Consider the following 102,365-nt stretch of genomic DNA (forward strand, 5'->3'; position numbering starts at 1 on the left):
CAGTCAGAGGAAATGACTGACACGTTTTCGACAAATGCTGAGAGAACCAATTTCCTCAGCTGACAGCAGTGACGGTCTGGAAAACAAAGGTAATACCAGAAGCTAGTGTACCATTAAGGGTAGAATAGTGTGGGTAGGAAGTGTTAGAAAATAGGAAAGGAAGACAAGGTAGTATATATATATATAGACGTTGTAGTAAATTATTCAGGCCTCTGCTTCAGTGTTGACATTTTCACTAATGGCTGCTGAGACTGATCTGGTCTTGTTAAGGTAGCTCTGCTTCTCTCTGACTGAAGCTGGTGGCACATCCAGTTGAGTGGGCTGATGACTGGATCACACACACACACACACAAGCACACACACAAGCACACATTCACATTAACACACACAGACACATACACGCATTCAGACACACACACACATTATATAAATAGTTTCTAAATCACTGGTCCTGTTCTGTGGTCCCAGGTGAGTGATGCTAGATACATTTGGCTCCATTATGTGTGATTGCAGAAATGGGCTTGTGAGGACTCTTGTCATCAGCTCTCTTTTTCCTTTCTCTTTTTTCCTAAAAAGACACGTTTTTTTTTAAGGCTATGGATGTGAGTGCTAATATGTTTGTGACTTGCACTGCTGCGTACGACTCTGTGTACAGCATGGTCGTCTCCAGAAAGGTCTATGACACATCTCATATGCATGGTAATGGCTTGACATTTGTGTCATTTTGTGGTTCATACACAGTGACGCCACGCATGCCACTTACTGTACAATGTGTGAGTGTCGTTTGACAGGAGACTCAAACTTAGTCTGTGGAGTGAGTGGTTGTTTTCATAGCGACTGAAGATAAGACTGAGAATTAATCTTGACAACTGATACATCAGTTTTTGTAGCAAGTAGCCTATAGCATCAACATGAGCGCTAGGCCCTCATACATTATACACACACTGACAAAGGGCTTATTCTAAACATAACTTCTGGTGACCAAAAAAACTGCAGCAAATCCCCCAAATGCTTGATGTTCAGTAGAATTCTATTGAATTCTTGGAATGTTGAGGGTTTCTTGGAATGTTGAGGGTTTCTTGGAATGTTGAGGGTTTCTTGGAATGCCGTGGAGGTTTATGCAGATGGAACTAGAAGCAAAAAGAGAATGGAACTACAACTTGATCGACGGACACGAAAGGCATTCCTGAAGGTTTCTAAGGGAAGCAAGGGCCTGTGCTAATCTTTTGCGGCCTATCTAAACATCTACTAAGTACTCAAAACCTGTAATAATAATTCCTAACCAATGTGAGCTACTATACTTATCGACAATACACAGTATATTTGTCTACATGGTACACGAAAGTGACAGAGCAAAGCAGGATACCTTCGCCACCCCTTCAATAGTGAACATACACAAAAGCTTAGAAACTGTAGGTTATTATGAAATCCTGGGAGAAAATATTAAAGGACACAGTAGATGTGTTACTAAGCACTTTGAGTTTGATCCCAACAGCTCAAACTGAAAGCAGTTCAGGCACATGCAAACAACAATTAGTTACATTTATGAAACATTTGCTGGAACTATCCCAGTTGACACTAGAATATGCCGTTTGATGTTTATTATGTTGTGCTAACACCTAGTTTATTCACATTCACCTGTTCACATTTAGCATACGCTTTGTATCCATAGTGATAAACAGCACAGGGAAATTTGAACCTGTGACCTCTTGTCATTTTCAAACAAATGCTCTAATTACTGAGCTATACCCTTCTCCAACTTGATTATTATAAACTGACAATTTAGTGGTTCCACTGTCATGACTGAAAGGTATGTGGTGTGCAAGACTGACTGATTAAATTAGTAGAACTGTTGGAAGCCAAATCTCTAAGGTTTTGAGCATTTTTATTTATTGTTTCAAACGTAAAATCCCCATAACCTTGTGAAGTCACGGATGACTGCTTAACATTGTCTTCAGCAGAGATAAATAAAAGATCTTCTTGTCAGTCATGAACGAGTGACTTCTTGTCTATTTTATTTGAAAAGCCTTTGAAAGAAATTCTTCCTGAACTCCACAACCCCCAATATTATTTCCAAGTTTTCCAGAACGTGTTGATCAAACTGAAATAAAACGTGTGATCACAGCGACAATGTGTATCCGTTACATGTTCTCCTACAGCGCCGGTTTAACTGCAGGTGAGATCTGAATCACGTTTTTAGTTTTTCAGTCTGTTCAGACCTACCACAGAGCAGCAGGCGTTATGTATCCCGGGGCAGGGTGTGATTAGGATATCAACTAGCTGTATTCGACAGCCATTATTTTATTGTCGTGCGGTATAAAAATGGCAGGGTGGTATAGTTAACAGAAGCTGGCGATAGGACAGCTTGCCAAAGGGAACTCAGACAAAGGTGTATGCGCTAACCAGCAGTGGGCAGGCATGTTTACCTTCTCTGTGTTCCTGAGCTGGTGGGAGAGACCAGTCTTTATGCTCAGTCACACACAAGCTAAGAGCCCCCCTCTCTCAGCGGAGCAGTAATGATCATAGATGGATCTGGAGTGGGGCCTACCTCAGCCCTAATGACTTCCTCTGATTTTTTTTCTTTCATGCTTCAATATTTTCCATTACGTGTGGTTGATGTCCCTTTTGGCGGAAGTCATGGGAATCTTTTTGTAGAACATCACTGACGCCCTGTGATATTGTCTGCATATCTGTCTCATAAACCGATATTATGTAGTGTACTGTATCCTGGGTGGTAGTACAGTACATTTGCAATAACATTTGTGAGCATCTCTTTCAAGCTGTATTACCCATACATTGTGAGGTCAAATATTGATGATAAACTCATTCGCTACAGCACTGCATATTTTTTTTATAATGCATATATCTGAAACAGCAGAACAAAGGAGTCAGGTGGCTGAGCGGTGAGGGAGTCGGGAATCCGAAGGTTGCCAGTTCGATTCCCGGTCATGCAAAATTACGTTGTGTCCCTGGGCGAGGCACTTCACCCTACTTGCCTCGGGGGGAATGTCCCTGTACTTATTGTAAGTCGCTCTGGATAAGAGCGTCTGCTAAATGACTAAATGTAAATGTAAACAAAGAACTCAGTGTAGCTCTCAAACTGTTGCTGATTTTCATCACGGCACCACTTTAATCCTGAGTTCTGACTCCTTACCACTAACAAACGGCATGATATACTTTATTGTCCCCTTCAGGAAATATTTTTCTTAGGATCAGTGTTGCTGCATTTCATAACGAGACCCTACATTTAACATTCGGAGAATGTAGACGTGTGACACAGCACCACAAACTAGTAATCATGCATGTACAGTCAAAGTGCGGTTAGTAAAGACTGTAAACTAACACTTTGCACAAAAAGGGTCTTCATGCTTTAACATGCTTTAGTGCACTATGAAGGGGAAAACAGATGGGAAGAAAGTGTAGTTAAAATGAGGGTCACGTTATTCCCAGATTATTAATACCAGAAGAAGGATTCCACAGCAGCGCAGACAAAACCTGACAGCTTGGATGTAAACAATTCTTTCCCCTATTGTGGCGTTTGAGAGGGACACAACCCTGACACTAAACACAATCATTAATCTCCCAATCCCCTCAATGTATTCTCATGGACGAGGCAGCAAATTAAATACATCAAAACATAATATTCATGAGGGGAACCATTGATTAAAACAGCATGTGTTGCTATCTCGGCTGGTCTCTGCAGAGACCCAGCTTAGAAAGGCTTGTTATTACTCTGAGAGCAAGGAGGACGTGGAGGACCAAGATAGCAAGAGCGAGATAAGATGGTCTTTAATATCGGGAGGAACGTGCACTGGAAATCCCCCGTGTCACTTTAATTCTGTTTGTCATCTTTCTGGGGTCTTGTCAAAGAGAGGCTGACTGCTTGACAAGGAGAATAGAGAATATGAAAAATAGAATAACATCTTGACTTATCAAATCTTTCGGATCAAATTTGTGGCCCGGTAGCTGCTATGGAAGATTTATTTTTGTTTTATGGAACATATTGAGGTGTAGTCTATCTATTTATTGAATCATCGGGTCTGGTACAAAATAAGGTTCTCAATTTACAAACAAGGATTCAGCATCATCTTGCATAACAAATATTCGAAATGACATGGTGTTTTACTTCAATATTGTTAGGATGTAAAAAATAATATATCTCGCTTAAGCTTTTGGTTCAGTAACTATGTATTAACTAAATAATGTTACAGTCTGTTAGTGTAGAGTCTAAAGTAGGCCCTGATACAAAGTGACGAGCAGAATGTGATTACACTTTCCAACCCTGAGGTGCGTTGCTAAGTCAGGATAAATATGGATGCCAGTCACGGGGCTCTGCCCCAGCCTTCTCAACCTGCTCACCTGTGTCAGGGAGTCAGGGAGGTGGAGGGAGTCAGGGAGGTGGGGGCCCAAGACCTGTGACTCACATCCATCTTCACCCAAGCCTGACCACGTCTCATCTCCACTAATGAATTATAAATATGGTCTCACATCTCCAGAAGTAAAAATATAAATAAATAAAGAAATCGGCTGACCCCAAAAGGTCAAATGTCCTCCATGCTAATAGGTTTTTCAAAACCTCTGTCCCGTAATCTTCCGGAAGGGGAAGCTCCTGTCGAGGAGAAGATGAGAACATTACAGGTTTGTCATGCTTGTTAGTGAAAAGTTCACAAGGTTTCGAAGAGGGTGTCTGTGCTGTGCGCCGACCTGGGCGTGTCTCCCTGAGCGACATCCTGTGTTATTTTCCACGTCAGACGGAATCTATTCCGAGGAATGGAGATAAATGTTTGCACCCCTGTCACCGGAGAAAGCACACCATGGTCCAAGTTTTTTTAAGCGTAGCAACAAATTATCAACAGGCGGTGATTTTCTGAACGTGCCAATTACAGTCTGCTATCTCTAACTGAAGTTCACCCAGACATGTGAGCAGAGTAAAGAGGTTAACCATGAAACGCCAACTCCAAGCAAAGAAAATATTATACTTCAAGCATACTTCCAGGGTACAAGTACAAACCTACTCACTAAGTATGTGAATATGCTAAATCAGTACATTTTAAGTAGACTTCCCATTGTGTATAAAAAGATAAATAATGAAGATTTAACTAGCTCTCATTTCATACATTTAAATTAACTGAAATTACACTTAATTATACCTTGGATCAACACGATGGGAAAAACTAAAAGTATTTGGATACATAAGGGGTCTCCAAAGGGTACAAGGAATATAGTGTTGTAATGTCAAATACTACATAATAGCATAACATAACACAACCCCTTAATTAGGGCTGACCTCTGTCGGTGTCTATGATCGTACATATCCATGGTGTGAACAGTGCAGCCCATGATAGAGTAGGTCATTTCCCGGGGCTAAATGATGTGTCCCCTTGATTAACGTCAAGATCCTACAATGAGAGGAAATTACGATGGTTGTTGATAAAGCCATACAGCTGAGCCAACTTTCCTCTCTCTCTCTCTCTCTCTCTCTCTCTCTCTCTCTCTCTCTCTCTCTCTCTCTCTCTCTGTCGCTCTCTCTATTGTTTCTGTCTGTTTCTCATATAGTTTCCCTTCTCTCTCTCTCTCTCTCTCTCTCTCTCTCTCTCTCTCTTCCCCCCTTTCTCTCTCTCTTTCTGTATCGTTTTGCCTCTCTCGTCCTCTTCTTTTGTCTCTTGTTTCTCTCTCTCGTCCATGATGTTAGGCCGTGTGAGATCAAAGATAAAACCATCAGTGTGGATACTGTTACTGCTTGTGTGACATGGTATCCTATCGACCCGATCAATGATGTCTGTCTGCCTAGCTGTGGCAGAGGTGGGGAGAGTCTGTGTGTTGTGTCTCCTATGCCGTCTCTGGTATATGTCATAGTTACGTATGTTTCCTCTCACGTTGTTCTGTGTTCAAATGAACACCTGCACCTCGAGAGGGGGTAGAAACTGCAGATGTCTGAACTGACAAATCTCCTTCTGTACACTTCAGTCAGCCTGGGTACTGTAGGTGGGAGTGAGTGTGTGTCTGTGTGTGTGTATGTGTGTGTGTGTGTGTGTGTGGGGGGGGGGGCGTAGATATGGACAGTGGACCCATTTTTTATGTTTCTGTAACAAGGATGGTAGTATTGTGGGAAGTGTAGTCACCAGGACACAGAAGAGGACATACAGACATGTAAATGACGTCCATGTGATGTCCAGCTGCTTTCTGTGTTTAAAACAAATGCTGTAGCCTCCATCTTAGCGGTCTGGGGTCACGACCATTTCTCTCTGTCTAACACTGTCTTTTAGTGTCCACGTTTAAGATTCGAACATGTCCTACTTTTAAGACAAAGTCTCATTATGTATGGGTCGTAATGATGATGTAATCATTGTTAGTATTGTGTGACAATGGTCATTGGAACTGATGGTGTCTTGTACAACATTACATTACATTTACATTTAGTCATTTAGCAGACACTCTTATCCAGAGCGAAGGTCAGATGGCTGAGCGGTTAGGGAGTTGGGCTATTAATCAGAAGGTTGTTGGTTCGATTCCCGGCCGTGCCAAATGACGTTGTGTCCTTGGGCAAGGCACTTCACCCTACTATTTCATGTGGAACCTAAAATCGAATGCAAATATTGAAAGATGACGTCATTCTCATTATCAGGGTTTGACCTTTTCAAACTGTCTTTTTGCCGTACTTTCAGCCATTTCCCTCAGCCCAGACCCTCTCCCATGGCATCAAATGTCACTCTCTTTTTGAGAAAGTGTTAATATACAGGGTCTCACAATAGGAAGGAAGCTGGCCGTGACATTTAGGGCTTAGTTCTTTCCCAGCAGTCACCCCAGAGAGCTTTTGAGAGCTTTTTGGTCTCTTTCAATATTAGAAAAGGACCCATGCCAGTCTTGGCTCTTTATACAGTCACCACTATACGACAATCATCTCAGTCTGTGACTGTTATGACAGCTGGAGCACAGTGTGAATGTACATTATATCCTCAACCGACTGAAACCGGAATATATACAATGAGAGAGATACCATGTAGCTGACATATGTGGTCAAATTGTAAGAGCAAACCTCTATAGTAGATGTCTCACACTTCTTGCTATAATAGTCATTTTTCTCCCAGACAAGGAAATTGGTTGCTGAGGACTGCTTTCAGCATATTCCACGGGAAGATGGATTTAGTTATTATCTTGACCCTGTATTCTTGTGACTAAGACACAGAGAATCAATACAGAGGAGAAATGTGAGGCAAATACAAATGGATCGTCGAAATCGGCCACGAAATCGGCCACGAGTGGAACAGAAAACAAGAGCCCGCGCTACACATGCTTTCTTTTGTATCCATTTTCATTCGCCAGTCAGTCTGCAATTACCGCAATAATTATCACCAAGTAATTATTTGTCTTTTGTGCATAATAACCTTCATTCAACCTCTGGTACCTGTTTGTTTCTTTGTACATACATGTAAATGGTTTAAAAGTCGTAATTACTAACTTTCATTCAGTTAACACACATTTTGTTGTGACTCCTTTTCTGAGGAGTAACTGGAGAGCTGCTGTAGAAAATATAAAGGATTTGGTTTACCAATTACTGGATCCAACTCAGTAGTAGATTATTTGACTGTAGATCAAGAGGTTTTAGGCTAGGGTCAAAGCATTCTGAATGATCAGTGGATCATTTGTAGCTTTGTTATGGTGAGACCAGAAAGGACAGCATTGCAGTAATCAGGCCTGCTATGATAAAAGCATGCAAAGGTCTCACAGTATCTGCCTGGGAGAGAAACGACTGTACTTTAGCAACGTTTCTAAGGCGGTTTTAGTGATATTTCTGCACCCACAAGCCTTCTACCAAGAGATAGCCTACTACTACCCCCTATAATGTGACAGCCCTCTGTATTTTCAGACCTTTCCCCCCCAAAAAAAACAAGATATATTTCATGAAAAAGACCAAACACTGGTAGATGTCACATCTAGTTACATGCAAACCGCGGCCTGAGTCAAGAAGACAACCCAGCGCCTGAACAGATCGCACCAACATCGTAACATCCGCTTGTGTCAGCTCTTGGGTTTTTTCATGTAAATACAATGCGAGACCGCTTCAGGTCCTTTTTAACTGAATAGCGGTAACCATAGCCCCCGCTCACAGCTTAGCGAGAAGAAGGATGCCCTTGTGCTGGGTATCTCACCGGCCCAGGCAGCTCAGGGACTCACGCGCATCTGTTCGTGTGTATAGACGTATTGCCTCACAGGCACAATCCTGTATTTACCCGAGCGTTCTATCACCTTAATGTCCCATTATTCACCACGCCTCGGCACTAGCTGTTATGATATGAAAAGACCCGATTGAGGGCCTTTGTTTGCTTTTATGCTCTTCGGCATTTCTAACGGAGATTCACCGTTTCCACCGTTTTCGGCAGGCCTATCGTTGTTGTTGTTTTTTTGCTGCCCTTTCTCATGCCTTTGAGACTGGCAAATCGATAAGAGTTTATAAACGATTCCCATTTCCCCTTTTTATATCGGTTGAGAATGATGCAGATGCCAATATGACTAGCCCTGGATTCAAGGATCCACCTTGGGGCTGATATATCAAGAGCTCCGGGCACTAAGACCCTCCGCCCACCCCTGGGTAGGACTGATGAAAACACCCGGACATCTGGCAGGGGTGAGGGGCTGTGGAGGATGCATTAATGAACCCCTGTGCTTGATGTACCACCAGAGTACACTTGAGCTATCCTCTTCTCAGGAAGTTAAACAAATAGGTCGTGTTTTTGATCTTTTGTTGTTGTTGTTGCTTTGTTGGTCAGACACACCCGTTGATATGTGACATCGTTGTGAGAGGGTTGATGGATGGGTCTGCAACTCACAGTGGCAAAGACAACGTACCTAAAGTTTAACTATTGGTAATTTTTTAGACCAAAATAGGCATCTTTTCTTTGTTGGTTTATTGCATCGCACACAATAAAACAGCAAGCACGTCTTTATCTTGTCGTCTGCAGGCCCATTAAACCAAGCCAGAACTGTAATTTGTCAGATTCATTTAGAAATGTGAATGTGGTTCTGAGGGGGATTCTGTCAATTTGGTTTCATGAACCCATGAACAACTAGCTTGGACTGGGCTGGTGCTGTAACATAACCTTGAAAGACCTTCACTAGCATAATTACTGAGGGAAAACTGGCCATGCCATTCAGCTATCTGCTACCGCCCCCTGTTGGACAAATATTGTGAAAGCATCTGTGAAAAGCACTCGCAGGGGCCGATCACACTGAGAGCGTTTTTTTTTTAATATAAAAAGCGCTAGAAAAACAGCTCAAGAGAGGCGTCCAGTCCAGGATGTACCTTAGGAAACTGAATTTATAACTGCCGCGTCTTTAAAAAAGCTCTCGGTGTGTTTGGCCCATAAAATATTCTCAACTTTACAGAAAAAGCGTGGAGAAAAGGTGCTACTCAATTGTCACACTTGGCCCAGGCAGCCAATCAAATCAAGCAAGAGGCGGGCTTTAAAACTCTACAACTTCCTTCCTCTTTCCTGTTTTGATGCCGGCCGGTACATTTGAGTTCAATACATCAAATCATTAAAAGTGACTATATAAAATGATGCATTTTAAATGTATATTGTGAACAGTATATCAATATGTCAATCAAAGACAAAATGACCATAATCATAAACAGATTTTATTCAAAGCAAGACACAGAGGAGTGATTTAAACCGTGGACCATTTGCTCTGTGTTCAAGTGCTCTACTACTACATATCTACTGTCTTAAATGTAAAAAACGCAACGTTCTGAACGCAAATCAGTGTGAAACCTTTGTATATAATTGTAAGCAATATCACAAGGGTGTAATGAACACCAAGAGAAGAAATGTTAGTTAATTCCTGTATAGTTCACTGCCCCAAAAACACATTCACATTCTAAGCATTCTACCTCCACCAATCCTTTGTCAAAGTGAGAATCTGTGAGTAAAATCTATATGATGAGTACATGTATGTCAAAACTGAATATGCTGGAAAACTGTATTAGTGCAACGGTACAATTCTGGTACTCATTACATTTTTAGCAACTAATATTGTTGTACTAATATGTATACAAGTTGAATATTGATGGTTGATATACAGTTTCATTATATATTACCAAACAGAAAAAATCTATGATCGCCACTGAAAAGAGTTTTCAGTCTATAAAGTTCTCTCTTAAGATCATTGAGGAGGCCATTTAGATGCCTTTCTTTCAGAATTTTCACAATTCAACATTTTGTATTTTAGGATTATTTAGAATTATTTGTGCATCAATTTTACAAAAATGGCACTCACTAATATTACCAATAACAATAGGAACACTACATAACATCTTAAGAAAGGAACATAATATATACTGTAAACACTATATAATATATAGTGTATAAACGACCAAAACATTTATACACAAGACAATGTACAGTACCTGTGCAGAAGTCTTAGGCACCCAAGAGACAAACTTGTCTTTTGTATCAATAATTTTGTTATGACAAAGTTCTCTCTAAGATTATTGAGGCTATTTAGGTGCCTTTCTTTGACAGTTTTTGACAATTCAACAAAAGATTTACAAAAATGGCACTTACCAATAACAATATGAACAAAAAATGTCTGTATTGGTACGGTAGTGTAAAAGTAGAAATTCAGAAAAAAATATGTTTTGTGTTTTCCTTTAATTCTTTCTTTAAGCTGAAGTAGTAGTTGTGAAGTTGAAGGTGGGGAGACAGTCAGTGTCCCTGATGGAGGTGGGGAGTTGATTCCACCATTGGGGGGCCAGACAGGAGAAGAGTTTGTCAATGACATCTATTCTAACAGACACAGAAACACTGAGGACTCATCGTACGCTGCTCTGAAACCTGGATAGAGGGGCTCAGTGAATGTGGTGTGGAATGTGTGCAGGTGGGTCAGTGTGTCAGAGGAGACTGTGTAGAAGGAGAGAGTGCCGGCCGGCCAGTCCAGATACACTCCTACTCTGTGAGACTGAGAGAAAGGTAAGCCAATGCTCTCATCATTGTGCCAAAGATAACATTTATCACGACAGACCAGACTCCAGGACTTGTCATTGGATCCAAACCTACAATCTTCACCCGCTCCATGCCTCCTGATGGATTTATATGCCACTCCTATAGAAACCCCTCCTCCACTCCACTCTGCCTCCCAGTAACAGCGCCCAGACAGACCCTCTCTACACAGCACCTGTGGACAGCTGCCCTCAAATCTCTCTGGGTGATCATGATACGGCTGCTTCTCTTTTCCCCATGTCACCTTTTTGTTCTTCTCAGAGAGAGAAAGGCGTTTGTTTGTCGTGTTTGGGTCCAACGTGAGCTTACAGGCATCTGATGGAGAAAACCAAGATAAATATATTACTATTTGTAATATATTATATTATATATTTGTAAATGGGCATCCATTATCTCATTCTCTCTTTTTCCAACAGCAGATACAGTGCATTAATGGGAACTTCTATGGAAAAGTCAATCTAACCCTAAGAGATAACACTATTCCTAATAGTTTAGATGTCCAATTCATGTTTCATATTACATAGAGCATTTTATGACTTGTGTGCTTAGCAATTATTTAATTGTAGTTCATTTTCACTTGAAGACAGGCTGAGGTAGTACATATGACTCACATTTTCTAAGCCCAGGTTTGATTCTGTGCTCTCCACCATTATCCACACTGTAGGGATAAGCAGATACATTATTATGATGATGAAATGACACTTGACAATGTTCTAGTTAACAAAAACTAAACATTTGAAACATATATCTGAATATGTAGGGGATTATGTCAACTCATGTTGCATGTAAAAAATGTCTTTAGAAATATAAATACAAATATCGGAATTCTCTTTACTTGAGTTTCTTCAGTTTGGACTGTGGATCCTTCAGTCCAACAGAGAGCAGCTCAAGTCCTTTTTCTCCTGGATTATTGTAGCTCAGGTCCAGTTCTTTCAGGTGGGAGGGGTACAACCTCAGAGCTGAGGCCAGAGAAGCACACCCTTCCTCTGTAATCATACAGCCAGAGAGCCTGTAGAAGTTTCAGTGGTGAAAAGAAAAGTATGGAGGATTTATATTCCATCCTTAAGTCATAGAACCATTTACCCAAACAAGTACATTCACATCCTTCTAAAGACAAACAATGAATTGACAGTGGGTTGATGTCACATTCTACTTTTAGCAGATTATCAGTTCTCTCTTGAAATAAATACAGACCTAAGTGTCTCCAGTTTACATTGTGAATTCCCCAGTTCATCAGAGAGCAGCTTCACTCCTGAATCTTGCAGGTCGTTGTTACTCAGGTCTAGCTCTCTCAGGTAGTCAGGGTTTGACTTCAGAGCTGTAGCCAGAAAGTCACAGCCCTTTTCTGTGACAAGACAGCCTGACAGTCTGTAGAATGTAGAAAAACACCCCATTGTTATAATGTCTGATCAAACACAATTGTAATTGTGACCTGACTGAAATCATGTAGACTCAGTCTCGCAAACCCTGCAGCGCAGCCAAGCTTTGACTATGGATATTTGGTCCATCGTAAAAACCTTCAAATCAGCCTCAGACAAGAAAAAGAAGCTTTGATCTCACATTGATCAACCCTGATCGAGTAATGATCTGCTAAGATTGTGGGTATGTCATTTATATCCTCTAAATGTATCCTTCTAAAGACAAAAAACGATTTGAAAAATATATTGCAAGTATATAGCTAATCAGAAAGACAGTGGGTTGATTTCACATTCTACTTTTAGCAGTTTAAAAGTTCTCTCTTGAAATAAATACAGACCTAAGTGTCTCCAGTTTACATTGTGAATTTCCCAGTTCATCAGAGAGCAGCTTCACTCCTGAATCTTGCAGGTCGTTGTTACTCAGGTCTAGCTCTCTCAGGTAGTCAGGGTTTGACTTCAGAGCTGTAGCCAGAAAGACACAGCCTTTTTCTGTGACAAGACAGCCCGATAGCCTGTAGAATGATTATTATTGTTATTTCTGACAAACCTTATAACAAATTATTCCAGATTAATACCATGATGTCCATGTAGAATGGTTAATACTCCTGGAATATGACATACATTACAATGATAGTTAGCTAGCAGTTCAATGGAAGTCCAAATATTATTTATTCATTAGAAATGATCAAGTATGGTAAAAAAAACAGTGATTGTTTTGTGTCATAATACTAGCATCATTATGCCTGCACACACACCCCTCACCACTCCAATCAAATGCAGACGTCCAGCAAACATTACTGTAGCTAGTTAGCCAATCGTTAGTCAGCCCAATGATACAAAGGATACCTCTTAAGATGGTTAGAATGATCTACCTCAGAGTCTCAAGTTTCCAGTATGGATTGTTCAATCCAGAAGAGATCAGCTCCACTCCTGAGTCTCGAAGATGATTGTAGCTCAGGTCCAGCTCTTTATAACTTGAGGGGTTGGACAGGGCTGAGACCAGCAAAGCACAGCCTTCCTTTGTGACCCCACAATGCGAAAGCCTGCAGAGTTTATAACAATTGATTTAACAGCCTCTGAAGCAATCTCTGTGGCTATAACCAGTACATTGTAAAATAAAAGGTTGAACAATTGTCTCTAAAAAGTACTTTAATTCGTATAGAACTTCATTCATAATTCATATATCTGGTAAACATTCTTACTTTCACTATATTAGTGTAACTTGTAACTATTCTATCTCTGTAACTTGTAACTATTCTATCTCTGTGTAAAATCCCACTGTGTGTATCAGACCAACAGTCACAGAAACTAACTGATCCTTGGCATCATCGTGTATGAAAGTGCCTGCTAAATTCATAATTTATCCAATTAAATGTAGAAACCATTTAAATAATGCAACCTAGTTGTAAAATTGAACTAGAAAATTCGAATAAGTTTTACTCATGGAATGCATAAAGTATGCGGTTTGATATGGGCCACTTGTTTGGTCTCATCGCAATTGTCACATTGTATTTGAAATCAGTATCTTTATCGACACTTTAGTCCAATCAATGAAACTGGTTTGCTCACAAATACCAACCTCAGTCTCTCCAGCTGTAGTTGTCCTAATCCTGAACACAACATCTTCACTCCTGAATCCTGGAGGTTGTTGTTACTCAGGTCCAACTCTTTGACCTTTGAGCCGGACAGAGCTGACGCCAGATCTTTACAGCAGTTTTTGGACAGGTTACAGTTGTCAAGCCTAAAACACAGAAGGAGATGTTGCCCCCCGCAGTGTTCAAAATCTGTTCCGACTTACAACGAGACGACCACCACTAATTAACACTCTAGCTACGCTGACGGAAAAGATAGCTCTTAGTTGACACCTGTTAGCAGTATTTATAATGAGGAGTGAGTTTTAACCAATTTTGATATTTCAGAATCAAATATTACAGAATGAACATATACATCATGTTTTATCTACTATCCATAGAAATATCTGTATACTTACAGAACCTTTTTAGAGCCTTTGACAACTGGCAGAAGCTTTAGAAGACCTGTCTCTGATCTGAAGTACTTCTTCAGGTCAAACACATCCATCGTCTCTTCTGAAGTCAGCAACACAAAGACCAGAGCTGACCACTGTGTAGGTGAGAGCTTCTTATTGGAGAGACTTCCTGAGCTCAGGTAATGTTGGATCTCCTTCCCCAGAGACTGGTCATTCAGTTCATTCAGACAGTGGAACAGATTCATGCATCTCTCTGGAGAGGGATTCTTTCTGATCTGCTTCTTGATGTACTCAACTGTTTTCTCATGGCCGTTTCCTGTCTGTGTTAGGATACCTCGTAAGAGCTTCTGATTGGACTCCACTGAAAGGCCCAAAAGGAAGCGAAGGAAAAAGTCCATGTGTCCATTGGGACTCCTTAAAGCCTTGTCCACAGCAGCCTTGTGAAGTTTGGACAGCGGCATTGCTTTTTTAGATTTTACATGAGGTTCATGTATCCAATTCTCGTTTTTGTTGATGAACATCAGAGATACGAACAACGCAGCCAGGTACTCCTGCATGCTCTGATAAGTGAAACGAAAGACCTTGTCGTGGTAGAGTCCACGCTGCTCTTTGAAGATCTGTGTGAACACTCCTGAGTACCATGAGGCATCTTGGAGATTGATGCCACATTGCATCAGGTCTTCTTCATAAAAATGCAGGTTGCCTTTGTTTAGTTGTTGAAAGGCCATTTCTCCCAGTGAATAAATAGTCTTGATGCTCTCTTCATCCCAGTGTGGATCTGTCTCAGTTTTCCCATGATACTTCACATTCTTCTGTTTGGTCTGTAACACCAGGAAGTGTGTGTACATCTCAGTCACAGTCTTGGGCATCTCCCCACTCTTATCCATGTTGAGCATGTCCTCAAGAACTGTAGCAGAAGTCCACGAGAAGACTGGAACTTCAGACATTGTGTTGAGGACAACCGATTTTGTGATGTGTGATATTATTCTTTTGGCCATGTTTTCATCACTGATTCTCTTCATGAAGTACTCTGCCTTCTGTGACTCATTGAACCCTTGTACCACCGTTACACGGTCAACATACTCAGAAGGGATCTCACTGGCTCCTGCAGCCCGAGTGGTTATCCAAATGGATGCAGAGGGAAGCAGATTCCCCTTAATGAGGTTTGTCAACAGCTCATCCACTGAGGTTTGCTGCGTGACATCAGAGAAGCTCTTGTTATTTTGAAAGTCTAGGGGCAATCGGCACTCATCTAGACCATCAAAGACAAACAGAGTGTTGTACTTGTTGTAGTCAGAGATTCCAAAGTCTTTGGTTTCAACCAAGAAGTAATGAAGAAGTCCCATCAAACTGAGTGTGGCCTCTTTCAACTGATTCAGCTCTCGAAATGGGAGTGGAAAGATGAACTTGATATCCTGGTTGGCTCTCCCTTCAGCCCAGTCCATAATGAACTGATGCACAGAGAATGTTTTTCCGACACCAGCATCTCCCTTTGTCAGAACAGTTCTGATTGGTTGGTTTTGTTCAGGTGAGGGTTTGAACATGTCACTGCATGTGATGGCTGTCTTTGATTTCTTGGGTGCATTTATGGATGCTTTCTCTATCTGTCTCATCTGTTCATCGTCAAGCTTTTCATCATCTTCTGTAATGTAGAGATCTGTGTAGACCTTACTGAGAGGTGTTTGTTTTCCTTTATTTATTCCCTCAAACACATTTTTAAACTTGTTCTTCAGTTTGGATTTCAGTTGACGTTGGCAAATCACGAGAAGCTCATCTTAAAGACAAAAGCAAAGGACACCTTTATTAAGGCTCTTGTTTTCTAGAACCTGTTACAAAAGTCCAAAACTAAAATCTGTTAAAAGAGATGGTTACTGATAGCGAGTAAAAAAGTGTCATTTCGTGTAATCACACATTGTTGATTGTAGTGTACTGCCAGTTTGAATGAAAACACACCATCACCTTCATGTACTATTGTACTTCACTTGTCTTAGGTTAGAATAAGTTTATAAGGTTAGTATAGGTTATTTCAGCTACTGGTTGCACTATCAGCAATATTGCACTATTGTACTTCACTTGTCTCAGGTTAGTATAGGTTTATAAGGTTAGTATAGGTTATTATGTGTATTTAGAGGTTTAGTATACTGTATTGAATATTGTATATTAGGAGGTTTACTATATTTTTGCTTATCATAGATGTAATCTATGTTCTGTGTACTTATGTGTTATGTTATGCCAGGTTGCTTTGCGTTGTCTTGTCCTAAGAATTTCAGTGCCCAGTCTGACCCTGTGTTGTTCTGTTCTGACAATAAAAGACTTGGACTTGGACTAGGATGTTACCCTGATACTCTCAATGCACAAATAATACACCTCATATGCTGTGGTAGACAGGTTAAATGTAGAAGATCTTACTTCTCTCCAGTTTGTCAGCAAGCTCCTTCTGGTTCATGATCCTCAGGAGGTGCAATGTGATCTTCAGAGCTCCCTTTTTGGCACTGCTCTCTTGTTTCTGATATTCAGGGTCCACAATGTCCTGGTCCTCCATCTGATGCTGTCCTCCTTCTGGGAGATCTGAGCTTAGAACTTGCTGGAGTCTTCTCAACTCATACTTGAAAAAAGTAATTGCAGCCTCCTCAAGTTGCTATAACAAGGATGGAACAAGGAATCTTAACTAGGAAGGCACCAATATTACATTTTTGGGTGGTCCCCTAAATTCCCCCCCAAAAAATTCTGAAGGCTATTTTCTCATCCATACCTGTTCCACTTTTTATGTTATGAAATCTGATGTTTGGAATTATTTATTTTTTAATCAAAAACACATTCGCTACATTCGACAGATTACATTAAGAAATTGCCAATTTTGTGGGACCCCCCAAACAAAAACGCATATCCCTATAGACTTCTTGAGGGTCCCCCGCCCCCCCCCCTCATTTAGAACCCTGAGTGAATAGGTGTGTGGCATTGAAATATTTCACTGTCTTGTCTACTCAGGAAATAATGGCAGCACAAAGTTGCATTTGGACTTGTTATCTTACTTTGGAACTTATTTATAGGTCCACACTGCATGACACAGCAGACCTTATGGGCTAGCTCTGTGTTGCACTTGTAGTTTATATTTTTGTTTTGTGATAAGTATTGGAGTCAGGTGGCTGAGCGGTGAGGGAGTTAGGCTAGTAATCTGAAGGTTGCCAGTTCGATTCCCAGCCGTGCAAAATGACGTTGTGTCCTTGGGCAAGGCACTTCACCTTACTTACATTTACATTTAGTCATTTAGCAGACGCTCTTATCCAGAGCGACTTACAGTAAGTACAGGGACATTCCCCCGAGGCATGTAGGGTGAAGTGCCTTGCCCAAGGACACAACGTCAGTTGGCATGACCGGGAATCGAACTGGCAACCTTCGGATTACTAGCGCGACTCCCTCACCGCTCAGCCATCTGACTCTTGCTTCGGGGGGAATGTCCCTGTACTTACTGTAAGTCGCTCTGGATAAGAGCGTCTGCTAAATGTAATGTAAAGTATTCTTTTTGCACATCAGCAATGAATTACACAGAGCCAATGCCAATGATGGCATTTCTTTCTAATATCGGCAGAGACCGGTATGCTGATATATCGTGCAATCCCTAATCTAAACATTCACCACACAATAAAACAAAAAAAGTATTGTTTTATGATCTCACAGTATTTAGCACAAACACAAATCCACTAACCATGAATATGGAGGAAACATCTTCATGATGACTCTGGTCAGACTCTGATTTCACCTTTTCTTTACTGTGGAAAAGAGATTACAGTATCTATTCAGATGAACTAGATGCACAAAGGCTTGAGTATATACTAATAGATTATTTGACATTTTAGTCAATCACTGAATAACAGCAGTGGTCAGCATCTTACTCGTTCTCATCAGCAGGTCCGCCTCCATCACTGAACTTGGGAGGAGGACCCATAGATCTGTCACTCTTCATGGACACACAGCTGGGTACCGGTGAGGCTGATCTCTGCTGTTTGATCCTGGTGAAAGTAACACAAATATAAGGTAAATATTTGAAAGTAAACTCCACCGATATCCTCACCCCCCAACATTTGTTATGGAAATCTACCAATATTAGGGTCAGAATTAGGTTTGAATATTGCTGTTAGAGGTAGGTGTGCATGATAGGCAGGCAGGTCTTACAGACAAGTGTTTACACACTGTAGCGCTCATTGTGAACCTTTACCACATACAGTAGTCTGTGTGTCTGACTGGCAATCATCATCTTATACAAAACAAATTGTAGGATGATTAAATTAAAATGCAACGGGATATTTCATGCTTTTAGCTTACAAGTACTACCTTATACGGTATAAGGTAGTACTTGTATGCTAGAGGTATAAGTTATACCTCTTTACCTACCATTCTATCTTCATCAAGTAACATTTAACAGCAGTGGTCAGCATCTTACTCGTTCTCATCAGCAGGTCCGTCTCCATCACTGAACTTGGGAGGAGGACCCATAGATCTGCCACTCTTCATGGACACACAGCTGGGTACCGGTGAGGCTGGTCTCTGCTGTTTGATCCTGTTAAAACTAACACAAATATTGGGCAAATGTATATACTGGAAAGTAAACTCCACCGATATCCTCGCCCCCCCCTAACATTTGTTATGGAAATCTACCAATATTAGGGTCAGAATTAGGTTTGAATAATGCTGTTAGAGGTAGGTGTGCATGATAGGCAGGCAGGTCTTACAGACAAGTGTTTACACACTGTAGCGCTCATTGTGAACTTTTACCACATACAGTAGTCTGTCTGTCTGACTGCCAATCATCCTCTTATACACATTGTTTTGTAGGTTGATGAAATTATAATGAAACAGGCTATGTCATGCTTGTAGATTACAAGTACTACCTTATTCATCTTAACTACCATTCCATCCTCATCAAATAACATTTAACAGCAGTAGTCAGTACATACTCGTTCTCATCAGCAGGTCCGTCTCCATCACTGAAATTGGGAGGAGGACCCATAGATCTGTCACTCTTCATGGACACACAGCTGGGTACCGATGAGGCTGATCTCTGCTGTTTGATCCTGGTAAAAGTAACACAAATATTGGGCAAATGCAGTGTTTCCCATACATTTATTTATTCTGGCGGCCCGCCAAAAGTAAAAATATACCACCACAAATGTCTTTTTTTTTTGTTGGACTGTTTAACTTTTGATTCGCTCAGCCCCTTCTTGCCACACTCGCGTTCTCTCTCTCTCTCTCTCTCTCTCTCTCTCTCTCTCTCTCTCTCTCTCTCTCTCACTACAACGGACAGTTTGTGAATAGTCCTCTCTCCGTGCACGCTCTGAATTAATGCATGGGACTAACTGGTTTTTCCGAGAATCGGCAGGAGAATCAATCTGAGTTTACGAACGGTTAATATCGTGATTCTCTGCACAAATATGTCTAAAACGGATACATTCAAGTTCACTATAATAAAATTCATAGTACATAACGTTTATATTAGCCTACGTAAAGCTCCAAAACTATTTAGCGCTGAAAATGTATGCAAATACATTTCTCGCGCGCTAGCATTACTTGTTAAAGTCCTTATCTACACTCACATCTAACAGATAGGACATAGGTTACCAGCCATACATTTGTACAACGTCTGAATCTGCCCCTGCCTACCGCCACAAATATAATCACATTAAATTGGGAACCATCTTCATCAAGTAACATTTAACAGCAGTGGTCAGCATCTTACTCTTTCTCATCAGCAGGTCCGTCTCCATCACTGAACTTGGGAGGAGGACCCATAGATCTGTCACTCTTCATGGACACACAGCTGGGTACCGGTGAGGCTGATCTCTGCTGTTTGATCCTGGTAAAACTAACACAAATATTGGGCAAATGTATATACTTGAAAGTAAACTCCACCGATATCCTCGCCCCCCCCCTAACATTTGTTATGGAAATCTACCAATATTAGGGTCAGAATTAGGTTTGAATATTGCTGTTAGATGTTGGTGTGCATGATAGGCAGGCAGAGCTTACAGACAAGTGTTTACACACTGTAGCGCTCATTGTGAACCTTTACCACATACAGTAGTCTGTCTGTCTGACTGCCAATCATCCTCTTATACACATTGTTTTGTAGGTTGATGAAATTATAATGAAACAGGCTATGTCATGCTTGTAGATTACAAGTACTACCTTATTCATCTTAACTACCATTCCATCCTCATCAAATAACATTTAACAGCAGTGGTCAGTACATACTCGTTCTCATCAGCAGGTCCGTCTCCATCACTGAACTTGGGAGGAGGACCCATAGATCTGTCACTCTTCATGGACACACAGCTGGGTACAGGTGAGGCTGATCTCTCCTGCTGGATTGGACTTTGACACAACAAAGACAGCGTTAAGTTACTCATTGATTCTAAATGATGACTCTGTTATATTATAAAGATGAACTCTGAGATGGAGAGTCCGTTATGAACAGTTATGAGATGTCATGATACCTTTCAGCTTCAGTGTCCATGTCATGTTCTTGAGAAAGACTTGTTTTAGAGGCAGAGCCCCCCTTCTCTTTCTCCCCAGAGAGACTCATTTTAGTGCAGTATCCCCCTGTTTCAAAGATTTTAATTAGAGACTCATTTCAAAGATTGTACATCCTTCTTCTTCAGGATCAAACCAGGAGAGTGATTTCTAAGATAGATGTGTAGACCTCTAAACAATCAACAGTTAGAATCCAACCACTGGACCGCAGGAATAAGAAAGAATAATTGTGGAATAAGAATAATTACTCTAAGGAGGAATACGTTGAAAATGAAACTGCAACCTTCATTGCACAATCATTAAGCTCATGTTGACATAAGCACAAATAAATCTACTCTGTCATTCTTTAACCTCAAATAACTGACAATTCAGTTGCTAGGACTATATGGTTGACAGGCATGGGCTATTTATTATTTAACCTTAAGTTAACCAAGCAGGGCTTATTGACATTTGAAATCTATTTTTCAAGCAACTTGGTCAAGATAGTCGGAACCAAGTCATTACACCCTGACCAGACCAGACAATACGACACACTTAAGTCAATCAAATTATCGTCATCCCAGCAGTATAGCTCAGAGGCGTTGTTAAACATAAAACTCTACTGGGGCACAGGCCCCTATTCGTATTCCCATTTCTCTGCATTCATTTGAACGCAAATACAGTTTGTATTTATTTTACAAGCGTTTATTGGGATACTGCGTTTATTTTTTCAGAGATTATCAATCTAAATGAATGCACTGACTAATAAAGTAAATTGTTATAACTCAAACTTTAGATTTTACTGGGGCACAGCATGTTTATACTGGGGCACGTGCCCCAGTAAAAAGGGTCTAACGACGCCCCTGGTATAGCTCACAGATCGATTGCTTCTTGAGCAGTCAGGGAGCTAGAGTTTCATAAGGTTGGTATGCCGGGCTCTAAAGTTTGGCGTGAGAATCTCAAAGTGAGACTACCTGACCTGTCAACGTGAACTTGTGATGTTTCCGGTTTGGCTGTTTTTTGACTACGTGTCGAAACAACTATCAACTCGGCAGAAATATGCACATCGTCCATTAATTGTACAAGGGACAAGTCCCTTAATTACTTCTCTGCTTGAGAAATGGTTGAAATGCGTGAGAAATAGAAGGTCGTGTGTGATAGCGTGACAAATCGTCGAAATGTGTGAGTCTCACGGCAAATGCGTCAGACTCGAGATGTTGATGTCTGCTATGTGCTATGGCTTAATTGGCCATAAAAAGAACCAATGTTTTACAGTTCAATATACAGCAATACGTTCAATAAATGTTATAAAAGTAGTATGCCAACAGTTGAATGATCTGAAACAACAGTTGTATTTTTTAATTTGATTAGATTTGGCATATAGGCGCTCTCACACCAATGTCAATATAGGCCTACCTGTTTTTGAACAGTTTTCTATTTTCTTGCTTTAGGAAACTTGTGACGATTCGCAGAATGTTCGAGTTCTCTTTATGTCTTTAGTTCTCCTTCATCTGGATTCCGTTTAATGACAAGCATTACGTTTTAGATTTTCGGAGCGTATTTTATTTATATTTTTCGTATTACAAACTTCACGATGTAGTTGTAGGTACTCATCGCATTTCAAACTGCGCAATAACTTACTTTCACTTTCTATTACTGGCTATGCTCTTGGGTGGAGCTCTTTTTGAGACTTTTTTTAATATTCAAAGGCTAGTAGGCTGCATGGTCAATTTATTTATAAATTGAATGTACACATGAGGCGCTGGATGGGATATTTTTTTGGGGAAAGTTGGATGAATAGGGCTGTCGTACATTTAAACCAATGTATTTGCCATTACAACACATTATTGTAATTGTTGTGGTTAATACTGAGTGTGAATTCTGACTTTAGCTAATCACCTCTTTCTCCTCTCACTATCAGCTGGGAAGCCATAGCCTACATTACGACTCCCTTTTCGGAGTATGCAGTAGCCTACAGTACATCCCCATGCATACTCAACCATTATGAAATTGAAGAAAGGTACGAGGACAAGACAGAGCGTAGTGCAGACAGAGGCGTTAGCGCTAACTTTATTGTGTCGCCCTTTACACATAAACTATAATAAACATGTGTACCTCTACATATTTTAACGGTAATGTTGACTTGTGCAGGACCGTGGCCTTTCGCAACCCAGTCCTTGATTTCATTTCCCTATAAACATGCATACAATCTAAGCAGAAAGTGCCTCTGCCACAGTAAATTCCGTGTTTGTATAACATGCATGGTGAATAAACCGAATTCTGATTCTGAAGTGGCGACTTTTATTTTGAAAGTAAGACCCTGCTCTGACTCCGCCCAATCAAGGGACAGCTAGCGTTGTTTGCCTGTGCAGTTTCTCTACTCTTGAGTTTTGAGATATTGTATCTAAATCATGTCTCTGGAAGTCGAATCGGCCGAGTAAGTATCATATCGATAACATGCATACATATACGTGATGCAGGCATCATTTCTTAGATTTTTTATATTTCACTACGTTTTATCCCAAATCTTTTCTCTGACTGAGGCCTAGCTATCCATGCTTGCGGGACATGTTTGGGGCTATTAGCTTGCTAGGACTACACAGTTAACTCGAACGCTACTAGTTTTAGCTACCTTCTTATGTCCGCCAAAGAACTAGCTAGTCTTCCAACCAAAATAGTGTTAGTTGGATAGATACAAACATCGCAATAATTACCTATGATGTCTTATGCCTAGCCTAGTGTTACTAGTTTAGGCAGAGCTACTACTACTTGTCAGGTAGCTAGCATACCTAGGCTAGCAGTGTCAAAGGAGCCATATCTTGGTAGTTAGCATGTCAGGCAGTACCAATTACAGAGCAACCGTAGATAGAACCATGCAGGGAATATTACTGAGTGTGCATGAAATATTATTAATATAACAAACTGTCTCCGTCGCAGCGTCATTCGTCTGATAATGCAGTACCTAAAAGAGAACAACCTGCAGCGAACTCTAGCCACTCTACAGGAGGAAACAACGGTTTCTTTGAACACCGTGGACAGTATTGAGAGTTTCGTGGCAGACATTAACAGCGGCCATTGGGACACCGTGCTACAGGCTATACAATCCCTAAAGCTTCCCGATAAGACCTTGATAGACCTCTATGAACAGGTATGACTTGACTGTTTACATTGCTGTCCCTCATCATCATAAAAAAAATTCTAGCGCCAATGCGCTTTAAACGATCAGGTATTGCTATGCTGCGATTGCCCATTGCCGCTTATTGAGCAGAGATCGATATGTGGGCATCTGTGAAGCCCTCTGTGGCACAGCAAGTAAAAAAACTTCCACACGTATGCAATCTGATTTGAGTGTGATTCCCCCAGGTGGTGCTGGAGCTCATTGAACTGAGAGAGCTGGGAGCGGCCAGGTCTTTACTGAGGCAGACCGACCCCATGATCATGCTGAAGCAGACCCAGCCGGAGAGATACATCCACCTGGAGAACCTGCTGGCTCGCTCCTACTTCGACCCCAGGGAGGTGAGTCTCAGCCTTACCCCCCCCTCCCCCACTTCCCTCCATGGACTCAGTGCATGTGATAATAATGATGTAGTCATTTAGCCGATGCTTTTCATACAAAGTGATAACACTGTTTGGGGTTGCGACCTCTGGACTGAGCTGTACCTTGTTAGTCTGTCTGCCCAGTGTGTTAGTGTGTCTGCCCAGTGTGTTAGTGTGTTTGTCCAGTGTGTTAGTGTGTCTGTCTGGTGTGTAAGTGTGAGTGCCCAGTGTGTTAGTGTGACAAGGTCTCCTTCCTGTGCACCAGGCCTGCCCAGACCCTCAGTGTGTCAGTGTAATGTTTGACTGGGTGTCCTGTGTGTGTGCCAGGCCTACCCAGACGGCAGCAGTAAGGAGAAACGGCGTGTGGCCATCGCCCAGGCTCTGGCAGGGGAGGTTAGCGTGGTGCCACCCTCTCGTCTCATGGCTCTACTGGGACAGGTAAGAGAACACTCACACCTGGATAGGTAGGAGTCCGCATACTGCTGGACAGTGGATTGATAATGTTTTCTTTTAGCAAACGCTCCGAGCGACAGATGGAATATTTAAACCTGCGACCGTTTGGTCTTTAATCATATTCTGTACCCCTAAGCTATCCCTTTACCATTAAAAATACGGAATAAAAAAAACTAAACTTTTCACAAAGTTTTAAGTCGGCGATCTGTCTCAATCGATGCTAACTGATCTAAATCAATTAAGTACCTGTTCTCTCCTGTGCTCTCTCGTCTCCCTCCCTCCCTCCACCAGTCCCTGAAGTGGCAGCAGCACCAAGGTCTCCTCCCCCCTGGTATGACCATCGATCTGTTCAGGGGCAAGGCTGCCGTGAAGGATGTGGAGGAGGAGCGCTTCCCCACCCAGCTCACCAGGCACATCAAGGTCGGCTGCCCAAATAATATGATTGCTAAAGTATAAAGTGGGATATTCGGGAGTCAGGTGGCTGAGCGGTGAGGGAATCGGGCTAGTAATCCGAAGGTTGCCAGTTCGATTCCCGGTCATGACAACTGACGTTGTGTCCTTGGGCAAGGCACTTCACCCTACTTGCCTCGGGAGAATGTCCCTGTACTTACTGTAAGTCGCTCTGGATAAGAGCGTCTGCTAAATGTAAATGTATATTGTAAAATACAATATTTTATCATGATTAGGTGTGATGGAAATCTGACGTGTTGAATGTGATGTTTCCTGCTGATGAGTTCTGTGGATATCTCATGACTCTGGATTAACACTCACAAGTGAATCTAATCAGACAAACTGGGTGATAGGAGGTTTATATTGAGTTTGGTCTTTAATAACATGTTCTTTTCAACCGACAGTTTGGACAGAAGTCCCACGTGGAGTGTTCCCGCTTCTCCCCTGATGGTCAGTACCTGGTGACTGGGTCAGTGGACGGCTTCATCGAGGTCTGGAACTTCACCACCGGCAAGATCCGAAAGGTACGACCGCCGAAGTTCGGGGTTACAACTCAGTTTGTCCCTGCAGCCTTTTCGATCTGCAAAAGCTCTGCCGCTGAGCTAAACCCATCCTCAATGCAATGATTACGTATACTGCTGCATTGACGGTTGTTTGTTTGTTGTTGCCACATTTTGATATGCCACTGAGCCTGTTAAATGACTACATTCTAAATGGATCCATGTTTGATTTATGCTGTTCTTGTTGTCTGGCAGGATCTCAAGTACCAGGCCCAGGATAACTTCATGATGATGGACGATGCGGTCCTGTGCATGTGCTTCAGCAGGGACACAGAGATGCTGGCTACTGGAGCACAGGATGGCAAGATCAAGGTCTGGATCACCGCTCCTACTACGCTCCTACTACGCTCCTACTACGCTCCTACTACGCTCCTACTACGCTCCTACTACGCTCCTACTACACTCCTAGTACCCAGTAGCTTATGGAGGTGTCTGTGTGGGGTGTGCCTGGTGTTCCCCGTGTCTCCAGGTGTGGAAGATCCAGAGTGGCCAGTGTCTCAGGAGGTTTGAGAGAGCCCACAGCAAAGGTGTCACCTGCCTCAGCTTCTGTAAGGACAGCAGCCAGCTGCTCAGCGCCTCCTTCGACCAGACCATCAGGTGACCTGGACACTAACTCAGTCTTTTTTCCTCTCTCTGTCTCTCTCTCTGTCTCTCTCTCTGTCTCTCTCTCTCTCTCTCTCTCTCTCTCTCTCTCATGGACTAATCCCAAGTGTTGTTGTGTTCTCTCCAGGGTCCATGGACTGAAGTCTGGCAAGTCTCTGAAGGAGTTCAGAGGTCACTCTTCCTTCGTGAACGAGGCCACGTTCACGCCGGACGGACACCACATCGTCAGCGCCTCCTCTGACGGCACCGTTAAGGTAAACCACCACCGTGGGAAAACAGACAAGCTTTACTGGATGAAAAGTTGGTTAACTACTTACCCCACTGGGTTAAAATATAGGTTAGCTAGTTTTATCTTCTGGGTTAAAAAAGGCTGTGCTAGTCAATCTACTGGGTGTAAGAATGGGTCAACTAGTCAACCCCACGGGGTTAGAAACGATGTTGACAGCGCGTGTGAATGTATGTTCTCAGGTGTGGAACATGAAGACCACAGAGTGCACCAGCACCTTCAAGTCCCTGGGAACCTCGGCCGGCTCCGACATCACGGTCAACAACGTCATCCTGCTTCCCAAGAACCCTGAGCACTTTGTTGTGTGTAACCGCTCCAACACGGTGGTCATCATGAACATGCAGGGCCAGGTCAGACAGCAGCCTGAACACGCTCCTCTCCTCTGGATTATAACTGTTATAGGACATGTGTACCTTACCGTATGTTATGTTATTATAGAGTGGATGTTTTTGACCTTGCTTGGGCCCAGGTGTGTGTTTTCCTTGGTATCAAGATGTTTTACTTTGTCCAGGTGTGTTTGTGTGTGTCCAGGCGTGTGTGTGTGTGTCCAGGTGTCTGTGTGTGTTGACATCACTCCCCCTCTGTCTCCAGATTGTGAGGAGTTTCAGCTCAGGTAAGAGAGAGGGTGGAGACTTTGTGTGCTGCACCCTGTCCCCCAGAGGAGAGTGGATCTACTGTGTCGGAGAGGACTTTGTGCTCTACTGCTTCAGCACAGTCACCGGCAAGCTGGAGAGAACCTTGACGGTACGCAGACCTTCTGTACACACACACGCTGCTAGAGCTACACACTTCTGGGGGCATCTCCGGGTTTTAATCCGGCCATGGCTCTTTGCCGCATGGCTTCCCCTTTCTCTCTCCCTGCTTTTCCTGTCACACTTCATGTAAAAACTGTCCAAAAGAGTAAAAATGACAAATATATTTAAGAACTGTGCACTTGATCTTCTGCTGTATTTTCCACATGCACTATTTATACGTCGCTTTGAATAACAGCTAAATGGATTAACATGTAAAAGCACACCATCGGACTGATCCGTTTCCAAATCCAAAATGTCTGCCCCCAACTTTTGTCAGGTATGTCTTTTTCCTGGGAGGGCGAGGGTAGTGACGGCTGTGTTGTTTCTCCTCTAGATTCATGAGAAGGATGTGATTGGGATCGCTCATCACCCTCACCAGAACCTGATAGCCACCTACAGTGAAGACGGGCTGCTCAAACTCTGGAAGCCCTGAGTGCCGTCGCCTAAGCTGTCGCCATGCCAACCCGCGGCGCGACGCCCAACAGCGTTGCCCACAGTCGGTCCCAGGAGAAGATGACCTGAAACACGTTACCCCTTCTTTTTTAAAACCAACTTTTTTTTGTAAATATATTTTTACAAGCGTTTTCTTGAGAACATTTGTTTGAACATCTGGTTGAATATATTGCCTTGTGTGTCTGTTTTGTTTATTTTATGGCAATAAATATGAGGGCTTTTTTCATATTTTTTTTCCGGGATCCTCAATATATTTGATGTGTTGGTGTTCCCATGTTTGTATTTGAAGCATATAATTAACTGTAAATCATTTTTAAATCATCCAGTCTACATTTGACTGGATCTGTGTATTCCACGTGATATCTTGTATGTGCTACTAAACATATTTGGCCAGGTGGTTATTGGACTTGTCATTTGTCTCCAAAACAGCGCAAACCCACTGGTGTGTTACCAGAGACGCTGTGTGTGTGTGGGGGGGGGATAACAGCCGTATTATAACTACCAACGTCGCTTGTTATGGTATTTTACGATCTTAAATCTCCATTACAACGTTTTTTTAAAACATTTGTCACAAAATTGTGTTGATTTGTAATTTTGTTAAACATTCATAGCTCACGATAGTATGGGAACGTGCTCTGTTCTGTAGCCGGTCTGGTGGAAATTAGCGGTCAGGTGTTCGATCGTTCTTGCTTGCTGGACAGTTTTGTGGAAGTACCCAATAGCGAAGCCTCGAAAACTAAACATTTTCGCTGGGTTGTCTGAAGGCGCCGACATGGCACTAGCTCTGCATTTAATCTTTATCGCGCTGTTTTTTATGAATGTGTCATTTGGTCTCGTAAAGCCTACAAATGATACGACAACAGTGACATCCACAGCCGACACGGAGAGTAATGTTACCGAGACTACAAGCCGCTTTTCTACAATTAACGCAAATGTGAAAAACTTCAGCAAGAGTGTCACCGACGCACCACTCCGGTTCTCTACAACCGTTAAATCAACGGTGCTGACAAAACCACCGATTTCGACAGTCTCTGGTAAATTTGATTCCGAAGATTTAAATGAGGGAATCGACAAAAAAGTAGAAAGACGAGTTTGGAATAAAGCTGAAGAGGAACCGCAGGAATTAGGTGAGGCATTGCATTTTCAGTTAATCGTGTTGAAGTAAAACAGTTGCCTGCTAAAAGTGTGGTTAGTAGCCTACATAACCACATGAAATTGTATTTGCATAGCTCTCTTTTCAAGCAGTGTCAGAGGGCTTTGTAATATGCTATTTAATTTTATTCGAATCAGAATGGTATTTATTCGCCATGAAAGTTTGTACAGACAAGGAATTTGCTTTGGCAGGAAGGTGCATACAATAAACATATAGGGACCTAAAATTTAAATATGTGGACTATCTATACTAAGGGTACATAAACTAGCAGTACTAATTGCCTAATTGCCGTAATTTACAATATAAAAACACAAAAATACAAATATTACAAAAAATATTGATTTTAGTGATTGGTTAATTTAGCCTAACAACCATATTGACCTCATAGTAACTGGCAGGGAGCATAGTGTTGCAAAACAAGGGAGTTTAACTGGAAAGATAGTTGAAGCCTCTGTACGCATAGTTATGTGGTCTTAGAGATAGTGGTCTTAGAGACAGTGTCCAGGGGGTTGGTGTGTACATCTGGCTTCAACACTTTTGTGGGTCATCACAGTGTTTCTGAGAAAATGGAAACCAGCTGTCCCGTGAAAACATGTAAACACACACCAAGCAGTGTTGTCCAAAGACCCTTCGCTCATCTGCCTTTTGAAAAGGGGACATGAATTCAGCATCGCAAACGATCCTCAAAAGCTCAACAGGTACTGTGTTGATCTCTGTTCGTAAAACGATGTGCCTTTTGTAGTGAAGAGGTCCAGGAGGATGGTTAAGGTTGTAAAGAAGCCAAGAAAGGCCTTGAAGAAACCCAAACTGGTCCCTAAGAAGCCCAGGGTTGTTTTAAAGAGCAGACCCACAGTCAAAGTCCGCCCTTCCCTGCCAGTGATTCCAGCAACGCGTATGTACAGTGCCGGGACTAGCTCCTGCCCTGACATATACAGTATGGGAATGGGATTCCCCCCTATGTGTGTGACACATACTGTATATAGATCTGCTTCATGTAGTGAGAAGTTTTAAGCTTGAATTTTTTTCCGTTTCTCCTTGCAGAATTTTTTTCCTTAGAGAGATTGAAGCATGAATACTGTTTGTGTTCCACATCTGTGCTCTTTCCTGCTGGCTATCCTCCTTGCAACCCCTCTCTCTCCCTCTCTCTCTCTCTCTCTCTAGAGTGTCTCCAGCCTCACCCTGACCCCAGCCCTTCCAGAAGTCTACATTTACATTTAGTCATTTAGCAGACGCTCTTATCCAGAGCGACTTACAGTAAGTACAGGGACATTCTCCCGAGGCAAGTAGGGTGAAGTGCCTTGCCCAAGGACACAACGTCAGTTGGCATGACCGGGAATCGAACTGGCAACCTTCGGATTACCAGCCCGATTCCCTCACCGCTCAGCCACCTGACTCCCCTGTGTCTAGGGGGGGGGCCACAGTTATGAAATGCAGCAGAACGAGAAGATGAGGAAGGGGGTCCTGGTGGTCGGGGGTAGAGCTGGAACTGAGCCAGGAAGTGTGAACAATAAGGCCTTGTATGAGGAGCTAGAGGAATGCAAGGGGGCTCCCCAAGGTCCACAAGAATGCTCTATCTTTCTTAGTTTTGAAAGAAACCGTGGAACCTTCAGTTGGTTTTGTTGTAGTTCTTTTCTTCCAAGCATTATCGATCTAAAAAGCTGAAGAAGAAAGAATACTCTTTGAAGAGCATCTGCCGCCGTAGCTGAGCAAACCAGAGGTCAAATACATCTGCACGACCAGTCCTTATCACAATAGTCTTTGTACATAGTCTCTGTTTGTGGTAGCGCTGAAAACTGTTTCAAGATTAGTTGACTATATTTGGTCGGGAACGGCAGCATCTTATATTAACAACGCTGCTTAGATTTTAAACCATTAGCTCTTGCAATTCCACAGTGGTCTGAGTCATGAACCCAGAGGAGATCCAGCAGGCATCAAAGGCAGAAGGGTAGTGAGGCTGTGGAGACAGAGAGCTCCTAACAAGCCTGCGTTCTGGCAGAGCGGCCAGTGAACCAGGCTCAACTCTTCAAGCGAGGAAAGCGTGTGTTTTTTTTAATGGAGCAGAGGAAGTTTGGGTAATCTCTTTGGTTCTTCCTCTCTCTTTCCCTCCCTCCCCATTTTTGGACGATTCTGTTTCTATTCCTTTTAATTCATGGTCACATGCTTTCTGATTTTCATGCTTTTCTGTTTCTCATGCTTTCTGCTTTTCATGCCTGACAAGGTGTAGCCTACTGTCTATCTTTCTATCTGTTTCTCTAATCCATCCATCCATCCATCCATTGTACTATTGTTTATTGTCCGTGTCTCCCAGAATGCCCTCCGCTGGGTTTGGAGTCTCTGCGGGTGAAGGACTCCCAGCTGAGAGCCTCGTCCTTCCAGCGCCGCGGGCTGGGCCCTCATCGCGGCAGGCTCAACATCCAGGTGAACAGCCTGGCTCTGGAGGCATTCAGAGAACAGCAGGAATTACTCTGAGACAAACCTTTGTGTGTGTGTATGCACTGTACATTGTGATGTTTAAATTGAGTCTAATGACGTTTTCTTGCACCGACTGTATCTATGTTTTGATGTCTTAAATGGTGTTTTAATAATTGACTTGCCTGCTGTTGCTGCCCCTTGGCCAGGGTGTCATTGGAAATGAGAATTGGTTCTCAGTTGACCTATCTGGTTAAAGAAAGGTTCAATACAATTTTAAAAAGGGTCTGTGTGTCTAGTCTGGCATCGCAGATGGGGACATCTACGACGGGGCGTGGTGTGCCCAGTACGAGGACAAGAAGCAGTGGCTGGAGGTGGACGCCAAGAAGCCCACCCTCTTCACAGGGGTCATCCTCCAGGGTCGCAACTCCATCTGGAGGTCAGCCAAGGTCACGCCCAAGGTCACGCCCCATGGCACCAACGACCCAGTCCCAACTGCTGAGCTGATGAAAAGCTGTTTCTGTTGTTGCCTTTCAGCTGGGACTTGGTTCACAGCTACAAGGTGCAGTTCAGCAACGACACGCTGACCTGGAAGCCCTGCATGAATGGAACACAGGAGGCTGTGAGTATAGGCCTTCTTCCCTCCATCACTACACAGCTCTGGAAAAACTATTTTGAGCAAAGGACAGAAGGGTCAAATTTAAGAGGCCACTGCAAATTTTACCCTTCTGTTCCTCACTCAGAATTGTCCTCCTCAACTTTTTTTTTTAATGAAAGAAAATTTTTCCAGAGCTGTATATACACTTTGATCCTTGGGTTAGTACACATTTTAGTACATACCACACGCAAACGTAATTCTACCGATGACTTTAAGTGGTTTGTACAGTAATGTACAGTAGACGGTTTTAACAGCCGTGCCTGGGTCAGTTGATCTTTTGAAAGGTGTGCCATGGCCAAATAACCCTCCTCTGTTTCATCTGTAGCACTGCCAGCTGTAGCACTGCCAACTCACTGGCCGCTCTCCCACATGGTCACGATGGCAGCACAAAGAGATGTTGATGTAGTGGCTCTGTCCCTAGTAAAACACAGATCATTCCTTGACTCTCACCACTGAAATACAGTTAGAACCATGCACTCCCGATCCTTGAAATACAGTTAGAACCATGCACTCCCGATCCTTGAAATACAGTTAGAACCATGCACTCCCGATCCTTGAAATACAGTTAGAACCATGCACCCCCGATCCTTGAAATACAGTTAGAACCATGCACCCCCGATCCTTGAAATACAGTTAGAACCATGCACTCCCGATCCTTGAAATACAGTTAGAACCATGCACCCCCGATCCTTGAAATACAGTTAGAACCATGCACTCCCGATCCTTGAAATACAGTTAGAACCATGCACTCCCGATCCTTGAAATACAGTTAGAACCATGCACTCCCGATCCTTGAAATACAGTTAGAACCATGCACCCCCGATCCTTGAAATACAGTTAGAACCATGCACCCCCGATCCTTGAAATACAGTTAGAACCATGCACTCCCGATCCTTGAAATACAGTTAGAACCATGCACTCCCGATCCTTGAAATACAGTTAGAACCATGCACTCCTGATCCTTGATTTTCTGACATACTTTCTACATGCAAAATCTGTATGGCGCTATGGAAAAAAGCATCTGCTAAATTAATAAAACATGAATGTTATTTAAGTAATTTAGCTTGAAGAGGAGCCTTCCATATCCCAGTTGCCCTGTGTGAGTCAGGTGTCTGAGTGGTGAGGGAATTGGGCTGGTAATCCGAAGGTTGCCAGTTCGATTCCCGGTCATGCTAACTGACGTTGTGTCCTTGGGCAAGGCACTTCACCCTACTTGCCTCGGGGGAATGTCCCTGTACTCACTGTAAGTCGCTCTGGATAAGAGCGTCTGCTAAATGTAAATGTAATGCTGAGCTGTGCCCGGTAGGTGTTTGAGGGGAACCAGGACGCAGAGACAGCAGTTCTGGCCCTTTTTAACGAGTCGTCCACAGTTGCGCGCTACATCCGCATCAACCCCCAGACCTGGTACGAGAACGGAACCATCTGCCTCAGGGCCGAGGTCCTGGGATGTGCCCTCCCAGGTGCGTGGTCGCCGCCATGTTTGTAGTCTGCATACTCGGTTACCATGGCGACTTGTAGTCCTTTCGGCTGTGTCTTTTCACGCCTTTTCAAATGCACTCTTACAATATGTGAGACCGCTAAAGGAATACTCTATTATCACAACATTGTTTAATGGGGCGGGTGTAGGGATAAGGGCTCAGTTAGTCTTCAATATAAAGCACTGTTTGTATGAAAGGAAACTGCAGAAACTGTTGGACTCTTGATGTGTTGACCTAGCTATCCCCTCGTCCTCCCATCTGCTTCTGTAGATCCAAACAGCTACCCATGGCACACAGAGCACGGGACCCAGGACAAGCTGGACTTCAGACACCACAACTACAAGGAGATGAGGAAGGTTAGTAAACACACACGCCTCTTCTCTGCCCTGCTATAAGACCTGGAATGTGGATGTGTTTTCCAGCCAAGGACGCCTCAGTGGAACCCAAGAACAAATATTTTCTGAGGTTTGGGTCCTCACCACCCTGCCACTACAACTCTAACAGCCAGTGGTGAATCTAGCCCTTCTAATGTCCACAGAACCTAGTAGTGTATACACACACACTGCGCTGTGCAAACTCTGCAAATGAGGTTATCTTCTTGCATCGGGTAACATGCGAACTTAACAAGCTAACATGCTAAATTCACATGTTAACATGCAAACTCGACATTCTAACATGGTAACTACACACGCTAACATGCTATCTCCTCATGCCAACTTCCTAACTTCACACGCTAATTTCAGTACCAATTGCTCCCTCCTAGCTGTTGAAGTCGGTGAACGAGGCGTGTCCTGACATCACCAGGATCTACAGCATCGGGAAGAGTCACATGGGTCTCAAGCTCTACGTCATGGAGATCTCGGACAACCCAGGCAAACATGAGCTGGGTGAGCTGGCAGATATTCCCCCTGTACCAGGAAGGAATCATTTCAGAGAAAAGCCTCAAATCTCTCATTTTCTTTCTTTCTCACTCTCTCCTTTCTTTCTCTTTCTCTCTTTCTCTCTCTCTCTCTCTCTCTCTCTCTTTCTCTCTCAGATAATAGTTGCCATGAAACATATGGCTGCTAGTATTTCATATAATTTATTTCCCTTGTTATCGTGACCTAATTGTCACTGTGAAACATCAAAGTCATCTATCAGAGAAGCAGGTAATGATTCTGTGGCACTGTTCCACAGAGTGCTGTTCCCTGTTCCACAGAGCGCTGTTCCCTGTTCCACAGAGTGCTGTTCCCTGTTCCACAGAGCGCTGTTCCGTGTTCCACAGAGCGCTGTTCCGTGTTCCACAGAGTGCTGTTCCCTGTTCCACAGAGCGCTGTTCCCTGTTCCACAGAGCGCTGTTCCCTGTTCCACAGAGCGCTGTTCCGTGTTCCACAGAGCGCTGTTCCGTGTTCCACAGAGTGCTGTTCCCTGTTCCACAGAGCGCTGTTCCCTGTTCCACAGAGCGCTGTTCCCTGTTCCACAGGGCGCTGTTCCGTGTTCCACAGAGCGCTGTTCCCTGTTCCACAGAGCGCTGTTCCCTGTTCCACAGAGCGCTGTTCCCTGTTCCACAGGGCGCTGTTCCGTGTTCCACAGAGCGCTGTTCCCTGTTCCACAGAGCGCTGTTCCCTGTTCCACAGAGCGCTGTTCCCTGTTCCACAGAGTGCTGTTCCGTCTCCTCATGCTGCTGCCAGGATGTTCCGTAGGGATGTGAACTTAGAGACTTCAAAGAAGTCATCTTTTTCTCTGTGTTTCTACCATTTTCAAGACATTGTTATTTATGAGCTTACACTTCAACTGCTTCGTAATAGAGAACTCTGCGATATTTCTCGCTTGAACTCACAAAAGACTCATCAAAGTGATACTGTAATTACATTTGATGGCGGGGAATGTTATCATCAGAAGATGAGAGGTGAAAGGGTTTAGTGGAGGTTGTCTCAGGTGGCTGTGTAAGGGATGTATTTAAGGTCTGGTCATGGCTGGTTGGACACGGTTTCTATTAGTCCTCATGTAGGTTTTCTGCATGTCCTGCTTGTTGTTCTCTCTCCTGTAGGAGCTGCCGAACCAGCCATGCTCCTAGGTTATGGATGGAGGGATGATGGGGGGAAGGATGAGGGGATGGAGGGATAGTGGAAGGGGGGAGCGATCATGGAGGGATAGTGGAATGAAAGAGGGAGTTATGATGGAGAGTGGGGGAGGAATAGAGTAGTCAGAATCACTGGTGTGAATGAAGAGTCTGTGACTAACGAGAGGAGATCTTGGAAAGGAAAAAAAACACCTTCAGCGTTGATCTCTGAACTCTCTCTCTCTGCCAAATGAAAAGTCTCCTTCGCACGTCTACAAAACCTGCTTGTGTTCCCTTTGGCTTCCAAAACATATAGCGTTAGCTCATTTTTTAAGCCAAGTAAATATGCCGTATAAATATTTAGAGTGAAGCTGTTGGGTATGCACGGGTCTAATGAGTTTACCAAGAGGAACGATCCTTATGGAGACTGTAGAGTTCACTCTCTTTAGGCTACGCTTTTATATTTATTTATTTGGCATTTACATGTTAACTCTATAAAACTTTTTCTCAGAAGAAGAAAGGTTGTGGAAGAAGTGCTAGATTTCAGAACTACCTGCCAAGATCCAGAAGTTACATGAGGGTGAACCAAGATCCATGGAGGTGTAATTGAGACCGGCGATCCTCGGATCACAAACACGGAACCGATCTCCGCCGCTTGTCTATGTTGTCGCACTTCTCAGAAACCGCTTAGCAACGTCTCTGTTGTCTTTGTGGTGTTTGTCGCCCCCTGCAGGCGAGCCGGAGTTTCGCTACGTCGCGGGCATGCACGGTAACGAGGCCCTGGGGAGAGAGCTGCTGCTTAACCTGATGCAGTACATCTGCCAGGAATACAAGCAGGGAAACCAGCGTGTCGTCCGCCTGGTCAAGGAGACACGCATTCACTTGATGCCCTCCATGAACCCCGATGGATACGAGATGGCCTTTAAGAAAGTGAGGGAAGGCGGGCTGTTTGATGACGATGTGTTATTCAATGACGATGGGTTGTTCAATGAAGTGTTATTTAATGAAATCGGTGAGTATAGTTCAGTGGTAAAGTATTTGACAGTGAGATTTGCGGGTTCGACTTGCTCACGCACCTTGCTTTGATTAAAAGCATCTGTGTTAATAAGTGAATATGTTGATGCAACTGAGTTGCATCAGCAGTATGAAAAATGTATTAACAATTTAGCCTAGGGCAGTTACTGTCAACCTTTTGACCTTTGACCTGTCCCCTCCCTTCACCCTGTAGGGTTCAGAGCTGGCAGGGTGGGCGCTCGGTCGCTATAGCTACGAGGGGATCGACATGAACCACAACTTCGCTGACCTGAACACAATCATGTGGAACGCCATTGAGCTGGAGACGAATAAATCCAAACTGATAAATCACTACTTCCCCATCCCAGAGTTCTACACGTCTGAGGAGGCCTTCGTGAGTACACACAGTTACATTTAGTCATTGAGCAGACGCTCTTATCCAGAGCGACTTACAGTAAGTGCAGGGACATTCCCCCGAGGCAAGTAGGGTGTAGTGCCTTGCCCAAGGACACAACGTCATTTTGCACCTTCTGATTACTAGCCCGATTCCCTAACCGCTCAGCCACCTGACTCCACAGATATACTGACATAGTGTGAAGCTAACCCTCTAGTTTAATATTTACACTGTCTGGTACAACAAATACGTTGTTTGTTTGATTGTTAATGTTTATATTGTTGGTTTACTGCTGCTGTAACACCCACATTTCCCCGCCTGGGGATTCATAAAGTTATCTTATGTTTGTATCCGACATCAGTTTAGCCTTCTCTGTTCGTATCAGGTGGCCTCAGAGACTCGAGCTGTCATCAACTGGATCCAGAACATTCCCTTCGTCCTCGGGGCTAATCTCCACGGGGGGGAGCTGGTGGTCACTTACCCGTTCGACATGACGCGGGACTGGGCCCCTCGCGAGCACACCCCTACGGCCGACGAAAGCTTCTTCCGCTGGCTGGCCACGGTCTACGCCAGCACGAACCAGGTGATGTCCAACCCAGACCGCCGGCCCTGTCACAACGAGAACTTCCTTCGCTACAACAACATCATCAACGGAGCCAACTGGCACACCGTACCAGGAAGTAAGACACAGTATCAGGAAGTAAGACACAGGAAGTATCCTTAAGATCCCAATTAGCTGCCACTAAGGTAGTAGCTACTCTTCTTGGGCTCTAAGTGTCTCCTGACTGTGTCGTCCAGGTATAAATGACTTCAGCTACCTGCACACCAACTGTTTCGACGTGACGGTGGAGCTGTCCTGTGACAAGTTCCCCCACGCCAGCGAGCTGCCTGCAGAGTGGGAGAACAACAAGGAGTCCCTGCTGGTCTACATGGAGCAGGTCAGCTCTATCTCTCTCTACCTCCCTCTCTCTACATGGAGCAGGTCAGCTCTACCTCTCTCTACCTCCCTCTCTCTACATGGAGCAGGTCAGCTCTACCTCTCTCCACCTCCCTCTCTCTATATGGAGCAGGTCAGCTCTACCTCTCTCTACCTCCCTCTCTCTACATGGAGCAGGTCAGCTCTACCTCTCTCTACCTCTCTGTCTCTCTCTACCTCTCTATTTCTCTCTACCTCCCTCTCTACCTCTCCCTCTCTCTACCTCCCTCTCTCCCTCTCTATCTCTCTCTACCTCTCCCTCTCTACCTCCCTCTCTCTATCTCTCTCTACCTCTCCCTCTATGTAATATTAGCACACTTGAATATTGAACAACATCATATAGTCTCAGTTCAACTTTGTTCAACAAACTCTATAAACTGTACACGGCTATAGTGTATGTAATGTGTGAATGTGTAATAGATGAGCCTCTTACTTCATTTTCCAGGTCCATAGAGGTCTGAAGGGAGTGATTCGAGACAAGGAAACAGAGGCAGGCATAGCAGACGCCATCGTCAAAGTGGACGACATAGACCACCACATCAGATCAGGTCAGCTGTCTCTCTCCTGTCTCCCTGAACACCGCCTCATACAGGAGGAACTATAGTGTGGGAAAATAACTAATGAGAGAATGAATAACAAACCAAATCAACTGCTTTGAGCTTCTTTTTATTATAATAATAGTAATAATTATGGTTGTTTAGTTAAGGGTTTAGTATGTGTTTTGTTCCAAATCCCGTCATCCTTGCTGACAGACGTAGCCGTTGACAGAAACGTAACAATATTTAAAAAAATCCTGATATTTTTGTTTGTGAACTACTACGTGTTTGATAATGAACCCCTTACCCCCTCCCCCCCCCCCCCCCTCCTGCCCTAGTTGCCGACGGAGACTACTGGCGCCTGCTGAACCCGGGCGACTACGAGGTCACAGTCAGCGCAGAGGGCTACTACCCCTCCACACGCACCTGCCGCGTGCACTACGAACACTACCCCACCATCTGCGACTTCCGCCTCGCCAAGACCCCCAAGCAGCGCCTGACGGAGATCCTGGCTAAAGGCGGGAAGATCCCCAAAGACCTGCAGCTGAGACTGAGGCAGCTGAGGCTACGCAAGCTGAGGGCCAGCACCAAGGCTCTCAACCGCCGGCGTGCTGCCGCCTCCAGGAGGGCCAAGAGGTCCTGATGCAGAGTCATGGAGCCTGGGAATCAGGCGGTTTGCTCTCTTGCATTGAGTCATGGAGCCTGCGAACCAGGCATTTTTCTCTCTTTCATTGAGTCATGGAGCCTGCGAACCAATCACAGTCTTCTCTCATGGAGCCTGTGGACCAATCACAATCCTCTATTCCATGGTATGGTCTGGTATGTTTTGAGTGACAGACTACTCAGATTGTGGAAGTGTCTGCACCATGAGAGTTGTGCGTCCAATGGATATATTTAATGTCCACGTTTTTGCAGATGTCTGCATCAAATCAGTTGATACAGTATGCCACTAGTTCATCAGCATCAATGCTGAAAATCATAAACCAAATCCGAGTTAAACAACTCTTGACATCACACAGATCTGCTTCTACAGTCTGGTACTGTTGTGTTATCGGGAGGAAATATCACATTTAAGAAATCATTAGATTTCGCATCTTTTAGTATGTTGCTTTAAAATAGCCTAGTTTTGTAACTTTTTTACAAGACAAGTCAAAATGCTGGCATTTGGATGTTCTTGGAAACAATGATGGTGTTATTGATTGAAATGGAGTCAGGTGGCTGAGTGGTGAGGGAATCGGGCTAGTAATCCGAAGGTTGCCAGTTCGATTCCCGGTCATGCCAACTGACGTTGTGTCCTTGGGCAAGACACTTCACCCTACTTGCCTCTGGGGAATGTCCCTGTACTTACTGTAAGTCGCTCTGGATAAGAGCGTCTGCTAAATGACTAAATGTAAATGGATTCAAAATAAAATGTTACCTATAACAGCAAACCCTATTTCGTGTCGTTTTTACTATACATGTAATTGTTCACACGCAGTTCAGAGGGTCCATGAACAGGTGGCACTCAGTGATGTGTGCAGCTATACTATGTTTATATGATGATTACAAACGATCCATCCGTTACGGTTAGTGTATTCACATCTACAATCCAGTAGATGGCGATGTCGTCCAAATCTCGGTCAACTTGGCAGCATTGTTGACGGATCGTACTAATCATTCATTATTTTATAACAGAGCTACACGTATGTGTGTAAATAAACGGGTGCTCACAAACAAATAAGTGGTTCCGCATGTCAAGGTTTTTTATTTTTCTAAAAATCATACCGATTTGCATCAAGCACGGGATCAAAACACTGACGTCATATTTCCTCGACTCGTCTGCTGAAACAGATGGAGGTGACATGTACACACGGCTGCTTAACATGTAATCATTTGAAACGTGGTTTAAAGGTGAGGCAATTAATCGATTTATATCCTACAAGCTACCTAACTAACGTTTCCCAACACACGAAGGTCGAGCTAGCTATGTAATCCTAGGCATTTCTTCAATCTCATTTGAATGATTAGTAGTCCCAGTGAAACGCTTTATCTTTGGTTCATTCTGCTCTGGTCCCTTTGCTAAAAGTGACGACCATCTAAGCATATTCGTCATAGCTGAAATTGACCCTTACATGTATTCTCGTCTTGCAGATTTGAAACTATGTTGTGGTGGAAGGTACCAACAGTAGTGAGAGCTGGCTCGCTGTGTTCCGGTTTTGGACTCGGCCACCTGTCACAGTGTCCTCTTCTCCGCTGTGCCTTCCACGCCCCTTTCTCCCGCGACTACACCGCACACCACGTCCGCCGGTGTCCCCCCACTTCGTCGCTCCAAAGCCTCTATTCCAGCGCTCCTCGTTTGCCAAGTTTATGCTCGCAGCCTCACAGGTCAGCATCGGGCACCAGTGGTACTGGATGGTACGAGAGCCTTACAGACTCCACTCCTGTCCATCTGACAGAGCAGTTGTTGATAAGCACCCACCAGGCCACAGGCCTGCCATGGTGGGCCACCATTGTGTGCACCACCCTGGCTCTCCGGACCGCTATCACTCTGCCACTGGGAGCCTACCAGATGGTCATCCTCTCTAAGGTGCGCGTCAACATTTAAATGTTTACAGAGTCTCAGCACATAGTGTGTAACAAGGCTGCATGTTAAAACCGACAGGTGTGAAGTTAATTTACAATGTTTATTCTCTTGTGAGTGTGTGTGTCTGTTGGTGATGCTTCCCACTGACGTGTTCCCAGAGAGACCTGCATGTTTATAGTCTGTGAGGGTGGAAGTATGTGAGGTCGTCTCCCGCTCCCACGGTCTTGGCTGGGGGAGGTTTACCTCCCGCCTTCCTCTTTCCTCCTCCTCTTCTATCCCTGCCTCCCTCCCACTGCATCTTTCTCTCCAGCTGAGTGAGAGCAAGTCTCAGATCACACACACACACACACTCACACACACACACAGGCGTATTGTGTAGACAGCTGTAGAACTAGCCTGGCAGGCACACTCATCCACGCCATGGTGAATTTGTCATTCCCAACCGTACACTTACACACAGAGACATCTCATAGTTCTTCATGCTTTCCTCAGAACAGACACATGTAACATGTACATTACACGATGGCAACATCCAGCATTCCTCGATAATCAGATTATGATTATTAGATTATTTAAAAGTTAATAAACTCCAAAATAGTTCCACTCCCTCTCCAAGTCAGCATGAGATTTTTTTTCTTCCTAATTTGCTTTTTGGATGGCGCCCAAATCCCAGTCCTCCAGAGACTGACACATCATCCACCGTCAGTAAAAGACCCAGTTGGACTGAATGTTTTGTTGTCATAACTCAGAGGAACCTCTCACTTATGACTCTCTGGCAGAGCAGCTTCTCCCCAGACGGGAGCGACTCGGTCCAGCTTTGCGTTACCAGATTCAGGGCTGTGAAATTGAGCATAGTTGGTTGGTAACGTCAGAGGAGCCTGTGCTGAAACGGACGTTCCCTGTCCTTGCCCCTCCCGACCCCCGTTCCCTCCAGCTAGGTTGAAGCTCTCCAGGCGGAGATAGCAGAGCTGGCTAAGAGGCTGCACTACGAGGTCAGCGTGAGAGCCTCGCAGCGGGGCTGGACGGAGAGAGACTGCCGGTATGTAGATGACCTTTAACCTCTGTGACCTTCAATCTGTGACCTTTTAACCTCTGACCTTAGACCCCTTTGCTCTCGGATGCCTGGGGGTCAAAACGACCTTGATTAGCACTTGATTAACGGTAAACCCCACTGCTGTTCACCAACCCAGTGACCCTCCTCTGTGTTCCACAAGGTACCAGTTCAAGAAGAACCTGAAGAGGATCGTGTCGGAGCTGTATGTGAGAGACAACTGCCACCCCTTCAAGGCCAGCGTACTGGTGTGGGTGCAGCTGCCCATGTGGGTGTGTCTGTCCCTGGCCCTCCGGAACCTGAGCCTGGGGATGTCTGAGGCCTCCATGGGTGAGACCAGAGCTCTTCACACTGAACCACAGACAGATGGACTGAAAGAAAGAAAGAAAAAAATCCTGATCCTGTTTGTGTTTCCCAGCGTTGCAGTTGGAGCTGTCAGCAGGGGGCGCTCTGTGGTTTCCTGACCTCACGCTGCCAGACGCCACCTGGATCATGCCCGTGTCTCTGGGTCTCATCAACCTGCTCATCGTGGAGGTGAGACCCAGGCCACGCCCACCACCGCTGCTCACCGTAGTTTGACGTTTCTAGAATACAGACACATAGTGTCAGGAAACGTCATGTTTTACAAGGCCCACGGTGCTGGTCAATCAAGAAGCACAAAATAATAATGAAGACAACTAAATGATAAGTGGTAAGAGTATCTTCTCTTACTAGTGAGGAGAGTACCTTGTGTGTATAGAGGATGTGTGGGGGATCTCATATCGGGCTATTAGAGGGAAAAACCTCCACCCTGCACACAATATGGCTGTAGCTCACAGGGGGAAGGGGATCCACCCCTCTATTCACACTCTGGGCACTTGGCTCTGCCTGTTTAACTAAGTCACACCCTCAGGGCCTTTTCTATAGTCTCTACAAAGCTGTTATGCTGCTCAGCTTTTTGAAAGGCTCACCGGCAGCATAGTGGTGTTGGGTTCTGTAACTTCACTACCCAGTAGGCTTGTGTTCGTGCTGCGTGTGTCGTGACATGTTGTGTTCCCTCTCCCTAGATGTTTGCTCTGAGGAGACTAGAAACTTCCAAACTCCAGAAGTTTATGACCAACTTCATCAGAGCCATATCCCTGATGATGATACCCATAGCTGCCACTGTGCCATCAGTAAGTTGTGTGTGTGTGTGTGTGACAGAGAGCGGGGGGGAAGGGAGGGGGAGAGAGATGGGGATAGGGAGAGTGTTTTTGTGGGTGTGTGAGATAAAAAAAAAGTGGCTATTAGTAGTAGTGTGTGACACCACACATTACATTTACATTTACATTTATTCATTTAGCAGACGCTTTTATCCAAAGCGACTTCCAAGAGAGAGCTTTACAAAGTGCATAGGTCAGTGATCATAACAACAAGATAGCCAAAAAACATCGCGAGTAGCCAAAACATGAAGCACACATTGTGAACAACCATTGTGAACAACATTACAAGTGTTACATCAAAACCACATAGATTCCATGACGAATTTCAAACCGAACACATTCTTCCTGTAAAGAAACTACCCCAACAGTTCTACCGACTGCTCCATGCGCACACACACACACACACACACCAGGGCAGGAACAAAAGACCATGTGTTTAGCACACATCGGTTTCATGCATGTCCAGACAGGCCCCCTCCCCCCCTCCCTGCCCCCCCCCCCTCCCTCCCTGCCCCCCCTCCCTGCCCTGAGTGCCCCTCAGTCACATTACATAAGGGTGGGAGGGGAGGGGGTGTCATCAGTTGAATGGTAATTGTTGAAATCCATAAAGGATGTTTTCTGCTTGACTTTGATGATAGTTCCACCAAGTCCACAGGCCCACCATGGGCTTCATCCTTATCAGTCTTACAGACACCCCACGAGTCTGCCTCAACACATAGTCCATGGGGAGGATGGGCACACACACATTTCGGGAGATAGGTCTAGCTCAGTGGTCGAGCATTTGACTGCAGATCATGAGGCCCCATATCCTCCCGTATGTCGCTTTGGATAAAAGCGTCTGCTACATGAGCACGTGATTATCTTCAAGGAAAGACATGTGCTCAGATATATATGTACACAGACAAGCCACAGACTGCGTGTCCCTAAAGATCCTTGTCTGGCCTTTCTTCTCTCCTTTCACACACACACATACTCACACACTCTCATGCTCACACACACCTCCATCTACCTTTTTAAAGTCCTCTGTAGTATCTCCTCTCCATTCGCTCCGTCAATCTGCTGTGATAATCTGAAGCGTTATGTTGTTGTGTCTTCCTGGGAGCTCCATTCTGCTTACATAACACCCCTGTCTGCCCGGCCCTGTCTGCCCGACCCTGTCTGCCCGGCCCTGTCTGCCCGGCCCTGTCTGCCCGACCCTGTCTGCCCGACCCTGTCTGCCCGACCCTGTCTGCCCGACCCTGTCTGCCCGACCCTGTCTGCCCGGCCCTGTCTGCCCGACCCTGTCTGCCCAGCGCAGACACACACCTCCCTGCCACAGAAGACGTTCCAAATACATCCACAGTTTACACATCCAGCAGACGCTTTCATCCACAGCGACGTAGAAATGTAGAATGTAGAAATGCAGGTAGAATGTACAGCAGAAGATCAAGGATCAGGAGTGCATAGTTCTAACAGTATTTACCTGGCTCAGTCCAAAGTAACAGGCACAGAGCAACAATAATAACGTCTCAACAACGATATTAAATAGTACAGTACAGCAAGAACAGCATATCTTAAGTGCAACATCCCAGTTTGGTAGGTGCATCTGTAGAGACAGTAGGATGTGACACTGTTTATTTCTACTGAAGACAGACTTTGTATGAAGGGAGACTATTTTTATACAGGCCTCCACCCAGGCCTTTTACACACTAGTTTTCTTCAGTCCCTGTGCAGAATGCCTTTCATGCCCATGAATGGTAGCGTTGAACTTTTCAGACCGACCTTTATCAGATTGCCAGATCTTTGCAAGCGTGATTCTACAGGATAATGCAATTAAACAGTTTTACAGAGCTACACAGCCAAAGTGAATTTTGTCTAACGCCTTTGTTTGTACCCTCTTTCCCTCCTCCCGCCCCCCACTACCCCCCCCCTCCCACACACTCTCCCACCCCAAATCCTCCTCCCCTCCACATCCCTCCCCTCACACTTTCTCATCCACTCCCCCATCTCCTCCCAACACCCCTCCTCCCACTTCCACCACCCCCCCCCCATCCGCAACACCTCCATCCCCCCCACTCCCTCCACCATACTCATCCCTCCTCCCCCCCCAGTCCATGGCTCTGTACTGGCTGGCCTCTAGTGGGGTGGGGCTGGGCCACAACCTTCTGCTGCGCTCCCCCCGCTTCCGGAGCCTGTGCCGGATCCCCCGCCTGCGCTCCGAGTCCGACACCCCCTACAGGGACCTGGGAGCCGCCTTCGCTGCCAAGTACCTCAAGTGACAGGGGAGAGGAGAGAGAGACAGGGGAGAGGAGAGAGAGACAGGGGAGAGGAGAGAGAGAGACAGGGGAGAGGAGAGAGAGAGACAGGGGAGAGAGAGAGAGGAGAGAGTGAGAGGGTGTGAGAGGGTGTGAGAGAGGAGAGCGTGTGAGAGAGGAGAGCGTGTGAGAGAGGAGAGAGTGTGAGAGAGGAGAGAGTGTGAGAGAGGAGAGAGTGTGAGAGAGGAGAGAGTGTGATAGAGGAGAGGGTGTGAGAGAGGAGAGCGTGTGAGAGAGGAGAGAGTGTGAGAGAGGAGAGAGTGTGAGAGAGGAGAGAGTGTGATAGAGGAGAGGGTGTGAGAGAGGAGAGCGTGTGAGAGAGGAGAGCGTGTGAGAGAGGAGAGCGTGTGAGAGAGGAGAGCGTGTGAGAGAGGAGAGCGTGTGAGAGAGGAGAGGGAAAGTGAGAGAGGAGAGCGTGTGAGAGAGGAGAGGGAAAGTGAGAGAGGAGTGTGTGTGTGAGGCCCACAGCCAGGAGGTCTGGCCCTGGATAGATGAAGGTTATCCAGGCTCCACTGGGACTCCAGCACCAACACGCTAGATTGAGCACCTCACCCTGTGTGTCTCGATCCTGGTACACGCCTGTCTGGCTCGGCCTTTCTCTGTTCTATCACTGTGCATGTGGTCCAAACACACCCAACCAAAACCACAATCTTCACATGAATGTTGCATACCTTTGCATGCAGAGTTGATGTAGTGAAATTGATGCACAAGTCCAGTTGTGACCTGTTTCCACGTAGTTGTGGAAAACTTTATTGGCATACTTTGTGTGAGTGGGAGTTTTCGAGACTGATCGTGGTCAGGGACATTTGCCCATGCCATATAGGGCTTGAAACACGTTGTTGGGTAAAGGGAATTAACCAATACTGTTCACAGTATTTACTGTACTCAACTGTTGGACATATTGATTCATTCAGAGTAGTAAATTATAATATACTTGTGTTGAAATGTCATGATCAGTGGTTATTTATTATGAAGTAAATTTGTGTCCTTTTTATAATGTGTGAACTGCATTAAATGGTTTAATGGAGTGCAGATGTATACATGCTCGTGTCTGTTATTTAGCCGTTTTTGATTGTCTGTGAAAGCCATGTTGTCGATATAGTTTAAGTCTGGATGTTATTCTGTATTGACTGTCAGAAACCTGAGGGACGTTCCCGTCGTAAAGCATGCAAGAGGGAAAAAAGTACAGGACAGATTCTGGACTGGAGGCGTGGTCAGTTACACTTGAACAAAAACTCACATAAGATTTGTGCTGTGTTACAGTGTGAGATATTCAAAGTCATACATACAGTCGACACTGGAACTCAGAAAAATGTTGGTGCTATATACCGTTGTAGTGTCCCTGACCATTTTCTCCGCGTCTGCCAACCGTGTGGTGCGTAGCTGCGGCACTTGCGAACCCAGCCTATGCGACCCTCTCCCGGTCGAGGGATGCAAGGCTGGCACCGTTCTTGACTCTTGCGGGTGCTGTTCACTTTGTGCGGCTGGAGAGGGGGAGGTTTGCGGTGGGCGCGGGTCCTCGGTAAAACGTTGTGCGTCTGGACTGGAGTGCGTAAAAAACGACAAGAACAAGAAGACCAAACTCGGCGTTTGCGCCTGCAAAACCAACTACGAAGTGTGCGGCTCTGACGGAGTGACCTATAAAACCGGGTGCGACTTGAAAGCTGCCAGCGCGAAAGCCGTGGAAGAAGAGAAGCCAGAAATCAACGTCCTGAATAAGGGGAAATGCGCGACAGGTAAGGACGGCATGAAGCTGTTTGCGGTCAAATCATAGATCCAGAGTTGTGTCTACGCGCTTGTGAAACGTGGAGAAACATAGGTGCAGTGCATGAAAATAACGGTCTTTACCGTCACTATAATATGGAAGCACAGTGGGTAGGCATTTGGGGATCATTTTGGTTATCTGACGTTTTATCAAATGTAGGCAATATTAAATCAGTTTAGCTTCCCAAAGTTCCATAGTATTGATTTTCTTAAAACTCTTAAATTGCATAACACAACAGAGTATACGTACAGAACTGACTGCCTATACATGAATGAGAGAAAAAATTCTAATCCTGGCATGGGTATGGCAGTGAAGAGTTAACACCACCCCTCTTTCTCCTTCTCTGCCAAAACAAACTGTCCTGAAGTCTACCCCAGTTGTGGGTAACAAGCCACTGGAGGCAGGAGCACCCTGGCTCATCTGTCTGTGTACAGCTGAAGCTTTATCGCAGAGGCCTGGGTTCGATTCCAGCCCGGGCCATTCTCTCCCATCCCCTCTACACTGTCTCTATCCCTGTAAAGCAGAAATTCCCTCAAGTAAAAAAAAAAACACAGACTGAAAGACGTCTTCCCTGGGTGGCATCTTGTCCGTATTGGCCATGAGCTGACATGTCTGAAATTCCAGCTTCAACAAGAGGGATTTGACATTTTGGAAAAGAGATGGGTTCTTGATCAAACAACACTACCCCGCTTACAAGCACACAGACACACCCTGTTGTTTTAAAACCGAGCCTGTTCAGTGAACCTTCACATGATCCATTATAGCTGCATGCCGGCTCAGGATTAGTCCAGAGAAAAGGGTTTGAGACCCGGGGGGGAACTTCACAGGCTGGCGGAAAAAGTCACGCCAGGCCAAACGCCCCAACTGTCTCCTGTTTTGTTTTCTTCCAGCAGGGCAGGGTCAGAGAGCAACTGCATCTACACCCAGGCCCAGGGGTCAGCGTAGAGTAATGCTCTGTTCAAGGCTATCCCTTATGCCTATAGAGTAATGCTCTGTTCAAGTTCAAGGCTATCCCTTATGCCTATAGAGTAATGCTCTGTTCAAGTTCAAGGCTATCCCTTCCCCCTGTAGAATAATACTGCGTTCAAATTCGAGGCTATCCCTTCCAGCTTCAAATACTCTACCACTGACCCATACCCATCCCCCTTTCCATTGTTGTTCTGATTGAGTAGATTTTACATGTGTTGAAATCTGCAAACCGTAATACCAGAAAGAAAATTCATTATGTGTCAAAAATGCCAAATGTTCATGGTTCATAGTTTCAACTCAATCTAAACTAACTGAAACCATGAATAGGATTATTTGTTTAATCTTTGGATGACTGTAATACTGGATGTGTGCAAGTAAAGTGTTTACAGTTAATATTTCACCAGATTCCTAAGTTAGGAATTGCTTTCTTAACCACAAGTAGGGGTGAATAATTATTTACTTAGAGAAGGTCACAAAAATTCCTTTCAGACTTCAGCAGGTTTAGGTATGTGCACATTTACATGACCCAAATTGTCAGCTATAATGTAAGTCATAACAAGCCTTTTCGGAATATCTCTTTGACATTTTCAGCTTGTCCGAGCTAGCTCCGGTGATTCCACCCTGAGGAGAAGATGAGCTCATGCAGGTAGACCTGGAGACAAACTCCAGCATATTAAATCCTCTCAATCTTCTCTCTCTCTATCCTCTTCTCCCCAGCACCTGTCATTGTGACGGCCCCCGGCGAGGTTTACAACGTGACTGGCTCCCAGGTTTTCCTCAGCTGTGAGGCCATCGGTATTCCCACCCCTGTGGTAACCTGGAAGAAGGTGGGACCTGTTAGAGGAGATAACTGTTCATAAAACACCTACCTGGCTGTGGGTCTCACACATTCTTTTCACTCTCTCTCCTCAATCCTCTCTCGCCTCTCACTCTCCCTTCACACTCTCTCACCTCTCTCACTCTTTCCTGTCACTCTCTCCTTTCACCCATGAAACCAATATTTCTACATGAAGGAAGGGGTACCACTACCCTACCTGGCCTTTCGTAAAATATCTGGCCAGACGTTTTTCTTTGTTTTGTCTCACTGGATCTTGGCTCCGTTCCACCACATCTTGACCTTGAGTACTTCTGGCTTGTAAACACAATCTTTTTTTGTTGTGAGAACAGACTGGATATATCCAAATAGATGTTTCCCCTCCCGCACTGGAAGAATGTTGTTATGTCTCACGTAGGAAGCGTACACTTCCTCTTTCCCATTCTGATCCTGAGAGTTGTTCCTACAAGGCCATCGCTGACCGCTTTTATCTGCTGTGTTTTAAGTTAATTTCTCGGGTCACATTCCCCGAGTCCTCCAGCCTTCCTACCGTAGGCTACTGTAGTGAGATCTACAGTGAGATGTTCATGAATGTTCCAGTCATATCACATTTTATTTGCATAGCCCTTTCAACAAGCAATGTCACAGAGATCTTAACGGATGCCCACAGATGAGCACCCATAACCAATCTAACCCCCCCCAGAGAATACAAGGAAAATCTCCCACCAAAACTCTCAGGGGGGACACAGAACGTTCCAGTCTAGCCCTCCGTACATCCACTTCCTCCTCTTGTTTTCTCTGACTGTGTACACGTCAGAGCAGGCTGTGAGGAGGAAGAGAGGGCTTTGTTACGCCCCCCCCCCCAACACGGACACAAAAACACAGGAACCAGAGGACAGGAAGTACTACATTACACCCTGCTATTCTACAGTTCAGACTCGATGCTTACACGGACAGTTGAGACTTTATACACCCCGGTCATGTTGTCGCCCTCTGGGGTCAGTCATGTGTGCTTTGAGCCTGGTCTGCAGATCTGCCTGAACCTGACAGAGCTAGCCTACTGTATCTTCTACATGCAAATGTAGGAGACCCTCAGGATTTCTCCTCCAAAGCTTCAAGCTCTTTTAAGAGGAGAATGTTATGGAGACGAGATTAGAGGCCCACCAAGCGAGCACATTCCACATGCATAGCGAAAGGACAGACCCCTCGTTGTGTTTTAATTACTGTAGCTAGCTGAGCTGATGTTGTCAGTTGGGTTTTTTTAGTTCGTTTTTTTGTAACATTTATTTAACCAGGCAAGTCATTAAGACCAAGTTCTTATTAACAATGGCAGCCTGGCCATTGGTTAAAGTCACTTGAGGGATAAGGGGAAATACGAATACATACTGTATACAAATAGTTTGTTGGTGAATGTGAGGAACGTTCCTTGGGTGATTTTCTCCAGTAACTCTAGCCGTGAGCCAGCTATGTTCTTTAGGGGACTGTTCTAACAGACCCTGGGTCTCTCCCCAGAGGAGAGCAGACCAAAGTAGAGCAGAGGAGAGGAGGAGAAAGTGAGGGAGGGAGAAAGACGAGGAAGGATATTTAGTGAATAATGAAGAGAGCAAGTAGAGTCAAGCTAGGAAAAAGACAAACATATTGGGAGAGGAGTGGAGCAGAGGGTTATAAGAAACTTCAGAGAATATATATGGTGAAGATACTGTTACTGAAAATGTGAGTGACTCTTTCCTGTAGGAGGCAATATTTCCTGTCACAGTGAATTACCGTGCTATAAATTCACTCGAAAAAAGCTGCCCAAAGACACTAGAAAAGACTTTTCACTCAACTTCATCATGCTAAGGGGGAAAGGAGGAGGGGAGAGCGCTTCAAATGTGAGATGGATGAAGTGGACCTCACAGGTCGGGTCATGTGTCTGTCATCCTTCATTCCTTCTCTACGTGTATCGAGTCTTGACAAGTCATCCACAGGATCGCTGGGTTTCCACCCCGATTCTAAATTTCCTTAGCGTCAGTTGGCGGTTTCCATACCCCAGAGCGTTAATGCATGAGCTGAGGTAATTTAAAGAAATAACATTTCGATTCACTTCGACAAGAAACTATTGAATGAAAGCTGTCGAACGTGAATTTCTCTCAATCTCAAGACCCCCATTGTAAGAGACTGCACATAGGCCTACGACTTATTTTTCTTGCTTAATGTAATGCCTGACACATTATTGAGCTTACAGAAAATCCAGTATGAATAGTTGTTTCTGTGAGTTTAGCTTACGTGCCTGTTAGCTGACATGTTACTTTGCAATGTCGCTAGTAAATAGGCGGACTACTGACCGTTCCTTGAATCTGAAATTCTTTAGAACTATAATAGACCACCGAAATACTGTTCGAACCACTCGCTTCTGATCCTTGACCTTCTGCAGTACTTTTTCTATTTAGATAAAAGCGTCAGATGAATACGTGAATGTAAAGTAATTTTTTGTGGCACTTCCAGATCTCCAGCAGTAAGAAGACAGAGCTGCTTCCGGGTGACAGAGACAACCTGGCCATCCAGACTCGAGGAGGCCCAGAGAAGCACGAGGTCACTGGTTGGGTGCTGGTGAGTACAGGCAGGGGCGCCGTATAGGGGGGAAAAGTTAGGACAATTGTGGGCGCCTGACAGACAGGGGCCCCAAAAAATAGGTAAACACTTATATAAAATTATATTTTATATAAACCATCATCATTGAGTATATATATTTCAAGTATAATAATAACATTAATGATCTCATTGTTTCTACTTGTTTTTTGCAATAAAAGTTAAATATCCCCTTTGACCAAAAAGTAAACATCCATATTGACCGACCCCCCCCCCCCCCCCCCTTTCTGCATGAAATGGTTTGTTTCTGCCTTAAGGATTTTTTAAATGTTGGCTTTTAATCTTGCATCAAATAGTGAACTGCATACTGTATGCAGACTTGCATGTACAAATAACCAGCAGTAAATATTGTGCCAGTACTAGTATTGAACTTCAAGAAGCAAGACAGTTGCAAGGTCGGATGACTGAGTGGTTAGGGAATCGGGCTACCAATCAGAAGGTTGCCGGTTCGATTCCTGGCCGTGATGTTGTGTCCTTGGGCAAGGCACTTCACCCTACTTGCCTGGGGGGAATGTCTCTGTATTTACTGTAAGTCGCTCTGGATAAGAGGGTCTGCTAAATGAGTTATGTAAAGCTTTTGATGGGACAGTTAGGTCCTAGAGATGTGGTGACAGCTGCGCATCGGGAGCCCAATGATTTTTTTTTGTCATGGGGCCCTAAATTCCTGGTGTTTCCCCTGAGTACAGGGACAACACACACACACACACACACATATGTAAACATACAGGCACATACACAAATGCGCACACACTTGAGAGCAAAGTAAGCGCGAAACAGCAAATAACTGTTTGGAAGAAGAATTCGGTATCTGTCTACACACCGCAGAACGTTAAATGTTTTACTTAGCTATAGGTCGCTCCAGCTGCCTTCCAGTGTTAACCATTAAAACAGTCTTATTAGAACATTACTCATGTGCCCTCGTCGACTACATCCACAGGAAGTGTGACCGAGACTTGTTTCTGCTGTAGTTAATGAAAAGCAAACATAGTTCAGTCTGGGTCAGCTGGATCTATGTCTCTCGCTGGTGGGGAGTTAACACGCTGGATGTTTGTGCTTGCATAGGGAGTGCGTGCACTCTTCTCCAGGTGCAGGTCAGGACTGCCCAGGCTGACAAATAATCACAAACAATCTTTCTGCATAAAATGATGCATATACTTGTCGTGATGGTCACACTAGATGGAATAGAAAAGTTGGATGTAGCAATGTTTGTGTTTCGTGCCGGCGTGCTTGCTTGCTTATCACACGGACATCTGGACAAACAAAATTGTTTGATAAGTGGACAAATACTGACTGTTCCTTGACTCTGACCACCGAAATACGGTAGAACTACGCTCTTCTTATCCTCGGTCTTCTGCTGCACCTTCTAGACGTACACGTTGTGTACGTGGGTTTGGATAAGCGTCTGCTAAATGAGTTACCGTGGTGTCCCTCTCAGATCTCGCCCCTGACCAAGGAGGAGGAGGGCTCCTACGAGTGCCATGCCACCAACGCCAAGGGAGAGGTGTCCGCCGTGGGTGCCATTCATGTGGTGGAGTCCATTGATGACATTCCTGTCAAGAAAGGTACACACACAAGCACATTCCGCACACACACGCATACACATGCCACACACACACACGTGCATTCACACCAGGCTGACCGGGCTTTCTGTTCCGCCGCCCCCCGGTTCTGGAACGCCCTCTCCGACCATCTGAGGGCACGTCAAACCACTGAGACTTTTAAAAAAGGACTAAAAACATTTATTTTTAGCAGATCTTATGAGTTTTAATTATCTAATTGTATTTTATATTGATGTTTTACCTTGTTTTATAATCTAAACTGTAGCACCTTGAGATCTGTTTTCGGATGAAAGGTGCGTTAGAAATAAAATGTATTATTTTTATAATTACGCATACGCACACACACAAAAGATCACGCTGAAGCGAGTGTGTGTTTATTACAAAGCTGTGGTGCATATCTGTCCTTTGGAAAAGTGCATCTGTATCATCAGTATATCAGTTAGATTAGAATGCAGCTGGTGTGTGTGTTTGCGTACCATTGCGTGTGTGTGGGGGGGTTAGCACATCTTTAGTCTATTTGTTCCGTCTCTCTGTGGAATTCAGAAGCCTCCCTTAGGTCTTAGGAGCAGCCTGTCTTGTCCAGGCATGTGGAGGAGAGTGACTGGCTGGCTGGTTGACTGGCTGGCTGGTTGACTGGCTATATATCTGCCTGGCTGGTTGACTGGCTGGCTATATATCTGGCTGGCTGGTTGACTGGCTGGCTATGTATATGGCTCGTTGACTGGCTGGCGATCTATCTGACTGGTTATCTATCTGGCTGTTTGACTGGCTGGCTATATATTTGCCTGGCTTGTTGATTGGCTGGCTGGCTATATATCTGGCTGGCTGGTTGACTGGCTGGCTATATATCTGGCTGGCTGGTTGACTGGCTGGCTGGTTGACTGGCTGACTATATGTCGTGGTAACTAGCTGGCTTGCTAGCTGGCAGGCTGACTAGCTGGCAGGTTGACTAACTGGCTGGCTAGCTCACTCTCAACAGACGTGTCTCGAGGCATAACTCCCTGCAAGCACTGACACATGCAACCTGAGGGAGTGGATCCTCTGGGCTGCCAAGCTGTGTGTGAACGAGACGTCCTGTACATCTCTGAAGGAACGCCCAAAACACCCTTTAGGCAACTTATTTTGTTCACAATGCTGAATGGTGTTTATTTAAAAAATATATATTTAAAAAAAAACGTCCAGGATTTACTTACAAGGTCTACGCTGTAGCCTTCTTTTGTCACTACCAGAGATCTGGAGGGAGTTTGTGTCCGAGGGGGGTATTCTTCGGTAGAGGGAAAGGAAAGTGGAACATGGATCCCAGAACATCACCGTCCTCTACTTGTGTGTTCTCAGTGACCAAGGACGATGAGCTGTGAGCGAGCTGATGTCCCCATGGCAACTCCTGACCGGATCAGGAGGCAGGAGAGGACCTCAACCACCCCCCCAACCACAAACAGGACCAGACCCCAACACTGAACCAGGAAGCCCGCCAGGCCTGGTGCTTTCTATCACAAAACATTTTTATTTGATCACTCCATGACATAGAAAAAGAGAAAAATAAACTATATTTATAGCTTTTGTACTGATGTTTGGTTGCACCCGTCAAACATTTGACTTACATTTACCATCACACACATCATTTATGTAAAAAGGTTGATGTTAAATCATTATTGCTTCCATCATATATTCAGAATATATGATGGAATACACAATGTTCTGTCAAACTCGCCAAACAAGTATTTTACAAGTCTGCCTCACCCTTGAGCCCCAAAAGATTACGATATATTTGTGAATTATTCCTTCTTTAAATGTTTTTTTTTTTTTTTAAGCTTAGCGGCAGTCTGGGTGCTCAACATAAAATTAGCAGTTTGTTGGTTAAAGCAGGAACAGACAGATTCCAAATTAAACAACTTGTCAACAACACAGCCTGAATGTAAACAGTACAGCCGCCATTCCGTTATTTTCAATGTACAAAACTCAGACTTCCTGTAAAGCACACAAATCATTCTTCCTCGTTAACAGGGCTTGGCAAGCCATGCAGACGTGCTTTTACACGAGCTATTGTACTGAGGGATGGAGACATACACACAGGCAAAACAAACACTCTCGCACTTTGACATAATCCCATCGCTTGCATGCCAAGAGCTTAACAACCAAACCAAACAGAGTTGGATGTCAGTGGTACTGTAAGGCCTTAGTTGAATATGCAACACATTTGAGATGGTTTGGAAGAGGAGATGTCTGTGTGAGTAGACACATTTACATTTAGTCATTTAGCAGACGCTCTTATCCAGAGCGACTTACAGTAAGTACAGGGACATTCCCCCCGAGGCAAGTAGGGTGAAGTGCCTTGCCCGTTCCAGCGTCATTTGACACGGCCGGGAATCGAACCAGCGACCTTCTGACTACAAGCCCGACTCCCTCACCGCTCAGCCACCTGACTCCCACACTATGGGTGCTGTTAGTGGAGTCCTGCAGCTCCAGAGTAGCCTCACTGGATCTGCAGGCTTCGCTCTTCAAGTTTTATTTTTTTCATTCAGACATTGTATGTTAATGTTGTATTCGCTTTGAAAGAAAGGCTTTACTAATACCATGATGTGACTCGTGTCGTATATTACTAATAAACAGATTTGACTTTAAGGTGTTGGTACAGTTATACTGGAAGTGATTGGTTACATGAAAAGGTGAGTTATGAGTAATAAAATATGTTCACAGGAGGTAGCTGTGGCTGCTCAGATAAATTACTGTAATAAAAGCTCTTCACACCCCATTAAAAACAAGTGTTTATTTCTTCTAATTTTACAAAAAACAACAGAGACAAAATGTTACTTTTCATTTCAGTACAATGATACAACACAAATGCCTTCCAATACATCAAAAAAGGGAAATGACAGTTGGCACTAAAATAAGCCAACTGTTAAGTTTCATTTTACATTCTCTTGATGCGCACCTTTCCAATATCCTCTTCTTCCCGCCATCCATCCCTCCCTCACCCCCACCATCCATCCCTCCCGGACCCCCGCAATCCATCCCTTCCTCACCCCCACCATCCATCCCTCCCTCACCCTCTCCCTTCATCCCTCTCACTCTGTGGAGATGATGTCTTTGACATTCCTCCAACACATAATTACGTGCCTAGACGGAGCTCCTAGCTGCTCATCACACGGGGCTCCGCCCCCTAGCTGGTCATCATGCGTGGGGCGATGCTCATGGACATGAGCTCCTGGAACAGCAGCTTGCAGGCGTACGGCATCCTCACCAGCGAGATCTGGAGGACCCAGGAGGGGACAGGGTTAGGGTTGAACATTTCCTGCATTTTCCTTAACCAATAGTTGAACACGTTAACAAGATATAAATTGCAAGTAATCGATTCATGATTAACATCCCTAGTTACAGCTCAACAGTAGTGGTCCACTCATACAAACACTCATCTACGACTACACAACACAAATGGTCTCTGGATCCATCACTGGAACGGAATAGCTACCAAACCCGAATTAAACATTTGACATGAGGTTTCGTTAATTCAGCAGACCTTTGAATACAGAGCACCCATGCAGCCGGGTCTCTCTCTAAGAGAAGGGCAGTGGGCGAGCCAGTACCTGGGTTTTGTTGCGGCAGCCCCGGCACTCGTAGGTGTGTGTGCGCGTGTTGGCGATGGCCATCAGGCCGCACAGGTTACACACGTGGACCTGGTAGGGGTCGGACGCCTCGAAGAGCCTCTCCTTCAGGAACTGAGCGGCTCCGTGGGCGATCTGGCAATCCCGCTCCATCTCTCCGAAACGCAGGCCGCCGTCACTGAGGAGCGGAGAGAGGCGATGGTGAGATACACCCAGAGAGGCGATGGTGAGATACACCCAGAGAGGCGATGGTGAGACACACCCAGAGAGGCGATGGTGAGATACACCCGCATCACAACCCTTCGCATGAAGTATACATACATCTAACGAGAGACAGCACACTTCTATACACATCTAACAATCAGACACTTTATATGTGTGTGTGTGTATACAGTATATATAAATACACACACACACACACACACACACTTTAAAGTACCAATGTCCTGAATGCATTTAGCCAACACTTTCATCCAAAAAATGGGGGGAGGGATTTGAACCTGTGCCCTCATGACCCCCAAATGCTCTAACCCCTGACCCCCGGTAGTGGTGCTGGCCAGCGGTGTCCAGGCAGCCTCACCGTGACCGACCCTCCATGGGCTGCCTGTTGAGGATCTGGACGGGCCCACGGGCACGGGAGTGGATCTTGTCGTCCACCATATGCTTCAGACGCTGGTAGTAGGTGGGCCCGATGAAGATCTGGGAGGTGAGCTTGCGGCCGGTGAAGCCGTTGTACAGCACCTGGTGGAGCAAGACGGAATCAGAGTTAAAACTCAATAACTTAAAATTAAGGATTTAGGGGTTTTGCTTTCAAAATAAACTTGCTTCTTTACCATCATACCCCAGAGACAGAGCGGGAGGGAGAGATAGAGGAATGGATGGAGGCATAGCTGGAGGGATAGATACAGGTGTTCTCTGGACGGACGGAGCTCACCTCGTTTCCACGGAGATGGTAGCCGTACTCAGACAGAAGGTTGGACACCTTCTGCACGTTCACAGCATCGTTGAAGGGTGTGGCGTCGCCGATCTCACCCTTGTTTGCAGACACCTGGAGGGACAGAGACACAGGGAGGATGAGAGAGAGACAGGGAGGATGAGAGAGAGACAGGGAGGATGAGAGAGAGACAGGGAGGATGAGAGAGAGACAGGGAGGATGAGAGAGAGACAGGGAGGATGAGAGAGACAGGGAGGATGAGAGAGACAGGGAGGATGAGAGAGAGACAGGGAGGATGAGACAGAGAGACAGGGAGGATGAGACAGAGACAGGGAGGATGAGACAGAGACAGGGAGGATGAGAGAGAGACAGGGAGGATGAGACAGAGACAGGGAGGATGAGAGAGAGACAGGGAGGATGAGAGAGAGACAGAGAGGATGAGAGAGAGACAGAGAGGATGAGAGAGAGACAGGGAGGATGAGAGAGAGACAGGGAGGATGAGAGAGAGACAGGGAGGATGAGAGAGAGACAGGGAAGATGAGAGAGAGACAGGGAGGATGAGAGAGAGACAGGGAGGATGAGAGAGAGACAGGGAGGATGAGAGAGAGACAGGGAGGATGAGAGAGAGACAGAGAGGATGAGAGAGAGACAGGGAAGATGAGAGAGAGACAGGGAGGATGAGAGAGAGACAGGGAGGATGAGAGAGAGACAGGGAGGATGAGAGAGAGACAGAGAGGATGAGAGAGAGACAGAGAGGATGAGAGAGAGACAGAGAGGATGAGAGAGAGACAGGGAAGATGAGAGAGAGACAGGGAGGATGAGAGAGAGACAGGGAGGATGAGAGAGAGACAGGGAGGATGAGAGAGAGACAGGGAGGATGAGAGAGAGACAGGGAGGATGAGAGAGAGACAGGGAGGATGACCGAGAGCGACCAACAGATTATCTTAGAGACCAATAAGATGACAGTACCTTGCCCTGGAGACACTCGATCAAATGGCCAACTGTCATTCTGGAGGGGATGGCGTGGGGGTTGATGATGATGTCTGGGGTGATGCCCTCGCACGTGAATGGCATGTCCTAAGGAGAGAGGGGGGGGTGGGGGGGAGAGAGAGAGAGAGAGAGAGAGAGAGAGAGAAAGGGAGACAAAGAGAGGGAGAGGCAGAGAGAGAGGAGACAAAGAGAAGTAGGGAGAGAGGGACAGAGAAAGGAGACAACAGGTTCACTCTATAATGGTCCCAAACCAGTTTCAGAGGCATATTATCTTTCACAAACGTGATATGTGAAACCCCAGTCTCTCCCCGCTCAGCTGCAGACTGTGCAGCACACCTTCAGGGGGCGAACCACTGTGTGGACTCTTTACCTCCTGTCTGTACTGGATCCCACAGGTCCCCTTCTGTCCATGCCGACTGGCGAACTTGTCACCGATCTGAGGAATACGAACCGAGCGGACCTGCAGGAAACGATAGATCACGTTTAGGGCCAGACGAGAGCAGAGGGCCTCTGAGTCTTTGGGGAGCCCACAGCCCGAGCAGAGGGCCTCTGAGTCTCTGGGGAGCCCACAGCCCGAGCAGAGGGCCTCTGAGTCTCTGGGGAGCCCACAGCCCGAGCAGAGGGCCTCTGAGTCTCTGGGGAGCCCCACAACCCCGAGGCTGCAGAAATAAACACCCTGTCAGCCGAGCGCACGCAGCCAGGCCATCTGTCATCGCTGCCACATCAGGGAGCCAGGCATGTGTGCTCACCTCAGGGGTGATTGACTGAGGTTGCTGTCACTGGGAGAGAATGCTGCCTGGAGCAGTCAGATTAGGGCGTATTCAAACCTGTCCATACCTTGTCTGTCATACATGCCTAACCTTTACCTGGGACTCTGTCAGAAGCTGTCAGCCTGGGTGATTTGTTGCCCGATTTTACAACCTGATGCTCTTTGGATACACGGTCATACAAACAGGAAAGGTGCCATGATAGTTACATGCCATTTTGACTCGAATTGGGAATAACTAAAAGAAGAGAAAAAGTTACATTCCACAAACAATTTTTAGTTTCCTTGACTCCCAAGATCAGACTTCACCAGCAGGGTCAGAAGCCCAAACATTGTATAAAAGCGTCTGCTACAAGAAGAAAAACAAACCCTCTTAAGAATGTGCCTCGCCAACTCACACAACCGTAAAAACAGACCCCATCCTGTCCCCCCGTAAAGCAGACTTCTCACCCTGATCTTGCAGAACTTGTAGCCCTCCTGGTTGAGGGTGACCATGACCTGGTCCACGATGCCCGTCTCGCTGGTGCGGAGGAAGGTGCTGCAGTCCCTCTTGGTGTAGCGGCGGTTGGTGCTGTCCAGCTCGTCATCGTTCTCCGGCAGCGTCACCGTCTTGCCGATGATGACGTCCTCGCCGGACACTCGCACGCCGGGCGCGATCAGCCCGTCGTCGTCCAGCTTGTCGTAGATGGCGTGTCTCATCCCTGGGAGGCAGGGGAGGGAGGGAGGCAGGGGAGGGAGGGAGGCAGGGGAGGGAGGGAGTGTGTCGGTTCAGGCATGCTTTATCGTGTGAGAACCTCTAATGGTACACAAAAGCTCTTAGTTTACACCTTAGTCACAGCTATAGAAATCCCCAAACAAAGCAGGGAGGTCAGGTTTCTCTCAGAGCTGTGTCAGAGCTCGGTACCTACCCTGACAGGTCTCTCTGGTGGGCTTCTCAAAGATCTCCTCCTGCTCAAAGCCCTTCTTCGACTCCTGTTCTTTGTAGGAGCGGTAGAACACAGACCTGGAACACACACACACACATCAATATGGGTTGGTTCCTGACAGGATGTTTAAATGCAGGGGTGGGTTGTATTCTGTGAGATAAAGATCATACACGACACACACCTGAAGAATCCCCGGTCCACAGCAGATCTGTTCATGATGACAGAGTCCTCCTGGTTGTATCCAGTATATGAGGCAATAGCCACAATAGAGTTGATCCCTGCATAGGTCATACAGAGGTCATACAGAGGTCATACGTCACAACCAGCAGCAGGCAGGTCTCCTACAGCCTCAATGAAAACTACCCTAAAACCAAACTGTCTCCCCAGTTCCCTCTCCCCCTGGCCTGCCCCCAGCCCTCCCCTCTCTGACCTGCGGGCAGCTCTCTGAAGCGGAGGTACTCCATGGAGCGGGTGGTGACCAGGGGCTTCTGGGGGTAGTACAGCACGTGGGCCAGGGTGTCCATGCGCACGTGGAAGTTGGTGATGTACACTCCCATGGCCTGCTTCCCCATGGCAGACTGGTACGTGTTCCTGGGGGACTGGGGACACCAGAGAGAATCACATCCTACCCCTCCGGATTTACAATTGTGGTTCTACCTGGTGGTGGTTCTACCTGGTGGTGGTTCTACCTGGTGGTGGTCCTACCTGGTGGTGGTCCTACCTGGTGGTGGGCTTACCTGGTTGTGGTCAGGGAAGGGGATGATGGAGGCGCACACCCCCAGGATCATGGAGGGGTGGATCTCACAGTGGGTGTAGGTGGAGCAGTAGGCCACGCCCTTCTCCTGGAGGTCGTCAGGGGTCATGGCCAGCATCACCGTCTCCTCCTCCAGGGTGTCGATGTACTCCACCACCCCACTGGCCACCAGGTCCTGCCAGCTGGGGAGACACACAACCCTCAATATCATCCTCTAACATCATCCTCAATATCATCCTCTAACATCATTGTCCTCTAACACTGTGCTCAATATCTTCCCCTAACATCATCCTCAACACTATCTTCAACATCATCCTCAATATCATCCTCTAACATCATCCTCTAACATCATCCTCTAACATCATTCTCTAACATCCTCCTCTAACATCCTCCTCTAACATCCTCCTCTAACATCCTCCTCTAACGTCATCCTCTAACATCATGCTCTAACATCATCCTCTAACATCATCCTCTAACGTCATCCTCTAACATCATGCTTTAACATCCTCCTCTAACATCATCCTCTAACGTCATCCTCTAACATCATGCTCTAACATCCTCCTCTAACATCATCCTCTAACATCCTCCTCTAACATCATCCTCTAACATCATCCTCTAACATGGCCTCCCAGGACCCACCTGTAGTTGTTGTACTCTCTCTCCTTCAGCTGGTCGATGTGTCTCCTCTTCAGCAGCAGCTTTTGTTTCTCTACGATCAGCAGGGGGCGACAGATCCTGCCTGCGTCCGTGTAGATCCTGATCTCCCTCTCTCTGATGTCCCTGATCATGGACACCTGGACACACAGACACACACACAGTCCATAACCAGGAAATCACACCACACACACAGCTCAGCCGGTCTGCCGTCCTCCAGACAGGGGCTGCCGTCCCGTTGGAGAGGGTTTGTATTTTCACCTCAGATACGATGATGTCCATCTGCCTCCTCAGTTTCCTCAAGGTGTTCATCAGCTGCTCTGGGTCTTTGTGGATCCCCACCCAGCAGCCGTTCACAAAGATCTTGGTGGCGCTGAGAGGGTGAAGGGAGGACACAAGCTGCTTTAATATACTGACCAGGTACGATCAACAGCTCACTGTACCATCAGATGGTCTGTTATCATTCTAATGATACACCCCTGACAATAATACTCATAGACAAGCGTCCATTTCTGTTTCAGCCTGGTTCTGGTGTGGTGCTGCCACCTGGTGGCAGAGGCGTGTACTACTCACTCAGCAATGGCGGCTGGTGAGATCTCCTCCAGGTTCTCCATGCTCCACTCCTCCAGGAACTCCAGGATGGGCGAGGGCTGCGAGCCCACGGAGATGTAGGCCATGAGGGCCAGGTTCTTCACCAGCCCTACAGCGTGGCCCTGCGAGGGGGGAACACACACACCTGCTGTTAACAGGAGCAGTGCCTGTGAGGAGCTTCGTAGGAGAGCTGGGTTCAGAAGTGTGCTGGGGGGTGGGTGCAGTGTGGCTGGTGGAGTATCAGACTGCAGGTGGAAGGATGTGGTTATCGTGTCTGGTGAATACAGACCGTTCCTTGGCTCTGACCGATCAAAATACTATTTGAATTCCTCACTTGCTTGATATCCATGCTGTATTTTAGATATGCACTGTGTGTGTGTGTACCTTTAGATAAAAGCATCTAAATGACTACAAATATAATTAAAGAGAAAACATTAAGAAGAAAAAAGAGAAAGCTTCCAAGACAGTGAAACCAAGCCTTAACCACGAGGCCCGGGTTAAAGCCCACCTCAGCCGTGAGCAGTGAGGAGGCATGGGTGGGGTGGGGGGGGGGAGCCTACCTCCGGGGTCTCTGCAGGACACACCATCCCCCACAGGGTGTTGTGGAGCTGCCGGGGCTTGGCCAGCTTGCCGTCCCGGCCGATGGGGGAGTTGACGCGCCGGAGATGGGAGAGGGTGGAGGCGAAGGTCAGCCGGTTCAACACCTACGAGACAGAGGAGAGGCAGAGGAGAGTTGGAGCGCTGCTGGCTCGGGTGGAGCCAGACAAGACAACATGCTATTAATGTACACATCTTAATGTACACACTGACTGAGGCCGGATTATCTAGACTAACAGCTCTGAGATACCCCAGCCCTGTATCTCCTACCTGAGATACCCCAGCCCTGTATCTCCTACCTGAGATACCCCAGCCCTGTATCTCCTACCTGAGATAACCCAGCCCTGTATCTCCTACCTGAGATACCCCAGCCCTGTATCTCCTACCTGAGATACCCCAGCCCTGTATCTCCTACCTGAGATACCCCAGCCCTGTATCTCCTACCTGAGATACCCCAGCCCTGTATCTCCTACCTGAGATACCCCAGCCCTGTATCTCCTACCTGAGATACCCCAGCCCTGGCCTGATGGGCCTTCTTCACATCGCCCCAGTTCCCCGTGGCCAGGGAGTACTTGAGCCCGTCAGAGATGATGCGAGTCTTGATGGCCAGTTCCAGGTTGAAGTCCTTCCCTCGGTCGATGAACTTCTGGGCGTAGATCCTGATCTCCTTCAGCAAGTTCTTAAACATTCTGGGTTTTATGAAATAAAAACAGATCTTGGTTAGTCCTTCGCAGATGTTTGGCTGAGGGAGAGCTGTGATTGGCTGAGTGAGATCTTACCCTCTGAACAGGAAGGCCAACAATGGACCAGCCAGGTCCAACCTCTTGTTGCCATAGTGATCTCTGTCATCCAGCTCTCTCCTCCCCAGGGCTGCCAGGAGGAGTCTGTGTACCATATACCTGCACGCACACACACACACACACACACACAGGTTCAAATGTCTCTCTGTATGCCGCTTTGGGTACAAGAGTCTGGTTAAGCTGGTTATAGGTGATGATCTCGGCTGTGAAGCCCTCTGAGACACTGCCTCTATAAAGGGCTATGCAAATAAAGTTTGACTTGAGATGTAAACACAACATTATTCCACCCCTCACCCTAGGAAGTAGGCCTTCTTGGTCTCGCAGAAGTCGCTGACTCCCACGTGAGGCAGCACCTCCTTCTGCAGCACCTCCTTGGCGTACTTGATCCTCCTCTCCTTGGTGACGCCAGGCTTGGCTCCTCGGGAGCCAATGAAGTTGAGAGCCACGTTCTGCTCCTGGATCACGAAGGCCTCGTCCAGGGACGGCTTCACCTGCACAGAGGCCACAGGAGAGGCAGGGAGGGACAGGAGAGGCATAAGAGAGGCAGGGAGGGAGACAGAGTAGAGGCAGGGAGAGACAGGAAGTCACAGGTGAGGCAGGGAGGCATAGGAGTGGCCAGGAGGATTAAGGATTCTGTTTCTTAAAAAGGAAAAGGTAAAATGGCATCTGCTAAATGTTGTCATGCAAATCGTTTTCATTCCAACAATCTGGGGTTTGTTTCAATACCATCTCCATCATCTCAGGGTCATCAAAGTCATAGATGATGTGTTCCAGGATGTCCCTGTCAGACACAAAGCCCAGGGCACGGAACACGATGATGATGGGCACTTCCTGTCTGATGTAAGGCAGGGTGGAGACTATCCTCTGACCAATGGCACTCTTCTTCACTCCCTGGAAGACATGCCCACACCGGTAAACAGACGGTTAGTGGTGCTATGAAGGAACAGGAACAGGAACTAAACAGGAAACAGGCCGTGCTTCAGCCATTTGTATGTAGAGATGGAGAGAGAGATAGCCAAACAGACAGAAATAGATAAGATATATGAAGATAGAAAAGATGGCTTGATAAGATGACTAGATGAGATGGCTAGATGAGACAGTCAGACAGGACTGGGTGGAGGTAGGGTGGGGGTCTCCACAGGAGGGCAGCTGTGCGGTCTCTCACCTGTCCTCCTCTGGCCATCATGCTGACCCAGATGGAGCTGGTGGGGCGGGAGGAGTTCTCCAGGCAGGAGCGACACTCCCCCGTGTAGGCATACTTGGAGTCCTTCTTGGCGAACACGTACACAGTGTTGGTGGCCATCTTCTCCTGGGCGATCAGAACCTGCCGGAACCCACAGAGAATCGTTAATTGTTGGTTGAAAAGCCCAGGGACGATTCGATTGAGACGATCTATGGGACAAGTTGAAAACACTAATCCATCTGTCCCTCCCTCTTTACCTCTCCTTCTCTCCCCAACTCTCAGCCTCTTCCTCCCCCCCCCCCCCCATATGTGTCCCTCCCTCCCCCTCTCTCTCTCCCTCTCTCCCTCCCTCCCCCTCTCTCCCTCCCTCCCTCCCTCCCTCCCCCCCTCCCTCCCTCCCTCCCTCCCTCCCTACCTCCCTCCCTCCCTCCCTCCCTCCCTCCCTCCCTCCCTCTCTCTCTCTCTCTCCCTCCCTCTCTGCATCTCCCCCTCTGTAACTCCCCCCTCCTCCTACCTTCTCAGAGCCGTTGATGATGAAGTATCCTCCGGGGTCCAGAGGGCACTCGTTGAGCTCACAGAGATCTCGGTCGGTCAGGCCGCTGAGCAGGCAGTAGGTGGACCTCAGCATGATGGGGATCTTCCCGATGAAGGTCTTCTGGTGCTGGGTCAGCAGCTGGTCCTCCCCCTCCTTGATGATGGTCTTGGTGATGTCCACGTACAGGGGAGCAGAGTACCTGCACGGGATACGAGGGGTCAAAGGTCATTTCATTCATTTTCATTTAAAAGGGGTCAAAGGTCAACTTAGTCTATGTTAAACTTAGTCTATTCATTCAGAAGACTTTTTACGCCAAATAATGTTTTCCCCCCTCCATTGTGACATGAAATTCTATTTATTTACATCCATTTAAAAGGCCCCTGTGTATTTTGTATACGCCATTGTGGTCCAGCCGACTGCGTTTATGATACTGGTGTTGCCACAGACGGCTGTGAATCACGGCGTCAACGGGGGATGAAGGAGGGGAGGCAGGCAGACGTACGTGAGGTTTCGGAGTCTGGCCTCGTTGGGCATCATGGGCGAGGGGGCTCCATCCCTCTCCCAGTGGGTGGGTTTGGACAGATAGATCTGCTCGAACTTCAGCAGGTACCGAGGCTGCGGAGACACAACGTGTTATTCAGATGGGCCGGCGGGGTTACAGGATGGAGGGACACATCTCTGCACAGCGTATACCTCCAACAGGCCTTGTGAGATGACCTTTGACCTTGTGAGGGATGGTCACGGGGTCAAACATATGGAAACTAAATTGTTATTCTGAATGTTTAACTTTTTTTTTCTTATTGTCATTGTTTTAATATATGATATATATCCTTAACACAAATCTTTTTATCTTTATATATATTTTACTACTATGTTTGTCTGCACCAACACCACAAGAGCAAATTCCTTGTATGTAAAAGATTACGACTGATATACAGTAGAGCTGCAATTCCGATCCTTGATCTTCTGCTGTACTGTGTAAATGCACTATTTGTGTGTTGCTTTGGATAAAAGCGTCCGAATGAAGCTGAAGGAATAACATGTCACTAAAATGCTCCAGAGACCCAGCTCTGAGTCATGTGTGTTGCGGCTGGTCGCTCACCGGCTCCTCCACCTCTCCTGACGTGTGTTGGGCCTCAGCCTGCAGGTCGATGGGAGGGGCATCCTCCACGATCCTCTGCACGGACATCTGGATGAACTCGTCAAAGGAGTCCAGCTGCTGCCGCACCAAGCCCTTCTCATCGAAGTAGGAGCTGCGGGGGAATACGGACATTTCAGACAGGTGGATATATTGATGTGGAAAAGTAAAGAAAGTGCGTGTACTTCTTATCGCGATTTTATGAGTTTGTGTAGCGCTTTTTTTTTTTACCTGATGACAATCCAGCAGGCTTCCTGCCACAAATCTGGTGTGATTTCATCTTCATCTTCATCATATTGAATATCTAAATATCATGACAAAACAAATACATTTTCCTTCTGAAATGACAAGCAAGATAGGGTCACTGTGAAAAAATATTACCTTAATACCCCCATTTTTTATGTATTTATATAGATAACTAGCTAGGCAACTGTCTAATGTAACTAAGGATATATTTCGATTTAGCTAACTCTCATGCAGGTCAAACAAACTTGAAACCGCTAGACTACGTTAGCTAGAGCTAGCTAGCTACGTAAGTGGAGCTACATAAGTACAGTACACACAGTTGCTGAGCCACTGTATAGATCAATATACGTAGTCACGGGAAACACCAGGGTTCAGGTGCTAGATCGGCGCCAGTTATTTATTTATTTAATCGACATACTGTATTTAGCACTACATAACTCTCATTGATGCGGTACTGGCGCCATATTAGCTTACCCATAACGTTAGGCTAATGACTTCATATAACTCTGTAAAATGCATTGGTCAAATATATGTCAACGTCAAAACTCACCCTCATCTTGGTCATACATCTCTGAACCCTAAATATTCACGTTAATACGCAGAAACGTATAATACACTCAGAATTGTATGTGATTGTTTCAACAGTGTGCTTAACGTTGGCTAACGTTATGCACTTTGCTAGCTACTAAGCTAAACGTACACAAAAAGATGTCCGCTTCTTCAACGTCATTTCCTGTACATTGGTATTTTGATGTGCAGTTTATGTATATTTAAGTAACTTACGGCTCCGCCATTTTCATAAATATACAGATATTATATATAACATTAAAACCTACATTTACATATATTAACTACCTAAAATCAGATTCTAAACAAACATGTAAACTCACATTTTTCTACGTCATATCCGTGCAGGATATCAATGGATGCTGACAGCGACTCACATGTGTTTATCCAAAATCTCCAAGGTTAAGAGTTTTTCTTTACTACGACATCATCTAAACAATAACATTTGATTTGTCCGTTAAAATGTACAGACTGTTACAATTCCCTCTACGGGAATATGTACGGAACATGTCAGTTCCGTACTTATCTGTGGTGAAGAGGATACAACGGAGCTCAACCAATTTACCATCGCTGCCTTTCTGTGAGTTAGGAAGTAGGTATGTACATAAGGAACTCTGTCACATACAGTACACACGAAGAAATTATAGAATGTACAGCACCCGAATAGGGGAAAGAGGTGAAGCTCAGGAGCATGTTCGAACCCGATTTCCAGATACATACACCTCCATAGATCCTAAGAAGGAGGAGGAGTTTGTTTTCCTGGACTCCACCGAACCAGAAAAATGTACACAGGAGGACAATCTTCGCCATGAACTGAAGACTCATACAGCTCCCATCATTCCTAAAGAAGATGGCACATCGGTGAGGTCAGGTGCCGATAAACGGCAGAGATCTCTTGAGCAACAGCTGCGGTCACTGCAAACTACGTCCAAAGAGGACGTGGAGCTCAATGCCTTAATTGAATTCCATGACGTTGGATCTCCCATTGAGGAAAGGAAAATGAAAAAGAAATCTAAAGGACAGCAGAAAATATATGGTACCCCCGATGTGGAGGAACCAGTCAGTGAGACGAGTTGTTCGGGTTGTGGAGCTGTCATGCATTGCACCGACCCAGATGTTGCAGGCTACCTACCAAGTGAAAAGTACAAACTTCTTGTTGAAGAGGACAAATTGAAAAATTCGATTTGCCAACGTTGTTATTTACTTACACATCACCAAAAGGCATTGACCATCAAGATGTCAAAAGAGGAATATCGGAATATCGTCAGAGGGATAAAATCAAAGAAAGCTTTGGTTCTGTTGATCGTAGATCTTCTGGATATTCCAGACTCCATCGTGCCAGATCTGTTGGAGCTTGTTGGGAATAACAAAAACATTGTGGTTTTAGGAAATAAAATCGACTTGATTCCCGGAGACTCTGACAACTACTTGCAGAGAATTAAGCGCCAACTCTCCCAATACTGCTCAGATGCTGGGATTTCGGAACATGACAACATCAAAGATGTTCACCTCATCAGTGCCAAAACGGGATACGGTATTGAAAACCTCATCTCAAGTCTACAGAAATCCTGGAAGTACAAGGGAGATGTGTATCTGGTGGGAACTGCCAATGCAGGGAAGTCCACCCTGTTCAACACGCTGCTGGAGTCAGACTACTGTAAATCCAAAGCTACGGATGTGATCCACAAAGCTACGATATCCCCATGGCCTGGTAAGATAAAATTACTGATAATTATAACTTAAATGCTTCAACTACAAGATACAGGGGGTTACATTTACATTTAGTCATTTAGCAGACACTCTTATCCAGAGCGACTTACAGTAAGTACAGGGACATTCCCCCGAGGCAAGTAGGGTGAAGTGCCTTGCCCAAGGACACAACGTCAGTTTGCATGACCGGGAATCGAACTGGCAACCTTCGGATTACTAGCCCGACTCCCTCACCGCTCAGCCAACTGACTCCCTGGGTTGAGCTGACATGCTATTTTAGAAAAGAGTTCTAAAGTTATCAAAAGAACGAAAACAAATGTTTATATTTTAACGAGACAACATATGAATGGAGTGCACTGTGATTTCAATAAGTGCAAAAACATTCCTGCTCGAACGACCCTTGGTGTACCAGTTTAATGTGCTGAATTTGTCTTTGCTACGTAATCCAATGCCCAGGCACCACCCTGAACCTGCTGAAGTTTCCCATCATCAACCCCACGCCGTACCGGATGTTCAAGAGGTCGGAGAGACTCAAGCTGGCCTCTGAGCAGACGGAGAAGCAGCTGACTCCCCAGGAGATGAAGAGACTGACACAGTTCAGCAAGCAGGGCTACCTAGTCGGTAAGGAGTTTCAAGAGTTGCCTGGGACAAAACAAGTTCAAGTCATCAGTTATCGTCAAGTGCACATAAGTCAGAGTTATGTGAAATATCAGTTTAACCTAGTATATGAACACTGAATATAAAATATCAAAGTAGTGCAGTCGGATAGTATAGACATCACATATACTGTGTGGCTCCGGTTTCACTTCCTATGCACAGGTCCAGTTGAACTTCCTGTTATGTTCTGTGTCCCTGCTTCAGGTCGCATCGGTAGAACGTTCAGGGTGGAGGCTGAGAAAAACAAAGGCTTGGTGGAGTTTGATCCTGACAGTCTGGCCTACGGAGATGGAGGGAGCGAGGAGCAGGAGGGTAACAGAGACCTCTCTGCTCAGCTGGAACTAACACACAACGAACTGAAAGATGCCCACTGGCTCCTTGACACCCCCGGCATCATGAAAGACTATGATGTGAGATGAGAGACAACTACACCTCCTGTAGATCCATGTGGGGTCTCTTAAAGATACACACACACTTTATTGATCCCATGAGGAAACGAGAGGGAATGGCTGATTATAGTCCTGACTGAAGTGCTCTTTTGACCTGGTAGAAGCTGAAAATGTAATTGAATACATTTGACAAGGGTTGTTTTATTATTGTCTACAACTGTTTACAACTTGTACCATTGCAAAGCAGTGCACAGGTCTTTCTGTAATATTGTCGGTCTTTCCATCATTTAAGTCCACCACTCAACTCCCCTTTTCTCCTGCTCTCGTTCTCTCACACTCACAATCGGATATCAGATCCTCAATCTGCTGACTGAACAGGAAGTGAAGATGGTGGTGCCCACGCATGCCATAGTTCCTCGAACATTCGTGCTCAAGCCTGGCATGGTCCTGTTCCTGGGAGCCCTGGGGAGAATCGACTATCTTCAGGTGTAGATCACTGATTTCATGAGACTGTCTGGACACACACACACACACATACAGAGATGCATGTAGACCGACATTCAGTTTTGACAAGTTAAAACTGTAATGAGGTCATAAAGATTGTGTCACTGGTAGTCTTTCTTAGTTTTTGTCTCATATTTCAAACGGATGCTGATGACCATTGACAGGGAGGGGAGTCTTGCTGGTTTTCCGTCATTGCCTCTGCCAAGCTCCCGATTCACATCACCAGTCTGGACCGGGCCGACGGAATCTACCAGAAACATGCGGGCCAGACACTGCTAGGGGTGAGTGGATGATGGCCAAAGTACCATGTAATGGCAAAACATAAAATACCATACTGGTACTTCTTGTGATTCATGTTGTGTTTGAGATCCTGGTTTTATCTCTGTCTCATAAGAGACTTCACTCACCCCATGTTTGATGTTGAACTTAAGATATGAGTTTTTTTTGCTGTACTGTACTATGCAGTATTGTAGTTGAGATACTATTATTGCACCGTGCCTGGTTAATCCACTTTCTTGACTTTTCTGAGTCTCAGTATTTTTCTATATGCACTATTTCTAAGTCGCTTTTGATAGAAGCGTCTGCTAAATGAGTAAAATGTCAGATGTGCTAGCAAAGGATCTCAACCAATGTATGGTTGTTTGGAGGAAGGTGCCGATGGGTGGAGAGGCACGCATGAGGGACTTCCCCCGTCTCGTCTGTCAGGAGTTTGAGCTGAGGGGCCTGGGTCACTGCCAAGCCGTCGCCGACATCAAGATGTCCTCCGCAGGTACAGAATATCACTTTTCTCTTTGCGTGTCATAGTCTAATATTATACGTGTTTCAATCATCGTATTCCAAACTTGACTTATTTTATGTTACGTTGTTCCTTCATCTGGAAAAGATACACGTGACCACATTCGATTAAAAAACAGTTAGCTTGCTCAATATCTCAGTATAGAAAAAAGACAGATCGCGCACTGATGACAGCATGTTGTACCTCCCTGCACCAGGCTGGGTGGCGGTGACCGGTGTGGAGGGAAGCCAGATCTTGCTGAGAGCCCACACCCCTGAGGGGTCCGGCCTGGCCCTGCGGAAACCCCCCCTGCTGCCCCACGTGGGCTCCATCAGGGGGGAGCGCATCAAGAAGTCCCCTGCGTACAAGCCCAGGAAACCCCCTGCACTGGTGGACACCGGCATCTCTTATAAAGGAGCAGAGAGGCTGAGGGTGAAGAAGAAGTCAAACTGAAGTTGTATTGGATTGTGTATAATACATTCAGATATAATTTTGTTAGGAATTTGATGTTTTGTCTGTATTTCATATTTAGTGAATGACCTCAAACTTTTGAATGGCTGTATGTAAATATTTGTAAGTCCTCATATAAAGTAAATAAACCTTAATTCACAGTGTTGAAGTGTGCGTATTAGTTTTATGAGGTTTTGTATTCAAGGTAACAAAGTGCTTAGTCAGAGATACAACACGAAACTGACAGATTGACAGGAAAATAAATCGATTTTCAGACCCTTTTATTCATATACATATATATATATATATTTAAAAAAAGAAAAAGCAGAGCAAAAAAGGCAGGATATCTCTGTAAAATTGTTGATATGATTCTCATGAATCCTTGGACACATTATCCAATAACTCCACACTTTGAAGGTGTTAGTCAAGTTCTTCTCACTAATTAAAAAAAAGCAAGATTACATAAGTAGAATGGTTACAAAGGCTTACCTTAACAGTTAGCTTAACATCCACTATTGAAAACACACACCGTTAGTAAACAAAAAGTGTAGATCATTTGCAAAAGCATGGAAAGTGTACATTTACAGTGATATGGGGCCCTAACAATCTACTCTATTAGGTGTCATTTCTAGAAACTAAAGCACCAGTATAAACAATGCAGCTCTGGTCTGGTTTGGGAAACAATCAAGAAATTAAACAAACGTTTTTACAATTCTACCTCTCACTTTGGCATCAAGTCCAGTTTATATTGCACTGCGTAAATGTGTTTTGTTTTTCAACCCACAAACCTCTAAAGAACAGAAAGTAGCTGCATAGAGAAGGAGTATTAGCGAAGTCAACATGGTGTTTAGTTTGTTCCAGATATATTCAGACTGCTTCTATATCCACCCTCCCTAGGCTAGACATCTACACCCAAAATAATTCAGTAACCTGCCCAGACATAGTACCTCAAACGCACCACAAATAACTCCAGACCTGAACTTAATGGATTGGTCTTCATTTGCAATCAACTCAACAAATAAAATGAAATCAAGGAATGATCATAAAGATGGACGAATAAAGAAAAGAATGAGTCCTTGCTGTCTGACATGAATATGATATTATAAGTAACATCAAAACAAAAACCATTACTGATTGTCAAAGGCACTGGAGCGAAAGGACAAACATCTTGTGGCACAGCAAGCCAAACATGGTAAAAATCCTCTTTGGACTTAATGAAATCAGTCTACTAAATGCATTTTAGGTTAGGTAACAAGTACACAGTATTCTAGACTGCATATTCTAACATATGCAACTAAACCTCTATGCAAACATGATGGCCTTGTATCAATCTGGTGTTTTGATTCTTTCATGGTGCAGGTAAGGTGTTCAGGAGGTGGCCTAATTCAATGTAGTATTCCTTCGTCTATGTCATTAAACGCATTTCCCCACTATGGGACCATGGCAACTGATATTTTCAAGACACCAATATTCATTTCATGTACAGATTGATCATACCTGTATTGGCTCAAACGATACCACAATGACAACAGACAACTAAAAGGAAATAAAACTATTTCATTGTCACGCTCTCCTTTGCAAAATAGAAGATTACTTGTATTTGAGCCAAAATGTGAACATGCACCAGCTCCCTCCCCCCTTCACCCCCTCCAGAGTACGCTGCTGCACTGGAGTGGGTTTTCACAAAAGGAACGAAAGCCCTATTATTCTCTGGGCCTTTTCTAGGCGTGGACCACCTGGGTGCGTCTAATGCTCAGCCTCCCAGCAGGAGTGAAGGGGCTCTTTGGCTACTCTTTGAAAAAGTGTTAAACTTCCTTTCAGGATGGATTGACTATTGTTGTTCTTCAATGTGGTCAGATACAGTAAATGGGGGGGAAACACAATGGTATTGAGAGAGGAGGGAATGTCTTAGCGAAGTTTTCTGTGGAGCAAAACCTGTTTCTGAACCAGAGGACGGGGTATTCTCACTGGAGAAAAAGTTAATATCAACCACTATGTTGTCAAATATATACAGTGTGCTACAAGAAATAAGATACATTTGAGTTAACTTGCGATGTATGCGTTTTGGATATACAAATTAATATGCCGTACAAGTCCTCTTGGAGTGTCTGAGTATTGTAATATGATGACACTGCTTGTGGTTGTTCAATTCACACATCCTTAAAAAGGACTTCATTTTGACATTCTCTGTATTTTGATACATTAACTTATCAGTGAGACTTGATACTAATGGGACCCTGTCATGTGACAGTGAGAAAATCTGCCATGAATTACTGCAACAATGGTATAAAGTAGACTAGGTCTATTTTCTGATCCACAATCACTGTGTGCTATGATTACAAAAAGACCCCTTTCTACAAAACCGTGAGTGTATCATCGTTCATGTATGCTAGTATTCTATAGGTCTCTACATGAGTGCTTATAGAGAGATAAGAATACGACACAAGAAACCCAATTTTTGGCACCTGAGACAATGACAGGCACTTACTGGTGAGTCTTTGCTTCATTGTCTAGGTAATACACGTTTACCAGGTGGCGATTCAAGTGCCGGCGGTAATCGACCTCCGCGGGGAAGGTGCGGTCGCAGAAGATGCACGTGTGGCACTTGAGTTCGGTCGGCGTCGGTATCTCATCCGTGGGAGTCTCGGGGTCGGCTAGCTTCCCCGTGCCGGAGTCGTCGCTGCCCTCAGACACGCTGTCGCTGATGTCACTTCCTCCGTCGTGGCTGTGGATGCCCTCGTCGTCCTCCGTGTCCGTGGGCTTGTCTCTGGGCACCGGGAGGTCCAGGGAGGGAGAGGTGGGCTTTCCCTGCGGTCTCCTGAAGATCGGGGAGCTGCCTCGTCCTGTTGGAGAAGGGGTCTCCACGGAGGTCTCGGACGTCTCCTTGGCTTTGGCGGAAACGTCTGTCTTCTCTGGCACTGAAGGGGTCTCCGGTTTGCCTGTGGAGGCGTCTTCGGTGTTTGATGTTGGAGTGGTCTTCTGGCCGGGCGTCTTCCGGGCATCTGTGTGGGAAGACGTCTCGTCTTGAGGAGTGGAGGTGTCTGTCGCCAGACTTTCTTCCTGCGCAGAGGTAACCACGGCCTCTTTCCTGTTGGTCTTTTTGGTCTTCTTCAACTTTACGACAGCAGGCAAGGCCACCGTTTCCATCGTCTGGCCTTTCTTCTCTGTGATTGGGCGAGGTTCACAGCTCTCTGTGATTGGGCGAGGCTCACAGCTCTCTGTGACTGGGCGAGGCTCACAGCTCTCGGGTACGGTTTGAGGGACGCAGGGTTTTGATTGTGGCTTGTCTGTAGCCTTGACTTTCGTCCGTTTGTCCCTGGTGCAGGGCTCCTCAGGAGAAGTCTTCATGGATAAGTCCAACGCCTCCGTTGCTTTCCTCTTCAAGCCCTTGGTCTTGCTCTTGGACCCCGGCTTTTTAACTGGATATTCTTTCTTTCCAGGAGTTTCATTGACGGTATCGTCAGCCGCTTTGGCTAGCTTTGAGGCTTCACCCTTCGGAGACTCACAGCTGCTGACCTCTTTGCTCCCGCCGCCATTACTTTCGTTTCTCTGTTTTTTTGGAGGCTTCTCAGGTTCCTCCATTTCCGGCTTCTTCCCCGTAGTCTTCTTGTCCAGTTTTCCTTTCCCCAGTTTGTCTTGGTCGTCTCTCTCTTTCACCACCGTCTCCACACTCGTCTTTTGAACCTTTTCCTTCGTTTCCTTCGATTTGTTCTTGTCCCGTGCATCTTTTTTGTCGACCTTCTGCCTTCTTTTGTTTTTTTTAACGTTAACCTCACTTTCAACTTCAGCGGTTGTTGTCGGCAAGCTTTCCTTTGTCTTTCTGACCTCGCTCACCTTGTCTACCTTCTTCTGCTTGGCTGTTCCCTTCCTGTCTACCTTTTCCTTTGCTTTTCTGGGTTTCTCCCTGCTGGGGCTTTTCACAGTCTTGTGAGATGCTCCACTTTCCGGAGCTTGACCCGGGTTTATCTTGCTGATTTTGGTGGAGAGATTGATGGGACTGGGCTCTTTGTCAGTGTCAGACAACCCCAGATTCATCTCCAGTCCAGATTCCTCCTCGTCCCCATCCTGATCCTCATCCATTCCAGACGAATGAACCTTTCTAGACTCATCCGTCTCAGATTCAAATTTCTTGGCCCGAAGCTTGACCTTCGACACATCCATGGACACATCGTTACAGCCAGGGTGCCTGGATTTGATATGATACTGCAGATTACACTTCTTGGAAGCGGCATACTTGCAGACGGGGCAAAGGAACTGACGGGGGTTGAGGTGAAGCTCCACATGCTTTTTGAAGTTGCTGCGATCGGCAGTCTTGTACTGGCAATAGGGGCAGCACAGTGGTTTGGGTCCGTTGTGCACCTGCCTGGCGTGACGCGTCACCTCGTGTTGATTTGCCGCCAGGTAATTGCAGCTGTCACATTTGAAAGGTCTTTCACCTGTGCAAAGAGGCAATGTGGGTTACAGTCAAGGTAAGCGAGTATTCCTTATCGTCTAAAACACACACCAAAAAGAGCACAGACACATGTCATGCGAGGAAGATGGACCCATAGATATATATAAACACTAGATGTCTCGTCCGCGTTGCCGGACAACGGAGTCGAACATCCGCACGTGGCGGCCATCTTGCGACAATCAACTCGCTCACCCATAACATTGTGTTGATGCTACATTGACTTTTTAAATGACCATAACTTTCTCAATTTTCAACCGATTTTGAAACGGTTTGGTTTGTTATCAACGTCAGAGATGTCGGTATGCCACTGCACACTTATGAATAATTATGTTATTTAAAAAAAAAATGAATAGAAGTATGCAGTGGCATAATGACATCTCTGACGTTGATAACAAACCAAACCGTTTCAAAATCGGTTGAAAATTGAGCAAGTTATGGTCATTTAAAAAGTACATGTAGATTCAACACAATGTTATGGGTGAGCGAGTTGACTGTCGCAAGATGGCCGCCACGTGCGGAAGTTCTAGACTCCGCCGTAAGACATCTAGGGTTTATATATATCTATGGATGGACCAGTATGCACAGGAAGAGGGAATGGTGGCACATCACAACAGGAAGTGTGTCACAAGCATCTTTACCATACACATCCATAACGATCTGCTCCAGCGAATGCAACAAAGGAGAAAAGGTTCACTGTGAGAGGCAAGCTAACAGATTTGATTACAGGTAGACTACTACCAACAAAAACACCTACTACTGTGTCACAGACCTGGGAGATTTTCCTTGTCTTCCTTGAGGGTTTAGGTTGGCTATAGGTGCTGATCTATGGACATTTGTGAAGCCCTCTATGACACTGCATGTAAAAAGGCCTATGCAAAACGTCTGGTACTCACTGTTGTTGCTTGTTATAAAAACCTCAGCTTCCTTGTTTCTCTCTGTATAGTCTGATGCAGAAAAACCATTTCATCCACAAATTACTCAAATAAATTTCAGGACAATTACCTGAATGTGTTCTCATGTGCCTGGTGAGGTGGGTCTTCTGGGAGCTGGAATATCCACACTGTGAACACTGGAATGGTCTTTCCCCTGAAACAAGAAAGGTTACACTGTTAAGTTTACATTTAGTCATTTAGCAGACGCCCTTAGGCAGAACCACAAATCATTTTGATGATGTTATTTACACAACTCGTTTGGACCCCGGCTTCTTCACATACCTGTGTGTGTGCGAATGTGCTGCACATAGTTGTTCTTCCGGTCAGAGAAGTAACAGCAATGGCTGCAGGTGAAAAGCTTGCTGGGAAAGTGGTTCCGCAGGTGCTTCCTCCAGTGATACTGACTGACGGTTGTATACGTGCAGATGACACACTTGTACACCCTGTGATTGTTGCCTTCCTTGCTGTGGTGCTTGAGGTGAGCGATGTAATGGTCGTAGCGGTTGGTGTTGTACCCGCAGCGCTCACACCGAATGACCCCTTTGATGTCGTCGCCGTCCACCGCCGGTTCGAACTCCAGACCCGGCGAGCCCTCACTGGCCTTCCCCTTTTCTCCGCCCTCCACGCGTCTCACCACAATCAGCTTGTTGGCGCTGTGGATCCGGATGTGCTGAGCGAAGTCTTCCTCACACTTGGCCTGGTAGTTGCAGGCCTTGCAGTGGAAGGGCTTCTTCTTCTTGGCCGACTCCACGCCCAAGGCGTGGGCGGTTCTGCGCTTGCCCAGCGTGGAGGGACTACAAGGTTGCTTGTTGGTTGGAAGGGGTCGGTCCTCTTTGACTTCCTGTTCCTCTTCCTGCTCTTTTTCCTTTTCCTCTTCCTGACACTTGTCCACGCTCTCCTCCGCCTCCGGCGCAGCGGCAAGGGGAGACTCAGGGTATTCTACAATGCAGATCTCTCTGTGGTTCTCGAAGCTGTATCTGATGACACTCTCGTCCTCGCTGTCGGAGTAGCTGCTGCTGCCCACATTCTTCAGCTCCATCATTTCCTTCTCCTCCGCCATGTTCTCTGAGCCATTCCCCTCCGAGATGACAGCTACGTTGGCCAACATGACGAGCTGAGGGGCCGGAAGGTCGTTACGGGAGAGTTCTGTCAAGCCGTGTGAATCCTCCTCCATTGCGACGCTAACTGTGGGTGGGAACATTGCCAGAGGGTATACTGTCTGAGCAGCCATGCTGAATCTGTGTCTATGTGACAGGATGACAGAAACAGACACACAAAGGTCAATCTGATTCTAAAAGTATGCAGACAATGCCTGAGTCAAAAAAGTATTCAGTGATACATAGGTTTATCCTTATATGTATATATATATTAAAAAGGTCTCTTTAACCTTTTTTATATAAACTTTTGTAAGGAACTCTTCAATGTCTAGTATGGTCTCACTCTCAAATGAATAAATCAGGCAAGAACCTTTCCCTTAACAAATACTAAATCAAAGCTACAAAAGTACAATTTCACAGTAATGTCACTGCCACTTTCAGTGTCTCACACCAAAAACGTACAAATATATTTAAGGTTTTATTTACTCCACGTGGAGAAGTCCATTGTTTCATGCTGCATGTCTTCATTGAACTAGCTTACTTTGAGTGCTTCAGGCAAACTGAGGCCTAGGTATTTGAATACTTTTATATGCGGCCATTTTGAAACAGCACCACAACTTGTTCGACAGCGCCCAACCACATCCAACGCGTGCGTGGTTTACAAACCTACAACCTTTACTAAAGATGTGAAAATGTGTTGTTTGTTTCAACAATATTAAAGTTTGAGATTAAAGATCGATGGGATTGTTTGTTGAAGTTCAAGAAGTACAACTACACGGAATATTTCTGATATTTGAGCAAGTTAGAGGCTCGAAGTAACTTGACCTTGCTTAAAAATGTTTTAGAAAAACACACGTTTTGTACAGTACGCTACTTTAAAATAGAATATAAGTGATTAGCAACCATGGTTGTTGTATTTTGCGCGTGCAATAAAACATATTTGTGGAAGTTACTTACAGACGATCAGACAACCTATTTATCTCGTGATTTTCTCAAATGTTGACTAATTACTTAAAAAATATCGAATCTAACTCAAGTCAAAGTACATTGTGAGCTTGCCACGGCACGAAAGAGAAAAGTCGGTCGCTGTCCAGCTTCTCTAGGCCCTCCTTGCTGTCTGCTGCTACAAAACTTCAGCTAGCTAGCCAAGTCAGAAAACTTATTTTCCGGAAGCACAACACTTGAGTAACACAGTTAAATAAACTTTAGACATGTTAGAATTAGGATTATTTTACGTTTTCACACATTTGCATAAAGATATGGATACGTTTTATTTGTTACAATGGTTTTAGGACGGCGTGTTAGCCATGGTCCTGAATTCTCCGTGCTGAATTCCGAGCACAGAGCTAAATATCAGCCCTGGACAGCGCCTCTCCCTTTCGCCAACCCCCCCCACTGCCTCCATTTTCGAAACTGTTCAAAGTTAGTTTCTCTTGTAAAATCAACTATTAAGCCATGCTCTGACAGTTTTGTTGTTTGATGCAACTTACCTTTAATGTATATCCACTGTGTATCGCTTTAATCGGTAAAGATTTTCGAAATACAACACAAAACAATTCAAGGAAGAAGTTTCCGTGCATTCCTCTACATTGCGTTGTGGTTCATGGGGATGCTGACGTCAGCGCAAACTCGTGAAGTTTCCCGGGGGCTGGAGCTTCTGCCCACTCTCATCTTGCAGTTCGTCAAGGCAAAGTTAAATATGTCCTGCATTACTTTTAAACGTTTTACATTAAAGTTTATTACAAACCAACGTATAGCTTTATTAAAATTGCCCAACGACTACCACGGCAAATAATTAATTTTATTGTATTAGTGGTTATAAAATAAAAAAGGAAACAAGGCTTTCTTTTCTCTTTTCTTTTGTTGTTGTTGGGTTTGGTTAGTAATTCATCAAATCAAACCATTCAAAACCCCAAACTTAAATGTGTTTAATATGTAATGACAGCCATGTAGCCTCGTACAAAAGAGTAGACATCGGATTTTGTTTAGCAACGTTGAAAAAAAGATTCAAATTTCAATCCAGTCAAATTAATCCTTAAAGACCAAAGTTTTCAACAGTTTTGTCGCATAAAAGCATATTGGTATACATGCTAGGTTGCATTACCTTGTCGAGATTTCATTAATATAACATGAAGTGTAACGTCACTTTGAGACAACCCACAACCTTGGCCTAGGGGCATTAGGCTGTCTCAAATCATTTCAACCGCACGGCGGCGCCGTTCTGCTACAGTTTGACTGTCGGCACATTGATTCAGGTTAAGCCCGTTAGTTCATGAATAAAAAACAAATCGGTATCAAAACAGGCCTAGCAACTTCGACATCTTTATACACATGTATTTACACAGTGTGTAACCTACAGTTTTAAATAGTCAGGATGACAAATTGCACCGTTATACCCTTTATGGTTAGGCTATAGTAATAAAAGGGGGTTATTAACGAGAAAATATTGTACCCTATTCAAGCCTACCAGGTAGAAAAATGGTCTACTCCACCTAAACTAAAGTTCCTGGACCGCCCCCCTCCAGCTAACTACCCGGAAGGTACTTCTGCTAAGCCCACCCTACTTGCTTCAACCGAAACGAAACATGATGTAGGTTTCCTACATTTTCAGAGTGGTAAGGCTGTGTCACTTTCAGGAAATACTTTCATTTTATTTTTACACGTTGCAGTTACATCTTGTAACAACGTGAGGTCGTTTATGTTACGTCGACCGCCTCTGAATAGTCGTGTGAATTTCAGCAAATGATAATGGGCAGACACTCACTATGGCTGCTGGCATGCTGTAACTTGTCTGCCTCGAGTTAAAGCTGAACAACTTGTTCCATCAAGATTAGTTTAGTGCCAGTTACATGGCACCATTTGGTGATCCATCTACCATTTGGTGACAGTTAGCCAAACGAGTTGAGAGTTTTTTTTTTTCTTTGATTTTACTTTTCCGCAAGAATCACCGGATTTGTTATTCGATGGTCGCCAGACCTAACAATTTCTTGAACTTGGTTTGCTATCAGGAAGCAGGAAACACCAAGAAAGGCTACAGACAGTAAGCGTTTGTAAACTGGACCATTAGCTTGCAATCACGAGTTACTTTTGTTTACCTGATCGAAATTTGTATAAATCGGACATGGTGCAAGCTTAGTTAGCTAGAGCTGGACACAAACGTCGTTAGCCGTAGGCTAGATTTGGTTAATTAGTTGCCTGCCTAATTTAGTGAGTTGGATTGCTTGCTATCTAAATATGACTGGGGATTCAACTGTGAACTTCACTGTTCTTCACAGAACGTGTAAGTTAGTAGTCCTTCTATGTTTCCTTCATATTTCTGTCACTTTAGTTTTTTATTTGAGGTCGTTTGACATTCGCATAGCGTTTGTGCAAAATCAGCAAGCGCACAAGCCCCAAGACCTGACGACAAGCAAAATACTGAAAGATATCGAGCTCACAGAACAAGAGCCAGGTGACGTTGCTAATGTTTCAGAAGAGATCAAAATACTTCGAAACTGCCCTGAAACATCTCCTCTTCTTGGTAAGTATTAGGTAATGATATGCGCTGGCTTTGTAGCTAATATGTTAAGTTCAGCTTGTGCATTGCATCACATGACTTGTCATGTTAATAGCCTAACGCTGACGTACCTATTCGTGTCGGACCAAATGGCCTCAACTACTTGACGTTTATTAGTCCTCCACTTTGTCATATAATGTTCAAAATTGAAAACAATGTACTAAACTGTTAAATGTGTAATATCAATCTACCCATGTGGGTAATCAGGCTCAAACAAGCCGCACCTTCCTCCGACAATGATCATTGATACTGAGTTTTGGTGAACTCCAGTGTATGAACAGCTTTTGTGGTCTTACTGGGCCATGTTTATGCAGCTGTATTCATCGCTGATGAGCCGTTTCTCAGACTTGGACAAACCTCCTAGCATGGGTCTACAGAGGATATGTGCAAAGTCCGCCCAGAATTTAGCTGGTGGCCTCAGGTCATATTACCAAGACAACAGAATAAGCTGAGTGGGTCACCTTGGTTGCAAGGTGAGCCTTAAGGTTGGCAGACCGGAAGTAAAGGTTGTAACAAACAACCTGTACTTCAGGTTGTAATCCAGTGGATTGTGGTATTGTGCGTGAAATGTCTTTTGATGCGAATCTGTTGACACATCATCAACAACCTAACCGTTACATTGTTTACATTCATAAAATAAATATGTATCTATATTTAATCCCCCCTCTGTCACACATTCAGTGGGGCCTTTGAGGATTGAGTTTTCAACCCCGGTCAACCTGGACACGGTGCGGAACGAGAACCCCAATGTGAAGACGGGCGGTCGCTTCAAGCCCAGCAACTGCATCGCCCTGCAGAAGGTTGCCCTCATCATCCCCTTCCGCAACCGAGACGAACACCTGAAGTTCTGGCTCTACTACCTGCACCCTATCCTCCAACGCCAGCAGCTTGACTACGGTGTCTACGTTATCAATCAGGTCTGATTGGTTATGCTGTTGGAAGGGGCTGGGTGGGGGAGGGGGGGGGGGGGTTGTAAAAGAGTCTTCTTGGAATGTAATCCAAATCCATGCTTAGGTACATGTGTAGAATCACATTCGAAGAAGACAGTGTAATGGCATATTTCCTACCACGGAAGGAATGAAGAAAGAATCATGTTTTGTAAGTTTGGTCTTTGCTTCAGGCCTCATCAGCAGATACTAGTACTAGGGATTTGACAAACAAAAGGCTTCCATCCAATGCAAAATGTCAAAGGGTTTGCACCGGGTGGCTGTGTGTGATGGTGAAATGTTTGCTTATTGAGCAACTACTCTGGGAGGAGGTCTGCTAGAGGGGCCTTTGTTTTGTCTTGTAGCTAAATCAATATTCAGACAGTTGTCATAGAGCAGACTAATAGAACCACATTTTATGGGGAAAGTGTAGAAACACACTGTGTGTTATTATTGAGAACAAGATGATAGCAAGCTGCTTGATGGACAGTGTGTTTCTGTGCACTGCCAGTCATCGTTCCAGAAAAATGCTCCTACTCTGTACATGGGCAGGACAAGCGTGTTCATGGTCTGCGAAGATAGCCAGTTGGCGGAAGGAAAGTTCAGGAAATTGTGGCTTGTATCTTCATGTTTGGCTACAAACTAAACATGACACAACTTGTTCTACAGGAATTACGATAAACTATTTTTATGTTATGGTAACCATAGTATGGGCAGGATACTTCCCTCCAAACCTGGACTAACACCTCTGTTTACCAAGTTGTGTGTGTGTGTCAGTTGGAGGGTGTGTGTGTGTGTGTGTGTGTTGGAGGTCGGGGAACCTTTAAACTGTCTTATTTGCCCATTTTGGTATTGGTAGTTTCTGGGCATGAATTAGTTTTCATGGTATTTAGAGAGCCCTGTGAATGTAATCCAAGTAGCTAAATTATTCTATTTTCAAATGCCATTTTAGGACTGGGGCTTGAATATTACGTAGAAAAAGTGTTGAGGGGAAGATCTCCACGGTAAAGCAAGCATAGATTAACAGCGGGCCTAGCCCAACTGTTCAGCCTAGATATAGGGCCTTCAGGGCATTGTAAGACAATTCTTCTGTCTTTGTTGCAATCTATTCAAATCTTTTTTCTTCTTCTTTTCTCTCTTCTCTCCTGTTCCCCTTGCCATTATTTTCCTTCCTCACTGTTTGAATTCCTACTTTCCCTGTCACTTACTCAAACCGCCACTCTAATGCATGTCAGAAGTGTCTGGCCAATGGCAGCGGTCGCTGGAGGAGGTGAGACCGCCTTCCTGCTTGCTCTGGCCAATTGCATGGCTCCGTGAGCTGAGGGTTCCTTCCGGTAATATGGGTTTCTATTTCTCTTTACCACTGTGGATTTCTGTCAGCTTACCTCACTTGCTTCTTTCTATCCTTTTGATTGTTTCACCTAATATGCAAATGTTTTATAAGCCCACGTTTGTAGACTGTGCTCGCGGGGTGTCACGGTATCCTCTTTGCTACCACTTGACATCAGAATCACAAAAAAAAACGATGTCCACAGTCTGCCTAAGAACATGTTGAGTTCAGCAGATATTTGAGACGACTATTCATAGTGGAATGCATTCAAATGACTTTTTGCCGATAACCAGAGGGAGTCAGGTGGCTAAACGGTTAGGGAATCGGGCTAGTAATCTGAAGGTTGCCAGTTCGATTCCCGGCCGTGCCAAATGACGTTGTGTCCTTGGGCAAGGCACTTCACCCTACTTGCCTCGGGGGAATGTCCCTGTACTTACTGTAAGTCGCTCTGGATAAGAGCGTCTGCTAAATGACAATGTAAATGTAACCATCAGATGAAGTTATCAATATGCAAGTCTCCGGACCTCTTCCATTGAAACATGGAACAAAGGGCTCTAGTTTGTTTTTTCATGGCGGTGAGGGCAACCACGAATGATAACCCCCCTCTGTGGGCAGCTCTCTTACATAACACACCAACATGTTACCAACATGCCTACTCCTTTTTAAACATAGCCTCCTCAGTCAGGTATCAATGTTGTTCGAAGACTCCCCATGTACTAGAAGTACCTCTGAACTCATAGAAAAAGGGTATTCATAATGGCACGTGTAACTCCAGCGAAAAACGTGTGTCTGACATGTTGTTTTCCTTGTTCACGGGGCGCAGGAGGATAACGAAGTCTTCAACCGAGCCAAGCTCCTCAACGTCGGCTACGAGGAGGCCCTGAAGGAGTACGACTACGGCTGTTTCATCTTCAGTGACGTGGACCTTATCCCCATGGACGATCGCAACACCTACAAGTGCTTCAGCCAGCCCAGGCACCTGTCGGTGTCCATGGACAAGTTTGGCTTCAGGTAAACCAACACTGCCTGAGGTGTTTACACACACACACACACACACACACACACAACTAGACAACGTAGTTGTCTTTGTTTGCACACACACAAAGGCTAGGCAAATGAGGGATCGTCCTCAAATGAGAACTGAAGTGACAGAACAACACAACGCACACACACAGACAAATACACCAGGATGTAAGTACCATTCTGAATCAGTTCTTTACATTTAGTAATTTAGCAGACGCTCTTATCCAGAGCGAGAGTTCTTGTTGAATCGCTAGTTACACCTGGTGGTACTAACACCATATGGTATACGCTCTACCTGGTGAGCCCCTGAGCTGTAAATGATTCTTAGTCAGTCTGTTAAGGATGTAAGATATGAAAAGGATGTTTTCTTTGACACCAGTTAAAGATGCTGTAAAGCAAATTCCATGATTTGCTTCTCAGTACATTATATACGTGTGAAATGAGTTGCTGAAAGCATGTGCAAAGCTCGAAAAACTTTGTCACACTGAAATGTGGAGTTAGACCGTTGAACAGTTTCTCACCCATTTTTCAGCTCAGGTTTTGTGTAGGCGGGGCAAAACCCAACCCATCTACGTCACAGCCAGCGATCTACGTCAGATCACTGCATGGCTCCTCCTCTCACATGCCGTAGTGTACATTATCCGGGTCGTAGGTCCTTGAGAGAGGCGGAGCCTTCCACACAGGGGGCGGAGCTTCAGCTCCTTCAGGCGACACGCCCCCCCAGTATCAAGCAGAGGACACTGTTGATTTTCTCAAGATTTCAAAGCCGAATTGAACATACTTGTCTGTGTTTTTTTCCATTTGAATTTGGATGGGTAGTTAACACATTCTTCTATGGTGTGATGAACTTAAAACTAATTTTCAGTTATGCTTTACAGCATCTGTAAATATTATATAAAATCATAAAATACCAAGTGTGTGTATGCTGTTCATACTCCAGCTTCACCTTTTGATAGAATTACATGTTTTACATACTTAGTATTGCAGTGGTTAATTAATCTATTGAAAAGAAAACAGCCAAACTGCATAGAATCTTTCTGACATCTTATGTTGGCCCTGCAGTAGAAAGCTATCTGTACAGTAGTGGTAGGCTGTAGATTGGTATCATTAAGGCCCGCTTGACGTGCACCATGGTAGTAAGATATGGAGGGATCTAACAGCAGAGGGAGGGCTGTGTGCACGACCTTTGGAGCAAAGGAACGTTGATTTAACAGCACTTCACATGTAACACGAGCCAAGCTAGGTGGGGACACTGTCTTTGTGTCCAGGACGGCTCAGCTAGCCGCTTTCCTGGGGATGCTAATGTTTGTCTTCTGCACCAACCAGAGATCAGTATCTCTCTTGTTCCTCATTGAAGGAAAGCCTCTTTTTCTAACCTCGTTTTACAAGTAAGATGATCTCAGAATAGTGTGTTCAGCCGCAGGGCTGTGTAGTGCGCACACAGCTCCCAGTCTGAAGGCTTTTATGAGCCAGCTCGGCCTGTTTGGCTTCCCTGTTTACACCAACAGCTTGTGTGAGTTAGGCTCATCCAGGGGGCTCATCTGGATACAATCGCCAGGGTTTCCAGTCAGATAACTGGCTCAGAGAGCCTAGTCAGGATTATCCTTGTGTCTGGGGTCCAGTAAGACCCACGCCGGATGGATAAAAGGTTCCTGTCTCTCACAGGTTCCCGCATGCTACATGTTTCTCCTGGGTTGTTGCCAAGTGTGCCTGGTTGCCAGGTTTGCTGTGCTTGTGAGCTCGTGTGCAGAGAGCGTTTCTAATGTGGCTGGCTGGCCGGCCCCCTGACGCACGAGTCTTCATGAGCACGACATCAACATGACCTCAGAGGAAGCTCCTCTGAGAATTCCCCCATCTGCTAGGCAGACACTTCCTGCTTCCTGTCGGTTGTTCCCACTGTTGTAACCTGACCCCCCCTGTAAAGAGAAGTGATAAGACTTGCACTTACTGGATATGGCGTGTTCCCTACACTTCCTCGTTCTGTGTTCTGTCTATGAAAATATGGGTACTGTTTGGTTTGTAAATTCAAATCAGCCCAGCATCACAGCACCATGAGAATGAATCACTCCTGACCACTGTTTCTCTCTCTGTGTCTGTCTGTCTGTCTCTCTCTCTTCCTCCCCCAGGCTTCCATACAACCAATACTTTGGGGGGGTGTCGTCCATGAGTAAGGAGCAGTACCTTAAGATCAATGGCTTCCCCAACAACTATTGGGGCTGGGGAGGAGAGGATGACGACATCTACAACAGGTCCTTACCACCTCTCTCTCTGTCCTCACACACACACACACACTATCTATGGCCCTGTTCTTACGGTCAAGGCAAATTCCATTTCTTGACGGCCTGTTTCCTTCTTAGATAAAAGAAGCCGTCCTTTTCTTTCCTCTTCTAACTTCTGTTGTAAACCTGTTGATCCTGAATCCTTTCTTTTGATGAAGTGAAGATCTACCTACTGTAATTTGATAGTTAACAGACAAACTCACTGTGGTTACACTGTCTTGAGGGCCTGCATAATTGATGGCTGCAACACAATGACCCCACAGCAATCTTAGAAGGGAGGACTTTGAATACTTTTGGCTCTTGGCAGGGTGTTTGTGGGATGTTCCTGACACTATCCACTGGTAGTGACACTGTAAACAAGGGCAGACTAGAGAGGGGAGGGGGGTCGTGGTGGAGGGGAGGGGCCTGGCGAGGAACACCCAACTATCCCAGACTTAGAGTCTTCCTGAGGCGTGTAGATGTAAACTTTGTTATACAACCAAGCACATCGTGGCCCAACTTCCTTCAGCAGTGCCTGGCTGGTCATACGTTTGCATTCCTGTCTGTTACTGAACACCTTGGAAATGGAAGAGTTTCATTTCCTGGTGCGCGTGGCTGCGTCATGGTACCGTCTAACAGCTGGGAGTCAGGTGGCTGAGCGGTTAGGGAATCGGGCTGGTAATCAGAAGGTTGCTGGTTCGATTCCGAGGCCATGCAAAATGATGTTGTGTCCTTGGGCTTGGCCTTGTGTCCCTGGGCACTTCACCCTACTTGCCTTGGGGGAATGTCCCTGTACTTACTGTAAGTTGCTCTGGTTAAGAGCGTCTGCTAAATGACTAAATGTATGTAATGTAATGTGCCCGGCTGTGTGTCCTCCAGGCTCAACATCAAGGGCATGTCCATATCCAGGCCCAGCGGCCCCATTGGGAAGTGCAGGATGATTCGACACGAGCGTGACAAGAAGAACGACCCCAACCCCCAGAGGTAAGCCCTCACCTCCTGAACCCCTCACCTCCTGAACCCCTCACCTCCTGAACCCTTCACCTCCTGAACCCCTCACCTCCTGAACCCCTCACCTCCTGAACCCCTCACCTCCTGAACCCCTCACCTCCTGAACCCCTCACCTCCTGAACCTCTCACCTCCTGAACCCTTCACCTCCTGAACCCCTCACCTCCTGAACCCCTCACCTCCTGAACCCCTCACCTTCTGAACCCCTCACATCCTGATCCCCTCACCTCCTGAACCCCTCACCTCCTGAACCCCTCACCTCCTGAACCCCTCACCTCCTGAACCTCTCACCTCCTGAACCCCTCACCTCCTGAACCCCTCACCTCCTGAACCTCTCACCTCCTGAACCTCTCACCTCCTGAACCCCTCACCTCCTGAACCCCTCACCTCCTGAACCCCTCACCTCCTGAACCCCTCACCCTGAACCCCATTCTCTCAGTCTCCACCTCTTTCCTCCCCCCTCCTCATGTCTCACAGACATGAGGAGGGGGGAGGAAATCTACAGACTCAATCTAGACTCAAATCTTCCTTAAGTCAATGGAACATTAAAAAGTAATACGTAGTTTTCCAAACACTTTAGACTAACAGTTGTCACTGCTAGTGTGAGCTAGCAAACCACCCTTGGGGATGTGTGTAATAGAAACCTGTATTTTGATTTTAAATCCATTACACACACAAACTTTGGACGTAGCAAACAAGATTAACAATGAAACGCTAGCCAAACAAATGTAATTCCAGACACACAAAAGATCCACTTCTGAGGCCTTTTGTTCACCACTGTGTACACGTTGCATCAAGTAGATTGAGCTGTACCCGGAGCTGTGCTCTTACCTGTAGAGGATGCATGAGGAGAGAGGGCTGTTGTATAAAGAGAACCCGACCGGGAGTCTTCCTGACTCGTTTTTCTCCCGACAGGTTTGACCGCATCGCCCACACAAGGGACACCCTGCAGGTGGACGGGATCAACTCGCTGTCCTACAAAGTGGTCAGAGTGGAGAAGGATCAACTGTACACCAAAATCTCAGTGGACTTGGGGAAACCTAGCGAGTGACCAGCGGACCAATGAAAGCAATAACCAAAACTGGCTGGGGTTTCTGTGCTTTAACAAGCAACCAAATGTGCCTGGACACTTTTATATAAAATAAAAAAAGGTCTGAATGTTCTGGGATCTTTCTCATGGCGACGACAAACGCTTGACTGATCAGTTCAGCACACCTGGCCGGCATCCCTCTTGTTTTCTGCCTTTGCACGACTGACGGTGAATCAAACTGGGATGTGCAACTTTTTATTTTATTTTTTCAACGTTTATTTCCTGGAACACGGCTGTTGACAAAAGGAGAGTCATAGTGGATCCTGATGAAAACAATGTCAGTGCGCTTGACGAGTGCTGTGCCTTTGAACTCTCTTTCTAAAGATAGCTGCTGATTATGAATCCTGTGTAAGCCATTTTGTTCTGAGTGGAAGTTTAGTGAGGTGACAGGTGCATCAGGACAGTCATCAGAACAGTCATGCAGTCAACTATTTTTTTTTGTGTCGGTAGATTTTGCTCAATTGTAGTTCACATATCTTCAAGGGATATTTTGGGAATTGTGTCATTGATCTTTAATAATGGGGGAAAGGGGTGGTGTTGTCTGTTGCCAGAACACCCCGTCACTTAGCTCATCAGGCACGGCTGCCTGCGTTTCCAAACAGACCTGATAACCCAAAGGATCCCAAATCCACACGCACAAGAGTTTCAACAACCACCTCAATGCAAAGCATTATTTTCACATCCTCACAACTTAAGTGTCCTTATATGTGGTGTTTTCAGACTAATGATTTTAGACTCCCTTCGATGTGAAGAGCGCCCCCTCAGGCAGCTGCTGGAACTCCAGGCTTCCTGAATGTATTTGCCTGATGGAGTGTAACGCTAGCGTGTACACGCAGGTTTCTGGCCAGTCTGGCGCCCTAGGCCAGATCTCTAAATTAATCAATTAAAAAATATATGTTTTGAGGCAGGGTGGGGGCGTGGGGTGCGCCCAATCAGTGCCTCCCTGCCTGCCTGCCTGCCACCCCCCACCCCACAGCAACTGGTGTCCTAGGCGATTATGCGTAGAAACGCAACTCAGTGTGTGTGTGTATGGTCAAACGCGGTTGTCTGTAAGTGAGACTTTCGCAGAGGTTCATCTCCATTTTTGCGTTAGTGGGCTGAGCTCAACTGGATGTACTGTAGGAAATCATCACAAGCATCGCTGAGTTCGAGTATTTTCCCGAGATGGTGTGTGTATAGTTGAATATATTTTTTATCAAAGTATGTTGGAGCTTCATCCAAGATTATTCCCCCTGCATATTTAAAACTTTATCTTTGTGGCATGGCATTGCACAAATGCATAATTATATATTGTTTAGGGGGGGAGCCGTTGAGATTTCTAATTGAAGGTCAAATCAGTTCCGCCCTGTGAAATGTGTCTGTACAGATCAAGAACATCGGCCTCCTGTCCCTTAAATCTTAAATCTTATCCCTTTAATTATTTTCGTAAATGCTGGACTATGGTTGGTGTCTCAGGTACATAATGTACCAAAGGTTCAAATGTACCAGCAAAGCCATATATGTATATAAACATATATATATATTTACACACATTTCAACTGTCGCAAAGACCGCCAAGTCAGATTCCCTTCCAGCTTTTAGCCCTGTGGGCTCATTCAGGAAACTATATCAGGGGTCTGTTCAAGAGCATTGCCTTCTGCTCTCGTTAATGTATGGCATCATGTAGAATGCACAGCACTTAACGTAATGATGGATGGTTGGGGTCAGCTGTATGCTACATTAATATCAATCAAACGTTTGTTTCCCCAAAATGAACCCCAGGAACAGGCTGATCTCCACCTACCTCTAAACCTTCTGTGTCCTCCAGAGCTCAAAGACAGGGGAGGGATCTCAGCATGCACAATGTTTACCATTGTGACAGTTTCTCTCCACCCAAAGACCAGCTGGAGGTGAAGGTTTTTTTTGTAGGTCGGCTAAAGCAACGTCTTTCTTTAAAGACAATCTACTTGAGTTGAGAAAAGCGGCATAGGTTGAGTGTGGGTTGAGTTTGGTATGTAAACTGTAAGGCACTGTCTTTTAGTTTGACTTTCTCATGCTTATGTTGTACCTGATCTAGTGGTTGATTTAGTGTGTGTCTGTGCATGGATGTTGGTGTTTCCTCTCAGTGCTTGATTTCACGTGTTAATTCTCAAGCTTTCCTATGGTAATGTTTTGGTGAAGATTAAATGAATCGTGTTTGGTCAATTAAATTCCCTGATTATAAGATTTGTGGGCCTCTTTGTGACTGTCTCTTGTGAACGTGCAGATTTCCTTGGTGATTAAGATGTTGATTTGGCAACCCACAGATTCATGGAATTATAGTGCAGTGCCCAATGCCCATGACCGTTGATGATGCTGGTACAATGCGGTCACAGCGATCCATCTCTATAGCAAGATCACCAGAGCTGGTGGGGAATGTTCACAAAAACTCCCCAGTTTGGAAACTCACGATAAGGTCAATTTGAATTTGCTGAATTACAGTTTCTCGCTTGGACACATTTACCAAATGTGTGACCTCATTCTCCAAACAGTGCCTCAAAATTCCACACTATTAATGCAACTGGCCACTATGACTGGTTGCTGGTTTGAAATCTGTAGTTACACAGAATTCTGTTTGATGCCCAAGTGGAAAGGCTGTCAAAGCCTATAGCAAAATGTATACATTAATGTACGCATTCTATACACACGCCGGATACCAAGTTCATACAGTGCCCAGTTCGTGAGGTAATCGAGCTACAGACAAACACACACATTCTCTCTGAAGGAAGATTTCGTGCTAGTCCACTTGAATGTTCCCTAATAAAACTGCTCTAATAATATGTTAAAGTAATGCCTTGCAGAACCACTGTTCAGGAACCATAACTACTTAATTTGCTAGTTATGTACTTATGTCCTTACTTACTAGTTTTTGTCCGGCAAGTTAAGTGGTCAAGTGTGCATGTCGCTCTGGATAAATTGTATGTTTGTCTCGTTTGTGGGTTGTGTTCGAGGCGCTGTGTACCTTCTAGGAGACATGCCAACTTGTGGGCACAGGCTCATTAACCCTGGCACAGGTGATATCCCTCAGGCCTGCCTACACTCATTTTACAACTTTGCTTCTCACATTCTGCTACCAGGATGAGATGCAAAACCCAAACACAGCCTAAGACTGCATCTGACTCCAGTCTACAAGTATCTGTTCTGTTCATCTTACAAGGAAATCAGCAAGCCTTTATCAAACAGCAAAGTTACTACGTTCACACGTCTACTAAAGCACTGTTTCCCAACCGGGGTGCCGCGGCACGGGAGGTTGTCACAGGAGGGTGGCACAGGAGGGTGGCACAGGAGGGTTGCACAGGAAGGTGGCACAGGAGGGTGGCACAGGAGTGTGGCACAGGAGGGTGGCAACGGAGGGTGGCACAGGAAGGTGGCACAGGAGGGTGGCACAGGAAGGTGGCACAGGAAGGTGGCACAGGAAGGTGGCACAGGAGGGTGGCAACGGAGGGTGGCACAGCAGTCCTGCCAACCTACAGAGGAAGGATTCCCTGCTCGTTTATTGGACCTCCTTCAGGCACCACCTCCTGCTGGAGAGTAACAGAAGTCTCCTCACAGACTGAACGTGATATGATGCACGGCCAATGGGAGGCCTCACACAGTGTACTAACATCCACTGGTGTTGTTTTGAACTAATCTGATCTTCAGAGCAAGGCCGTAGCCATGGAGTCAACATTGGGGGGGACAAAAAAAATGTTTTATGATAACCTCGGACAGCGTGCGTGGTTGCCTGTCGTAGCGTAGCACATTTTTGTTTATATTTTTATATTACTATATTGGGGGGGATGTGTCCCCCCCAATGCATATTATGATTACGGCCTTGCTTCAGAGTGCACCTACCACTCCCTCTGCCCAGGTGTCACACTGACACCCTGGGCTGGAGCCGACAGGGCTGCCTGCTTGACTGAGCTCAGAAAGGAGAAGTTTCGGTTGAAACTCGTTCCTCCTGTTTGAGGATCTTGCTGTGGAGTGTGGGAGTCAAAAGCACAGAGCAGCACTAGCCCTGTAAACACTGATGACGAGCAATGGGAACAGTCCAATTTGCTGAAGCACATCTGTTTGTGTTTTAGGAGCGCTTGGAAAGTGGATGTCAAATAGTCTGAAGCTAAGGTGGAGGAGTGGGGAGGTGGAGGAGGGTAAGCTGGAGTGCAGGAGGGGGAGATGGATGTAGCGAGGTGGAGGAGGGAGGAAAAGGAGGCCAGGGAGGTGGAGGATGTGGAGAGGGGAGAGACGGAGTGCAAGGAAGGAGAGAGTGCAGGGAGGTGGTGGGGGGAGGGGTGAAAAAGAGAAGAATGAAACTGAATGTTATTGTTAACTCTTTTCTGCCGTGAGAGTAACAACTGTGAGTAATATAAAATTAGTAAGTAATATAAGTATATATATTACAGAAGTATAATGTAAATTATATAAAAACAGAACAAGTTTGGGCGTTGTTACAAGATTCCTGACCATATGGATGGGCTTTACAAAGATTTTATTTCTTTCAAACATACTGTACCTCTAAACCTCAGTCATGTATTTTACGTCCTCTAAGACGTTAAGTAAGCAAAACGCCCCACCATGCCAGCCCATATGAGCTGATACCTTAAATGGGGACAAACCATTTATTTGTTCCATTCCTGAACCGTTACATTAGTTCTATTGATGTAACTCTGGACTGGTCTTAAAGGAGGTTGAGGAGCAGCTGGAGAGATCAAGTCTGTCTTAAATCTACAACTGCACTGCCAACGAGCGTGCACGCACACTGCACACGCACACACACATTGCACACACACACACACTGCACGCACACTGCACACGCACACACTGCACACACACACATTGCACATACTGCACACACACACTGCACACACTGCACACGCTGCACACACACACACACTGCACACACACACACACTGCGCACACACACACACTGCACACATGCACATACACACACACTGCACACATACACACACACTGCACATGCAGTAACTGTCTGCTTAACCTCCTTTCTAATGACTCATTTCTTCCTTCACCCAAAATACGTTAATATTCCCACAATTTACAAATTCAAGCCACACTCTTTTAAATGAGGATTTGTTTGGGCATTGTGGCATACCACTGTTTGTTTTTGAATGAGTTTGTTTTAAACAAATACCAGTACCTTCTAGAAATGATTTTCTTTGGCCCTGAGCTTACAGCCCGTGGTGCAACAGGCTTAACTAGTCAGGACCCTGGGGAGACGTAAACATGGGTTCATGGGATACGCAGACTGGAAAAGGCATTCAGGAACGTTCCAAGTTCAGCCCCATCCAGAAGCAAACCCCAGTCCATTTTCTATGGTCTGAGAACGTATTACATCACAGATATCTGATAGGCTAGGCGTAATTTGCACCATCTTTCTTGTGGCTATGGTATCAACGGTTGTTGCATGATCCCAAAACCAGGGAACTATAGTCAGGTGCATTCTGTTGTTAATTTCACTTCCGAGCAATGTTTAGTGTGGGGCTACAGTTACTGAAGAGTTTATTCTTGTTTTGCCTCCCTGGCACATCAGTCTTGACCCTGAAGGGGCAACTTTTCGTCTTTGCATTTCTCTCAAAGTGTTGAAAAATCTCCACTAAGTTACAGTTTTTTTTCAACTGCTTACACACATTTTTTTTTTACTTTTCCTCTTTTTTTCAAAACTTAACACACCAATCCAAGAATTGCACACACAAAATGCAAAATGCCTTGCATCTCTTGCAAAATGAAGCACTGCATTCATATGATCACAAACACATTTCAAAAGAAAACATTTGTCTTACGTTGCAAACACCTTTGCCATAATATTACATTTTTGGATATATCATACACACACAGTTATTCAAAACCTAAAGCTCTTCTTTCATGAGCTCCTATGTACATTTCTGTACATGATTGAAACCAAACTTCTTTTTTTTACTATAAGCATTTGTGGTTGTGAATACAGTATTACACAGTACGAAAATAAATACATCAACCATGTGTAGTAGGACTGAACCCAAAAACCAAAAGGAACCAGCTTTTTTTTTTTTTTTTGATTAGGATTACGAAAAAGGTGATTACGTATTCCTCAGGAATGGTGTGTCTGTGTGTGCCATGAACTGTAGCATGCAGTAATATATACTATTTTCTACAATATTGTCAGAATGTCTTCTCTTACAGTCATTGTACTGTTGCACAGTATGACACAGTAATCAACCATACTGGGACCAATCATGCAGTACACTGCAGTCATTGGTGCTAAAATATATGTATTTGTATAGTATACCGTGTGTTGTGCTGAAACAGCTATGATGTGTACATTAGAACATGTGTACATTACAGTATATTGTTACATACCTGTTATCATTTCAACAGTAAAGGTTCAAATTATACCCACCACTGTAAATCGAATCAAATTAGGCTATTTATAGGCCTATTCTAAAGCCATGATTGGTTGGTGTTGAGTAAAGCAGATGTTTTAGCACACGTGAGGATTTGGTGTGCAGCACTGATGAATTAGTGTGGCATTTTGATTGGTTCTGTTTGAAAAAGGAAATCAAGATACTTCCTGTTAGAATTGTATGTGTTACGTGGAGAATTGTGTGTTGTGTTTTGCAAAAAGTGCTTTATGAAATTTAAAACTCAAAGGAAAAAAAATTGAGAATTGTTTTGCGGATTTGATGTGTGGTTCTGGTGTTTGTTTCAAGTTTCAGAAATTATGTGACAAGTAAGGTTTTGTGTGTAAGCAGTTGAAAAAAACTGTAATAAGAAGAAGTAGAACTAGTTTCTCTCTACACACACTAGCCTGTTGTTTTGTCTTTGTCTAGCCTAACCCTAGAAGTGAAACTTTCTTTTTTCTGTCTGTTATGTAAAAAAGGTTTAATAAGCTCAATTCCTCAGCCTACACCTTTTTAGGTCAATATTTTTTGTTCTTTTCCTTTTCGATTTAACTCTACTGCTATTTATAAATGGAGGAGATTCTTGCATAACGTAGCTGGCTTGTGACTATCTACTAAGCTAAGCTTTTTTCAATGTTGACTGGGTGTGTGTGAGTTCTGTCTTATGGGGGTCAGATGGCTGAGCGGTTAGGGAGTCGGGCTAATCAGAAGGTTGCCGGTTCGATTCCAGGCCATGCAAATGACGTGTCACCCTATTTGCCTCGGGGAGAATGTCCCTGTACTTACTGTAAGTCGCTCTGGATAAGAGCGTCTGTTAAATGACTAAATGTAATAAGTTATGTCAGCTGTTTTATGTACTTCCTGAAGTACTACAGACAGGTACAGTACACTCGAGAACTCTCAAGGATCATGTTGTTTAATTGTCTGTTTAACTACATGCTCTTCTGGTTCTACCCATTGGCACATATTTGCTTTTTTACAATGTATGCTTCATGTTTTGGCACCTGGAATAAGGGATTCATTGTGCATTCAAGGAAATGAGTTATGACTTCGAAAATGAAAGTGTCGTTCATCAACTATCTAAGTAGTCAAGCCAGTTCATTATTGACAAAGTCAAATCAGTGTTCAGTTTGGTACATGGTGGCTTTCCCTGTCGCCTCACAGAGAGAAGTTCCGGGGTTTGATCCTGCTTAGGGCAGTTCTGTATTCTGTGCTATGTTCTGGGCATATTGTTTGATGCAATGTTAAGTATTCTACTGGCGGGTGGCTGAGGTATGCCTTGTTTGCCTGTGCTGCATTTCCCCTGTGCCCAAGAGTTGTCATGAGGGACATGAGGGAGTCAGATAGCTGAGTGGTTAGGGAATTGGGCTATTAATCAGAAGGTTGCCGGTTCGATTTCTGGCCATGCAAAAAAAATGATGATGTGTCCTTGGGCAAGGCACTTCACCCTTCTTGCCTCGAGGGAATGTCCCCGTAACTACTGTAACTCGCTCTGGATAAGGGCGTCTACTAAATGAAAATGTCAACAATGTAGCAAGTCTGCATTCTGTAAATGCTCTGCCATCACACATACAAACAAAAGACAGGTACAAAAGATTCAAACATAGCCTTAAGGAATGGATTGTTGCCAATCAGGTTTGCAAGCATTAATAGTAATTTTAGGCTGGATTTAAACATGCATGCTTCATGTTTTGGCTACCCGCAATATTTTGGGGCTATCTCGTTGTTTACGATAATTGACCTATGCACTTTTGTAAAGCTCTCTTTTTTTTTTTTTTTGTAAAGCTCGCTTTATGAAATAATACTTTTAAGAGTAAAGAATTAGGAGTCATAAAATTAGGACTGACCAGCCCATTATTTTTTATAGTTTCTCATAAATCGGTGAGTTATGAACTACTTTCAACCTTAAGATTTTTTGTTAAAACAGTCCCAGAACTCATAGTTATAAGAAAATGTTTTGTGAATACTAGCCCAATTTATAATGAAATCAGAGTTCCGCCCCCTTTTGGACATTAAGAGAACTACTTTAGATTAAACTAGTAAATTGCAAAAGTTCAACTTTATCCCAAGGGGAATTGGGAACCTAGAAAAAAAACATAAAAATGACCATCTCGAGATTTCTGATTAAAAAGTCATTTATACAGAAATGTTTATTTTCTTTGAAAATATGAGCAAAAACGTTCATCTGACTTCAGAACCATCCTCCTAGAGGTTAAGAGAAGTTCAATGTCCTTACTCAGTTATGAGTAACCAAATAGGTTACGCCATAAATAAAGGCACACAAATCTAAGATCAATATCATACATCCTAGATATGAACAAGGACGCAAATAACCCAATAAAACACAACGAGAAAAATGTTCCCACGGATCGCTGTCATTTCCCGAGGCGTCCACTAGAATGCGCGGTCGACGACCCTTCTAAACAGCGCCTGACGCTGCTGGGCACTCATGTTCTCACAGCTCTCCAGCAGGTTGGCGACGATCAGGGTCTGCTGCAGGCTCTTGGCTTTCACCCAGACACGCCCGTTTATCCCCACAACCAGCTCAAACGGGAACAGATTCTCCAGGTCTTTGACCACCTCGCTCTGCGGCGCCAGCAGCCTAGGCGGAGAAGATACCCGTTTTAGAAGTTTGAATGTGTTGCGACATTTCAAACTTTTGTTATTTTGGTATATACATTTTGTATATATATTTTGTATATATACACACACACAATAGGTTCCCATAGTCTGAGACCACAATTCAGATTCTTTCTATATGTTTATACCCTTGTTCATGTTTTTAGTAAATAAATACAAATCTCAACATTGCACTTTTAGACCACAATATATATATATGAGACAATATACATGGAGAAAATCTTGGGTGCCTTAGACTTTTGCACAGTACTGTATACATCCGTTTCTTTGATAAATTGTGTAAAACGTTGCGTTTAGTACCTGCGCACAAGTCCCAGCGACACCTTAAACATAAGACCCCCTGCTCCGAACACTCCCATCCCGTTGGCTCGGCCACAGCTGTCTATACATGTCAGTTCTGGCTCCATGTCTTTGTTAGCGATGATGAACTGGCCGTATACCAGATCCCCCACCTGAGTCAAACACAAAAACCTTGACACAAATACAAAAATGGCCCCAAAGTGACACTGCGCTGTCAACAGAACACTATGACACCGACCTGTAGCTACACTTTATTAATTTAACAGAAGCTTTTATTCAAAGCGACGTACAAATAGTTATTGTGTACCTGTACGTTGGGTCTGTTACGCTTGGTGGACCCTTCAAATGCCAAATAGGACAGCGATGCTTGTTCACTCCCGCCCACGTCAACTTTGAAGATGTCACCCGACTTGACAGTGACAATGCCAATCACGGTCTCTCCCTTTGCAGGAACATACTGGGGGGGGGGGGGGGGGGGGAATAATCACTAAGCACAAAACATTTTCTTTTTCTCCATAATCGTAGCCTAGGTAAACAAGCTAGCTACTTTTGGTTAGCTAGGGCTATATTGTTGACGTCGCTAGCTAAACCCAACCCACGTGGCTATTTCTTGCTTATGACATAAATTCCCAGGAAGGCAAAAGACTCAACGAATTAATTTAATGTTGTACTTAAATTAATATTATTTGAATACTGTTGATAGTTAGAATAAACATCTTACTCGTCTTTGCTGTGAGTCAATCCAGTACAAATTTGGTTGCTTGTATCGCAGAATTCCGCTTTTGCACACATGCACCTCATCTCCATTTCGTCGAAGTCCTGGACCACAAATGACTTTCAAAGGTTTACTGTCCGTTTCGCCTAATCCGAAACTAAATCTATCACCCGGTAATAACACCTCGCCTACTTTGTTTTTAAAACAACTATGCATAGCGCTCTCCACTGCGTCCATGGTGTATACGATAGGGGAAGCTGAACAATGTAGCACATGAAACCGAAGAAAATACACCTAAAAAGGCTCCTGGGTCCTAAAGCGCCCCCTATTGTACATTTATGTTACTACTAGTAAAAGCCTTCAAACATGTTTGATCAATTGTGTATTAGATCACTTATAAAGGAAAAACAAATAGGCCTATAGTCAAATCTCTAGGTCTTTATTGCCAAAAGATTCCAAAGGAGAAAATCGGTTAAATACTTTTTACATAAATATGTTTTTAATACAAAACAAATGTATATAAAACGATTACATGACTGAGTGAGTGTTGTATGGCTATGTTTGCATATCAGTGAGCTGCTGTGCATGTGTCCTGTGTGGGTGTCAAAGCGTATCTATGTTCTACGAACAACTAGGTCTCTATTCTACATCACAAGAAGAAGAAAAAACCATTATACATGTGGTAATATCATTTGGAGAGTGGAGTTTTATCATCTTCAGCAACTTCCATCTTTCATTATCAAGATGTCAGCATTGGTCTCCCTGTGAGAAAGAAGGAACAAAGGTCTTACAATGTATCTTTATTGATCAACTTTATTTTTCGAATTTGTCTAGCCTGTGTGTTATTGAAAGGCGAACATGTCCCAGACTCATCACTGAACTGTAAGCGAACGTAATAAAACTAGCCTATACAATTTAGTCTACAACGGGTTAGACTTAAACGACAGATAGAGGATACTCACAGCCTGTGAACACACAGCGCACACTCGTTGGGGTAGGTGACTCCATCATTCCCACACACCGGTGAGTAGTTGAGAGGACACGCCTGGGTGATGCTCGTGTCACCGCAGGAAGGCTGGTTGAAAGCGGGGAACATACAGAGGTCGTTACAACTCAGTGGAGAACAAATCATTGCGTCACATGTCGCGGGCACGAATCCCAGCCCCTGCTGTGGATGATACAGCGGCTGCAGCTAACTGGAGGTTACATATTCTGCATCTAAAAACAATCCTGTCTGATTTTCTTTAAGAACAGTAATGCTTTTTCATCAGCCGTGTGAAGACGCTAACATACCCTCCTGTAAAGCCCGGACTTATCTTCTGCGTCTGAAACAAAAAACAATAAAGTTACAAAATAAGAAATACCACAAATAAACGCGCAGCTGTTGAGCTGATCAATTGTAGTTTGGGAAATAACATAAACAAAATTTGAGAAAAAAAATAGCCTATATGTACTAACTAATTGTTAATAGTACCTACCTGCACTGAAGAAGAGAACCACACATACCACCAACAGTGTTTTCCCAGTCATGATCACTTTGATCAAATAGTCAGATATTAGCTGACAACTAGTGGATGTCCTGTTAGGTTCTTCAAAACTAAATGTTATCTTTGACTTCTCTGTCTTCTCTTCGATGTTCCCTGCTTAAGGCCTTGTGTCCGTATGAGGTTAGCGGGGTGTGCGACGTTGTCATATAGCAGAGGGTGAGTCTGGTGGGGGTGAAATAATGTAACCTTGTGTTGGAGTAAAGCTGATGTTTTGACGGCTGTGCGCCTGACCAAGCCCCCTGCGCCTGTTACGGGAGAGCCTCTCTTTTGTCCAGGCCTTTATTGAGGGATAAACATTCCTTCAGCCCAAATATTGCTGAGTGATCACAACACAGGGGGTGTGTGACATTGGCTGGCAACACTGGGCGCGCTAATGAATACACGAATACATATTGTACAATAACAACTATCTGTTGGTGTTGTCAGAGCACGTTCCCATGCCGGCCTGTTAGAGTCTGTTCCCGAGGGATGGTGGAGAATGTGGAGATGACTAATATGGTAGAATGGAACTGTTAGAACTATGCACTTTTGATCCTTGATATTCTGCTTTAGCCTATGTGCATTAATTCGTTTTGAAACACGTCTGTTAAGATAATCTGTCAAATGTAGCCTAGTGGGTCTATGATGGGTCGAATGTAAAGTGTCTACCACACTGGACCTTTGTTTTAAATTCTCACTTGGTGATATTTCTGTGACCTTTGAGCCTATCTGGTTGAATTTAGGCGTTTCTAGAAGAATAGGCTATTGTGTATTTCTACAATGACTTTTTCAATGTTGTGTGAACACAGGGCAATTTCT

The 102,365-nt window shown here is 45.0% G+C and overlaps 11 protein-coding genes across 16 annotated transcripts; 6 read left to right on the forward strand and 5 right to left on the reverse strand.

Annotated features, from left to right (window-relative positions):
- Window positions 1–9,619: 9,619 nt before the first annotated feature.
- Window positions 9,620–22,522, reverse strand: LOC136953704 (NACHT, LRR and PYD domains-containing protein 12-like). Of its 6 annotated transcripts, none has more exons than XM_067247100.1 (17): window positions 22,326–22,522; window positions 20,894–20,999; window positions 20,652–20,771; window positions 20,137–20,253; window positions 19,358–19,474; window positions 18,844–18,969; window positions 18,296–18,412; window positions 18,109–18,172; window positions 16,812–17,040; window positions 14,406–16,176; window positions 13,995–14,156; window positions 13,288–13,458; window positions 12,754–12,927; window positions 12,192–12,365; window positions 11,833–12,006; window positions 11,609–11,655; window positions 9,620–11,312 (listed from the first exon to the last, which is right to left on the reverse strand). In XM_067247100.1, exons 2-17 carry the CDS (start codon window positions 20,980–20,982, stop codon window positions 10,780–10,782), a joined length of 4,185 nt encoding a protein of 1,394 aa, XP_067103201.1. In that variant the 5' UTR covers window positions 20,983–20,999; window positions 22,326–22,522; the 3' UTR covers window positions 9,620–10,779. The 6 variants fall into 6 exon arrangements, with proteins under 6 accessions (XP_067103201.1, XP_067103200.1, XP_067103203.1 ...); XM_067247099.1 differs by having other exon boundaries at window positions 20,137–20,262; XM_067247102.1 differs by lacking the exon at window positions 19,358–19,474 and having other exon boundaries at window positions 18,844–18,960; window positions 20,137–20,262.
- Window positions 22,523–23,241: 719 nt separating this feature from the next.
- smu1a (SMU1 DNA replication regulator and spliceosomal factor a) lies at window positions 23,242–28,442 on the forward strand. Its single transcript, XM_067247107.1, has 12 exons — window positions 23,242–23,346; window positions 23,847–24,057; window positions 24,273–24,425; window positions 24,774–24,884; window positions 25,191–25,319; window positions 25,754–25,873; window positions 26,105–26,221; window positions 26,379–26,506; window positions 26,640–26,766; window positions 26,981–27,148; window positions 27,390–27,542; window positions 27,927–28,442. The coding sequence occupies exons 1-12, from the start codon at window positions 23,321–23,323 to the stop codon at window positions 28,023–28,025; spliced, it is 1,542 nt and encodes a 513-aa protein (XP_067103208.1). The 5' UTR covers window positions 23,242–23,320; the 3' UTR covers window positions 28,026–28,442.
- A 375-nt stretch (window positions 28,443–28,817) lies between these two features.
- Window positions 28,818–39,938, forward strand: cpxm1b (carboxypeptidase X (M14 family), member 1b). Its single transcript, XM_067247105.1, has 13 exons — window positions 28,818–29,172; window positions 31,507–31,616; window positions 31,907–32,046; window positions 32,145–32,229; window positions 33,572–33,725; window positions 34,014–34,099; window positions 34,507–34,630; window positions 36,518–36,714; window positions 37,013–37,192; window positions 37,578–37,872; window positions 37,991–38,130; window positions 38,614–38,716; window positions 39,043–39,938. The coding sequence occupies exons 1-13, from the start codon at window positions 28,818–28,820 to the stop codon at window positions 39,345–39,347; spliced, it is 2,274 nt and encodes a 757-aa protein (XP_067103206.1). The 3' UTR covers window positions 39,348–39,938.
- Window positions 39,939–40,525: 587 nt separating this feature from the next.
- On the forward strand, window positions 40,526–46,808 carry cox18 (cytochrome c oxidase assembly factor COX18). The gene is made up of 7 exons (XM_067247108.1): window positions 40,526–40,594; window positions 40,835–41,270; window positions 42,206–42,306; window positions 42,482–42,648; window positions 42,737–42,852; window positions 43,365–43,472; window positions 45,590–46,808. Exons 2-7 carry the CDS (start codon window positions 40,845–40,847, stop codon window positions 45,755–45,757), a joined length of 1,086 nt encoding a protein of 361 aa, XP_067103209.1. The 5' UTR covers window positions 40,526–40,594; window positions 40,835–40,844; the 3' UTR covers window positions 45,758–46,808.
- A 260-nt stretch (window positions 46,809–47,068) lies between these two features.
- Window positions 47,069–56,290, forward strand: igfbp7 (insulin-like growth factor binding protein 7). The gene is made up of 5 exons (XM_067247109.1): window positions 47,069–47,529; window positions 49,245–49,354; window positions 51,826–51,930; window positions 53,405–53,531; window positions 54,864–56,290. Exons 1-5 carry the CDS (start codon window positions 47,106–47,108, stop codon window positions 54,884–54,886), a joined length of 789 nt encoding a protein of 262 aa, XP_067103210.1. The 5' UTR covers window positions 47,069–47,105; the 3' UTR covers window positions 54,887–56,290.
- Window positions 56,291–56,575: 285 nt separating this feature from the next.
- On the reverse strand, window positions 56,576–67,919 carry polr2b (RNA polymerase II subunit B). The gene is made up of 25 exons (XM_067247750.1): window positions 67,795–67,919; window positions 67,230–67,302; window positions 66,963–67,113; window positions 66,363–66,475; window positions 65,840–66,059; window positions 65,308–65,466; window positions 64,869–65,033; window positions 64,437–64,633; window positions 64,122–64,241; window positions 63,845–64,031; window positions 63,306–63,449; window positions 62,728–62,867; window positions 62,416–62,527; window positions 62,140–62,294; window positions 61,484–61,682; window positions 61,177–61,345; window positions 60,928–61,024; window positions 60,729–60,823; window positions 60,271–60,521; window positions 59,425–59,514; window positions 59,034–59,141; window positions 58,065–58,178; window positions 57,711–57,871; window positions 57,113–57,308; window positions 56,576–56,778 (listed from the first exon to the last, which is right to left on the reverse strand). Exons 1-25 carry the CDS (start codon window positions 67,811–67,813, stop codon window positions 56,689–56,691), a joined length of 3,525 nt encoding a protein of 1,174 aa, XP_067103851.1. The 5' UTR covers window positions 67,814–67,919; the 3' UTR covers window positions 56,576–56,688.
- Window positions 67,920–68,237: 318 nt separating this feature from the next.
- Window positions 68,238–72,460, forward strand: noa1 (nitric oxide associated 1). Its single transcript, XM_067247848.1, has 7 exons — window positions 68,238–69,522; window positions 69,978–70,142; window positions 70,383–70,588; window positions 70,922–71,053; window positions 71,236–71,352; window positions 71,723–71,840; window positions 72,064–72,460. Exons 1-7 carry the CDS (start codon window positions 68,274–68,276, stop codon window positions 72,297–72,299), a joined length of 2,223 nt encoding a protein of 740 aa, XP_067103949.1. The 5' UTR covers window positions 68,238–68,273; the 3' UTR covers window positions 72,300–72,460.
- A 100-nt stretch (window positions 72,461–72,560) lies between these two features.
- On the reverse strand, window positions 72,561–80,395 carry rest (RE1-silencing transcription factor). The gene is made up of 4 exons (XM_067248185.1): window positions 80,269–80,395; window positions 77,964–78,925; window positions 77,752–77,835; window positions 72,561–76,732 (listed from the first exon to the last, which is right to left on the reverse strand). Exons 2-4 carry the CDS (start codon window positions 78,910–78,912, stop codon window positions 74,781–74,783), a joined length of 2,985 nt encoding a protein of 994 aa, XP_067104286.1. The 5' UTR covers window positions 78,913–78,925; window positions 80,269–80,395; the 3' UTR covers window positions 72,561–74,780.
- Window positions 80,396–81,368: 973 nt separating this feature from the next.
- b4galt1l (DP-Gal:betaGlcNAc beta 1,4- galactosyltransferase, polypeptide 1, like) lies at window positions 81,369–92,173 on the forward strand. Its single transcript, XM_067247847.1, has 6 exons — window positions 81,369–82,298; window positions 83,016–83,251; window positions 85,414–85,601; window positions 87,740–87,862; window positions 88,751–88,855; window positions 89,796–92,173. The coding sequence occupies exons 1-6, from the start codon at window positions 82,013–82,015 to the stop codon at window positions 89,929–89,931; spliced, it is 1,074 nt and encodes a 357-aa protein (XP_067103948.1). The 5' UTR covers window positions 81,369–82,012; the 3' UTR covers window positions 89,932–92,173.
- A 6,324-nt stretch (window positions 92,174–98,497) lies between these two features.
- exosc3 (exosome component 3) lies at window positions 98,498–100,295 on the reverse strand. The gene is given in 5 exon segments (XM_067248183.1): window positions 98,498–98,967; window positions 99,306–99,457; window positions 99,613–99,762; window positions 100,027–100,262; window positions 100,265–100,295. Coding segments are annotated over 5 exon segments (777 nt in total). The 3' UTR covers window positions 98,498–98,759.
- A 424-nt stretch (window positions 100,296–100,719) lies between these two features.
- On the reverse strand, window positions 100,720–101,614 carry LOC136954641 (probable pancreatic secretory proteinase inhibitor). The gene is made up of 4 exons (XM_067248278.1): window positions 101,499–101,614; window positions 101,314–101,345; window positions 100,983–101,095; window positions 100,720–100,782 (listed from the first exon to the last, which is right to left on the reverse strand). Exons 1-4 carry the CDS (start codon window positions 101,548–101,550, stop codon window positions 100,737–100,739), a joined length of 243 nt encoding a protein of 80 aa, XP_067104379.1. The 5' UTR covers window positions 101,551–101,614; the 3' UTR covers window positions 100,720–100,736.
- Window positions 101,615–102,365: the final 751 nt, after the last annotated feature.

Source organism: Osmerus mordax, chromosome 12, assembly GCF_038355195.1.
Source record: "Osmerus mordax isolate fOsmMor3 chromosome 12, fOsmMor3.pri, whole genome shotgun sequence".
Classification (NCBI taxonomy): Eukaryota; Metazoa; Chordata; class Actinopteri; order Osmeriformes; family Osmeridae; genus Osmerus; species Osmerus mordax.

What these genes read in the sequence shown, in the direction of transcription:
- LOC136954641 (XM_067248278.1), bottom strand. Translation starts at nt 101,550, where the DNA reads ATGACTGGGAAAACACTGTTGGTGGTATGTGTGGTTCTCTTCTTCAGT. An exon ending in GGTTCTCTTCTTCAGTGCAG is followed by an intron (nt 101,346 to 101,498) that starts GTAGGTACTATT and finishes TTTTTGTTTCAG; the next exon opens with ACGCAGAAGATAAGTCCGGG. An exon ending in AGTCCGGGCTTTACAGGAGG is followed by an intron (nt 101,096 to 101,313) that starts GTATGTTAGCGT and finishes GCTTTCAACCAG; the next exon opens with CCTTCCTGCGGTGACACGAG.
- noa1 (XM_067247848.1), top strand. Translation starts at nt 68,274, where the DNA reads ATGTACAGACTGTTACAATTCCCTCTACGGGAATATGTACGGAACATG. An exon ending in GCATCATGAAAGACTATGAT is followed by an intron (nt 70,589 to 70,921) that starts GTGAGATGAGAG and finishes ATCGGATATCAG; the next exon opens with ATCCTCAATCTGCTGACTGA. An exon ending in CGGGCCAGACACTGCTAGGG is followed by an intron (nt 71,353 to 71,722) that starts GTGAGTGGATGA and finishes GTTTGGAGGAAG; the next exon opens with GTGCCGATGGGTGGAGAGGC.
- polr2b (XM_067247750.1), bottom strand. An exon ending in GCCTGCTGGATTGTCATCAG is followed by an intron (nt 67,114 to 67,229) that starts GTAAAAAAAAAA and finishes ATTCCCCCGCAG; the next exon opens with CTCCTACTTCGATGAGAAGG. An exon ending in AAGAAGGCCTACTTCCTAGG is followed by an intron (nt 64,242 to 64,436) that starts GTGAGGGGTGGA and finishes GTGTGCGTGCAG; the next exon opens with GTATATGGTACACAGACTCC.
- LOC136953704 (XM_067247099.1), bottom strand. Translation starts at nt 20,982, where the DNA reads ATGAGTCTCTCTGGGGAGAAAGAGAAGGGGGGCTCTGCCTCTAAAACA. An exon ending in GGACCTGCTGATGAGAAAGA is followed by an intron (nt 19,475 to 20,136) that starts GTAAGATGCTGA and finishes TACTTTTACCAG; the next exon opens with GATCAAACAGCAGAGATCAG. An exon ending in GGACCTGCTGATGAGAACGA is followed by an intron (nt 18,173 to 18,295) that starts GTAAGATGCTGA and finishes TCTTTTCCACAG; the next exon opens with TAAAGAAAAGGTGAAATCAG.
- rest (XM_067248185.1), bottom strand. Translation starts at nt 78,912, where the DNA reads ATGGCTGCTCAGACAGTATACCCTCTGGCAATGTTCCCACCCACAGTT. An exon ending in GCACATTCGCACACACACAG is followed by an intron (nt 77,836 to 77,963) that starts GTATGTGAAGAA and finishes TTCTTGTTTCAG; the next exon opens with GGGAAAGACCATTCCAGTGT. An exon ending in GCACATGAGAACACATTCAG is followed by an intron (nt 76,733 to 77,751) that starts GTAATTGTCCTG and finishes CTCTTTGCACAG; the next exon opens with GTGAAAGACCTTTCAAATGT.
- igfbp7 (XM_067247109.1), top strand. Translation starts at nt 47,106, where the DNA reads ATGTTGGTGCTATATACCGTTGTAGTGTCCCTGACCATTTTCTCCGCG. An exon ending in TAAGGGGAAATGCGCGACAG is followed by an intron (nt 47,530 to 49,244) that starts GTAAGGACGGCA and finishes TCTTCTCCCCAG; the next exon opens with CACCTGTCATTGTGACGGCC. An exon ending in TGACATTCCTGTCAAGAAAG is followed by an intron (nt 53,532 to 54,863) that starts GTACACACACAA and finishes GTGTGTTCTCAG; the next exon opens with TGACCAAGGACGATGAGCTG.
- cpxm1b (XM_067247105.1), top strand. Translation starts at nt 28,818, where the DNA reads ATGGCACTAGCTCTGCATTTAATCTTTATCGCGCTGTTTTTTATGAAT. An exon ending in CCCAGGCAAACATGAGCTGG is followed by an intron (nt 34,631 to 36,517) that starts GTGAGCTGGCAG and finishes CGCCCCCTGCAG; the next exon opens with GCGAGCCGGAGTTTCGCTAC. An exon ending in ACACGTCTGAGGAGGCCTTC is followed by an intron (nt 37,193 to 37,577) that starts GTGAGTACACAC and finishes TGTTCGTATCAG; the next exon opens with GTGGCCTCAGAGACTCGAGC.
- b4galt1l (XM_067247847.1), top strand. Translation starts at nt 82,013, where the DNA reads ATGACTGGGGATTCAACTGTGAACTTCACTGTTCTTCACAGAACGTGT. An exon ending in TGAAACATCTCCTCTTCTTG is followed by an intron (nt 82,299 to 83,015) that starts GTAAGTATTAGG and finishes TCACACATTCAG; the next exon opens with TGGGGCCTTTGAGGATTGAG. An exon ending in ATGGACAAGTTTGGCTTCAG is followed by an intron (nt 85,602 to 87,739) that starts GTAAACCAACAC and finishes TTCCTCCCCCAG; the next exon opens with GCTTCCATACAACCAATACT.
- smu1a (XM_067247107.1), top strand. Translation starts at nt 23,321, where the DNA reads ATGTCTCTGGAAGTCGAATCGGCCGA. An exon ending in TCATGGCTCTACTGGGACAG is followed by an intron (nt 24,885 to 25,190) that starts GTAAGAGAACAC and finishes TCCCTCCACCAG; the next exon opens with TCCCTGAAGTGGCAGCAGCA. An exon ending in AGCTGGAGAGAACCTTGACG is followed by an intron (nt 27,543 to 27,926) that starts GTACGCAGACCT and finishes TTTCTCCTCTAG; the next exon opens with ATTCATGAGAAGGATGTGAT.
- cox18 (XM_067247108.1), top strand. Translation starts at nt 40,845, where the DNA reads ATGTTGTGGTGGAAGGTACCAACAGTAGTGAGAGCTGGCTCGCTGTGT. An exon ending in AGATGGTCATCCTCTCTAAG is followed by an intron (nt 41,271 to 42,205) that starts GTGCGCGTCAAC and finishes CCCTCCAGCTAG; the next exon opens with GTTGAAGCTCTCCAGGCGGA. An exon ending in TAGCTGCCACTGTGCCATCA is followed by an intron (nt 43,473 to 45,589) that starts GTAAGTTGTGTG and finishes CTCCCCCCCCAG; the next exon opens with TCCATGGCTCTGTACTGGCT.